The 111,625-nt window shown below is 44.1% G+C and overlaps 1 protein-coding gene across 1 annotated transcript; it reads right to left on the reverse strand.

The window, feature by feature from the left end:
* Positions 1-3,388: 3,388 nt before the first annotated feature.
* LOC149456248 (cullin-4B-like) lies at positions 3,389-79,928 on the reverse strand (the record flags this gene model as incomplete). Its single annotated transcript, XM_089685167.1, has 19 exons — positions 79,745-79,928; positions 79,077-79,478; positions 63,418-63,533; positions 61,486-61,590; positions 54,779-54,847; positions 42,535-42,608; positions 34,744-34,906; positions 33,909-33,998; positions 33,370-33,452; positions 32,284-32,351; positions 27,804-27,922; positions 24,491-24,683; positions 22,341-22,445; positions 17,041-17,151; positions 13,332-13,417; positions 13,140-13,247; positions 9,466-9,579; positions 3,654-3,759; positions 3,389-3,561 (listed from the first exon to the last, which is right to left on the reverse strand). Coding segments are annotated over exons 1-19 (2,469 nt in total), but the record flags the coding sequence as incomplete, so codon positions are not given.
* Positions 79,929-111,625: the final 31,697 nt, after the last annotated feature.

Genomic DNA, 111,625 nt, shown 5'->3' on the forward strand with positions numbered 1-111,625 from the left:
TTTTATCCAGCTGTATTTACTCAGTGCAGAAATCACTGAGTTGGAAAAAGGATCACCTCCTCCTAAAAATGACTTGTAAACACAATCAGGTGTAGCTAAGCACCTTTTCAATGGCACAAAAAGCCATTTGACTTAACTATGATCAGCCGTGGTCATTTTGACTAGCTCAGCGTATAAAGAGCTTTTCTGGAGCACTTCAGTCTGGTAGTGCAAATGAAGCAAACAATTAACTATTGGTGGCAAGGCACTGTCAAAAGATCTCTGGGATAAGATTGTGGACAGGCACAAGTCAGGAGATGGATACAAAAAAAAAATAAAATCAAAAAGGCCTCATCAATGCCTAGAAGCAGAGTGAAGTCTATTATTAAGAAGTGGAAGGTATTTGGTACGACACAGACCTTACCTGGACCAGGATGTCCCTCCAAACTGGATGAAAAAGCCAAGAGGAAACTGGACAGAGAGGCTAGCAAGAGGGCTACAGCAACTCTGAAGCAGTTGCAGGAATTTATGACAGAGGGGTCACTGTGTGCATGTGACATCACAAATTCTCCAGAAATGTAGCTTGTATGGAAGTTTTGCAAGGAAAAAGCCACTCCTCAAGAAAGTCCACATGCCTTCACGACTGAGCTTTGCCAAAATGCACCTTGAAGTCTGAGGCCACATGGAAAAAGGTGTTCTGGTCAGATGAGACTAAAATTGAATTATTTGTCCTCAATGATGTGAAATAACACCATTCCTACAGTAAAGCCTAATGGTGGTAATATCCTGTTATGGGGGGGGGGGGGGGGGGGGGGTTCTGTGCAACAGGTACTGGAGCACTTGTCAGGATAGAAGGAAAAATGGATGGGCAAAATACTGTCAAATTCTTGAGGAAAATCTGCCCTCTGCCAGAAAGTTGCCAATGGGAAGGAGGTTTACCTTCCAACATGACAGTGACCCAAAGCTCACAGCAAAAATGTCCACACAGTGGTTAAAAGAAGAAAAAGGTGAATGTCCTTACATGGCCATAGCCCAGACTTGCACCCTATTGAAAATCTGTGGAATGACTTAAAGACTGCAGTCCACAAATGGTTACCATCAAATTTAACTGAACTTGAGCAGTATTGCACAGAAGAGTGGGCAAGTAATGCAAAGTCTAGATGTGCAAAGTTAGTAGAGACATATCCCAACAGACTAAAAGCTGTAAATGAAGCAAAAGGTGGTTCAACAAAATATTGACACAAGGGGGTGGATCCTTTTTCCAACTCAGTGACTGATTTTTATTTTTTGTTGACGTTATATCTTTCACTTGGATGTTATAAGCTGCACTGAGTAAATACAGCGGATAAAACAAAAAATGGTGTGTCTTCATTTCAGGCTGCAAAGCACGATAAAATATGTATTGAACACATCACCATTTGTCTCAGTAAATATATTTCTAAAGGTGCTACTGACAGGAAATTTTCACCATATGTCGGTAACAAGCCATGCAATCCATACATACAAAGAACCCAAACCAAGTAAGTTCAGAAATTGTGTATTAAAAAGGAATGCAGCAGGGAAAACGTACTGAACACGCTAACTGAAAATCTATATAACACACTGCACAAAATCTTTTGTTGGTAATGACAGTTTCAAGATGCTGCCTGTATGGGGAAACTAGTTGCATGTATTCCTCAGGTGTGCTTTTTTGGCCCATTCTTCCACACAGTCTTCATATCTTGAAGGTTCCGTGGGTCTCTTCTATGAAATCTGATCTTTAGTTCTTTCCATAGATACAAGTCAGGTGATTGGCTTTGCCACTCTAGCAGCTCTATATTCTTTGAAACAAATTGGGATTTTCCTTGGCTCTGTGTTTGGGATCATTGTTTTGCTGAAATGTCCACCCCACGTTTCATCTTCATCATCCTGGTAGATGGCAGCAGAATTTTATCAAGAATGTCTTGGTACATTTTACCATCCATTCTTCCATCAATGACATGAGGTTTGCCAGTACTGCATGCTGAAAAACAGCACAGAGCTCTTTGCTTTTACCCATCATGAGATGTATCTTTTGTGACAGCTTGTTAATGAGACACCTTTTTATAGGACAACCAGCTGATAGTAATTAGAAAGCAATCCTGCACCTTGTCAGTAAAAATTAATGAGAGATTTCAGCTGGTGTCTTGGCTTTCCATGCCTTTTTGCACCTCCCTTTCTTCATGTGTTCAATACATTTTCCCTGTGTCATTCCATTTTATTACACTACCCAATTTCTGAACTTGTTTTGATTTCTTTGTATGTATGTATGGATTGCATGGGTTGTAACCAACATGTGGTACAAATTTCATGTCAATAGCACCTTTAGAAATATATTTACCTAGAAAAATGGTGATGTATTCAATACTTCTTTTACCCGCTGTATATTTATATTGAATGCTAGTCAGTGGCAGTGCCCCCTTACCCGTCCAAGAAAAAGGTCTCATTAAGCCCAGGAAGAAGTAAAATATTTACATTATTCTTCATTCCTGCAAGCCTTCCTCCCAGCTGCAATGGTCCTACAGAGCACCTTCTCTTCATCGGTCATTGCCTCTCCAAAAACCACCTACATTGCAGCACTGCATTGTACAGGAGGATGTTGACAGGCCAACCTTTTCATGGATGTGTTGAAGAGCAGGTAGCAAAGAAAGCATTGTTTATTTCTTATCCAAAGAGAGATAAATTGGGGGGATTTTAGGGCTTCATTCATACTGAACTTAAGCATGAACCCACGCAAGGACCCAAATTGCCTGCATGGACAGTCACCGCTCCTAACTTGACATCAATGTAGGTGCATGTCTCAGAGCCCATACTGTCTACATTCAGCAACAGGTGCACACAGATGTCAAACTGGGAGCAGCGGCTGTGCATTTGAAGCTCCTGCGTCCCAACTGACTTAAATGGAACAGCTTGCAAGAAGTTGCACAGAACATCTATGTATCCAATAGGCAAACACTGCCCTCACATGGGTGTATAGCTAAAATACGCCCATGGGAATGAGGCCTTCTAATCGATTGAAGTTCAGTTTTAACAGAGACTAGCCAAGAAAAGCAAGAACTCCTGCATTTACAGCTTTTCAAAGCCGTCTTTGGGCATCCAGCAAGTGCCCACTCTACCCCATTCACTTCAGGAATCCTCAATATCTGCTATAATTCAGCCAACAAAGAGCACCTGCACTGCAAAGAAGTATAATAGGGGGACTGGCAGAACTCCAAATCAGAGTTTTAACAGCTGGCAGAGGAGGTTTTGAGAAGGTGTAAACCAGCAAACACTTTTAGTAGTACAGACTTTTCAGAGGCAGTGCTCAGAAGATGCTCCATGTCACACAGTATGACATTCTTTCCTCCCTAGGGCACACACTATACATTTTATTATGAAATATACAACATACCGTTTCCTTCATCTGAATCTGATTAATCCTTATTCTGAAGAGCTGATGCTTGAAATCATCATTGAAAGTAAACTTGTCACCATCATCTACATCTTTACTCCTTGGATTCTTAGCAAGGACTCTGGCTCTTCCACAAGCCAATGATTGGAGCGTTCTCCTTAATTCACTATCCTCTAAGAAATGATGTACAAGAAATTAGTATTTATTTATACATAGTAAGATTAACCTGAAAACTGCAGGAAAGATCAGCATTAGCCTACGTTACCAATGCCAGTTGCTTGTCTAATTTCTTCAAAGCTGAATTCTTCTCCCTCATTGAACATAAGCAATACAAGGGTTTGGAAGAGCGAGACCTGTAATTCTTTTTTACCCTACAAAAGAATAAAAAAACAGCAAAATCTGTAAGGCGAAATGAATATAACTCATTTTTACAGTAAGCATGGAAAAGCACATGCAGACCAGACTGAAAGATATGGAGTAGGCAAAATTAGATAAACCAGATGTCTGTCATGTAATGGCACAATTTATGTATGGAGTAAAACCTTAAATTAGGTTTAAAGGAAACTTAGCATAAACTATGCATAATCATGATGCAAATAAACATTCAATACATCACAAGAAACATTGTGGGCTATCTAAAGACCACACAGTAAAGCAGCTTGTTTTGCTGTCTAATAAGCCATCAGTCATTGCTCTAGTGACTCCTGACCAGTTCTGTTACCAGCTGGCTTCTTTCAGCAAAAGATAAAAAGTGAACATGTGAAAAGGAGACTAGAGCTCCACCTGCAGGTTAAATAGAAGTCTACATATTAAACATGCATAATAAGGCCCTTTTCACTCTGATCAGTTTTTGATCAGCTCCGTTAAAGCGAAAGAAAAATGCATGAAAAATGAATCCCTTTAAACCCTATACTTTATTTATTTCAGGTACTTATATAGCGCTGTCAATTTACGCAGCGCTTTACATATATATATATTATACATTCACATCAGTCCCTAACCCTCAAGGGGCGTACAATCTAAGGTCCCTAACTTATATTCATACATACACATACTAGGGACAATTTCAGACAGGATCCAATTAACTTACCAGCATGTCTTTGGAGTGTGGGAGGAAACCGGAGTACCCGGAGGAAATCCACGCAAGCACAGGGAGAACACGCAAACTCCAGGCAGGTGGTGCCGTGGCTGGGATTCAAACCAACGACCCTAGTGCTGCCAGGTGGAAGTGCTAACCATTTAGGCACTGTGCTGCCTTAATAGAACTCTTCACACTGGTCCGGTCCATTCTTAAAAGTCCTGCTTGCTGTCATTAGAGCAGTACAGTGTCACTATGATGACATTGAAGCAACAGTGTCACTGATTTTTGATCAGAGCAGTACACTGCACTGCTCTGGTGACCGTGATTTTTCTTTTTTTCAAATGTAAAAAAATAAATAAATAAAAAAAAGAAGCAAAAGCAACCGCCCCCATAAAAGTTAAATTACAATTGTAAACAAAATAATGTACAAAATTAAAAAAAGGGGGGGGGGGCCCACAGGCCCACATTCAAATCACTCTGCAAACAGCATAAAACAGTTTTAACCCCCTAAATGCTGGACTACCGAAATGCAACCACATGCAGTGTGTGGTTGTGAAAAAGTTACAGAGGCCCCATTTACTTGAATGGGTTGGGTTCAGCAGGAAATGCCCACCATGTACAACAGGGGGCATAATTCCTTAATTCCTGTTGTGGCACATGTATACCCCCAGCCGCTACCTTCTTAGTTAAGGGGGGATTGGTTGAGGGATGGTAAAAATGCAGTTCATCCACGGGGTTTTACACCCACCCACCCCAAAAACAAGTGTAAAAGAGCGCCAAGTTGGCTGCAATTTGAGATACAGAAATAGAAGCGAGAACTGGTTGCAGGCCTGGACTTGCCAGGTTAAGTAGCTTTGAAGAGCAACTCAAGGTTTCGATCAGCTGATTCTTTGAAAGTAGGAACATCTTTAATAAGGACAGAGACAGCAGGATTAATGAGAAATCTAGCCCACTTTTTTGCAATTGTTTTCCACTGGACAGAGTTCAGCAAAGATTTTTGGGGGAGTGAAAACCTTTGGAGGAATCATAAACTGTACATTCTAGTCTCTAATGACCAGGGAAAGTTTTGCAAATTTTTGTCTCTGAGCTCAAAAGGGGCATGGCAAAATGGAACAGAGTCAATCTGCACAATCTCAAGGCTTTTGAGGACAGAGGCAATGAACTTAACATTAGCAAGCATGTTGACTGAAGCTCCCTCTTCAATATACAGTAGTAGCAATGTGGGGAAAAGAAATATTCCAGTTTCCTCCAACAGTGCCTTAACATCCTCTTCATTCCCTATGGATTCTGCATCTTATAGGTAACATCATATCAGGGTCTGACTGTGGCTGAGAAAAAAAATGGAAGTAGGAAAACTGGCCAGGCGTTTTTGTTCCCTGAAAAAAGATGGCTGTATTGAGGCCCCAATCTGTACAAAAAACTGTGACAGATATTGGATATTCTATTTGTCAAATAAGCCACTTGTTCCTTGCCTGAAATACAGCTTAAAATCAGATGCTTCCCAGTGTTAAAACCAAGTCCTGCTCTGGTGCAAAGGACGCATTGTCACATTGAAGTTTAATGTTGTGCGGGCCTTTGGCAGAGTGAACATATGCCTACTATTTTGCATGGGCTCCCTTTCACGTAGTAGGTACTTCTGAAGTAAAATTGGGCGATAGAGTAAGCATGTCTGGAAGGAGCAGGCAATAACCCAAGTGTAGACCATCCTGCAATAAATCCTTGACCAATGAACAGGCAAAAGCACTTTAAGTACCTTACCTCATAAGGTCTCTAGGCAGATTTGGTGTTAAAAGTGTGCGACCAGTGGTGTGATGTTGAATTTGACGCCAAGTTTGAAAGCTTTGCACTGTGAAATGAATACATTCCAAACAAAGCCTCATTACAGCACTGGTCAGGCAACACAGGATGACCTGTCCATGACACTGGACTGCATATAAAAACCAGGCTTTGCCCATCAGGGCAGGGAAACCCAGAAAGGACTTTCAGGGTCTGGGCTGCATATCGATGGACTATGGCCCTAGCTCTGTACAGTGCCTGGCAGCTAACTCAATCCATTGCACCAAGCAACAAAATGATCCATTGCCCAAGGCAACATTACAGGCCATTCCCACAGCGTGGGGTACAGCTTCTAAGGTTTTACAGAAGTTGCACTGTTCCACATACACTGCTGCTGTACAGGCATTAGAAGACATTGAGGGTCGATTGAAGCATTCCAAGGCAATAAGGAAAAAAAAATAACCTAGAGAAGAGAATTTCTCCATGAAAAAGAGGTCCATCACCTTCTGACACTAGCAAAAAACTGAGGACACACAGAGTGGAGTGGGATTATAGGGAAGCTGTGCCAGGGGATCATGTCCCCAAAAGCTTGCCAGTGTTCAATCACCTGAAGGGATGAGCCTATAACCCACTGTGCATGAATGAGCTGCCTGTGTCCTGCGCTGTACAATTAAAGTGGTTGTAAAGGCTGAATGTTTTTACCTTCATGCATTCTATATATGAAGGTAAAAATCCTTCAGTGTGCAGCTCCACTAGCAGCACCCCCCTTAATACTTACCTGAGCTCAATCTCGATCCAGCGATGTGCACGAGAGCTGAGGCTCTCCCAAGTCTCTCTCCCCTCATTGGCTGAGACACAGCAGAGGAAGCCATTGACTCGTTGCTGGTAATCACAGCTAGACAGTACCAACCCCGGCTCCCTCCACAGAGAAGAGGGAGCGCAGGCTGGGACTGACCCATACTCTGTGTGTCTCAGACACACAGAGGCAGCTTAGGAGCGTGCACGCACAATTGCCCTTAGAGAATGCAGCTTGCTCTGGGGGCACTCAGCAGAGGGGAGGGGCCAGAGGTGCCAGTAGAGGTTCGAGAAGAGGATCAGAAGAGCTCTGTGCAAAACCATTGCACAGAGCAGGTAAGTATGGCAAACTGGGGAGTGCAAAATCTGGTTCACCTCTGCATACAAAAACAATCAGCTCCAGCTTTTTTCTGTCAAAGCTTAATTGAACAAGCTGAAGTTGGAAACGGATTGGCTACCATGCACAGCTGCACCAGATTTTGCACTCCTCAGTCTTAGTAAATCAACCCAATAGCCTACAAGCTGGATATAAGACCAGACAAGGAGAGAAAATGGCAATGACTGTCTGGGTTCCCAACAGCCTGTATTTTCAGACTGTTAACAAAAAACTAATTTCCCCCTTCTGTAAAAGTCCATGTACAAGGGAACCAGTCAGTGAAAAATACTGCAGCTGTCACTTAAGGTTTCAGTTCATGTCCATTTCCTAGAGTCTCTCCTGAAAAGCACTGCTCCCTGATTTAATTGAAAGGACACAGGCTGATCTGCTCTACTTTCCACCCTAGCTCTGCAGCTTCAGTTTTAAAAATGATCCTTTGACCTTCGGTTTATGGATATCTGTTAGACTGTCACTTGTGGCACACTAATTAGTGGTATTTTGTAGGTACAAGAACTGTGGCGTAGGCGTGCAGTGTATACAGCAAGTAGGCTCAGATTTTAAATAACCCCTTCCTGCCACCCCCTCTCAGCCATTTAACAGGATTTAAATGCACGGGGGGGGGGGGGGCATTCAGATGTGACCACTGTGATTTACAGTCACGATTGGAAAGCTCCCGATCTCTAGTATGCGTATGCATAGGGAGCTTTACAGGACCTGCTCATTACTGTGCTGGGAGCGCGCAAAGACAGCACTTTAAGCACAGTAACGTGTTCACTTAGGGAAGTATATATGTGGCTGCTAAGTATAAGCCCACCCATCGAGAGGCCGTATTAGATATATACATAAATACATATACACAGACACACATATATACACACACATTTTATATATATATATATATATATATATATATATATATATATATACACACACACACACACACACACACACACATATACATATACACACACACACATACATATATACATACATATACACACACACATACATACACACACACACACACACACACACACACACACCAGGTTAGAGGGAAGTGGTTAAGCATCTCTTTAAGTCACTCCAACTGTCAGGTGCAACCTGACTATGACCACTATTTGTCAAAGCGCAATATGCACATCAAAAAGCTATTGTTTTTCCCGCTTCATCCCAGGGTCAAATTGTCAATTTATTTAAAGAAACACTTGAGGTTGATGTGCAAAAATGCCAGAACTTCATTCGAATTGGGCGTTGTCACTGTAACCAAATTCAACTAAACAAACCGCAAAGCCCATAAGATGGGCACAGTGGTTACTGTTGGTGGCAATACTTCGGGACTGGTCTAACAAATGCAAAGCTTAAATTCAGTATATGTTCAAAATTCCATAATTTATTAACTCAAAACATTGTCTAAAAGAACCACCAGCGTGGAATCTAAACAAAACAAAAAAAAAGCATAAACATCATAGTAGAAAACAATATCACCATGAATAGACAAACAAGACAAGACTCGAGTTAATAAATTATGGAATTTTGAACATATTCTGAATGTAAGCTTTGCGTGTGTTATACCAGTCCTGAAGTATTGCCACCAACAGTAACCAAAAAGCCATAACCCTAGGTATGCTCACATTCTTTTCATGCTTTTTTGATGGGTGTTATGGGTATTCATTATGTTTATAAATGAATTGAGAACAGTTTAGACATCAATTCTCTTAATTTTGAATAGGTATTTTTATAATATTTTAGGTTATCAGTAAAAATATGTGCTGGCAGTGAATTTTCCATGTTTCAACTGTAAAAATATATAAATAAATTTAGAGAGGACCCTGATGGCCTGATGACCAGTCTATTACAGAAAGTTCTTGCACAAAGAAAAACAAAGTTTATGCTGGTTCATACATGGGTGAAGCATGTTCTATCATAACTATCTCCATGCTCACAGTAGTGGAAGATATTTTGAGGAAATAGCTTAGCTGAAATTAAGAGGAATCACACAAACGAGAAAAGAAAATATGGGTACAACATTTAGTAACTACATCAACCTACCTCATTAAACTCTGCCTTCAAGACACACTGGCCCAGAGTTGACTGCCATTGTAGTTTTCTGCCACTGTGTTTTCCAAGGTAAAATGTCTTGAAAATCTCCTGAAGCTTCACCATCTTAAAAAAAAAGAAAAAAAAAAAAAGATTAAGTAAGAGTATATGTATGTAACATTGACCATTTATTTTTTTCCCTTTGGTGTGTTAAATATACCACTTAAAACACTGGAGGGTTAACTTGGCCTCATGCTTAGGGTCATTGTCATGCTGAAAAGTTCAAGGAGTGTCCTATGAGCAGCTTTCATGCAGAAGAATACAGTGCCTGCCAGTATTTTCTGATAACATGCTGCATTCTTCTTCCCAATTTTAACAAGATACATGCCTTTACAGCTCACACCACCCCAAAACATCAGGAAGCCACCACCATCCTTCACAGTGGAGATGGTATTGTTATTGCTATAGGCTTTGCTGACCCCCTTCAAAGTGCTTATGGTTGTGACCATAAAGCTCTATTTTGGTTTCATGACTACAGATTACAGTGTGCCAACAGCTGTGAGACATATCAAGGTGTTGACTGGCAAATTATAACCAGGCTTTTTTGTGGCGCTGGTGCAGTAAAAGTGTCTTTCTGGCAAATCAGCCATGTAGCTCATATTGTTGTACTGAGATCCTTGAAACAGAACCATCTTTTTCCAGAGCAGCCTGTATTTCTTCTGAGGTTACCTGTGGGTATTTCTTTGTATCCCCAACAATTCCAGCAGTCGTGGCTGCAATCTTTCTTGGTCTACCTGACCTTGGCATCAAGAGATCACCAACATTTTTAATTTCTTAATAAATGATTTAACAGTACTGACTGGCATATTCAAGGCTTTGGATATCTTTTTATATCCTTTTCCATCTTTATAAAGTTCCATTACCTTATTAAACAGGTCTTTTGACAGCTCTTTTCTGCTCCGCATGGCTCAGTATCTAGCCTGCTCAGTGCATCCATGTGAGAGCTAACAAACCTATTGACTATTTATACACAGGCACTAATTGCAATTTAAAAAGCCACAAATGTGATAAAGTAACCTTTATTGCCATTTGAACCTGTGTGCGTCACTTTGTGTACCTCTACCAAGGCCAAACATTCCAGGGTATGTAAACTTTTGATCAGGGCCATTTAGGTGATTTCTGTTATGATTTTAAAAAGGAGAAAAACTACTATGTGATAATAAATGGCTTCATATGGTCACTATCCTTAAATAAAAGACAGCTTTTTGGCATAATCAGTCATATTTTCAATATCAATGCCAAAACTTCACGATTCCTGCCAGGTGTGCAAACTTTTGAGCACAACTGTAGATAGAGGAAAAGGCCTTGCTTTTGCCAACAAAACGTTTTGTTGTAGAGTTAATGAATGGAAGAAAGACTTACGTACTTGGGACGTGTCCAGCACCACACCCAATTATTCTAACGCTGGCCATACACTACAATTTTCTGTCCAATTTCCTTTAGATTTACCTTCAACTATGTAGTGCAAGGGCCTGCCTATTTGGATACAATTTAAAAGTGTTGTTTAGGTTTGACCTCATATTATAAGATTTGTGGTAAATCTAAAGAAAAATTCTCAAGAAAATTGTATAATGTATGGCCAGCCTAAGACAAAGAGAAGGTTGAAGAGTAGTTTTTATTTTTTTTTTTAATTCATCACCCAGCTGAAAGCCTGTAGCAGGCAAATTGTCTCCTGGACATTTTCCGACCACTGACTAGTAGATGAGTCCTTCAGAAGGTCATCTAGATAGCACATAGCTTGAATGCCTTGAGCTCTGAGCAAGGCCAGCAGAGGTGTTAAGAACTTTGGGAACATGATGGGAGCTGAGGATAGGCTGAAGGGCGGTGGGACAAACAGTGATTTTCTGCCACTGCAAAGCACAGAAAGCATAGCTGAGGTGGGTAAATGGGAACATGCAGATAAGCATCTTGGACATCCACTGATGCCATGTATTCCACTGAGAGGCAATAACAGACCTTGCAGAATTCATGCTGAATTTTGTAACTTGAAGTCTGTCAAGGGATTTTTAAGTCCAAAATAGGGTGAATATCCCATTGTGCCTTGGTAATATGAAAAGGTCTGAGTAGAAACCTTTGAACCAGTCTTACGTAGGTACTGGTACAATGGATCTCTGGGACAAGAGGTGGTTCATGGCCTTTTGCAAATCCACCTGTCCTTGGACAGTCTTTGAAATAAACTGGTGTGGAAGCAGAGTTTTGAACAGCGGCAGGTGATCAAGTCCCAGGGGGTCAGCCACCAGAAGATGTCAGCAGCCGGTAGTGAGTTCCAGAGATGGCACATTGTTGGATACTTTTACTTTAATGTGGTTTTAAAAGGCAAAGGGTGGTCACACCAAATATTGATTTCATTGGGAGTTCTAGGTCATTTACTTTCTATTTTGATAACAATAAACTATTAATATCTCTTTTTCAGAAAGCACTCTTAATTTACAAAATTTTTTTATTTATTTTTTTTTTATTTACACCTGCCTAAAAATGTTTGCACAGTAGTGTAACACCTTGTCATCCACCTGAGACTGAGCTCTGAGTGATTTCAATTTTAGCATCAAGTTTGAATGTTTGCACTGTGAAGTGAGTACATTCCATACATGGCCCGTTTACAGTAATAATCAGAGATTCAGGGTGACCTTTCACCTGCCATAATATGGCTGAAAATCACATACTTTAGACCTAAAATTGCAGGCAGAGAGAAAACTGTTGGCAACATGCAAAACAGATAAATGGAGCTTTAAACAGCTTCCCCGCCACCCTATAGCAGAAATACTGCTACGGGCGGCAGGGGTGCGCAAAATCATGTATATATACTTGAATTTGTATTTCCGGGAAGGAGGCGGGTGCGCGAGCCCTACCTGCGCTGACTTTCGCGGCCGTGGCTGTCAATCACCGTTTCCTGAAAGCACCAACACCGCCCCCAGTAAAAACACTCCCAGCACAGTTAACCCTTTGATCGCCCCTCATGTTAACCCCTTCCTGCCCAGTGCCATTAGTACAGTGTCAGTGCTTTTTATTTTAGCATTGATCAGTATATTGGCATCACTGGGGATGTCTGTCACACCAAGTGAGTTACCCTCAGTGTCATAATGCCCACTGCAGTCCCGCTATAAGTCGCTGATCGCCGCCATTACTAGTAAAAGAAACAAAAATTCCAGTAAATATACATTTGTAAATGCTATAACTTTCACGTAAACCAATACATTTGCACGTATTGGGATTTATTGTTTTTTTAGCAAAAAAGACGCAGCAGAATACATTTTGTCCTAAATTAATGACGAAATATGATTTTTTTTTTTTTTTTTTTTTCGTTAGACAGGTTTAATAGCAAAAAGTAAAAAAAAGTTTTTTTTCCCACAAAATTGCGATCAAATACCACCAAAAGGAAGCTCAATTCGTGGGAAAAAAAAAAAAAAGGACGTCAATTTCATTTGGGTGCAGCATTGCATGACCGCGCAATTGTAAGTTGAAGTAACACAGCGCCGTAACACAAAAAGTGGCCTGATCAGGAAGGGGGGTAAATCCCCAGGAGGGCAAGTGGTTAAGTAAATAGGATACAACCATGTTGGGAAACACCCAGCTTAAAATACATTTTACATGCATATTTAATGTAACCAATGCATCTAATACATTACCTCAGGAGGTAGGTGAACTTCCATAGGCACATATGTTGGCCAGTAACCCATTGTAAGGATATTCACAGTTAATTCAATGTTGCCAGGAACATTCTGATTCTGCATGTACTGCAAGAAAAAAATGTAAACATAAATCGGCCAAATGATTTGACACCAAATAGATTCACTTATAAATTTTCATTGGTGATATACCTGTTTAAAGTGAACCATAATGTCTTTTGAGAGCTCCATGTCTTTAAACATCCCCTCAAGCTTGCTGGTAAAGGCAGATCCACATTCTACACAAAACAAAAATTGTTACAGTACTATATTTGCCATAATTACATTTATCCAGATGAACGATAGCCAAATATCATGTGGCTGATACATTGCTACATTTCAGAGCATGGAAAAGGCAAGTACATGGCAAAATACAACTGGATGGCATACATGAAGTTCCATAAACCTAAACCAGTCAAGGCAGTATATTCAAATGAACTCAAACTCACTAGCTATATCTTCCCAAAGGAAACACAAAATTACAGGTCAATTTAGAAACCTAATTAAGGAAGTAGCAAAATTAAGGAGTAGAGGGGGGGGGGGAGAGTAGAGATCCACTTTAAAAAAAGCCACAGATTATACAATTTTCTTTCATTCCAACCTAGGTGGAAAGTAAAATATTCCTGCTCTCAGAACACAATCATCACTAATACCTGCCAGATGTGAATCGCATGCACAACTGACAGGCTGGTGGTATCAACTTCAGTACAAATCAGCCAGTCCATAACTGGATCAAATCTATGGCTGGCTTAAAATGAAACTATAGCAGTAGGATAAACATTGCAGGCAGGTATCTTGACTCAATCAGGAAACACAGAATGTGCCACAGTAATGAATGTTAAAAGAAGTTTGTGGCTTACTTCACGAGTATTGTGCATCACATTGTAACTGGATTTGGCATTTGTTGAACTTTATACTGGAGCCATTAGTTGTACTTTACCTTCTGCTTTAAACTCCATTACAAAGCATAAAAAAGAAAAAAAAAATCTAAAGAAACAAATGACTGGTTTCCAGAGCAGTGTGAGTGAGCGTGTTAGCAGAATAGAAGAAAATAATTTGTTATAGTCTAGGCCAGGGCTTGAAATTTCCACTCGCCTGCCCACCAATGGCGAGCGGAAATGATGGTGGGGGCGAGTGTGTCCCCCAGGTCCGTCTTGCTGAGCAGGCTCGGAGCTCAGGCAGGATCTCTCATTGGCAATGGGAGCCGCCAGACTGCTCAATAGCTGAGCGCAGAGAAAGCAAAGCAAGGAGTGTGTGTTGTGCTCTCTGCCTCCCCCTAGAGTGCAGTACCCGGATCTGTGAGTGAACAACAAAGTACTGCAACTTTTTATGGGGGGGGGAAGGGGGTACGTGTACGTGTGTGTGTGTGTCTGTGTATGCATGTACAATTGTACGTGTCTGTGTGTATGTACATGTGTGTATCTGTACATGTGTCTGCATGTATGTGCATGTCTGTGTGTGTGTACATGTGTGTGTGTGTGCATGCATGTACGTGTGTGTGTGTGTGTGTACATGTACGTACATGTGTCTGCATGTCTGTGTGTATGTACATGTATCTGTGTGTATGCGTGTCTGTACGTAACTGTGTGTGTATATACGTGTGTGTGTGCACGCACATGTGTCTGTGCGTGTGTGTACATGTTTCTGTGTGTGTATGTACATGTCTGTGTGTGTGTGTGTGTGTGTATAGGTGTCTCCGATTGTGTGTGTTTGTTGGTGGCGAGTAACTAAGGCCTGGCTAGTAGCTCAGGACTTAAATTTCAAGCTATTGAATCCAAACTGCAGCCCAAGGGCCAGATGTGGCCCTTTGTTTGCTTTTATCTTGCCCTTGGGGCAATATTTCATCCACTGATAATGCGGCATAATTCCCCCCACGGAAACCAGCGAAAAGTCACAATTCCTCCGAAGGACACCAACGATGGGGCCCAGTTTCTACCAATGAGACACAAAGATAGGGAACCAAATGACACAAATGAGGCACAGTTCCTTCCATCGACACTAACGTTGGGGCACAATTCCTCCCACTGACTTCAAAGACGGGGCATTTTTTTTTTTCCAACTGATGTTGGGACCTTTTCTGCTTCCAATAGACACAGTCCAACCCCCCTAAAGTCTGAAGGATAGTAAACTGGCCCTTTGTTTAGAAAGTTTGAAGACCCCTGGTCTAGGCCAAAAAAAAAAAAAAAACCCCACAAAAGTTGAGAACTACAGTCATGGCCGAAATTGTTGGCACCCTTGATATTTTTCCTGAAAATCAAGTATTTCACACAAAAAAGGTATTGCATTAACACATGTTTTGCTATACACATGTTTATTCCCTTTGTATGTATTGGAACAAATATAAAACAGAGGCAGAAAAGCAAATATGACATAATGTCACACAAAACCCCAAAAATGGGCTGGACAAAAGTATTGGCACCCTTAACTTAATATTTGGTTGCACACCCTTTGGAAAACATAACTGAAATCAGTCGCTTCCTATAACCATCAATAAGCTTCTGACACCTCTCACCCGGAATTTTGGACCACTCTTCCTTTGCAAACAGCTCCAGGTCTCTCTTATTGGAAGGACACCTTTTCCCAACAGCAATTTTAAGATCTCTCCACAGGTGTTCAATGGGATTTAGATCTGGGCTCATTGCTGGCCACTTCAGAACTCTCCAGCGCTTCTTTGCCATCCATTTCTGAGTGCTTTTTGACGTATGTTTGGGGTCATTGTCCTGCTGGAAGACCCAGGATCTTGGACGCAAACCCAGCTTTCTGACACTGGGCCCTACAGTGCGACCCAAAATCCTTTGGTAATCCTCAGATTTCATGATGCCTTGCACACAGTCAAGGCACCCAGTGCCAGAGGCAGCAAAACAACCCCAAAACATCATTGAACCTCCACCATATTTTACCGTAGGTACTGTGTTTTGTTCTTTGTAGGCCTCATTCCGTTTTCGGTAAACAGTAGAATGATGTGCTTTACCGAAAAGCTCTATCTTGGTCTCATCTGTCCACAAGACGTTTTCCCAGAAGGCTTTTGGCTTACTCAAGTACATTTTGGCAAACTGTAGTCTTGCTTTTTTATGTCTCTGTGTCAGCAGTGGGGTCCTCCTGGGTCTCCTGCCATAGCGTTTCATTTCATTTAAATGTCGACGGATAGTTCGCGCTGACACTGATGCTCCCTGAGCCTGCAGGACAGCTTGAATGTCTTTGGAACATGTTTGGGGCTGCTTATCCACCATCCGGACTATTCTGCGTTGCAATCTTTCATCAATTTTCCTCATCCGTCCACGACCAGGGAGATTAGCTACAGTGCCATGGGTTGCAAACTTCTTGATAATGTTGCGCACTGTGGACAAAGGCAAATCTAGTTCTCTGGAGATGGACTTGTAACCTTGAGATTGTTGATATTTTGCCACAATTTTGGTTCTCAGGTCCTCAGACAGTTCTCGTCTCCTCTTTCTGTTGTCCATGCTTAGTGTGGCACAGACAGACACACAATGCAAAGGTTAAGTGAACGTCTCTCCTTTTTATCTGCTTTCAGGTGTGATTTCTATATTGCCCACACCTGTTACTTGCCCCAGGTGAGTTTACAGGAGCATCACATGCTTGTAACATTCTTATTTATCCGCAGTTGTGAAAGGGTGCCAATACTTTTGTCCAGCCCATTTTTGGAGGTTTGTGTGACATTATGTCGAATTTGCTTTCTTTCCTCCCTTTTTTTGTTTTGTCCCAATACACACAAAGGGAATAAACATGTGTATAGCAAAACATGTGTTAATGCAATACGTTTCGTGAGAAATACATGATTTCCTGGAGAAATATCAAGGGTGCCAACAATTTCGGCCATGACTGTATATAATTGTATTCTTACCATGCTTTAGTTTAGAAAGCATTGATTTTTCAGCATCTACAGAAGCACTTTTCCCAACTAAAAGCCTTTTGGCCAAGTCTTTTTTGTAGAAAGCTTCAAAGACATCTTTTCCTAAAAAAAAATAAAAAAATGTATTATATAGAAATAAAACAAGTCAGACTAAATTATACTGCATGCAACAACAAATCCAGTGTACAAATAACAGGACTTCGTTAAAACTCTTGTGTTTCATTTACAGACTCATGCTATGTGAACTCTACCATAGCCTCATTAACATTTGACTGTGGAGTAACACACTGTATTTTATCTAAATTTCAATCTAAATTAACCAGGGTGTACATTTGGTGTGCTACAAGCCCAAAAAAACATGGAAGTGCACATGGCAAGTGTAGTATACCCTATCAATCTACCCACTGCCTTTTGCAAGCAATTGTATAAACACAGTAGCCATTACAGTTGCTACTGTCAAAACAGGGACCTTCAAAAAAACAGTGTATGGGATCTTTTGATACAAAAGTAAAAAAAACAGTTACATTTGTATTTACGCAGTTCCAATCATCTGCAGACCAAAGTGTTAAACTTTAATCTGCGGGTCAGTTAATCACACACAGTTAAACAAGACAAGCGAGAAGAAAAAAAAATTCTGATTAGCCTGTGTTGTGAATGACCAGAATTGTAGGAGATTACATTACACGTAAACCTGAATAGATCAGAAAATATTCACCGAACACAGCTGTTAGAGTGTCAGCCATGAGTCTCACCAGGTCAGTGCACCACTGTACCACTCTTTCATCTCACCCTCATGGAACAGATGAGAATGAGGAAAGGCATAGAGCATCCCTGTACCCGGAGACAAACTTGTCCAGTTTGTGGTTGATCCTGGAGGCTAGGAGGACCACATTTGATGTGCCTCCCCCCTGTGACACAGGTACTGTTAACAACCACTAGGTGTAGGGAGCACTCCCACTTGGTTTAGGCACTGACAGAAGAAGCCTGCCTCTCAACAGTCCACGTCTGTACACATCAGACTAGGCAGGAACTTGAAGTTCTGTCTAGGACAGGATCTGATCTACCTCTCTTGCGGTAGCAAGACTTCTGTTCCTTGCTGATGGCTACAGTACACCATTGCTGTCCAACTGATTATGAATCAGATGATCTTCCAGCAGGATGGCCCAACGCTGCAGAGACAACCAAATTGCTTGTTCCAAATGCTGATCAAGAGATAAGACTCCGATATTAGTCCCCTGCACTGACAAGCGCTCAAGATTGCACCCCAGCCCAACAAGGGGGCATCCATCATGAGGATCTTCCAGAAGACAAAAGAAAGGATTCCTAATTCCAGACATGGATTCCTTAGCCACCAGGCTTTGGATAACCTAGTCCTCTGTGCCAGACTAAATCAGTCAGTCCAGGGACTTGATTGGCTTAACCATAACATTAAAATGTTGCATTGTAGAAGTCTTGAATGAAAAATCGGCAAATAGGACTGCCTTCAAGGAGGACACCATAAGGCCCAAAACGGTCATTCAAAAGTGAAGCGTTGGACAATTCTTGGACTGGAGAGCTCAGATCTAAACACTCTGGCTTAAGCTGTGTCCAGGACTAAGACCCATGTGCTCAAACCGATAGGTTGAGGAATTCTGGATTTTCAGGATCAGACTCACTGTTATTCCTGAACAGTCAAGGCTTTGTTGTCTGGCAGAGCCTACACGGACTGTTCCCTAAACAAGAGGTAATCTTAAGTATCCCACAATGGGGATGCCACAAGATTGCAGAAGGGCCAGTACTGGAAACAGCACCGTGATGAACACCTTAATTGTACATGAAAGACAACATCAAAACCTTGAATTGGTAGTGCAGCAGGCTCACAGAAGCTAAAAAGTCTTCCTGGTGAAGGGAGGCGATGACAAACATGGTGGATTGCATCTGAGCTTAGATGATGACCTTCACAGATTTGAGATCCAAGATAGAGCAGCTTCCTTTTGGATTTAGGAACTTTGAATAGGATCAAGGAGAATCCTTGAAATCTTTCTGCCACAAAAATGGGGAAATAACACCTTGGTACAGAAGAACAGAGGGAGCTTGATGGAGATCTGATAATCTTGACAGTGACACAGGAAGGTAGATATGGGAAACTGCCACCTGCACCCAAGTTTCTCAGATACATGATGTCCAAGTGTCTTCAAAAGGTTTACAAATGTCTCCTCCCACTCTAGAAAGTGGGGGCACACTATTATATGGAGGAAGGCTTGTTTGTGAATTTTTCAGACTTTATGCCCCACCTTATGGGTGGGTTGGGAGTGAATAGACTTGAGTGATTGCAACATGTAGGGCACAGGAATGGGGGAAAAAAAAAAAAAACAGATAAAGAGTGAAAAGACTGTGCAGTCTGTTCCTTAGGCTTCTTCCACTGAACAATATGGGTGCTTTTGCCACCAGTAGGGTCCTTGATGGTGTTATCTATGGTAATTCTGAAGATACATCCCTGAAAGGAAGTGGACCCAACACTTTTTGGATGAATGTTCCTCTGACAAAAGATCCATGTCAGAGGTAAGCTAGGAGGCCTTTAGCAAAAGCATCACAAATTTATTTATTTTTCTTCTTTTACATATTGAAAAACAAGTCAAAGCTACAGACATTTGCTCCATACATTCCATCAGCAAGGGATCAACTTTGGCAGTGGATAGATCTCTTTTAAGGTATTTTACCTGGGCAGCCATGATTTAGCACAATAAAATCACAGCCAAGATGGGGTGAAGAGTAAAGCTTGCTAAAAAGAGAAGAGTTCTACCAATCGCTTATCTGTTGCGTCTGTAAAGATGTGTGCATCCTCTATTGGTATGGAAGTTGCTTTGTACCAATGCCAGATCCACAGTGGGGGTAGAGAATGTTTTGTAACAAGAAAAAAAAAATTCTCCTCAAAATGGGTACAATAAGCATTTGGGGGAGCAAACAGCTTGTCAGGGTTTTTTTTAAATCATATTTAAATATAATGCACAATACTGGTAAACTTTTTCTTTAAGTTTAATTTGTAATGCCTTAATATACCCTCCAGTCTATCAGATTCCAGCTTCTCTGGGTTTAGAGAATGATCTTCCCAGTACAGAGCCCATGAAGTGCTGGTAATCTGAACTGCAAAACCGTTGACAGACAGGGTTTCTGTAACAGAAGGGACACCAAAAGTCCGTCATAAATATCCCCCCTGCCTGTCAGAGGGTAATGTGATCTGAGCCGTATATGAGCAGCTCACTCCACATTTACAGCCTGCTCTGTGTCTGACAGTGATGTGACTCCCGTACACATGTGCAGAAGTAATGATACTTCAGCCTGGCCATTCAAGCAAGCCGTGAGCGTGGCACTGGAGGGTTCAGTTTGTAGGCAAGTCTGATATAATGTATTAGTATGCAAGACATGCTAGTAGATTATGACAAACTTGCAGGGGTCACTTTTTTTTTACAATATTACAAAGACTTTACTACCACTTTAAAGTGATTGTATATGTGTAATACTTACATGCTCTGTGCAATGGTTTTGCACAAAGCAGCCCCGATCCTCTTCTTCTGGAGTCTCCTCAAGCCTTCAGAGTGCCCCCAAAGAAAGCTACTTGGCATGGGGGCACTTGTGTGGGCTTGATCCCTAGCCACATTGTGTGCTTCTGTTGACACACCGTGTGGCTCGGGCCTCAAACCTCCCCCTTCCTACAGGCTGTGGTTGACAGCAGTCCTGTGAACAGGGAGAGCGAGCAGTGCTGTTTACCTAGAGCTCAACAGCGCCCTGGTAATTCAATGCCAACTGCCAGGTGGTCGTATTTGTGTTTTTTTTTTTTTTATTTGTTTGGTTTTTTTGTTACAGCGAGATTGGGGAAAAGATCCCTGCTCTTGCTGTAACAACAAGCGGTGGATCAGGGAGACACCAAATCAGTGGGAACGCGTCACATGTTCCACCCTAAAAATGGATGAAACATGTTCCCAAAGGTGAACTTATCCTTTCAGCATTCCAACCTGTGAGATGGGGGAAGGGGAGATGGGGAGTAGGAACATTTCCGCCTGTGTTAAAGGCAGTGTAAGCCAGCAGGAATCCCAGAAAACAGCTACTGTACCCCAGCAATAGCATAAGGAACTGGATGAAGGTTCCCGGAGGTAGTGGAGACACTTGTCATGTGGAGGAAGTCAGAGCCGCATGAACTAACTAATCCACAGGGGGTTAAATTGTATGGGGGGCTGCATCCAGGTTCCCCCCTGTCTGAAGAAGATACTTGGGACTCTTCATCCCTTACATCCCCTCATCTATGCATTAGTTGAAACATGGCCTGTTAATGCGTGTATAGGGACCGCTTTGGAAAAAGTGGTCCAAGTCAGCCAAAGACAGCACTAGGCTAATAAGCAACAATGCATGGGTTACTCTAGAAAATTTACTACAAAAACTTGCCAGTATCCCCCAAAAGTAAAGGTGGCACAGAGTGGCCTTCCAATACTTATTGCGACCACAAGTCCCACCAGGAAGGCTGTACTGCAACCTGCAGTCCAACCAGCAACGCACAGCTGCAACATGTAGTCCGACAAGAATTATTTGTTCGCCAGCTGTGACCTGTAGCCCCACCACCACACCCGTATTGCAGCAGAAGAGCTGTCTACTGCCAATCACATGTGCAGTAAAAATAGCAGCCGGCAGGGTGCTTCGCCTCACTCATGACACAGCCGTATTGCACTTGCAGGCATGGACCACAATGCACCTGAGAGAATGCAGGGAGCGAAGAGAAACTCCTTGCCTCTTGCATTTGGCGCCTAGAGGCTCCTGGGCAACCCCATGTCCCAGGAAACTACAGCAGTAAAAATGCACCACAGAGAAATTAAAACAGCGTAAAGAAGCAGCAGTTTGGCACCAAATGCTAAATAGTAAATGAGTGCACATCAAAAGCATTACTGTTCCTTGTAACCACTCACATACAGTAGCCCATATAGGTTCCAGGATTAGTTCTTAAGTAGCAGTGGTGTAAACAATAATTGTGTCATCCAATGATGATTTCTACATGGCAGCTAAAACAAGGTTAAAAAAAAAAAAAAACCCACAGGTAAACCAGATGTCAAATTTCTGGATAGACTAAATTCCACTGAAAACAGAGAGGCAACAGCATATGCAGAATGCATTATCCTGAACAGTTATCAGCAAATCTGTACCTAGATCACAAGTGTCTTTTTCTTTTATAGACTCTAGGATAGGATCCTTAACGAAGGGATATATAATAAATTGTATTAGCAAGTCCACACAATAAGTGCAGGTTCAACTCTTCAGAAACCTACCATAAATGAACCTAAATATGATCATGATTTTATCCAACATTTTTTCAAGCTCTTCATCTGTAGCTTCTTTGTTTCCAGTTCGCAGTTTTGAATCAACATACTTTGCTGTAATATAATAAAAATGATATTAGCATTTTAAAGCATGCCACTAGCCAGTGTGTGTACATGTCTCTATACACACACCCCCATCAGAGTTACAGCAACAGACATTTAAGCTACCGTATTTTGCGCTCCATAAGACGCACTCTTTCCCCCCAAAAAAGGGGGGAAATGTCAGTGCGTATTATGGAGCGAATATAAAGCGGCCGGTCCGGTATTTCTGCTGCTACCATGTCAGAATACCGGGCCACCCACTCAGATCTTCTCTCCTGCAGGACCTTACCTGTTCCTCGCTCCAGTGCTGTACAGTCTTCCCGCGCCAGCTTCTGCGACAGCCGGGTGCCCACTGCGCAAGCGCGAGAAGCGCTGCGCTTTGTGTATGGTCCGGTGTCTTCTGGGACATGACAGGTCTCAGAAGGCTCCGGGCCATTCACAAAGTGCAGCGCTTCTCGCGCATGCGCAGTGGGCAACCGGCTGTCACAGAAGCCAGCGTGGAAAGAAGAGGGAAGGACAACTCGGCAGAAGTGGGAGCGGATACCTGTCAAATTCAGGTACCCGCTCCCCCTCCCTCCCCAAAGGTCCACAGTCTCTGGTCATCTGTACTATGTCCCTGGTATTTTCCCTGTACTGTGTCCGCAGCCTCTGGTCATCCCCTGTACTGTGTCCGCAGCCTCTGGTCATCCCCTGTACTGTGTCCGCAGCCTCTGGTCATCCCCTGTACTGTGTCCGCAGCCTCTGGTCATCCCCTGTACTGTGTCCGCAGCCTCTGGTCATCCCCTGCACTGTGTCCGCAGCCTCTGGTCATCCCCTGCACTGTGTCCGCAGCCTCTGGTCATCCCCTGCACTGTGTCCGCAGCCTCTGGTCATCCCCTGTACTGTGTCCGCAGTCTCTGGTCATCCCCTGTACTGTGTCCGCAGTCTCTGGTCATCTCCTGTACTGTGTCCGCAGTCTCTGGTCATCCCCTGTACTGTGTCCGCAGTCTCTGGTCATCTCCTGTACTGTGTCCGCAGTCTCTGGTCATCCCCTGTACTGTGTCCGCAGTCTCTGGTCATGCCCTGTACTGTGTCCGCAGTCTCTGGTCATCCCCGGTACTGTGTCCGCAGTCTCTGGTCATTTCCTGTACTGTGTCCGCAGTCTCTGGTCATTTCCTGTACTGTGTCCGCAGTCTCTGGTCATTTCCTGTACTGTGTCCGCAGTCTCTGGTCATTTCCTGTACTGTGTCTGCAGTCTCTGGTCATTTCCTGTACTGTGTCTGCAGTCCATTGGTTCAGAATATTTTTTTTCTTGTTTTCCGCCTCTAAAACCTAGATGCGTCTTATGGTCAGGTGCGTCTTATGGAGCGCGAAATACGGTATCTGCCAAGACAGAAGAAAACTAATCTCCAGGACCCCCATAGAGGGCCTTGCTGAACAAACCCCCTACAGATGTCCCACATTGCGAAGAAAAAATAAGTAAATCACTTTTTATTTTCTTTTTATGCAACCAAACGATTGCCCATTCATAGGAATCTTCTGTAATAAATTTTTCTGAAGTATTTTCCCAACTGAAAGGAACCTTGCAAATGAAAAAATTGTCAGCTATTTCAATTGACACCTGCGCAAAAAAAATGTAAAAAAAAAAAAAAAAGTCGCCATGGATTTCATACGCCCAACTGAACTTGTAGGCATTGCATCACTGAATCTTTAAAACACTCAAGCAGTGCATGGTGGGGCCACTGAACCCACTGAAACCAGAAGTACCTCAATATCAAAAGACTGACGTTGTTGCTATGCACCAGTGGTATTTAAGACTTTTATATTTTTTCAAAACAAATTACCCACCTGTAAGACCACTTGCTTGCTAATATCCCATATTGTCACACAAGATGTATGTCACTGTATCCTGACTCAACAGTTTCTCATTAATATGATGCATGCTGCTGTTTATTGTTAATTTTTGTCTAAAAAAGGAGCTACACTCGGGCTTTCACCCCTTTTCTTGTACATGAATTGAAAAAACAAGAAGAAAAATATATATTTGTAGCCAAACAAAAAATATTGAATATTACTACCTATAAGCTCAGCTGGTTTGTTTGGTCGCTTGTTAATGAAAGTTTCAAAGGCTTCTTTCATGGCATTCACAAACTTCTCATTTTTCATGAAACAAACATCTATCACGTGGTCAACTTTGTCTTTGAAGTCAAGCAATTCTTGTACCATAGTCTTATCCTTTTCTGGATTAATCACAATCGTGCTGCCAAAAGCCTGAAAAAGAATTAGAAAAATTCTGTTTAAATCCATGTTAACAAATAAGGTATTATAATGTGACAAATTCTGGTATAATAAACGGGCATCTACACCTCTACCGATTTAAAATATACTAGGACTCAAAGTAAAATCATTTTCTTGGAGTCCCTTGAGGAAAACAGGAAGCCTGAAACCTTTGAAGCCATCTACTGGGGGATTGGGACAATGCAAAAAACTGCAGGCATAAAACAAAATCTCTAGGGCAGCTCAGGATAACCCCTCCAACAGCATGCCTCAAGTCTGTACCAAAGCATTACTGAGTGCAGGATCATAAACTCACAAGGCGAAACCTGTGTTCCTCAGTTAATTTTTATTGTTGAGTACAAAATTTCTATTTTCTTTCACTGAGGGGAAAAAGGAGGTCTGAAACCTTTAGAAAAAAAAAGCAGTCCAACTGAGGTGCGTGAAACCACCAGCTGGCTCAAAAAACTGGGGACTGTCTGCAGCTCAAAAATCTGCCTGAAGTGCCTTATGGCCAAAGCAGGCATCAAATGAAGCTGTAATGTAGAACCTCTAAAGTGTTGAAGCCAAGAAGAGCTCAGAGATGTAGTAGAGTGTGCCTTGACAGGAAAAGGTGGAACCTGATCTTTAGGAACATAAGCTTGAACAATAGTATAACCCTCTAGATATGTTGAAATGAGAAGCTGCAGCATGTTTACAGGGTTCATCAGGGATCTCAAAAAGGGAAGTAGTTTTCCAGGAAGAAGCAGTGTCTGAGCCCTGGTTCACACTGATGCGGTATGGCACATTGCATGTGATTCGCACAGGAACAGCATCACATTCTTGAGCAAATCACATGCGACTTCTGTGCAGTGCAATTTGAGCCACACATTTTGTATGACTCAAAATCACACCATATCTGCACCAAAAATAGCGCAGGACCCTTTTTTTGTCCACACCAGAATCTGATCGCATAGGTGTTCACACCCAAGCAATCCATTTCTGCATATCGCACCATGTTTTGCGAATCAAATTCGGGGTGTTGTTAACTTAAAGTACACACCCACAGTGGTTCGCATGAACAGGGTGCGATTATAATGCAGTGCGGAAATGGCACAGAATTCCGCACTGCATCAGTGTGAACCAAGGCTGAGGAACAGGACTCCCAGGAATAGGACTCCCAGGAATAGGACTCCCAGGAATAGGACTCCCAGGAATAGGACTCCCAGGAATAGGACTCCCAGGAATAGGACTCCCAGGAATAGGACTCCCAGGAATAGGACTCCCAGGAATAGGACTCCCAGGAATAGGACTCCCAGGAATAGGACTCCCAGGAGGTTATTTACTAAAATTGGAGAGTGCAAAATCAGGTGCAGCTCTGCAGAGAAACAATCAGCTTCTAGGTTTTATTGCCAAAGCTAAATTGAAAAAGTTGTGGTTAGAAGCTGACTGGCTACCATGCACAAATGCACGAGATTCTGAGTGCAACAGTTTTAGTAAATCAACCCCTCAGATCACAACCACATCCAGACAATGGAGGAAAATATTCTTTTAGTAAACTACAGATAGACAGAGGAACGAAAGAACAATATCCTGGTTGAGGTGGAGGGCAGAAACAATCTCTCTTAGTCAAGAAGGTAATCATGGGCCTCAATAACTACCTCCTTGTCACAGTTCAGGCACTCACCTTGGAGAGGTGATGGCCACAAACAATTACACTTTGTGGGCAAGAAGAGAGAGGAAGATCTCTTGGATTCCAACAATTTCTGAAGCATAAAAAGAATAAAACCAGATTCAAATACCACCAAATCACAGGAAAGCTACATGGGAGACCCCTGAAGAAAAGGTCTTACAGTGAGGCCAACAGTCTCCAAAATAAGATAGAAAATCAGAAATCTGACCCTTGATGGTGCCGACAGACAAACACTGGCCCAGACCCACTTTCAGGAAGGCAAGAACTTGTCTCAATGAGAAACTCATGGTGTTAAAACTCCAAGACCAAGTCAAGTATGCACCGCTGATAATATTGCAAGTAGATTTCCTAGCTTTTCCTAGGAATCACAGACTCAGAGGCCCCTGTCCCTCCGAAACTGGGCTTCAACAGCCAATTCATTAAAGCAACTTGGAAGTTGCGAAGGCCACAGCAAATCAGATCTAAAATCTGAGTCAGCATGTGGGTAATTTGGGTTATAAAATCTTGCAGGACTATGGTAAAACCTTAGCTGAGGGGGAAGAGGGCCCAGTAATGCCAGACCAAACCAAGAGGACTAACAACAAAGCAGAACATGATTTCAGGCTGCAGAGGATGGCACAGTCAAAGGCACGCTGCAAACACCACCAATACTGTCAGACTTTGAGCTGGGGGCACTCAAAACAGTGGGAATTTGCTCTTGACCTGAAGAAGATGAGGCAGCCCTAGCTGTGGCTATGTGGTGGTCTCCCACAGGACCTATCCTCCTCCTACTTCTGCCCCCCTTTCTTTCCCTTCATTCAGTTTTTCTGTTTTGGGTTCTTCCTCCAGAGTGCGGGTACTGCCTCCTCCATAAGGCTGTAAGCAGCCCTGATGAAACAAGAAGTGAAAACCCTGCGAGTTCAAATTATCTTGTGTGCAATTGTATACCTGTATTTTGGCTGTACAGCCTTTTTGGGCTGTTACGGTGTCAAAAGCCAAATTGTATTACACTTCTCCCATGCTATGGGCTCACTGGCCCATATTATCTTATCTCTATGTACTACTTTTTATATGGAGCTCTTGAGCTGTATGTTATTTTAAAATCTCAAATATTTTGTAAAAGAATGAAGACCAAAGTTTCATGAGTGATGGGAAAAGTCAAAATGTACTCTTGGACAGTCAAAAAAAAAAAAAAACTACTGAGATTGAGAGGGAGGGAAGAGCTTTTAGTCTCTTTCTGGTTTGTATTTCCTGTTGAACTTTAGAGTTTATTTGGGAAACTAAAGCAGGCTGGTAGTGGAGTAATTATTTTGGGCTGGCGTAGTTTTTTAAATTTTTTTTAATTGCCACGGTCAACTCCTCCCATAGGTGGCAGCAGCTTTTGAACTTCCTGCATCCTTCAAAAGGATGAGAGAGAAAACACCTGATCAAATTATATACGATTTTGTTCAAAACAAAAAACCTACCTTAATGTACTCAATCCAGTGCTGTAGAAGAACTTGCACACCACCTCGGACTCTACTGAACAACTGGTACAACAAGGAGAGGTCCTGTATTCTGTTTTCATCCAAAAGATGATTCAAACCTTTTTAAAGGACAAAATATACACTTAAAACCACACAAATCAAGGTAAACAAATACTGAAAAGCACACGCAAAAAAAAACTAGTAGCTGTAAACTAAATCAAATTGAAGGAACAAAAATGCAGGGGTGCTTGTGTGCTGGACGACTTTTGTGCAACAATAGTTGCACAAACAAATTTTCCCAACCAAGAAACCATAAACAAAACCTCATATCTAGAGCAATGAGAAAATTTATCTACAAATATCCCTTTCCCCAAAGCAAATAAAAAAATACTCCTCTCTCAAATCCTCCACCAGCACCAAACTATAGACTGGGCGTATAAGACGACCCCCTACTTTTCTTGTTAAAATGTAGTGTTTGGGCTATACTCGCCGTATAAGACTACCCCTCTTCCAATGCACACCAGTGGGAAGAAACGTGCCCCATCATTGGTGTCAGTGGGAAGAATCGTATTCCATCATTGGTGTCAGTGGGAAAAATCGTGCCCGTCATTGGTGTCAGTGGGAGGAATAGTGCCCTGTCATTGGTGTCAGTGGGAGGAATAGTGCCCCGTCATTGGTATCAGTGGGAGGAATAGTGCCCCATCATTGGTGTCAGTGGGAGGAATAGCACCCCATCATTGGTGTCAGTGGGAGGAATAGCACCCCATCATTGGTGTCAGTGGGAGGAATAGCACCCCATCATTGGTGTCAGTGGGAGGAATAGCGCTCCATCATTGGTGTCAGTGGCAGGAATCGCGCCCCATTATTGGTGTCAGTGGCAGGAATAGTGCCCCATCGTTAGTATCAGTGGCAGGAATAGTGCCCCATTGTTGGTGTCAGTGGGAGGAATAGTGAACCATCATTGGTGTCAGTGGGAGGAATAGTGCCCCAACATTGGTGTCAGTGGGAGGAATAGTGTCCCAACATTGGTGTCAGTGGGGGGGTGGAATAGTGCCCCATCATTGGTGTCAGTGTGGGGTGGAATAGTGCCCTATCGTTGGTGTCAGTGGGAGGAATAATGCCCCATCATTGGTATCAGTGATACCAATGATGGGGCACTATTCCTCCCACTGGCACCAATTAAACTTGCTGACCCCTGTTCTAGTATGGTGCTGCTGCAGCCAGCATATGTGGTTGCAGCAGCAGCTCTGGACGGCACACTTACCGGCCGCTCCTTTACTCGATTTTCGCGGGGCCGCTCAGCTCCGCCTCCTCGCCGGTGATTGGCTGCCTGTGTGCCTTTCCTGAGCTACAGTTCTGGCGGCCAATCACCGGTGAGGAGGCAGAGCCGAGCAGCCGCGGTAACATCCAGTGGCCGAAAAGAATGAAGGAGCAGCCGCGCTTCCTGGACTGGATCGTCGTGGGACCGGAGCCAGGTAAGAGACAGCAGCCCCTGCCCACCCCTGTACATAGTGTCCCTTCCGTTGGAAGGAGGGGGGGGCAGTGTCAGCATGCCGTATACCGGCGTATAAGAGGACCCCCGACTTTAGAGAAGATTTTCAAGGGGTAAAAAGTCGTCTTATACGCCGGAAAATGCGGTAAGTTATGTGTAACAAAATGGAACAACACAGGGAAAAAGTATTGAACACGCTCACTGAAATTTTTTTTAATATACTCCGTACAAAATCCTTTGTTTGTAATGACAGCTTCAAGACACCTCCTGTGTGGAGAAACTAAATCACATGCATTGCTCAGGTGTGATTTTGGCCCATTCTTCTACACAGTCTTCAATTCTTGAAGGTTCAGTGGGCTTCTTCTATGAACCCTGATCTTTAGTTCTTTCCAAAGATTAACTATTGATATCAAGACAGGTGATTGGCTGAGCCATTCTAGCAGCTTTATTCTCTTTGAAACCAATGGAGAGTTTACTTGGCTTTGTGTTTGGGATCATTGTATTGCAGAAATCCTCCCTCGTTGGTACATTTTTCCATCCATCCTTTCTTCAATGACATGAAGTTTGTCAGTACCGTGTAATGAAAAAAACAGCTCCACACCATGATGTTCCCACCTCCAAACTTCACTGTTGGTATGGTGTTTTTGGGGTGATGTATAGTGCCATTTGACCTCCAAACATGGTGTGTATTATGGCATCTCAGAGTTCAGTTTTGGTCTCATCTGACCAGACTATATTCTCCCAGTATTTTACAGGCTTGTCTAAATGTTGTGCAGCAAACTTTAAAAACAAGCTTCAACATGCTTTTTCTTCAGCAATGGAGTCTTGTGTGGTGAGAGTGCATAAAGCATTGAACACATAAAAAAAGGGAGGTGATGGCCTATAAAAAGGTGGCTCATTACCAAGGTGTCAAACAAGAACATCTCATGATGGGTAAAAACAAAACGCTTTCAAAACCTTCACAACCTTATTGTTGCAAAATATACTGATGGCATTGGTTACAGGATTTCTAAATAGCTGAATGTTCAAGTGAGCACTTTGGGGCCATAATCCAGAAGTGGAAAGAACATAATTTCAACATAAACCGTCCACGACCAGGTGTTCCTCGCAAGATTTCTGACAGAGAAGTGAAGAGAATTATCAGAAGAGTTGTCCAAGAACCACTTGTGGAGAGCTTCAGAAAGACCAGGAATTAGCAGGCATAATTGTTTCAAATAAAGCAATAAGTAACACACTCAACCGCCATGGCCTGCATGCATGCCCACCACACAAGACTCCATTGCTGAAGAATGTTGAAGCTCATTTAAAGTTCGCTGCACAACATTTAGACAAGCCTTTGGAATACTGGGAGAATATAGTCTGGTCAAATGAGACCAAAATTTAACTCTTTGGATGCCATAAAAACACACCATGTTTGGAGGTCAAATGGAACTGCACATCACCCAAAAAAAACACCATACCAACAGTGAAGTTTGGAGGTGGGAACATCATGGTGTGGAACTGGGTTTTTTTTTGCATACAGTACTGGCAAACTTCATATCATTGAAGAAAGGATGAATGGAAAAATATACCAAGGCATTCTTGATAAAAATCTGCTGCCATCTACCAGGATGATGAAGATTATTATTATTATTATACAGGATTTATATAGCGCCAACAGTTTGCTCAGCGCTTTACAATATAAAGGGAGACAATACAGCAACAATACAGTTCAATACAAGAGGGATAGGAGGGCCTGCTCCTTGGAGCTTACAATCTAGGAGATGAAGATGAAACGAGGGTGAACATTTCAGCAAGACAATTATCCCAAACACAAAGCCAAGTAAACTCTCAATTTGTTTTCAAAAAAAGAAAATAAAGCTGCTAGAATGGCCCAGCCAATCACATGACTTGAATCCAATAGAAAATCTATGGAAAGAACTAAAGATCAGTGTTCATAGAAGAGGCCCACGGAACCTTCAAGATTTGAAAACTTTGTGGAAGAATGAGTCAAAATCACACTTGAGCAATGCCTGAGACTAGTTTCTCCATACAGGAGGTGTCTTGAAGCTGTCATTACCAACGAAGAGTTCTGTATGAAGTATTAAATGCATTTCAGTTAGTGTGCTCAATACTTTTTCCCTGTGTCATTCAATTTTTATTACACATAATTTTAATTTCTGAACTTATTTGTTTTGTCTATCTGTATGTATGGATTGCATGGGTTGTTACCGACACGTGGTGAACATTTCATTTCAATAGCACCTTTAAAAATAAATTTACTGAGAAAAATGGTGTGTGTGTGTACAGTGTTATTGGAACAAATTCACATTTTCAGATGAAGGCGAATCCCTCATGTCTCTCTGTGCGGCCACAGCACTCCCTTGTCTCAACATTCAGCTGACTCCAGCCCTCCTCCGGGCCATGCACTTTCTGCTTCCCAGATCCACCCCCAGCTTCTTCCTGGCAGCAGCACAAGGTACAGGAGGTGCACTGTGATGTAAAAGGAGGGTGGAGGACTCTTGACATTTGATGTAATGAGGGGGCTGCTCTGGACATCAGCTTAAACTTATTAGGAGAAAACTACAATTCTACGCTAGTTGAAAAAGGAGGCTCACACACCACTGGTATCATCCACAAGCAATTTTATTGGAAACTGCCCAGAAGACATAATACCATGGCAGAACCACGTTCTGTCAGAGCAGTCTCCTATAAAGTTTCTTGTGGATGAAAGCGGCGGTGCGCGACCCACCTTTACAAAATTGCATCATCTGCTACAGGAGTGGAAATGGGCTCCATGCTGGTTTGCACCTGCTATTCAGAGAAGTCTTAAGTCATTACTAAATCTAGTAGAAATCTAATGCAGAGGCATTTTTTTTTAACAAGATAAAGCGTAGATACATTTATGTTGAAAAGTGGCCTTTGAGTTGCAGTCATAATGCTGATACGGCCTGCGATTAAACGGAGTTCGAAACCCCAAGTCTACATGATGAACAATTATAAACATACCTTTCTGTAGCGTTGTTGTTAGATGTTCTCCGAGAAGCTGCTTTTCAACAGTGGCAATTAATGGTTTTCTACACAACATGAGAATCATTTTAGTATTACACAAAGCCTAAAAGTTAAGTACTGAATTCAGAGATATACAGGTGATGAGCAGTTCTAGAACCACGGTTTTCTTACAAAATGTTTACTTATAGTTTCAAACAGTGTGAATTAGGAGGAGGAAAGCGCAATCCTAAGTTATACACACACCTTCCTTAACGTGGTTGTAAACCCTTATATATAGTCAATGAAGTGACTAACCTCAGGTGATGCACAGAAATAAAACATCTTCCTACATAAGTTGTACTTGTTCATCTGCAGCCATCTCTGCTCTACATCCTTCTAGAACATAAAAATCGAAGGATTCTCAATCTCACAAAGCAGCGGGTGAGGATCTGATGTCACACACACTGCAGGTCTAGAGAACAGAGTTCCCAGATATCTGACAGCTGATTGGACGGAAGGGACAAAACAACAAGCTAATAGAAAAAAAACACAGAGCCAAGTCAAGAGTTACCTGCTGTGTGCTGGAGGGGAGAAGGCCATCTCTCTCTCCTGTTTTCACAAAATTATGCAGACAGTAGATGGATCAGAGAAGAACCAAACTCTGCTGTGCTTTAGACATGGGTTAATATACACTACAAATTTGTTAAGTTTTCATACCTAAGGTTTACAGCCATTTTAAGCCCTTTGTGAAAAGCCGCAAATGTCTACTCTTCTTGCAGTTCAGACATTAAGTGCCACAACACTTCTGGTTGCGGCACTCTATGTATTTGAAATGATGTCCTGCAATACATATTCTGTATTACCTTAGGTTGACTCAGGTTAATGCTAATGGAATGATTAAGATAAATATCCCAATCAGTCCAATTGAAGAGACTGAGCATTTTCAAAGGGACACCAAACACTAACAGTAATGTTCCTCTTCCAGCATCATTCATTGGTGTGCTGAATTGATTTTGGACAAGCAGCTGATTCTGGGCCACAAATTGTTAAAGGGTACATTGCAAAACATATGGATAATACAGCAATGTATTCTATAACACTTACTGTGTGCTTTGATCTAAATATGTAATGACACGATCTGCCTCTTCTTCTAAGCGCTTGTTAACATGATGGAGATATTCTGGAACCTGTAAATATCAATATAGCTATTATTAAACGTTCTCAAAGACCAAGACCTAACCAAAAACATACTTTAAGTAATAGATTGCAGCAGTTATCCCCTAAAAATGTAAGAAAAAAAAAAAATAATTCCAGCAAAGGACAGTCCACATTTTCTTTAACCACAGCAATAAAATTTTGCTGCTGCCAGAACTTAGTAATTTTGACCCTTTAAACAAAAATAATCACAAAATGCTGGACTATAGAATCACAAGCTGGCCTTTTCAATTGTGCAGTGAAGTCAGTAAAGAGACCAAAAAAACAAAACAAAAAAAAAAAAACAACATTTATAGTTTTTAAGTGCCTGGACCGACAGCAGAGTATCTTAACCAAGATTCCCCACAAACACCAACACTAAGATGACACAGCTGAGTTGATAAAATGCTACATAAACACTTTACGGCATGGGATATTTAAAAATTTACCTCTCTTTCTTGCATAAGTCTTTGACCTTCTGCTGCATACAAACGGTTTGTTTCTTCCAAGAATCTGTGTTCAAATGATTCTTGATAAATCTAGAGAAAAACAAAAGCAATAGTGCTATATTTTAAGCATTTATGTAAGCCAAACCCTTCAAATCTTAGGTCCATGTCACACAGGTGATGAAGACACTAGTGACAACTCTCCAGTGTCAGGACTGCTAAGAAACTGCTCACGATTCTATATAGTGAAGAGAACTTTTTACTACGAACAGTTACAATGCAAATGTTATAATAGCAAACCTGTCTCCATGCATTTGCAAGCAGTTTGACATGCACTTAATCTGCTCAAAAGTACACAAGTGTACCTAAAACTTTTTTTTTTTTTTTTACACAAACTTAAAAGCTTACACTAAAAATATTTTCTTGCTTTTCCCACAATAAGGACTAACTGGTTGTTTAGGTCTAGAGGAACCAGGTACAGCAGCAGCTTTACATACCTGATCTCTGCTCCCACAGGCTCTTAAGATCCCCTATGATCCAGCGATCTAAGGTCCTGACATCATCAAGACTGTTGCAGGGCCTCATAGCCTTGCATTGGATATGAGGACCCCAAGAGACATTCCAGTGCCAGAGCATAGGGGAGAGCTGTCTGCTGGAAGAGTGAAGGATCAGCTAAGTAAAACAGCTTTTTCAGTGTCCTAAACAGAAATGAGCAGTTAACCCTTGCATTGTGAGCACAGCCCCACTGAGAGGATTGTTAGTTTTCATGCAATTAAGCTTTAAAACTAAAAGAACCAGTAACTGAATAAACACTGTCACAAAGGTTCAAACAACTTGCCTGCAGGTCAGACAGCATACTTAGTAGACTTCGTAACAAACTTCTATCAATGGCTTCCCCATTTCTTTCTCTCTCGATTAGCAGTAGAATACCATCAATTGTCTTGTTCTGAACTTTCTGATCACTAATTATGTGGGTTCTAAACAACTCAAGGCCCATGTCCCTAAAAGAGAAGAAAAAAAAAGAAAAACAGTTAACATTTGCAAAGGGGGAAAAAAAAACAAAAAAAAACAAAAACACACGCATATACAGGAGTTGGACAAAAATATGGAAACACTACATGATATGCAGGTGTGAAAATGATGACGTTGCCCATTGAAAGCGTAAGTGATGTAACAATATTCTGCTTTCACTGTGTGAGGAGACACCTAGCTAACATGTGGGAAACCTCACTTTCGTCATTCACTGCGTGTGCTACTAGTAATACAGAGTCATGTCAGAGCTAAAAAAGTTTTAAAGAGGGTAAATTGTTAGTGCATGCTTAGCTGGTGCCTATGACTGAAGTTGCAAATTTGCGGTGTCACAAGGTACAGTATCGAAGGTTAGGACAGCATATACAGTTTCCGGGAAAACAGTCTGATAAACATAAGCGCAACTGACATGGTCAACTGAATAGGACACTGCGCAGGATTGTGACCTGAAAAAAGTGCTATTGCAAAAGTGACTGCAGAGCTCAATCTCAGTCTTCCAGTTTGCGTTTCACCTGCATTCAGTATGCTGGTTTGCATTCCACCTGCGTTTCAATCTGGGTCCTGATGACGTCAGACGTTGCTGATGAAAGGCATTGAACAGGACTTCCGGGACACATCGCTTCCACCGACTGGAACGCAGGGGGAACTCTAACCAGTATTTTTCATTTTTATTTCAATGCCTGAGTGTTTTTACTTGATATAAGTGCATTTATACTCTTATCCACGAAACTAAATTTACTACACTAGGAGAGGCCCCTCTTTTTTTTTTATTGATGTGGACTGAGACATACAGTGGATATAAAATGTCTACACACCCGTTAAAATGTCAGGTTTCTCTGATGTAAAGAAAATGACAAAGATAAATAATTTTAGAACTCGTTCCACCTTTAATGTAACCTATAAACTGTACAACTCAGTTGAACAACAAACTGAAATCTTTTAGGTGAAGGGAAATTTAAAACTAAAATAATATGGCTGCACAAGTGTGCACACCCTTAAACTAATACTTTGTTGAAGCACCTTTTGATTTTATTACAGCACTCTGTAAAAAAAAGTCTTTTTGGGTATGAGTCTATCAGCATAGCACATCTGGACTTGGCAATATTTGCTCACTCTCAAAAACACTCCAAATCTGTCAGATTGCAAGGGCATCTCCTGTGCACAGGCCTCTTCACATCACCCCACAGATTTTCAATCAGATTCAGGTCTGGGCCATTCAAAACTTTAATCTTCTTCTGGTGAAGCCATTCCTTTGTTGATTTGGATGTAGGCTTTGGGTCGTTGTCATGCTGAAAGATAAAGTTCCTCTTCATGTTCAGCTTTCTAGCAGAAGCCTGAAGGTTTTGTGCCAATATTGACTGGCATTTGGAACTGTTCATAATTCCCTCTACCTTGACTAAGGCCCCAGTTCCAGCTGAAGGAAAACAGCCCCAAAGCATGCTGCTACCACCATGCTTCACTGTGGGTATGGTGTTCTTTTGGTGATGTGCAGTGTTGTTTTTGTGCTAAACATTGTTTTTGAATTATGGCCAAAAAGTTCAACCTTGGTTTCATCAGACCAGAACACATTTTCCCCACATGCTTTGGGAGACTTCAGATGTGTTTTTGCAAAATTTAGCTGGGCTTGGATGATTTTCTACATAAGAAAAGGCTTACATCATGCCACTCTACCCCATAGCCCAGACATATGAAGAATATGGGAGATTGTTGTCACATGTACCACACAGCCAGTACTTTTTAGATATTCCTGCAGCTCCTTTAATGTTGCTGTAGGCTTCATGGCAGCCTGCCAGACCAGTTTTCTTCTCATCTTTTAATAAATTTTGGAGGGACGTCCAGTTCTTGGTAATGTCACTGTTGCGCCATATTTTCTCCACTTGATGACTGTCTTCACTGTGTTCCATGGTATTGTATATCTAATGCCTTGGAAAAGCTTTTGTACCCTTCTCCTGACTGATACCTTTTAACAATAAGATCCCTCTGATGCTTTGGAAGCGCTCTGTGGACCATGGCATTTGCTGTAGGATGCGACTAAGAAAATGTCAGGCAAGACCTACTAGAACAGCTCAACTTTATTTGGGGTTAATCAGAGGCACTTTAAATGATGGCAGCTGTGTACTGACTCCTCTAACATAATTCTAAATATGATTGCTTAATTTTGAACATCGCTACATCCCCAGTTATAAAAGAGGGTGTGCACACTTATGCAACTGCATTATTTTAGTTTCTTTATGTCTACTCCCCCCCTAAAAGATTTCAGTTTGTTTTTCCACCTTTTTAATGTGACCTATAAACTGTACAACTCAACTGAAAAAGTTCTAAAATGATTAATCTTTGTCTCATTTTTTTACATCACAGAAACATGACAATTTAACAGGGGTGGGTAGACTTTTTATATCCACTGTATGCAGAGCCTCTTAACCACTTGCCTACCGGGCACTTATACCCCTTCTTTACCGGGCCAATTTTCAGCTTTCAGCGCTGTCGCACTTTGATTGACAATTGTGCGGTCATGCAAGATTGTACCAATATGAAATTTTTATTTTTTTCTCACAAATAGAGCTTTCTTTTAGTGGTATTTAATCGCCGCTGGGCACTTTACTTTTTGCGCTATAAACAAAAAAAAGTGTAAAAAAAAATTGAAAAAAAAAAAAGTTTCTTTGTTTTTATTATAAAATTTTTCAAACAGGTAATTTTTCTCCTTCACTGATGTGCGTTGATGAGGCAGCACTGATGGGCACTGATAGGCAGCACTAATGAGGTGGCACGGAAAAGTGGCACTGATAGGCAGCACTAATGAGGTGTCATGGATAGGCGGCACTGAGACAGCACTGATAGGTGGCACTGACTGGCATCACTGCTGGGCAATGACTGCGGCACTGCTGGGCACTGACTGGTGGCACTGACTGGCAGCACTGCTGGGCTGCACTGATGTGTGGCACTTCTGGGTGGCACAGGTGGGCGCACTGCTGGGCACACTACTGGGCACAGGTGGGCGGAACTGGTGGGTGGCACTGCTGGGCACTGATCATCAGTGCCCTGATGATCGGTGCCGATCCCTGCTCTGACAACTGCCGGTTCTCGGCAGTACTTTCCTCGCGCTTCGACAGTGTGAGGAAAGTGCAGCCAAGAACTGGCAATTGCATATCCCGGTGATAAGCGTGTCATTGGACATGGCTGATCACGTGATAAAAAGCCGCTGTGATTGGCCTTTTACAACATCACGTGATCATCTGTGTCCGTAGGACACAGTGATCATGGAGATCGCCGGGTGTGCGCCCCTGGGGGCGTGCAGGACAGCGCGTTCTGGGAGGATGTCATATAACGCCCTCCCAGAACTGGCCGACCGCAATGTAGCAGTCATTGGGCTATCTGCAGTTGGCAAGTAGTAAAAGGAGCAGGAGCACCACCAAGAGCAAGGTGTTATCCATTTATCTGCATGTATGGGATGCCATACCAATTGGAATATAAAGTTGAATTCTATGGTCTGGTGTGAGAGATTGACAACTGGGGATGCATAAAGCGTTTTGTGATGCCTTTCAAGTAAAAGGGGTCATAAACCACCAGTGAGGGTGCTGTACACATGTCTGGTGAAGAGGAATAACATGGTTTTCTTTTTTAACCCATGAAAAAATATGTAGAATATGAAGAAGGCAGCAGGTGAACTCAATGGGACTTGCAGTAGGAGGAATTTTCAACATGGTTTAAGGTCAATGTTTTGGTGGGGCACAGCCCCACATACAATAGTAACACAGAGGTTTAAAATCCCACAACCTCTCTCACCACCACCCACAGTGACCACATCACCCAAGTGAAATAAGTGCATGAAAAATAAAAATACATTGCAAAAGCAGCTAGCACTATTCACAGATATCTCCTACTACAAATAATCGCAGGGCTGTTTAAATACTATGAAAATTAACAGTAGCTAAAGGAGGCAAAGGCATAACCAAACTTGAGGAACTCAAAGCATGGAATGCTGGGAACATTGTACAAGTGGAAAAGAACCAAAAACACAAGTAGGCAAATCTGTGAAAGGAAGAGAGATATGGACAACCCATCAAGAGAGCTTTAGGAACAAAATATAAAAAAGTGTGCTATGTTAACAAGAGGGCCTGAGCAGAGAGCTATATCAAACAAAAAACCGAGACCCCAAAAAGAGGGAAGTGCGCCAAACAGGGAAAAAATGCATCTTTGAAAAAAGATGCATTGTGCCATTAGGAATAAATGGCACCCCCAATGAGTCTGAAAAATCGCGTGTTTTGGCTGCAGGAGAAAGAACATGTGTTATTTACATGCTGTACTGCACCCGCAACAGCTTGAACTTAGCCATAATGGGGCATCCTGGAGGGTGTAGTGGATCCTTGTGAGCCTTGGGTAGTGAATAAACAGGACAATGGAGATGGTTAGTAGGCAGGAAACCATGCTCATCAGAGACCGAAGACTATAAGTAGCCTCCTCTCAGCAGGTTGTAGAGCTCGTTTTTGATCCGCAATATGGGGTCACCAGCCGATAGGGTGTATGTGGTGCTGTCCTGCAAGCGTGAAAGTTCAGTTTGGTAGTCAGATAGATTAAAGCTGGCTGTACATGGATCCCTGCTAAACTGGTCAAATTTCGATCCATGTCTGGCTGCTCTTCCTTGAGAGAAGTCAACCTAATGCTCAACTTCTTTCGAAGGAAAAGTTTTCTTGATCAGTGCATCCTGAGAGCAAAGGAGTCGCCCTGCCAGAACACGTCTCCGCAGAGAGGATTACTCTGTGCACCTTACGTGTGTTGATGGAAGTACCTGTTCATATTTATTTATTTTTTCCGAGCAGCCCAACCTTTCATGCTGAAAACACATTGGGGGGGGGGGGAGGATTTACTAAAAATGCAGAGTGCACAATCTGGTGCAGCTGTACATGGTAGCCAATCAGCTTCTAACTTCAGTTTGTACAATTAAGCTTTGACAAAAGTTAAAAAAACACCCCCCGGAAGCCGATTAGTTTCTATGGACAACTGCACCAGATTTTGCACCCTCCAGTTTTAGTAAGTCAACTCAATTCTGCCTCTTGAATGTACATAATAGTGTCAAACATATCAATGCAGTTGAAAAATCAACTCTGTGTTTAATGTGGTTATGGTTACTTAAAGTGTTACTAAACCCACAACAGTAAAATCAGTCTGTATATGCAGTAAAGAATGCTCGTTATACTCACTGCAGACCTGAAGGGGTTCCACAGGATGTTTGATACTGACTTCTCTGATCCTCCCCTTCTTCCAGTGCCCCCCTTTTATCTCCTTTATCTAGGCGTTGCTACAGAATTATATTAGTTGAAAGAGTATGCTACCCCAGCATTTAATTTTTCTGAGTTACTATGTTTTGGATTAAGAAGTACACAGTTCTCTTTGCATCGCTTTCTTTCTTTCCTCCTGCTTTACCATTTCAAATTGACCACACCAGCACATCCCTCCCGGCATGGTCAGTTTGCTTCTTTGCATTCTACTTGGGAGCACAGGCTAGATTGTTGTCTCTGCATTTTACACTGGAGTGTGTGTGTTCCATTCAAGCTGATGCCACATAACTGCATGCAGGGGTTCTCAGCTCAATCAAAAACAAAAGAAAAAAGTGTTTATCAAAGCTGGGCTTTAAGACTGAACATTTCAATTCCTGCATAAGCCTAGCTACAACTGATTAGCTTTAAAGATTAAAGTAAAAAAATTGTAAAAGAGAAGTTTTAAAATACTATTTAGGTAAACATTAAAGGGGCAGGATCATCACTCAGATCGCACCAATATATGCAGAAATTAAAAATGAGTGTGTGTGTGTGTGTGTGTGTGTGTGTGTGTGTGTGTTACACACAAAGTCCGCTCACCTCCCCTTCTTGACCTGACCTGGAAGTGACATGTACTGTTTCGGGTCCTCATTGACAGCTTTTCCAGCCATTGAGGCCAGGAAAGAATGTAATGCAGCGCGATACATTGGGGCATTGTGCATGAAAACATCGATTGCAAAACACCTTGCATATCGCCGCGCAAACCAGAATAAGAGCAAGATTTCTAGCACCAGACCTCCTCCATACCAATAAACTGATGACCTACAGGAGGCTTTAAAAAAGTGTCACCCATAGAAAAAAAAATTATAATTTATCAGAATAAATTGGCAATTTATTGGCCTTTTGTGCCCTAAAATTAAATGTGTGTTTTTTACTGAAAGTTTATGTTTTCTACACCTTTGTGGCAATATCATGCGGCCGAAAAAATTGGAACTACCACTATTTTATTCTCTAGGGTGTCTGCTTTCAGAAAATATATATGTTTTAGGGGTTTTGTGTAATCTTCAGACCTCTGTTTTTTTTTTTTTCTTTTTTTTTTTAAAACGTGCACAAAATGCAAAAAGGGCTCTGGCAGCAAAAGGGTTAAAGGATAAGTTCACCTTCAGTAACATGTTACATGCTCCACCCCTTTTATTTTGGGTGGAACATGTAACATGTTCTTGCTCCTGCAGTGGCTCAGCAATCCGCTGCCTCTGTGTGACAGCAGTACAGGGAGAAGTTCCCCATACCAGCTGTCACTTTTTTTTTCTTTAAAGAGAGCGGCTGTGCAGTGCTCCGCCCACATGGCCACATCATCCATTCACAGAGTTCTGTGAATGAATCAACTAGTACATCCTTTGTTGATGTTGGCTTGTAATTCTCAATGAACTACCACGGCACTGTTGAGCGCTCTGGTAGTTCATTGATTCTGACAGTGTAAAACTGCCTACCTGTGCAATGTAAAGACAGACAGATATACTGACAGTCTGCAGGAGTCCTGCATGGCACCAGCGATCTGATAGCTGGTGCAATGCTTTAACAGCTCCTTTGGCTCCTCAGCATGCAATTGTACTGCCCCCTGTACAGCACCCATGTTTCAGTGTGTGAGGGTAACCTGAAGGAATAAAGTTTGTGGGTTTTTTTTTCTCATTGGGGCTGGCGCCTCATTTACTGCTCAGCAGATACGTGAGATCTGAGTGTTGAAAGCCTGACACTTCCCTTTCCTGACAAGCACCCAATCAGTGCTCGTCACACTGCAAGGTCCTCCCACCTCCCTGCTACTCCCGGATGTGGTGCTGAAGACAGGCAGGGAGGTGAGGAAGACAAACAGCACAATGTTAAAAACATTAAAAGTTCAAGTTGCCATAAAGCCCCTTTTATTTTTAAAAGCTCCAGACATTCCTAAAAGCACCCCAGACCTAAAATACAGCTTTGGTTAGAATGTTTTTTTCTAACCAGGACAAGTAGACTGGGATCTCGATTTAGTAGTTGGACAAGTAGTTTTTTAAAAAAATGTCCACACCCCTGTATCATTAACCTACTGCACTGCCAAAGAGACTGGGTATCACCACATTAAAATAGTGCCTGGTAATTGGATGGCCCAAAAAATCAACTGCTCTCCATTCTGGAGCCCACCACATTCCCTGGCTCCTAGTTGCTGGGTAGAGTATGGAATGGAATTGAGGGCTGTATCTGTTTCTTGTAGGAGTCAATGGAGGAAGAAAGAAGTCTTTGTCAGCAATAGCCTGTCATACACTGCATCTTCTAAACAAGCAATTATTTAAATAGTGATTTTAAGAGTTTACCAAATAGATGGCAACATTGAGTTCTGAAGGACGTAGGTTCGATCCAGGAACAGAAAGATGCCTCTGATCATGATCTTAAAAAAAAAAAAAAATAATAATTAAAAGCAATAAATTAGCGTGGTTTCACTTTAAGTAAAATTAACACATTGCACAGTTCCAGAAGATGGGGAAACAAAAATGTAATATATTATGGAAAAAATTAAATTTAAAGCAGTATTAATCCCAAAACAAAAAAAATTTAATAGGTTGCAGCGAACCAATCATTAGAAAACTAATGTGGCTCCCACATCTTTTTCAGGCTTTTCCCCCCTCTGTTTTCACCTGGTGATCTAGCCAGTAGCACACCTCCTGTATTAGAGAGCATCCACTCTGGTTGAAAGAGCACAGGGGTCACAGCAGAATTGTCATTCGGGGGTTAGCGTGATGTACTAGCAGATTTAACCACTTCAATACTGAACAATTTTACCCCCTTCCTGCCCCAGCCAATTTTCAGCTTTCAGCGCTGTCACACTTTGAAAGACAATTGGGCGGTCATGCAAAACTGTGCCCATATGAAATATTTTATCAATTTTTTTCACACAAATAGAGCTTGTGGTGGTATTTAATCATCACTGGGTTTTTTTATTTCATACTAAACAAAAAAAGGCCAAAAATTTTGAAGAAAAAAAAAAAATCATTCTTCATAAATGTAAGCCAAAATGTATACATTTCCTTTCATGAAAATAACTCAAGACAGTGTGTATATCATGCTGGATATCTATACTGATATGGATTGGGTAATGTGTTGGGAACGTATAGATGCCCCTTCATTTGATGGGAATTAAAATTATCAACCTACAGAGGACTGAATTCAAAGACACCTCGAAAATCAAAGTGAAAAAAATGATGCAGCTGGCCGAAATTTAATTGCAGCAACTCAAAATGGTAGTTTGTATGGCCCCCACATGCTTGTATGAATACCTGACAATGTCCGGGCATGCTCCTAAAGAGACGACGGATGGTGTTGTGGGGTATTTCCTCCCAGATTTGGACCAGGGCATCACTGAGCTCCAGGACAGTCTGCAGTGCAACCTGGCGGAGTTGGATGGACCAAAACATGATATCCCAGTGGTGTTTTATTGGATTTAGGTGAGGCAAACGTGGTATCATTTCCTTCATCCTCCAGGAACTGCCTGCATACTCTTGCCACATGAGGCCAGACATTGTTGTGCACCAGGAGGAACCCGGAACCCACTGCACAAGCTTAAGGTCTGACAATGGGTCCAAGGATTTCATCTTGATACCTAATGACAGTCAAAGTACCATTGTCAAGCCTGTAGAGGTCTATGAGTCCCTCCATGGATATGCGTCTCCAGACCATCACCAAAATGGTCATGCTGAATGATGTTACAGGCAGCATAACATTCTCCACAGCTTTTTCAGATCCTTTCATGTCTGTCACATGTGCTCAGGGTGAATCTGCTTTCATCTGTAAAAAGCACAGCCTGCCAGTGGCGGACCTGCCATTTCTGGTGTTCAATAGCAAATGCCGGGCAGTGAGCATAGGGGCCACTAGAGAACATCAGGTCCTGAGGCTACCTTCATGAAGTCAGTTTCTGATTGTTTGGTCAGAGACATTTATGCCAGTGGCCTGCTGGAGGTCATTTTCTAGAGCTCTGGCAGTGCTCATCCTGTTCCTCTTGCACAAAGGAGCAGATACTGGTCCCGCTAATGGGTTAAGCACCTTCTATGGGTCCTGTCCAGCTCTCCTAGAGTAACTGCCTGTCTCCTGGAATCTCTTCCATGCTTCTGAGACTGTGCTGGGGAGACATAGCAAACTTTATGGCAATGGCACATACTGAAGTGCCATCCTGGAGGAGTTGGACTGCCTGTGCAACCTCTGTATGGTCCAGGTATTGCCTCATGCTACCTGTAGTGACATTGACCATAGAGAAATGCAAAACTAGTGAAAAAGAGTCAGAAAATATATGAGTAGGGAAAACAAATGTCAGTGGCCCCCACCTGTAAAACCATTCCTGTTTTGGGGGTCATCTCATTGTTGCCCATCTAGAGCACCTTTTATTAATTCCATTAACACCAAAGCAGCTGAAACTGATTAACAACCTCCTCTGCTGCTTAACTGACCAGATTAATTGACGTGATGCTATACTCTGATTAAAAAGTGTTCCTTATATTAAAAAAAAAATTAAAAAAAAAAAATATATATATATTTTTTTTTTTTTTTTTTATATATATTATATACACACACACACAGTTGTTATAAAAAGTCTACACAACCCTGTTAAAATGTCAGGATTCTGTGATGTAAGAAAAGACAACATTTTTCCACCTTTAATGTGACCTATAAACTGTACAGTTCAATTGAAAAACAAAACTTTTTTTTTTTGGGGGGGAGTAAACAAACCAAAATAATGTGGTTGCATATGTGTGGCACACCCTCTTATAACTGAGGATGTAGCTGTGCTCAGAATGAAGCAATCACAATCAAAATCACGTTAAATAGGAGTCAGTACACACCTGCCATTTAAAGTGCCTCTGATTAACCCCAAATAAAGTTGAGCTGCTCTAGTAGGTTTTTCCTGACATTTTCTTAGTCGCATCCTACAGCAAAAGCCATGTTCCGCAGAGAGTTTCCAAAGCATCAGAGAGATCTCATTGTTAAAAGGTATCAGTCAGGAGAAGGGTACAAAAGAATTTACAGGGCATGAGATATACCATGGAACACAGTGAAGACAGTAATCATCAAAAGGAGAAAATATGGCGCAACAGTGACATTACCAAGGACTGTACATCCCTCCAAAATTGATGAAAAGAAGAAAAGAAAACTGGTCTGTGAGGCTGCCAAGAAGCCTACAGTAACATTAAAGGAGCTGCAGAAATATCTGGAAAGTACTGGCTGTGTGGTACATGTGACAACAATCTCCCATATTCTTCATATGTCTGGGCTATAGGGTAAAGTGGCAAGACAAAAGCCTTTTCTTTTGAAGAAAAACATCCAAGCCCGAATAAATTTTGCAAAAAAACACATCTGGAGTCTCCCAAAAGCATGTGGGAAAATGTGTTATGGTCTGATGAAACCAAGGTTGAACTTTCGATGGGATCCCAGACCTGGATCCCATCGAAAATCTGTGGAGTGATCTGAAGAGGGCTGTGCACAGGAGATGCCCTTGCAATCTGACAGATCGAGTGTTTTTGCAAGGAAGAGTGGGCAAATATTGCCAAGTTAAGATGTGCCATGCTGATAAGACTCATACCCAGAAAGACTGAGTGCTGTAATAAAATAAAAAGGTGCTTCAACAAAGTATTAGTTTAAGGGTGTGCACACTTATGCAACCATATTATTTTAGGTTGTTATTTTTACTTCCCTCCACCTAAAATATTTCAGTTTGTCGTTCAACCGAGTTGTACAGTTTATAGATTACATTAAAAGTGGGAAAAGTTCTGAAATTATTTCTCTGTCTCTTTTTTTACATCACAGAAACCTGACATTTTAACAGGGGTGTGTAGACTAATTTATATTTATATATACACACATACACACACACACACACACACACACACACAGTACAAATACTTCCCAAGAGACCCCTTTGGTTCTGGAGGTTGTAGTTTGTTTTTTGTCACTTTTGTCATTACTTTTTTTTACGAACATACAGTGACCAGAGCAATACAGCGTTATCATAGTAACCCTGTACTACTCTGGGCAGGTGATCAGGATTTCATCTTTTTACACACACACACTTTTTTTTTTTCTGAATGAAAACTATTCAGTTTACACTATCGTGCCTAGCTGTGATTGGCCCTGTCTGTGCCATGTAATCACTGTGACCAATCACAGAGCTCATCACAATAGTGCACAAAGAAAGGCATGAATAACATCCTCCTAGAACAACAGGGCTCACGGGAAGGGGTAAATACACTAACAAATTAAATGTCAAACTCCAGCTCACACTCTAAAGCCAGAGGGATAAAGGTTTTACATGAATAAATAAAATCCAAATCATTGTAAGTACCCCTGTCCGTGGTAAATGGTTTGTATCACGGACTTTGGATGTTTAACTGGAGTCATGGCCATGGCACGCCATTCATTCAGAGCTCAATGCACATGCATCGGTGATGTAACCGGCTGCTACTATAGTAAATATCTCCTAAATGGTGCATGTTTAGGAGATATTTACGGTATCTAAGTGACCATGGTAGGCTTTACTACCATTTTAGGAACAGATAAATCGCAATAGCAGAACCCAGGCTAAGGATTAGCATATCACTTGAACTTGGTTCTGAACCACCCATGTCTCTGATGACAGCTCTCTTGCAGAGTTTCACTCACCAGAAGAATTTACCTTGTGAAAAAGGACGTGTCAGATGCCTGCAATCACCTTCATGCATTGCGGTTCCACTTACTATATTGCTGTGTCCCTCTTCTTTTACACTCCTACTTTTTTCTTTTTTTTTTTTAGAATGCATGAAGGTAAAAAACCTTGAGCCTTTACAAACACTATGTAAACATATGGAAAAAAATTGTTAAACAAATGTGTGCCCCAAGAGCTTTTAACCAGCATTTCAGCCCATTAAGACAGACTTGCCTAGTAAGCAATCCCCTCCAGCGCTGTGGTATCAGCACCCATGCTCCTTGTCTTCCTTCTGGGTTCAGATTCTACAGCTGCTTGCTTTGCCAGGCCAGAATAGCACAAATTCTGTGTATGTGCACAGGGGTGCACCGTGAATATACGTTGAGGTGTGCACGTGCAGCACAGCATACACAAACACTAATGGGCAGAGGCTAGCAGTTATGACAGAATAGACCAATAGGTTCTATTATGTCAAGATCCTACCAGTCAGCCATTTTTAATGTTTAACTATACTTCGGCTTTAATGTCAAAATTCTGATTTAAAGCAGTTGTAAAGGCTCAAGGTTTGTTTTTTACACCTTTGTGCATTTTATGCATGAAGGTTAAAAAACCTTCTGTATGCAGAAGTGCCCCCAGCCCCCTCAATATTTACCTGAGCCCCATCGCAGTCCAGCGATATGCACGACAGCCTCGGCTGTCCCAGGTCTTTGCATCCTCATTGGCTGAAACCATTGCCATTGGCTCCCACTGCTATCAATCACAGCCAGTCAGCCAATGAAAGAGGGGAAGGGCCAAGCCGTGGCTTCGTGTGTTAATGAACACATGGAGCAATGGCTCGGAAAAGAGCCTGCTCGGGTGCCCCCATAGCAAGCTGCTTGCTATGGGGGCACCCGACAGAAAAGAGGATCCAGGCTGCTCTGTGGAAAACCACTGCACACAGCAAGTATGTATAACATTTTTTTCTTTTTTTTTTTTTTTTTTTTAAATAAGAAAGAATGCTTAGTAACGCTTTAAGCTAGCCATATGCAAGTATTTTTTCCCCCTATTCTGCCAACTGCCCCCAGCACTGTCAGAATACACTTATTAGTGGCTGCTGCCGTTCATCAACGCAAGTTTTTCAACTTGTCCATTTGCAGAAGTCAATCCAATCATTGATTCCTTTAAAGAAGCAAACTTAAGAAAAGCTAGCTACAGTTTAAAAAACGAATTCCCTTAGTTGTGAATAGCCACATTATCTGCTTGCCAACCCAAAGCAGTACATTTACTGCAGCAGGTCAGCTCGTACAGGCACAATAACATACCTGTACGTCACAGATTTCTTCCGGGTCCACTCATGCATGTGTGCACGGACCCGGAAGACTGTCATTCGCTGCAGCACAAGCCAATCAGCAGGTCCCCACCAATGATTTATAGCCAGAACCTGCTGATCGGCTCAGGGAATGACAGGAGAGAGCTCTGTGTTGGTAAACACAGAGCTCTCTTAAGACAGTAGCGATGTGTCGTCTTTTTCCCCCTGCAATTGCTTAGTAAAACAGAACACCGTACACACACTAAACATTGTTGTTAGGCACACATTTAACCTCTTGATTGCCCTAGATGATAACCCCTTCCCAACCAGAGTCATTTGTACATTGACAGTGTAGATTATTAGCACTGATCACTGTATTAGGGTCATTGGATTTGTCAGTGGCAGTTAATTCAGTTCCCCCCAGCGTCCGTTTGTCAGATTGACTACTGTACTATTGCATTCCCACTATAAGAAGCTAATCACTGCCATTACTAGTATGAAAAATACAAATTCCAGCATCTATACCATAGTTTGTAAAGCCCTGGCCAAAAGGTTTGAGAACGACAAATATTAATTTTCACAAAGTCTGCTGCTTCAGTGTTTGATCTTTTTGTCAGATGTTACACTGAAGTATAATTACAAGCATTTCATAAGTGTCAAAAGCTTTGACAATTACATTCAATTTATGCAGAGTCAATATTTGCAGTGTTGACCATTCTTTTTCAAGACCTTTGCAATTCGCCCTGGCATGCTGTCAATCAACTTCTGGGCCACATCTTGACTGCATAATCAATGGGTCAAAATTTGTGGGGTTTTGTTTTCGTTCACACGCCTCCTGACCACAAGTTATCATTGGGCTTAAGGTCTGGGGAGTTTCCTGGCCATGGACCCAAATTTGCAAATATTTTTTCTCCAAGCCACTTAGTTATCACTTTTGGCTTATGTCAAGGTGGTCCATCATGCTGAAAAAGGCATTGTTCATCACCAAACTGTTCTTGGATGGTTGGGAGAGGTTGATCTCGGATGATGTTTTTTGTACCATTCTTTAGTCAAGGCTGTGTTCTTAAGCAAAATAGTGAGTAAGCCCACTCCCTTGGCTGAGAAGCAACCCCACACATGAACGGTTTCAGGATGCTTTACTGTTGGCATGACAAAGGACTGATGGTAGCGCTCACCTCCAGGCAAGGTTTTTTCCGGATGCCCCAAACAATCGGAAAGGGGATTTAATCAAAGAAAATTACTTTACCTAGTCCTCAGCAGTCCAATCCCTGTACCTTTTGCAGAATATCAAAGAAGTGGCTTCTCCGCTGCCCTTCTTTACACTAGGCCATCCTCCAAAAGTCTTCGACTCACTGTGCATGCAGATACACTCACACCTGCCTGCTGCCATTCTTGAGCAAGCTCAGCAATGGTGGTGCCCGATCCCATAGCTGAATCAACTTTAGGAGACTGTCGTGCTTGCTGGACTTTCTTGGGCACCCTGAAGCCTTCTTCACAACAATTGAACATCTATCCTTGAAGTTCTTCATGATCCAATAAATGGTTGCTTTAGTGCAATATCCTTACCTGTGAATCCCTTTTTGTGCAAAGCAATAATGGCTGCACATGTTTCCTTGCAGGTAACCATGGTTAACAGAGGAAAAACAAATTATTTCAAGCACCACCCTCCTTTTAAAGCTTCCAGTCTGTTATTCTAACTCAGTCGGCATGACAGAGTGATCTCCACCCTTGTCCTTGTCAACACTGACACCTGTGTTGAGAAAAACACTGACATGTCAGCTAGTCCTTTTGTGGAAGCAGGGTTGTATAGCCCCACCTACAGGAATAGGACACTAGGCAAAAAAAAAAAAAAAAAAAAAAAAAGGACTTGGCACCTCCAATTGGTCTGGAGTCTTCCCTGGATATAAAACCCCCTCTCTGCTATAGGTCTCCAGTCCATCGGAAGCAGTGTCAAAACTAGCAGACACAGCTTTATAGAACTTCGGAAACTGTGCACAGACGAACAGGTTGCCGACTTGCAAACATGAGAAACAGATGCCTGTCGCAACGCCAAGGAGGCACTGACTGCCCTAGTGGAGTGAGCCATAACCAGAAAGGGAGGTTCCTGCCCCTTAACAGCATACACCTGAACAATCGTCTGCCAAATCCAATGAGGAATAGTGGCCGAAGATGCTGCCAGGCACTTCTTTGGACCATCCGTGAGGACGAAGAGAGTTGGACCTTCAAAACGCAGCCGTTACAGAAAAGGTACGCACGGACCACATAAAGGGAATGTAGGGCCACCTCTTTAGGGTGGTTGAAGACACAAGGAGGGAAGAACAATATCCTCAAAAGGAAAATCCAACACCACCTTTGGTAGAAAGGAAGAGGAAGGCCGCAGCACTACCTTGTTCTTGCGCAAAACCATATAAAAAGGAGTCAACTCCGTCCGAGCAGAAGTAATAGTGACAAGGAAGGCAACTTTTTGCGTAAGAGTAAGCAAGGGGATGTCCCAAATGGCCTCAAAATGGAGGCTTCTGAAGAGCGGACAGCACCAAATTCAAATCCCTCGGTGACAAAGGGGAGTGTACAGGTGGGATCACACGACAAACATCCTTAATGAAAATGCAAACCAAAGAATACGCAGCTTAGGGCCACTGAAAGAAAACAGCCAGAGCAGAGACTTGGCCTTTGATCGTACTCCATGTGAGCCTCTGACCCACACCACGTTGGAGGAAGGCCAACATCCGAGCCAGAACGAAGGAGCGAGAATGGAACCACAAAGCTTCACACCAACCAATATAGGCTCTCCAAGTGCGATGATAAATGTTCCGGGAGTGTAGACTAAAAGGCTTTCAACACAGTCGGAATCGCCGAGCCATACAACAACCTGTCCTTCAGAACCTGTCTCTCAATAGCCAAGCCATTAAAGCCAGCAACGGAACAGCATGGTGGAATACCTGCCCTTGAGACAGGTCTTTCCGAAGAGGCAGCCTCCACCACTAATCGCACCATGTCGGTGTACCACGGACGAGGCCAGTCCGATGCAATGAGGATGACTGGGATCACTTCAGCCTTTATCCTGCATAGCAAACAAGGAATCAGTAGGGGGGTTGGGAAGGCGTAGATGAGTGTACCGATCCCACACAGCCACCAGCAAATCCATTGCCTCCAACAGGGGATCCAACGATGGTGTAACGAACCGTGGAACGTTCCAGATGTAGGGACCACTCGCCCTGATCCAGTGTCTGATGGCGGAGATATTCAGCTTGCCAGTTTGATGCCTGGAATGTGTACAGCAGTCAGAGCCAGAACAAACCTCTCTTCCCATTGCAGAATGGGAGATGCCTCCAGCACCGCTGCTGCACTTCTCGTGCCCCCCAGATGATTGACATACACCACCGCAGTGGCATTGTCTGACCAAATCCTAGTCAGCAGACCAGACAGACCATCCATCCAATGTGTCAGCAACAACCTGATCATCCGAAACTCCAGGATATTGATGTCTAAGTGGGCGTCCCGCAGAGTCCAGCAACCCTGAGCAGAGTCCGATCCCAGGACTCCTCCCCAGTCCTACATGCTGACATCGGTCTTGACCACAGTCCAGTGAACGGAGAGGAAGGACTTTACCTTCTGAAGCCGGGGACCTCATTCACCAAAGAAGGGAGGCCCTCGTCAGTTCCAGGTGAATCCGAAGGTCCAAGGAGGCGGACGCCCTGTTCCATTTTGACAGGATTTCCTTCTGCAGTGTTCTTGTATGAAACTAGGCATACGGAACAGCTTCGAAGGTAGCCACCATCAAGCCTAACAGCCGCATGCAAAAAAGCAGAGGGCTGCCTGCAAGCCAAGAGTTGCCGAACCGCCGACTGGAGCTTCAAAGATTTCTCTGATGGAAGGAACACCATGGCCTGCTCCGAATTGAGAATAAGCCTCAGGTACTCAAGGCACCTGGGTGGAGTCAACACCGACTTACTGAGGTTCAGGATCCACCTTAAGTCCTGTAGAGGGCACATGGTGACCTCCACACTGTCTAGTAACGAGGAGCGGAGTCTCTGCAATTCGCCGTTGTCACAATAAGGCCAGGACCGGGGCTAGGACCTTGGTAAACACCCGGGATGTGGAGGCCAGATTAAAAAGGCAACACCATGAATTGATATTGTGCGTCCCTGATGGCAAAGCGTAGAAAGCGCTGATGCCCCTCGCAAATGGGGATGTACAGGTAAGCATCCTTAAAGTCCAAGGAGGCCAGGAAATCTCCCTGGTGGAGGGAAGCCACCATGGAGCAAATGGATTCCATCTTGAACATGTGAACCCGCATGAAGACATTCCAGGCCTTGAGGTCCAGAATCGGGCAAACCCCGTCCTCCTCGGGAACTGTGAACAGATTGGAGTAAAAACCTCGAAAGCGCTCCAAATCGAGTACTGGGACAACCACTCCACAGAGCAGCGGTTCCTGCACAGTCCCGTAGAGGGCTTGCAGGAGCTCTGGTGAAAGCCACAGATAGGAGGGGGAAAACAAAATAAAAAAAAAATCTATCCAGGAGAAGGGAATAAAACTATTTTGTATCCTGAAAGAATGATCTCGTGGACCCACTTGTCATGAATGAGAGGTCCACTGGCCCAGAAATCTGCAAAGTCACCCCTCCACTCTGGAAGCAGGTAGGGGTAAACCTTCTTGCAGATGGAGACTTATCTGCGGGCTTCTAGGGCCAGGGACACTTGATGGCACCTGCGGGGGGCCTTGAAGGGGCTGGAGCTCTTGGATGCAGAGCCGGAGGGACAAATAAAAATGCATTTATGTGCCATGAATGCTGGCCCCAACTTCCGACGAGGTTCCTTCCCATTCTTGGCCTGAGGGAGGACGGTACTCTTGCCCCAAGTAAAGTTCTTTATGTCATCCAGGGTAGAGCCAAAAAGATGGTCGCCCCGAAAGGGCAGGTCCTCCAGAGCTTTCTTAAGGATGGATAGTTTGGAGAAAAGTGGAGCTGCATCAAGGGCGGCATCACAAATGTACCCTAAAGCCCTGGACCAACACGGTGACGGGATCTGAATCATCCGAAGACAAGGGCGATGGCAGGGGGGCACTTCTTGCTCACCTTGCGGCCAACTGCCACCTAAACACAGGACACGAACGTCTTTAGGACGGCTGGCAATGCGTCTAGGGGAACTGAGGGACCAAGAACCTCCAGAGGGGGCCCTGGAGGTACAGCATAGGCTTCCATGAGAACATTGCCCCGCAGCTAGACACCGCCGCAAGAGGTCATCTGGACCCTCCTAGTCGGGAGAGGGGAGAGAGAGACCCCCAGGGAGGACTCACCACCACCTCCAGGAACTGCCAAGGTACCCACGGGAGGCTGTTGGCCAGAAACCTCCAAGAAAATGGCCACTGCGGCTACAATAACATGGCCGCCGGCCATCCAAGCCACATGAAGCCCACCACCATTCTTCTCCCCCCCACTGCAGGACAATGCCCCCTCTAGCCCCAGAACACAGGAGGAGAGATTTAGTTCGCACTACCAGGTTCCAGTCTGGAATATGGTTCCCAGCCTAAGCCCAAGCCTCCACTGTGGCATCCCTGCTGTCGGCCAGGGGTACACTGTAACACAGACTACAGGCGCCCAGTGACATACATGCGTCCCCACGAGGCGTTAAACTCACTGGCCACCCCAGTCAATAGGGCACAGTGGTGGCCGAGCAAGCGTGGAGCTGGCAGTCTGTACGCGCTAGTTGGTCAGACAGGGGTGACCACTGGATCTAGGTTATCCAACCCATTGCCCAGCCCAACTGTTGATAGAAGATATCTGCAGAAACACAAAAATCCAGGAAAAATAAAAAAAAAAAAAAAAATTAAAAAAAGGAAAGGTTGTGGAATCACAAGTCCCAGAAAAAAACTTCACGTCCATACTCCTGAGACTCTAGGCAGAAAGACAGGAGACCTATAGCAGAGAGGGGTGCTTACATCCCGAGAGGACTGCCCATAGGAGGTGCCAAGTCTATTTTTCTGCCTAGTGTCCTGATCCTACTCCGTTAGTGTTAAAGAGGAAGACACTGTGTCTGTCAGTGAACGTAAGAGAAACGTTTTATTTGGAATTAAGTTCATTTTCATGGCAAAGAGGAACAGTTAATTGCAATTCATCTAATCACTCTTCATAACATTCTGGTGAATATGCAAACTGCCATCATAAAAAACTAAGGTAGCAGACTTTGTGAAAATTAATATTTGTGTCAGTCTTAATATTTTTGGCCAAAGCTGTAGATACTAACTTTCATGCAAACCAATTAATATACACTTACTGGGATTTCTTTTATCAAAGACACGTAGAATACATTTAGGCCAAAAATGTATGAAGAAATTATATATTTTTTTACTGGATATATTTTATAGCAGAAATTAAAAAATATTGATATTTATTTTTAAATATTGCATCTGTTTTTGTTTATATCGCAAACATGTTTTTTAAAAAAACCAGCGGTGATCAAATGCCATTAAAAGAAATGCTCTATTTGTGTGAAAAAAATGAAATAACTTTCGTATGCGTACAGCACTGCATGACCGCATTAAAGGTACAACAATGCTCTCCTTTTACCAAATATGCAAAAAAAGGGAGGATGAAAAATAACCTACCATTTGTCTGCAATGATCCTGCCAGCACTTATCTATTTTCTTTAGGAAAAGAACACTATCCAATGAATCTGTAAAGAATGTATTAAGGGAACACAAACGAACAAAATAGATTGCAATTTAAGAACGCCAGCAGAAACTAAATCAACTTCAAGATGTAAAATACTTTTTTTTTTTTTTTTTTTTTTAAATAGCGAGAGAAAAAAAAAAAAAAAAATCTGCTGCATACTTAAAGGAGTGTCAAATGCTAGCAGTAGGAATAATAATACAGTGACAAGATGATTTTAACCACTCCGCCTCTCACACCTGTTCACCCCCAAGGACCTGAGCAATTTTTACATTTCTGCTATGGACCTGTTTATTCAGTGATAACTCTGTCAATACTTAAGATAAAAACATAATACATATATTGCTTTTTTTAAAAGGGCAAGGCTTTCTTTATGTGGGGTTTCTTGAAAACAATGACTTTTTCTCGCAATCCTTAAACAACTGTTAGTTTAAATAATAAACAGTGTTGTTGCATATAACAAGTGCACATTTTATTCTGTAATTTGGCCTGTTTAAAATTACACAAAGTTGTTTACAAATTAAGTAAAGTGGGGTGGTTTTTTTTCCCCATTTTCGTTTTTTTAATGTGAAATTTGTAAATATAGGTTAACCGCTTCCTGACTGCCCTATAGCAGAAATACTGTGTGATTTATATGAATATATGTGATTTTGCATTTCTGAGTAGGAGGCGCGCACACTACCCATGTCGCCATTCGCGGCCGTCAATCACTGGGTCCCGGCCGGTGGTTACTCGCCGGCACCCGGGGATTGCAGAGGATCTCAGACGGGGAGGATAACCGTTTGTAAACAAGACAGTTCTCCCTTTTGGCTCGTGCACACTGCTTTGGATGGCTGTGCACAGCACAACCATGCAAAGCAGCGTGATTACAGTGAAGCACAAACGCAGGACATAGCGAAACAGCACAAAGTTAACCCTTTGATCGCCCCTCATGTTAACCCCTTCCTGCCCAGTGCCATTAGTACAGTGTCAGTGCAGTGATACCAAGTCAGCTCCTCCCAGTGTCAGAATGTCCACCGCAGTCCCGCTATAAGTCGCTGATCGCCGCCATTACTATTAAATATATATATATATATATATATATATATATATATATATATATATATATCCATTCAGTCGTATCCAACCCTTGGCGATTGCATGGGTCGTCACTCGTAAACGCCTTTTTCCATGAATTCTCTTAGCAATTATTTTAGAGGGTAGGTTGCCAGGTCTTATATATATATATATATATATATATATATATATATAATGTCAGTATATATACCACCATTTGTAAACGTTATAACTTTCACATAAACCAATTACTTTAGACGTGTTGGGATTTTTTTTTTTTTTTTTTTTTTTTTTAGCACAGACATGTAGCAGAAAACATTTTGGATTAAATTTGACGAAATTTGATTTTTTTTTTTAATGGACATGTTTAACCACTTGCCCTCCGGAGGCTTTACCCTCCTTCCTGAACAGGCCATTTTTGCATGACGGCACTGCATTACTTTGACTGACAATTGTGAATTTGTGCAACGCTGCACCCAAATGAAATTTACATCTTTTTTTTCCCACAAATTGAGCTCTTATGGTAGTATTTGATCGCCTGTGCATTTTTTATTTTTTGCACTATAAATGAAAAAAAAAAAGACCAACAATTTTGAGAAAAAAAAACTATTTTTGACTTTTTGCTATTAACCATTAGCCGCCCGGCCAATGGCCGTTTGGCGGCTTCAGATGTGCTTCTCCACTCCGGGTGCACGCCATTTGGCGTGCTCCCGCACATGCGCAGTTTGCGCTAATGCAGAGCGGCGCAGCAGTGCGATCTGTCACCGGCCGTGCACCTGGGACACGGCCAATGACAGATCCGAGTACCGGCTCCCGTTGCTGGTACCATGTGACCTGCTGTGACCAATCACAGCAGGTCACATGACAGTTGTATACAATGGATGGCTTCATTCATGATGCCATCCATTGTATACTAGTGCCTAGCTGTGAATGGTCACAGCTAATCACATGCACATGTCATGTGATTAGCTGTGACCAAATCACAGCTAAGCACAAAAAAAAAAAAAAAGCTGAATGAATCGATTTCATTTAGTCAAATGCTTGCTTATAGCAAAGTCATTCTTTGCTATAAGCAAATTGTGTAAAAAAAAAAAATACTGATCACTTCCCCAAAGTAGTACAATGTTACTATGGTAACAATGTACTACTTTGGTCATAGTAAAATATGAAAAAAAATCTTAAAAAAAATAAAAAAAAAATGTAATAAAAAATTAAATAGAATAAAAAAATAAAAAAAAAATTTAAAAAAAATATATATATATTTTTTTTTTTCATACTGTCACCAGTCAGTGTCCCTGTTCACCGCCATGCCAGTTATATGATGACACTGTACTGCACTGGTGACAGTATGTAAAAAAAAAAAAAAATAGTGAAAATAATGTTTTTAATTTTTTCATTTTCCGAAAAATTATGACAAAAAAATACAACTTCAAAAAACTCGCCATGCCTCTTATGAAGTACGTCGGACTGTCTACTCTGCAAAAAGGGGTCATTTGGGGATATCTGTACTATTCTGACATTCTTGGACCTCAAGAAATTAGATTGGCCGTCAGTACTTCAGGATTGATCAATATTCAGATCTATACCATAGTTTGTGAACTCTATAACTTTCCTACAAACTAAAAAATACATCCTAATTTGGGTTATTTTCACCAAAGACATGTAGCAGAATACATCTCGGCCTAAGTTTATGAAGAACAATTATTTATTTGTAAACTTTTATAACAGAAACAAAGAAAAATGTGTTGTTTTTTTTTTAATTTTTGGTTTTTTTGTTAATTTAGCAAAAAATAAAAACCCCAGTGGTGATTAAATACCACCAAAAGAAAGCTCTAGTTGTGTGAAGAAAATGATAAAATTTTAGTTTGGGTACAATGTTGTATGACCGCGCAATTGTCATTCAAAGTGTGAGAGCGCTGAAACCTGAAAAATGGCCTGGGCAGGAAGGTGTAAAATTGCACGGTATTGAAACGGTTAAACAGGTCTAGTAAAAAAAATTTAAATAATAAATTAAGGCCAAAATGTATTCTACTACATCTTTGCTAAAAAAAAAAAAAAAAAAAAATTTCAAAACGTGTAAATTAATTGGTTTACGTGAAAGTTATAGTGTTTACAAATGGCGGTATATATACACTGGGATTTTTTTTTTTAATATATATATTTTTACTAGTAATGGCGGCAATCAGTGACTTATAGTGGGACTGCGGTGGACATTCTGACACTGGGGGGAACTGACCTGGTGTCACTGACATCCCTAGTGACACCAATACACTGATCAGTGCTTAAAAAAAAAAAAACATTGACACTGTACTAATGGCACTGGGCAGGAAGGTGTTAACATGAGGGGTGATCAAAGGGTTAACTGTGTGCTGTTTCACTTTGTCTTCTGTCCGTGTGCTTCACTGTAAGCACACTGCTTTGCATGGCTGTGCACAGCCATCCAAAGAAGTGTGCACGAGCTGACAGGGAGGAGAATGGTTTTGTTTACAAACCGTTATCCTCCCCGTCGGAGATCCTCGGCAATCACCAGGCGCCGGTAAGTAATCACCGGCCATAACCTGGTGATTGACAGCCGCAAATGGAAGCATGGGTAGTGCTCGCGTGCCTCCTACCCGGAAATGCGCACCCGTGCCACCCTGTAACAGAATTTCTGCTATAGGGCGGCCGGGAAGCGGTTAATAGCAAAAAGTCAAAAATACTGTTTTTTCCACAAAATAGTTTTTTTTTTTTTATAGCGCATATAATTAAAAACCGCACAGCCAATCAAATACCACCGAAAGAAAGCTCAATTTGTGGGGGGAAAAAAAGGGAAGTAAATTTCATTTGGGTGCAGCGTTGCATGACCGCACAATTGTCAGTTAAAGTAACGCAGCACTGTAACGCAAAAAATGACCTGGTTAGGAAGGTGGGTAAATCCTCAGGAGTGCAAGTGGTTAAAGGTGTAAAAATATTAACCAAAAAAAAAAAGGTTTAAATATTAGTTAAAAGGATAAGTTCACCTTTGGGAACATGTTACATGTTTCACCAGTTTTTAGGGTGGAACGTGTTCCCAAAGCTGCAGCCCCTGCCCGATTCTCAGGGAGAAGTTCCCCATACAAGCTGTCACTATTTAAAAAACAGCTTGGCCATGCATGGCTCAGTCCACACACCTGCGTCATTCATTCACTGAGATTTGTGAATGAATGAACTACAAGTCTCACGAGCCTTAGCAGCTGATGGCTTGTAGTTCTCAATGAACTACCACGACACTGTGGAACGCCCTGGTAGTTCATTAATTATTCCTGTCAGTATATGTCAGCAGATATACTGACAGGTCTGCAGGGGCCGCGGAGGCAGAGAGTCCGCAGAGCAGTGCCCCCCCCCCCCCCCCCCCCCCGAGAGCGGTCGCCTCAGCGGTGCTCTTAGTTGCACATGGGAGTGGGATCCAAAGTGTGAAAAGTGCACATGGTCACTGTTCTAAATACTTTTTCCACACTGCTCCTTTTAGCCAAGTCCAGGGCAATTTGTTTTGCTACAGGTCTCTGAGCCTAGCCAATGCACAATTGCACGGCCACTTATTTATTTTTCTACCCACTGTTATGTCACCTTTCACTTTTGTGTGTGTTTTTTTCCTCACTAGGATGGAGGGTGTGGGTCCTCGGGCCTGCCCTGAAGTCTAGGGGGGAGGATGTGTGGGCACTAGGTTCCTTTCTTCCTTTCTCCCCTGTTCCTGGGGGTGGGGGGGGGGTCTCTCTTCAGGAAAGCTCCCTAACCTAGTACTCGGCTTTGGCTAGCCACAAGGAAAGGGGTCCGCCAGGCCTTTTGGCTAGGTGGATCACGTGGAAACCTTTGTCCCCGTCAGGAGCCTTGCGCCCCAGGGGATCAGGGTAGAGGACTAAGGCACAACCCTAAGTGCACTTTTTGGTGTTTGTGTTTTGCGCTTGCACGTTTTTTTGTTCACTTGCGGGTTGTTTTTTCGCACCTTTGTGGACTTTGAAAAAAAACAAAAAAGACAGGTCTGCAAGAGACCTGAATGGCACCAGTGATCTACTTAATGCTGGTACGATGCTTTCCAGGCTACTGCAACAAAAAATGAAAATGTGCATTTATTAATTTTTGACAAAAGGTGAACTTATCCTTTTAAGCGTTAATAAAAGGCAGAATTTTTTTTTTAATTTAAAAGAAAAAAAAAAAACCAAAACAAAACACAGAGCCAATGGCTCTTGCTGCGGTTTTAGTCCTTGTGTGAAGAGGAAGTGAGGGGAGAAGAGATGCAGCCATCCACAGCTCTGATCTCTTCTCCCCTCTTCCCCTTCACACAGGGAAGGGAGAGCACATGGAATTTAAAAATGTTTTTTTACCTTCACGCAATTAATGTATGAACATAAAAAAACATTTTTAGGGTTAGTATCTCTTTGATAATAAAAAAAAAAAATTAGCAAGAAAATAAAAGTTAATTAAGGCTGTTTAGAGTAAACTAAGGGTTAGCAAGGGTTTTTGTTTTAAAGGAACATTTACTACAATAAAAAAAAAAAAAAATAAGTCTTTTTTTAATTTACTTATCAGGTTGCTTTAACTGACTTAATCTGCAAATTGAAGTTTGATCACTTTGATCTGAACATGAACAGAAAAATACAAACTGAAACATAGTTTCTTTGTTTGATTCTGTATTCACATTGAGCAATGTTGTTGCTAAACATTCCCACACTGCTTTTCTTTGACAGCTCCAGCTGTCAAAACCTTCTCTGTATACTGGCAATGCAACTTTGACTAATCAGGGTTGAATTGCACAGTACTGGGACAGGGGAGGTACTATTAGCAGGGCAGAAGGACTGGACATGTTAGGCTCAGTTCACACTACTGCTTACATACTGGGCGACTTTCTCAGGTGACTTTCTGGCGACTTGATGCCTGATTGCATGCCATGCATCTTAGCCTGGGTAATCTTCCGGTTATGTCGGATCCTAATCACATCAATATAAATGAGGAGATGACTTCCGTTAAAGTCTATGGGAACAGGTTGGATAGAAGTCTCTTTGAAGTAGTACAGGAACCTTTTCAAACGTCGGAGCGACTACAGTAGTGCAAATTAAGACAGCTCTCATTGACTAAACATGGGATTTCACATGTCATGCGACTTGGGGTCTTCCAAGTAGCAGCAGTGTGAACCGAGTCCTACACATGCCCTGTGTATAATGACTTTTTTTGGGTGTGCCCAACACACCCAGAGTCTGCAACTGGTTAACTTAACCCTCCTCAGCAACACATATTTGTCTTCTTTCCAGCTATGGAGCATTATGGGACCCAACCCAGTCACAAGCTCCTCCATAGATGGAAGCACAAGGTATTTACTTCCATTCTCTGAAAAAGCTTAGTATGGGGAGAGGTGGGGTCAGCTACGGTATCCCCCACCTCACTCCACTAATTAAAGTGGTTCCTGATCACGTGACCCCCATGTCCGCTATGACAGTGATTAAATAAATGCTTCACTAAAAAGATTAACAAAGTAAAAAAAAAAAAAAAACCTTTTAAACCATATTTGATGATTTTTAATAACTATATAACAGCATAAGGGAGTTCGGATTTAAAAGTCCCAACAAAAAGGATATTCTCTGAATTGGTGAATTTGTGCTTTAATGTGGTCCTCACAAATCTGTCGCAATTGTTTGTAGAGGTTTGCAGAGATCTTATAAGAGCAAAGGTTCTCAACAGCCTGAAATAAATAATAAACATCAATAGCACAAGCTACATTGACCTAAATAATAATAATAATACAAAAAAAACAAAACACAACTTTGTATTAAAGAGACACTTTCATCTTGCCCATTCAGGGCAAAGATGACAGTGCCTTTGCGAATGGGGCTCCTTTCCGGCTCTGCCCTGTTGCTCTTTCTGCACTGCATCCAGCAGTACAGTCCACAAGTATCCAGGGACACCAAACATATATGGAAGAACTGTGACAATTCTTTAAATACAAATCTTAGTGTTACTAAACCCAGGACCCTGCATTCACTATATCGGGTCTCCTACAGTACACATAACATGTAAATGCAATTATTTTAGGAAATATAACCTGCAAAATACTGTTTCTCATCAGCAGTAAATCGTAATCTTGTGACTTCTACTAGTGTGCAGCTGAGCACTAGTTAAAGCTTGTGGGAAGAGTTCATTTTCCTCTGACTGTCCTGTGAGTCTGCATGACCCATGACCCTCTGTCTGGACAGGGCTGATTGGCCCTTTGCTAATCACTAAACTGAGCATGTACAGAGCGCCTCCTAGGGCTCTGTACCATCAGCAAACAAATAGGGGACTTAAGAAGAAAGGGAAGATGCGAGAAGACAGGATCAAACAGCCTTTTTACACCATGCAGAGGATAAACCCCTTAGGTTCAACAGCGAGTATAACAAGCATATTTTACTGCATATACAGACTGATTTTACTGTTGTGGGTTTAGTAAGACAAAAGATTGTCTCTTTAAGAGTCCAATCACAGGGTAACATATATGGTAGTGCTTGAAGGAAACCTGTGAAATACACAGGCTGCCACGGCTTTTGTGATCCTGAAATAACGTGTTCAGGAGGTGTAATGTTGTTCTAATAGCTGCAATTGTTTCCAAACCAATGCCATGAAACAGGCATGCTGCAATTCAAATCAGAACTCCCATTTGTAAATGGAAGAAAATTAGGGAGTTTCTACTATTCCAGTCTGACAATCTTTAAATTCACATGTCCTGAAATCACTGTGAACATGCTGTGTTTAACCAGAAAAAAATTACTATTCCGGTCCTAAGCTTAAGACATAGGCTTTGGAGGGCAATTAATGTGGATGGCTCAGTATGCACACTACATTTTAAAAGGATGTAAAAATACCACAGGATATAAACAACACCTGGCAAGTAAGAACACTTGTCAGCATCTGAAGTCTGTACCTCTATTTTTAAAATATGAAAGGGATGAACACATTTTTTTCCCCATAAAGCACTGATCCTACTTTATTCTACAAGTGAAGGCACCACAGCATACCACTGGAGGCAGAATACAGCCATTTAAAGCAGCGTTCCACTCAAAAGTGGAAGCTCCGCTTCTTTACCTCCTCCCCCTCCACCGCCATATTTGGCACCTTTTGGGGGGGGAGTACACCTGTCTGACAGGTACCCGCTCCCACTTCCGGGTCAGTTCACCACGGCAAATTGAGTCGGAAGTTCGGCCCCATGCTCCCTCCAGCAGTCTCCTGGTCCCTTTCACAGGTCCCCAGGAGACGAACAGACTAATCAGGAGGCACAGCACGACTCGCGCATGCACAGTGGGCACCAGGCTGTGAAGCCGCAAGCAGTCACACCTTGGTGCCCACAGTTGAGATGCCGGAGAGAAGGGACCACATGGGTGAGAACATCACTGGACCCTGGGACAGGTAAGTGTGTGTTTATTAAAAGTCAGTAGCCACAGTTTTTGTAGCTGCTGACTTTTAATAAACACTAAAAATGGCTGGAACTCCACTTTATGGACAACCAACCTATACTCACAAGATTTGTTAAACTCACCTGATATAATTCCTCCAAGTTGTATTTTATTGAAGTGCTATTTTGAATGGCTTCAACAGCTTCTTTCAGTTTTTGCCAGGTTTCATCGGTGTAATTTTCAGGCAATTTTGGTTTATCTGCGAACATAAACAAAATTAACCAGGTCTACGTAACCCTCTAATAAATTAAACAGTGCAGTATAGGGCTAGGTTAACATTAGTGCATCTGCAACTTGACCTAATTTTTAGTGAGATTTTGTAGTGTGGCATTACGGTTTTTATTTAACACAAAAGTCTATAGGGCCATAATCGAGTTGCAACCGTGCCAAAGAAGCAAATGTACCTTTTCCAAAAACACACTGTGCTGCATTGATGTGAATAGATGTCATATACATAACACAACTTCCATTGTTGTGCAATTCTGTGTGACTGAAATTGCATCTGAAATCATACTAGTGTGAACAAGGCCTAATAGATTTAAAGATACCACATGGAGCAATAATGTGCAGAATGGCTTTGACACAAGAGGGCTGTTATTATGCACAGGGCTTCATCCAGGAATAAGAGTTTATAAAAGGGACCCAACCTCGACATGCTTAGATGTGGCCACACACATTTCAACCTGTTTGTACAAACTCTTCAAATTTCCCCTAAGGATTAGGTATGCAGCATAAAGGCCTATCTAACTATTTATATAAATAGTAGACAGGTATTTACACTATGTGGTGTGAAGATGCCGCACTGACAGCCCAAAGTGCAGTGTAAGTGGAAGACGGCCTCAGCTTCAGCTCCCCCCAAAGCCGTGCCGCCTGATGTGTTTAACAACGCTCCCAGAGCTTATTCAGAAATGGGATCATGGAGCAATGTATGAGCATTTATGCATCATTAGCAGCTTTATAACCTAAACATGTGACATACAAAAATCAAACTGAGAAAATAGCTGGGTGCCCATATTGTAATTAATTTAACATTGCAATCAAGCAAAAAGAGGCATGTTTGACACGTATAAACATGACAAACAACAAACTCATAAGAGCTGTTGAAAAGATTGCCGCTGCAAGATGTTATATATAATCACGTTTGGTACCAGAAAAAAGAAAATGGATCCAAAATGTCTGTACCTTAAGAGGAAACACATTACTTTAAAAAAAAAGAAAAAGAAAAAATCTTTTAAAAAAAGGGAAAAAAAAAAAAAGGTAAATCCAGCAGGTGAAAATAGTGACACAGTGCAGGGGATTGACCAGAGACTGCGGACACAGTGCAGGGGGTTGACCAGAGACTGCGGACACAGTGCAGGGGGTTGACCAGAGACTGCGGACACAGTGCAGGGGGTTGACCAGAGACTGCGGACACAGTGCAGGGGGTTGACCAGAGACTGCGGACACAGTGCAGGGGGTTGACCAGAGACTGCGGACACAGTGCAGGGGGTTGACCAGAGACTGCGGACACAGTGCAGGGGGTTGACCAGAGACTGCGGACACAGTGCAGGGGGTTGACCAGAGACTGCGGACACAGTGCAGGGGGTTGACCAGAGACTGCGGACACAGTGCAGGGGATTGACCAGAGACTGCGGACACAGTGCAGGGGATTGACCAGAGACTGCGGACACAGTGCAGGGGATTGACCAGAGACTGCGGACACAGTGCAGGGGATTGACCAGAGACTGCGGACACAGTGCAGGGGATTGACCAGAGACTGCGGACACAGTGCAGGGGATTGACCAGAGACTGCGGACACAGTGCAGGGGATTGACCAGAGACTGCGGACACAGTGCAGGGGAATGACCAGAGACTGCGGACACAGTGCAGGGGAATGACCAGAGACTGCGGACACAGTGCAGGGGAATGACCAGAGACTGCGGACACAGTGCAGGGGAATGACCAGAGACTGCGGACACAGTGCAGGGGAATGACCAGAGACTGCGGACACAGTGCAGGGGAATGACCAGAGACTGCGGACACAGTGCAGGGGAATGACCAGAGACTGCGGACACAGTGCAGGGGAATGACCAGAGACTGCGGACACAGTGCAGGGAATGACCAGAGACTGCGGACACAGTGCAGGGAATGACCAGAGACTGCGGACACAGTGCAGGGAATGACCAGAGACTGCGGACACAGTGCAGGGAATGACCAGAGACTGCGGACACAGTGCAGGGAATGACCAGAGACTGCGGACACAGTGCAGGGAATGACCAGAGACTGCGGACACAGTGCAGGGAATGACCAGAGACTGCGGACACAGTGCAGGGAATGACCAGAGACTGCGGACACAGTGCAGGGAATGACCAGAGACTGCGGACACAGTGCAGGGAATGACCAGAGACTGCGGACACAGTGCAGGGAATGACCAGAGACTGCGGACACAGTGCAGGGAATGACCAGAGACTGCAGACAGTGCAGGGAATGACCAGAGACTGCAGACAGTGCAGGGAATGACCAGAGACTGCAGACAGTGCAGGGAATGACCAGAGACTGCAGACAGTGCAGGGAATGACCAGAGACTGCAGACAGTGCAGGGAATGACCAGAGACTGCAGACAGTGCAGGGGATGACCAGAGACTGCTGACCTTTAGGGAGGGAGGGGGAGCGGGTACCTGAATTTGACAGGTACCCGCTCCCACTTCTGCGGAGTTGTCCTTCCCTCTTCTTCCCGCGCTGGCTTCTGTGACAGCCGGGTGTCCACTGTGCATGTGCTGCGCTTTGTGAATGGCCCGGCGCCTTCTGGGACCTGTCATGTGTCCCAGAAGACAGCGGATCATTCACAAAGCCCAGCACATGCGCAGTGGACACCCGGCTGTCACAGAAGCCAGCGCGGGAAGACTGTGCAGCGCTGGAGCGAGGAACAGGTAAGGCCCTGCAGGAGAGAACAGCTGAGCGGCCGGCCCGGTATTCTGACATGGTGGCGGCAGAAATACCGGACCGGCCGCTTTATATTCGCTCCATAAGACGCACTGACATTTTCCCCCCTTTTTTGGGGGGAAAAAAGTGCGTCTTATGGAGCGAAAAATACGGTATATTAAACTGACTTGTACATACCCTTCAATAATCACCAAATGGTGGTTATGAGTGGGCTCCTTCAGAAAAGGCTGGACAACCAATCTGAAATGTTACTTTCCAAACTACATTATTGACTTTGCTAGAGTGCTAGGCACAAGTAGGAAGACAGCAAGGAGCCTTCCACAAAATACACTCGTCCATGTTTTTATTAGGTACACCTGTACAGTTGCTTGGTAACACAAATTGCTAATCAGCCAATCGCACGGCAGTAACTCAATGCAATTAGGCATCTAGACGTGGTGAAGACTACTTGCTGAAGTTCAAACTAAGAATCAGAATGGGTCAGAAAGGGGATTTAAGTAACTTTGAATGTGGCATGGTTGTTGGTGTCAGACAGTCTGGTCTGAGTATTTCAAAAACTGCTGATCTACTGGGATTTTCACGCACAACCATCTCTAGAGTTTACAGAGAATGGGCCGAAAAAGAGAAAATATCCAGTGAGCGGCAGTTGTGTGGGCGAAAATGCCTTGTTGATGTCATAGGAGAATGGGCAGACTGGTTCCAGTTGAGAGAAAGGGAACATTAACTCATATCAATATGGACCAAGATCTCTGAGGAATGTTCAACACCTTGTTGAATCTCTGCCACAAAGAATTAAGGCAGTTCTGCAGGCAAAAGGGGGGCCAACCCGGTATTATCAAGGTGTACCTAATAAAGTGGCCAGTGAGTGCATATGGAAGAACATCTCTCAAATGCGAGGCAGAATTTTCATTTTCATTTCTCCCAGTTTTGACTCAATATATCTTGTGTGTATGACCAGGGGAAAAAAAAAAAAAAAAAAAAAAAAAAAAAAAAACTTTTAATGCTTTCCTCAAACACATCCAAATTTTTCTATATTTTGTCACTTTGAAAACACAGAATCTGTTGATCTGCCAGTAGGGATCCCATCTTCCTGTTTGAGGAGACTGCACTGTCCAGTTCTCTGTAAAGGAGGTTTTAAAAGGAGAAGTATGATCAAAGCTTTTTTGGCCATACTTCTCATGTGGGTCAAAGGACTAATTTTTGCACTCCTGTGACCCAGATTAAGCCAACAGCATGCTAAATCCCACAGTTGCAGGACATCACAGAACCGGGTCCAGGCTCTGCAAGAACCTGTTGACATCCACCCAGATGGCCAACCGGCAGTTGGCTCAGCCTCTCAGCGTGCCAATGAGAGCTTGAAGTGATACTAAAGGCTTAAATTAAAAAAAAAAAAAAAAAAAAACCCCCACACACGCCTTTATCTGCTGTGTGCTGAGATTTTGCACTGAGCAGTCCGGATCCTCCTCTCGGGTCCGACGTTGGTGCTCCTGGCCTCTCCCACCTGTCAGGGGCACCCAAGTATGCACATTCCCCAGCAGCTGCTCCATGTTTCCATTCACACACACAGCCACGGCTAAAAGTCCCGCCCTCTCTTTTCTCATTGGCTTACTGTTGTCTCAACTGATGGAGAGGGAGTTCAGAGATAGCTGAGACTCCAGTGCAGATCACTGGACTAAGACCAAGCTTAGGAGGAGTATTAGGGGGGCTGCTGCACAGAGAAGGTTTTTTACCTTCATGCATAGAATACATGAAGGTAAAATACCTTGAGCTTTTACAATCACTTTAAGACTGCTGTTCCTGCCCCCTCCACCCCACTAACAGCCACCACTCTCTGCTCAGTGAAAACGAACAGCTATTTCAGCAGTTACTTGATTGCTCAGTTCCCGGTCTTAGAGCTAGCAGGAAACCACTTCAGCAACATAGGTGAGGATTTAATTTTTTTTTTTTGTTTCTTTTTAACCCTACACTTCTCTTGTAAGAGCTCACTGGATTTCTGTCAGGAACATTTTACTGTGTTTGCAAAAAAGGGTCAAACATGAGGAAACATGCATGAGTTGGCAAAGCTGTACTACTTGTGGGTTTTTTTTTGATGGAGACATTTTAGCTTTTTGATGCCTATTTATATAAATTAAAACAAGTACTTAAATAATTGATAGATGTATCTTGTGGGGTTGTGTCATTCTGCAGCACTAATTTATAGAACTCTGTTACCGAGTGGAAGCATATCAGACACTTTTGAATTTACCCAGGCAAACACCTAAGCCTCCAACTATTCAGCCACCACACTTTCAACAGGAAAGTGGAAACCCCATCTAGGGGTTGGTTACTCTGCTCAGATGATGTCCACTGAGCTTGGGATTTGACTGAATTTTCAAGCTTGAGCAGCATTACTCTGAAAAGACAACAGCTCAAAGGTTTGCAGAGCTGCAGTGTCAGGAAGCTGCTAATATACAGGTACCATTGGATAACTCACATCAATTGGCATCGGAATGACACCTATGGTGGAACTTTCCACATTCCACAGTTGAGATTTACATAAAATTCTAAAAGACATTATCTCCCGATATACCAACTGTTCTGACAATCTTCATTTGAAAGTAGCAATTCGCTTATGTATTTATTTTATATGCACAGATATTTTTAAGGTTTGTGATAGATTTGCAAACTATACTCTGGATAATCCACAGTATTGCAACCTAAAAAGTGCATGTCCACATTTGTCAATTAAAATGTACTATTTTCCTGGTATCATACTCTACATTAACTGAAACAAATAGTACATATACTGTGATGACTAAGTCACATTAGAATTTTGAAAAAGATGTAAAAGACTAAAAAAAAAAAAAAAAAAAACAAAACACGCACACTATCTCCTGTGGGGACATGCTTGCAAGCATAAGGATGAAACTAGAAATTGTGTTTTCTGTTAAATGGACCCTGTCACTACCTGGTCAAAACTAAAGTAAGCCCAACCTGGAAAAAAGCTGCTGCATACTTGCCTTTCTGGCAGCATGTCTTAAAACTCTACCATGCTGATGATCTCTGGCCACTGCAGGTAACAAACACTTTCAGATCTGCTAAATACCTGCTCTTGCTGTTCTTCCTGCTGTCTCAAATGCCCTGTAGTGACATGGAAGCCAGGAACGCAGAAGTGGAGCAAGACACACCCGAAGTGTCGGGTACCTGCTGTAGCCATAAATCAGCAATGTGGCAAAGTTAAGACATAAGCCACTAAAAATAAACACCTTTTACAGACTTCGCTTATGCAAGTTTTTTTTCTTTATCTAGATGGAAATGAGACAGGATTAAACATGCAGTCTGACATCTCACATTGCAGTCATTTACAGGTAGGCTCTGATGAAGAGGGGATTGCACCTCAAAAACACGTCAGCCATTCCTAAGTGTCCTTTTCACATGTGGGACTTGAGAACCTTTTCAGACCATGGACCATTGTCGGTCATGATATGCCTGTTTACATTTGCTGTTTGTGAGTATGCATCTGCTATTTTGTATGATTTATTGAGGTAAAAGACACAAGGCTTGTGCGCCTCTTTTCCTTTCTTATTTTCAAGTACCATATTGGGCTACCCCAGCCCTCAGGGGGCTGCACAGTACTGCCGTATTGGTTCGAATGCTAAGGTCTATGAAGATCCTTTCACATATGCCTTATCCAGTCCTTTGAGCACAGGAAGTTTATTATTGGTATCTTCTCAGTGTCATTTACATATAGCAGACAATGTGAATCTAAATACGTACAAATAATTGTTCACAGAACTAAACAGAATAAACACTCAGAATCCATAGAATTCCTAACAAACTGAAGAAAAAAAACTTCATATGGCCGTTTCCCCAGTTTTGGGTCACATTTCACATTTATGGGTTAAAGGAAAAGGGAATGATGAGGAAGAAGTGTGGGGTGGGAAACAGTCCCCTCAACAAAGATAAGGGTGGTATAAGGCAAGATCGGAAGAGGGGGTAAAGTCATATGAATAAAAAATATAAATATATATATATATATATATATATATATATATATATATATATATATATATATATATATATACACACACACACACACACACACACACATTCATACATACATACATATACACACATACATACAGTGAAGGAAATAAGTATTTGATCCCCTGCTGATTTTGAATGTTTGCCCACTCACAAAGAAATGATCAGTGTAAAAATCAAATGGTAGGTGTATTCTAACACTGAGAGACAGAATAGCAACAAAAAAATCAAAAGAAATGCATGTCTAACAGATTATACACTGATTTGCATGTTCATGAGGGAAAAAAACATGACTTAGTACTTGGTGGCAAATCCCTTGTTGGCAATCACACAGGTCAGACGTTTCATGTAGTTGGCCACCAGGTTCACATACATCTCAGGAGGGATTTTGGCCCACTCCTCTTGGCAGATCCTCTCCAAGTCATTAAGGTTTGGTGGCTGACGTTGGGCAACTTGAACTATCAGCTCCCTCCACAGATTTTCAATAGGATTAAGGTCTGGAGACTGGCTAGGCCACTCCAGGACCTTAATGTGCTTCTTCTTGACCCACTCCTTTTGTTGCCTTGGCCATGTGTTTTGGGTCATTTTCATGCTGGAACACCCATCCACGACCCATTTTCAATGCCCTGGCTGAGGGAAGAAGGTTCTCACCCAAGATTTGAGGGTACATTGCCCTGTCCATCGTCCCTTTGATGCGGTGCAGTTGTCCTGTCCCCTTAGCAGAAAAACACCCCCAAAGCAGAATGTTTCCACCATCATGTTTGACAGTTAGGATGGTGTTCTTGGGGTCATAGGCAGCATTCCTCCTCCTCCAAACACAGCGAGTTGAGTTGATGCCAAAGAGCTCGATTTTGGTCTCATCTGACCACACTTTCAACCAGTCCTCCCCTGCATCATTCAGATGTTCAGTGGCAAACTTGAGATGGGCCTGGACATGTGCTTTCTTGAGCAGAGGGACCTTGCAGGCACTGCAGTATTTCAATCCTTGTCGGCGTAGTGTGTTACCAATTGTTTTCTTGGTGACTGTGGTCCCAGTTGCCTGAAGATCATTGACAAGATCCTCACGTGTAGTTCTGGGATGATTCCTTACTGTTCTCATGATCATTGACACTCCACAAGGTGAGATCTTGCATGGTGCACAAGACCTAGGGAGACTGACAGTTGTTTTGTGTTTCTTCCATTTGCAAATGATTGCACCAACTGTTGTCACCTTCTCACCAAGCTGCTTGGCGATAGTTTGGTAGCCCAGTCCAGCCTTGTGTAGGTCTACAGTCTTGTCCCTGACATCCTTGGCAAGCTCTTTGCTCTTTGCCATGGTGGAGAGTTTGGAATCTGATTGTTTGATTGCTCCTGTGGACAGGTGTCTTTTATACAGGTAAAAAAATTAGATTAGCAGTACTCCCTTAAAGAGACTGCATCTAATCTCACCTTGTTACCTTATGAAAGACACCTGGTAGCCAGAAATCCTTCTGAATGATAGGGGATCAAATACTTATTTCCCTCATGAACATCAGTGCATAATTTGTTAGACATGCTTTTCTTTTGAATTTTTTGTTGCTATTCTCTCTCTGTGTTACAATACACCTACCATTTGATTTTTAGACTGATCATTTCTTTGTGAGTGGGCAAACATTCAAAATCAGCAGGGGATCAAATACTTATCTCCTTCACTATATACATACATATTTGTATTATTCATATGAGGGGGGATGGAGAAAGGGAGACCTTCTTTCCCCCCCAGGGATTGAATTTAAAGGCTTCAGGTTCATTTCAAAGGAGTCCTAGCATCAGAGGTCAAGGATTTTATGTATAGGATCCAGAGGGCCCAAATTTGAAAAGGTTTTTCAGATTGGTCCTTCAGGCCTTGAACAGCTCCATCGGTTATATGAGATTCCGGCATACTAATGTTCCATGCTAGGTGGCTCGGTCATTTTCAACATGATGTTTGGGAAGAATGTTTGCATTGTATAAAGAAAGTGTATATCATGTAGCAGGTACTGTAAGAGGGCAGCTGATCCACAAGAGAAACCCCCATTAGGTTTTTGACAGATTTCTTATTCGAGTTTGAGCCTGTTGTGACAGGATCACTATAAAATGATAGAAAATGTGAACCTGTGTTTTCTCCAAGAAGGTCATCACAATAAGTTTACTTTATTAGTAGCACCATCTGTTGCCCATAAACATTTTCTCTCCCCCCCCAATCTATCTGGCTGTTGGCAATGACAAAGAGAAGCCATTTGTAAGCTTCAAATCACACAGAGTTGAGGACATGACATAAGAGAGCATTGGATTACAGAGCAGTCAATCACCAGCACCAGTGTTTTTACCTGGGTTATTAGGGAGCAAGTCACATGTTCCTTCATACCCAGAGGTGTTGGGTATTTTTCCTTAGTTCTGTCAGTCAAACAGATCAGCAGAGGAAAAAAAAAAAAAGGAAACAACTATATGCTACTGAAAGAGCTGTAACTAAAATGTAACTGGTGCTTTCCCCTGCATGTGTAAAGCTTTATGGCCTCTGGAGAGGAATGCTGAAAAAACAAGGATCACAGCATTTCCTGCCCACAGGCAGCTATACCTTTAAGATGTACAGGTGTACCTCGGTTTACAAACGCCTCGGTTAATGAATGAAAATTCATTGAAAATTATGCCTCGGTTTACGAATTTTCTTCGCAGTACGAAGTGTATTTCGGTGCCGATTCTTAGCTCACAGAATTAGCTGTCACTTTCCCTGGAGTTAAAGGAAACATGGTTTCTTTTAACTTGGGGGGGGAAAAACTAGAAGGAAACTAAACTTTCTTTTAACTGGGGGAAGTGACAGCTGAATCTCTGAGCTATAGTGAAGAGAAAAAAACCCAAAAAGGGGCGGTAAATTACATTTAAAAACCGGCAACATAAATAAAACAGCGTGGGGTCCCCCCTTCCATCCATACCAAGCCCTTCGGGTCTGGTATGGATTTTGAGGAGAACTCCCACGCCAAGATTTAAAAAAAAAAAAAAAAAAACCATCGTGATTGACGTTGGATCTACTGCGGGGGACATTCCTTTAGTCCGTGTCCTGTCTTTTTTCACACTACACTTTTTGTTTTTTTGTGAATGAGTAGCGGGACCAAGATCTGGGGGCCCCCTTGTTAAAGGGGGCCTCCATATACGGATAAGCCCCCTGCCTGCAGACCCCCACAACCACCAGCCAGGGTTGTGGGGAAGAGTCCCCTGCTCCAAAGCACCCCCCATGTTGAGGGCATGTGGCCTGGTATGGTTCAGGAGGGGGGGGGGGGCACTCACTTGCCCCCCCCCCCTTCCTTTCCTGACCTGCATGCTCGGATAAGGGTCTGGTATGGATTTTGGGGGGACCCCCATGGCCTTTTTTTTTTTTTACACTTTGGGGGGGACCCCAAGCCGTTTTTTCATTTATTTTTTTAATAGCTGGCAATTCTTTTACATTCAGCTGTCAGTGGGGAACCCCGCTGACAGCTGAAACATTAACACATGGTTGTCACTACTAAAATACCGCATGACTTGATAAAATAACTCATGCGGTATTTTAGTAGCGTTTACTTTTTTATGACCTCAGGAACGGATTAATTGGTTTTCAATACATTCCTATGGTAAACGGCGTTTCAGTTTATGAATGTTTCACTATACAAAAGATACCGCAGAACGAATGAAATTTATTAACCATGGTATGCCTGTATTATGGCAGATTGAGTCCACATACATGGGGCCATGTCTCAAGGACAAATATGCACAGAAGACACTCCTGTAAAAGGCCACTGTACAGACAGTGCAGAGAAAAACTTCACAGATGTAAACAAATTCTAGAACCCGGGGCCACTGGATTGAGGTAAATATAGATCCCAATAGCTGTGGAGAAAAAGTGGCAGTGGATCAATGAAGAAGATCAGTGGGTTGGGGGTGAGTTTTATACATACACAGTTACACTGCCCTAAATAGGCTGGTGGCTCTTTAAACTGAACCTGGTAAGAAAGAAAAATATGGAGGCTGCCAATGCTTATCTTTCTTCCTTAAAGAGGAACTCCATATAAAAGGTGAAGTTGCAATTTAAGTTCTCCTCCCCTCCCACATTTGGCATATCATTTTTTTTTAGGGGGGGTTTGGAGGGCAGGTACCTAGTTTTGAACAGGTACCCGTTCCCACTTCACCTAGGTGAACAGAGTTCAAGTTCTCCTTTCCCCCTCTTAGAACACATGAAGGGTCTCCCATTATGGTACAATGCACCCCCCCTCCTTCCCCAGAACACACACAGCACCCAACTCTAAATAAAATACAGACCCCCCCCCCATACACACAGCTCTCCAACCCTTCCTCCCAGTGTTACAGCCTGAGTTCTCACCGAAGCGGAAAGTGTCTACCTCCTCGGGCTCGCTCGGTCTCTGTCAGTCTCTCTCTCTATCCTCTCAGGACCGGAGCCAGAACCTGCTTACTCCATCCATCCTGCCCCATCCCTCCAGAAGACTGTCATGGGGCCCCCTACTGACCCCAGGACCTCGGGCAGTGCCTGAGTGTCAAATGGTCAGTCCACCCCTGGCGTCAGCATCCCGCTCCTTGTCCATCATTGCCATGTGTGAGCCGTTACATGGCGGGGTGTAGGATTGATCATGCTTAGGACATGCTGCCCGGAGAACCCAGCCCACCAGGCAAATGCCGGTGTGCCCTAGGGCCAGTCCGGGCCTGCAAAGCACCCTTGCCAATGTAAATGGTTTATCCCAAAAGCAACTGTCCCTAGCCAGGTCTTCATGTAAAACATAGGGGAAACAAAATAGGTTTGTGTAATAAATAAATTCATAACCTGATTATTATTATTGGCATTCACCTCATACAGGATATTTTTCACCCCAGTTGGTGTGTAAAAGGAGACCAAAAGGAATGCAAACCTCGTAGTTCTTTCATACAGTGTCATGTACTGTAGTGGTTTGCTCTATTCCATTTCATAAAATATACACTATATTGCCAAAAGTATTGGGACGCCTGCCTTTACATGCAAACTAATGGCATCCCAGTCTTAGTTCGTAGGGCTCAATATTGAGTTGGCCCACCCTTTGCAGCTATAACAGCTTCAACTCTTCTGGGAAGGCTGTCCACAAGGTTTAGGAATGTGTCTATGGGAACGTTTGACCATTCTTCCAGAAGCACATTTGAGAGGTCAGGCACTGATGTCGGACAAGAAGGCCTGGCTCACAGTCTCCGCTCTAATTAATCCCAAAGATGTTCTATCGGGTTGAGCTCAGGACTCTGTGCAGGCCACTCAAGTTCCTCCACCCCAAATTCGCTCATCCGTGTCTATATGGACCTTGTGTTGTGCACTGGTAAGTAGTCATGTTGGAACATGAAGAGGCCATCCCCAAACTGTTCCCACAAAGTTAAGAGCATGAAATTGTCCAAAATGTATGCCAACTTCATAAGAGTTCCCTTCACTGGAATTAATGGGCCAAGCCCAAGCTCTAAACAACAACCCAAGACCATAATCCCCCCTCCACCAAACTGTACACTTGGCATAATACAGTCAGTCATGTACCATTCCTCCGGGAACCGCCAAACCCAGACACATTGGACTGCCAGAGAATAGTGATTTGTCAATACAGAGAACATGTCTCCACTGCTCTAGAGTCCAGTGGTGACATGCTTTACACCACTGCATCCGACGCTTTGCATTGCACTTGGTGATGTAAGGCTTGGATGCAGCTGCTCGGCCATGGAAACCCATTCCATGAAGCTCTCTACGCATGGTCGTTGTGCTAATTTGAAGGCCACACGAAGTTTGGAGGTCTTTAGCTATTGACTCTGCAGATAGTTGGCGACTTCTGCGAACTGTGATGGTGGAATATTTAGTAGAAAGGAAATCTTTAAATTCACTGAGCTCCTGAGAGCGACCCATTCTTTCACAAGTGTTTGTAGAAGCAGTCTGCATGCCTTATGCAGGCCACAGACGGTTCGTTTATCGCCCAAATTTTCATCTGGAAGAATAATCGGTCGATTTTCGCACCGTTAGTGGGGCAATGTCATCAGCCGATTTTTGCGGTTCCTCATTTCTTTTATCGGTCATGCTGGAAAATTTGCGAAAAACTGCAAATTTTCACAATCATTGGTGGCAACAGAACGACCGACTTTTCGTTTTACGGCCGAAAAATTAACCGTCTACGGCCTGCATAAGTGCTTGATTTTTTACACCGGTGGCCATGGAGGTGATTGGAACACCTGAATCCAATCATTTGGAGGGGTGTCCCAATACTTATGGCAATATAGTGTATTTTCTTAAGTGTTTTGAAGGCTGGGCTGCATCAGCACCTGTAGATCTCATCTCAGACATGTGGAAAGTACCTCAAACTACGGCTCCCACAGTGGTATCCAATGGCTCTTTTTAAGAGGAAGAGCTAACACCAGAATATACAGTTGTAACTTTAGAGAGCAACACCTCACAAAAGAGTGACTGTGCTGCTGGAAAATTCAGGGACCGTGCTTCAGCACTGTCACAAGAGTACAGGTTTTGGATTCCTACAAATTTCTGTGGCAGGATCAACAGATAGATTCAGAGACTTTGGGCACATTCGCACTGCCTGCATGCTACAATGCTCCATTGTAGCATGAGGGCTGCTATCTGTTTTCCAGGCAGTGAGGGAATGGTGCAGTGTGAATGTGCACATAGAAAACAAGTGTTTTCTTTGCAGGCTCGCCTTTTACGGATGCAGAAAAATGCAGGTCTCCTGTTGTAAGTGGCAATGAAATAGAGACCAGACAGAAGACATTGCAATGACCAGCCACAGCACACACGTTAAAGTGATATTAAACTCATCTTTTTTAATTTGAAGAAAAAAAAAAAAACACGTTATTCTTACCTGCTCTATGCAACAATATTGCACAGAACCATCCCTTTCCTCTTCTTTGGTGGTCCCCCGCTGGCACTATCCACTCCTCCTCTCTTCCAAATGCCCCCATAGCAAGCCATGTGCTATGGGGGCACCTGCATGGGTGCACTACTGAGCTGGACTGTGTGAATCAATAAAGACACACAAAGTGCGGCTTGGTCACATACCCCACTCCCTCCTCACTGGATCTGACTGATACCGGCAGTAGCCTATGGCTACTACTTTTCTCAGTGTAGCCAAGAAGAGAGAAGAGCAAGGCGTGAGAAGTGTCAGGGAAGTGTGTAAGGAGAGGTGGGGGGACTAGTAGGGTGAATTTTTAGCTTAAAGCAAAACTTTTTTTTTTATATCGGATAGAGTGGTGAGGGATTAGAACACCTTTCAGGTGACACAGATAATACAAATCTTCCTATACAAGTTGTACCTGTTTATCTGCGGACATGTCATCTGTCCTGTACAGCCTTCTACAACATACAGAATTTACACAAAATCTGTCAGCATCTTCCAGCAGCACAAGGCCGGAGGTGGGGATCTGAACTCACACACTGCACAGCTAAAGAAGAAGAGCTCTGATTTGAGGGAAGAGACCCCCCCCCTCCGAAGAACAAGCACAGCAGAGGCTGTCAATCACAGGCTGTGTGCTTGAGCTCTCCTCCCGTCAACTTCTATCACACTCAGAGCTTTGCACAGAGACAAGTACACAGTATAGAAGGATGTGCTTTGTTCAGATTTCAGGCTTACAACCATTTTAAAGTGTTAGTTATACTTTAAAGAAAATTTGTGAAGGTGAACAAACACCAGAAACTCCAAATCCCCTCCCCCCCCCACCCACTGTCCCTTCCTCCCATGATTCTAAGCTGTCAGAGCTCCTGCAAACTGCTCCACCAATACAAGGATTTGAAATCCCTGCGCTCTCTTCTTTCCATACTGCACTGCTGATATAGACCAGATGGGTTTTAACTGGTCAGCACCGTCACATGGATGCCACTAGCCAATCAGAATCCATCTAGTCTATGCTGTTAGGACAGTAGGAAGTGAAGAGAAAGCAGTAAGGATTTCAAAAATCTCTGGATCTGTGGAGTGGCTTGAGGGAGCCCTAACAGCTCAGAAGCAAAAGGAGATAAGCATAGTGGGCCCCCAGGAGAGATCTGGTGTCAGGTCACCTTTAGGTAAACACTTTAAAGCAGAACTTTATTCATGATAATTGATTTAAAAAAAATAATGTTCTTTAGAAAGGAACACACTTTCCAGATTAATAATTATGCAATCAGAATGAGTGTCTGCTGCAAATTGCTTCCAGCATCGCTCCTGCTTCTTCTTGCTGAAGGCTGCCATTTTGTTGAAGCCCAGACCCCTGATTGGCAGTTAAAACAAAACTAAACCCTCCTATACTTTTCCGCCAAGGAAGCTGCCATCTGTTTGATCTGCAACTGCCATAGGGCTGTACGTGATCAGTGTATAGCACCAATCATTTCATGGTTTGACAGTTTGGATGAAAATACAAGCAAGACATAACAGCATTCCTGGCATGCCACAAATGGAACGGTTATTGGAAACTGTTAAATCGCTGAGTTTAGTTCCAATTTAATCTTTAAACTGTCAACAGATGGGCCTCTACAAATTCAGCATGGTACCTAAAAATAGAGCAACTGGGCATGTGCAGAGCAGGGTGAGACAGTGTATTACTGGATTTAAACAGTATACATAGCATTACACAGCTATGCCAGCCTGAAGTCATCTAGAAGGACTTCATTTTCTGATTAAGTTCCACTTGAAGATAAAAAACCCCTGAAGTTTAGAAGCACTTCCATTCCTGATTATACATACACTCTGAGGCGGCATTCCCACCGAGAACTCACCCGATCAGCTACACAGACCCCCAAACACACATTTGTGGGAGACAGTGGAACTGGTTCTACCTTTGAAGTTCTTGATGACTAATTTCTTGGCGGATCCAGGCTTGCTGTTGGCAAAGCTGGAGACGGGGGAGGCTTTGGTGAGCCCATTGGCATGATGGCCGGCAGCCACGGGGGAGATGAGCAGGTTCTTACTCCTCAGGGGTTGGGGGGCAGCAGAAGAACAAGACGAGGAGGAGGGAGACTCCTCAGCCATCTTCACATCGAGTCCTAGAAAGTCCAGGCTGTCGTCAAAGCGGAGCTTCTTCTGGATGTGGTTGGAGGAGGATGAGGAGTTCTTCTGGGGGGCGATGGAGTCCAAGTCGTCCTTCTCACTGCTGTTACTGTTATTCAACTTTCTCTTCTTGGAGCTGCTGTTTCCCTCTGCCTTGACCTCCTGAGCGGGAGGGTTGGGGGACGATAAACCTGAGGGGAACATGAACACAGCACACATGTAATCTCTGGACAGCCTGCTTCCTGCTCCCACCCCCGGCTCTAACAAGGCCCCTGCCTGGATCTGCACTCCGGAAAGGCCACTCTCCGCTTGTTTATTGTCACCAGAGAAAAGATGGCCTCACTTCCTCTCTCAAGGCATCTCGGGTAGAGCGGCCTAAAGAGGCCACCGGCGGCCCGTGGCTGCTTCCCAACCGCCTCCCTCCGTGACATCCCCCCCAGACGTCCCGTTCACTCACCGGAAGGGCTGGCGGCGAGGTCTTTCATAATGCCCGACCGTGCGGGCCTCATCCGTCGCCTTTCCCTCGCCGAGCTGCCGCTCTGATTGGTCCCGGCGGGGAGTTCGGGGACTGGGAGGGATTGAGCGGGGTGCTGAGGATCAATGGGAGGAGCCAGCCTGGGGGCGTCCGCTTCCCAGTCCATGATGTCACGAAGGCAGTATTGGTCGGGCCTGTGACGTGAGGTCATCCGCGTGCCACTCGGCTCCGCCCTTTTCACCTGGCTCGGGCATTGCTGGAGCTTAAAGGAAGTGTGTGGTTAAAGGGAACCTGTCAGGGGGGAGTCAGGGGCCACTATAGGAATGTGGGCGCGCACAAGTCTTCAGGAAATGTTGTCTATTATCCTTGGTGCGCACATGTGGTGTGTGTTACCTCCGTAGCCACGTGCTGTGAAAGAGGAGCTCAGATTTACACACCAACGATGGCTCACTATTCCTTCCACTGACACCTACGATGGTTCACTATTCCTTCCGCTGACATCATTGACAATGGGGCACAATTCTCCCCAATGACACCAACGATGGATCACTATTCCTTCCACTGACACCAACGATGGCTCACTATTCCTTCCACTGACATCAATAACAATGGGGCGCTATTCCTTCCACTGACACCAACGATGGTTCACTATTCCTTCCGCTGACATTAACAATGGGGCACTATTCCTTCCACTGACACCAACGATGGCTCACTATTCCTTCCGCTGACATCATTGACAATGGGGCACAATTCTCCCCAATGACACCAACGATGGATCACTATTCCTTCCACTGACACCAACGATGGCTCACTATTCCTTCCACTGACATCAATAACAATGGGGCACTATTCCTTCCACTGACACCAACGATGGCTCACTATTCCTTCCACTGACATTAACAATGGGGCACTATTCCTTCCACTGACACCAATGATGGCTCACTATTCCTTCCACTGACACCAACGATGGCTCACTATTCCTTCCACTGACACCAACGATGGCTCACTATTCCTTCCACTGACATCAATAACAATGGGGCACTATTCTCCCCACTGACACCAACGATGGATCACTATTCCTTCCACTGACATTAACGATGGAGCACTATTCTCCCCACTGACACCAACAATGGGTTACTATTCCTTCCATTGACATCATTAACAATGGGGCACTATTCTCCCCACTGGCACCAACGATGGATCATTATTCCTTCCACTGACACCAACAATGGAGCACTATTCCTCCCACTGACACCAATGATGGGTTACTATTCCTTCCACTGACATCATTAACAATAGGGCATTATTCTCCCCACTGACACCAACGATGGGTTACTATTCCTTTCACTGACATTATTAACAATGGGGCACTATTCTCCCCACTTACACCAACGATGGGTTACTATTCCTTCCGCGGACATCATTAACAATGGGGCACTATTCTCCCCACTGACACCAACGATGGGTTACTATTCCTTCCGCGGACATCATTAACAATGGGGCACTATTCTCCCCACTGACACCAATGATGGGTTACTATTCCTTCCGCGGACATCATTAACAATGGGGCACTATTCTCCCCACTGACACCAACGATGGGTTACTATTTCTTCCACTGACATCATTAACAATGGGGCACTATTCTCCCCACTGACACCAACAATGGGTTACTATTTCTTCCACTGACATCATTAACAGGGGTTACTATGGTTGTACTCACTTTTGTAGCCAGCGGTTTACACATTAATGTCTGCGTGTTGTTATTTTGAGGGGACAGCAAATTTACACTGTTATACAAGCTGTACACTCACTACTTTACATTGTAGCAAAGTGTCATTTCTTCAGTATTGTCACATGAAAAGATATACAATATTTACAAAAATGTGAGGGGTGTACTCACTTCTGTGAGATACTGTAAATATTTTTATTATTGAAAGACTTTGTATTCACTTTGTATCTGTTTACTGCAACATTGTGCTGTACATGTATGTTTTGGCTGTGTGACAGTATCTTTTTTTATGTAACAATTATTTATACGGAAACACAGGTTTCAATCCTGGTTCACAATAGACTTTAGAGGACTTCAAAGCGGTTTTACTGATAAAAAGCATTCCTATAGGACTTTGATGGATCAGTGTTTTTTTTTTAACCCTCACTTTTCCTCCCTGGTCATCCTTGTTGCCTAAAAACTTATTTAGTAGCATAGTGGAAACGCATGTTTTTTGTGCATTTTTTGAGAGCAAACTTCCATTGCTCATAGGGCAGGCTATGCACTTGAATGATATAAATTATTGTTTTATTGGGTTTATGGTTACCTGGTGTACAGCTGCTATATCACATTTGTAGGTGCGCTCGTATACATTATTTCCATTATATGCACTTGAATGGGCTGCCCTACGCATGACAAATGCCCCAAAGTAGCTCTAGAATGTTTACAGTCGTGGAATGTCATTTTTTTATGTGCTCATTTGCAGCACATTTTGTCGTTCAGCAAAAAGACACATCTGAAAACACGATTGGGGTGTCAATAACAATTAAGCTGCAATTACTGGGTAGCACAGTGGCTAAATAGTTAGCACTTCTAAGGACAGCACCATTAAAATATGTTTTTTACTTGCTCCCTCAAACCACTAGCCTTTTTTACAGCTTAGCATTATTTTATCCTCTGATATGCTTAGCTCGGAGAATGTTATAATGAACACTGACAAACTTTATTTACAATGGATTTGTTGATGGGAGGCTCAGGCTGATTCAATGAGTCCGGCACCCTATTCTGGCTCCATCTCTACCTCATTATTTATCCTTGGTGGACATGGACTCCGTCGTTTCAGGCCCTACCAGGGTCTGGTCTAATTTTTGCAGCTAAGGTAGATTATCTGATGATTAATGACACATTAATTGCTACTGTTTACTTTTTGTGCTAAGATTTGGTCTCTCTGTTTTCACTTCAGAATCTGGCCTGCCCTTAAAACGGAGTTCCACTCAAAAGCGGAAGCTCCGCTTATTTGCCTCCCCCCCTTCCACTGTCATAATTGGCACCTTTTTGGGGGGAGCGGATACCTGTTTTTGACAGGTGCCCACTCCCACTTCCAGCTCCGGGAACTCCAATATCGAACAACATCACAAACCCAGACTAGCCGGGGGGAGCGTGGGAAAGACAAATGTCAACCACCATATTTTCAAACATTTCCATTGAGAGTAGTTTCAGATACTCGACATCTGTTCATTAAGCATCAGAGTGGTCATATGGTTCCGCACCCCCTGAAGAGGGACAGAGGGGCTCTTCCCTGCCTAAGCAATTGTTCTAGTTGCTGACAAGAACAAATAAGAAGCCACCTTCTGCTGGTGAGCCAACAGGCCCTGTATGGCACAATGAAGCAAAGCATACCGAGCATCCCGGCGTATGGAGAGATGGAACAAAGTGAAAAGCATGCCAAACACACAAGACCAAAAAGGAATCAGTTTCAGGCATGACCACTATATATGCAACACATCTCTACGATGACCACAACCCCGAAAGCATCGATCACTGCAGGCAGGGTTCACCTGGGCCAAACGAGCCGGGACCCAATACCAATGAAACAATACTTTGTATGCCACCTTCAGCATGGTTGTATTAAATTAACATTTAGCTATAAATGACCAGCCTCTATTACAGTCATCCAGATCCACGACCGCCCCCAAGTCGTGCTCCCACTGAGCGACATATGAGAGAGAAGTACGCATTGAGCATCTATTCAAAGATGCATAAAGTAGGGAAATAAGGCCCTATTGGCAAAGCTGTTCAAAGTCAGATTTCTGATGCAGGAAAGCGGAAGAGCCCCGCAGTGAGGTCAGCCAATGCCGCAATTGGAGGTAGCGGAAAAATTCTGCCTGAGGGACATCCTGTGACTCCTGAAGAGAATTCCAGGTGTGGAAGGACCGAGAAAGCAAAAAGAGTCACACCTGAGAAAAACCATTGGCCACCCACCAAGAGAACGCCCTTGGTTGATCCAAACCCGATGGAAAGAGAGGATTGTTAATAATTGGGAGCAAAGGTAGAAAAGGTGACATCAAGCCATTGGAGTAGCGTACTGAGTCCCACACTTGTAGGCCCTGGAGCAAAATCTGACTCAGTGTCATAGGGCGTAGGGCAGGAGAGAGCCATAGAAGTGTTGATGTCACCATAGGCGCACAATTGGGTAGTTCCAGCAGGACCCAGAGAGTAACGTCAGAGGAAGCATGCAAAATAGACATCAGGGTAATCTGGCTTGCCTGATAATACTTAGTTACATTAGGCACCCCTAGACCTCCCTGGAGTCTATGGACAAAAAGTGTATTCCTGGAGACTCTGGGGTGCCTGTCAGCCAAGATAAATCACATAATCCTTGCCTGAATTAATTGAAGGAAATAAGGAGGAACCCACACTGGGGGAGTGCGAAAATAATATAACAATTTAGGCAGGATGGTCATTTTCACTGAGTTAGCCCGTCCTATCCAAGACAGGTGTGGAAATTGCCAGGAATGCATAAGATAGGAAAGAGAGCGAAGCAATGGATAATAATTTGCAGCAAACAACGAGCCATAGATGGGGGTCAAGCGAATGCCCAGGTATTCAAATGAATAGGAAGCCCATTTGTAGGGGAAGTGGGATTGTAGGCGCAAAACCAAATCTGAGGTCAAAGTAATATTGAGAGCGAAAGTCTTATCCAAATTGATACGGAGACCCGAAATCAAGGAGAAGTGTGCAAGAACCTGGTGGAAATTTGGGAGCATTGTCATGGGATTAGTGAGAGTCAAGAGGGCATCATCCGCAAAAAGGTTCAACTCAAATTCCTGTCCTGCGTATGGAACACCCGATATATTACAACCAGCCCGGAGCGCTAAAGCCAGCGGCTCAAGCACTAGGACAAAGAGCTCCGGGACAAGGGGCATCCCTGTCTCATCCCTCGCCAAATAGGAAAGGGGTCTGAGAAATACCCAGCGTATTTAACCAAAGCTAAAGGGGAAGAATACAAGGCTTGGATCCAAGACAGAATAGAGTCCCCAAAGTCCCAACAAGACAGCATAAACCGCAGATATTTCCAGGATAGATAATCAAAAGCTTTATATCTGTCTAAAGACAGTAAGAATCTCAGGATTTTCCACTGTTGTAAATAGCTGCTGTCCTTTAATAAACACAAAACTGACTGGAGCTCTGCTTTAACCTGCCCTTTTACACTTGACCATGGCTAACATATCCACTGTGAAGCCCATCTCAGTTTTGACACAACATGCCCAGGGGTTAAATTCACCAGTAAAGAGATGTAAGGTCTTTAATTATTACCATTCTGTGTGGGCGGAAATAGTGTTTCTACAAGAAATTAATTTCCCTTCCTTCTATAAACCTAATTTCCTCCATAAACATTACCCTACATTTTTCTTAGCCAATGCCTTAGATAAAAGCATGGGGGTAGCAATCTGAATCTCCAAATATTTATCTTTTTCACCATCTTAGGTATTCAGTGATCCAGAAGGTAGGTATTTATTAGTGAATGGGGGATTTGGAGGTTACTTTAGTTACACTCCTTATGTACTAACTCCGATCAACTTAGCTTTTTTTAGACACTGTCTCAAACACTGTTCCTTCTTTTCCAGGGCACACTTACTAGGAAGGGACTGTAATAAGGCTTTGGAATCATCCCTAGATCAAACGCTCCCCCTTGGCTCCCCTATCCAAAAAACACCTAAGTTGAGCACCAGATTTGCTAAATTACTGAATGGTTGTGACTTAGTAGGTGTCTGGAGGGAATTTAACACAACCAAACATGATTACACTTTCTACTCTCATGTAGTGTTGCCACCTCATCCCTGAAAAACCAAACACACATTATTTAAACTGATTCTGAGGCTAATTTAACACAGATAAGACACTAAGTGAGTTAAATTACCACCTTAATTAGCCACAGAACCTGTGTAATTAGTATGTGTTCAGTTTTAAAGGAATCAGGTGGCAACCTTAGTCTCATGTCCACTCCACTTACTCCTGGATTGACCACTGTGTCAGGGCAAGGCCATTCCGCAGTGTGATTTGGCAGTTTAGGCCAGATTATGAAGAAAACAAGCACATTAGTGAGCAAGGTGTGTGTTTCCTTCATATTGGAGCTGGGATCAGAGATCAGCAAGTCAGTGTGTGAAGGGAACTGTGAGAGAAACTGCTATGCACCATACTGTCCAGGTCAGGTCAGATCAAGGTCCAAGCTTGAGAAAGAGACAGTCTGGGAAAGACAGCAGCTGGGAAGCTGCAGAAAGGACACAGATCTGAAAGGACAGCATTTAGGACACAAACACTGGATGTGTTTGCTGCTCAGGAGGACCAACACTGCTAAGCTGTGCTGCTAAGCTGCATAAAGAGCAGGGGTGGACTGACCATTTGGAAACTCGGGCACTGCCCGAGGGCCCGGGGTCAGTAGGGGGCCCCATGAGATGCCCCTGGTACCTTTTTCATAGGCTTTTTTGAGTTTGGGCAAGGACACAGGTGCCCCATGATCCCCTATTGCCCGGGGGCCCCATGAGTTGTCAGTCCGCCCCTGGTAAAGAGCCATGAGGTTGAATACCATTTGTATTTGATGGTGAGAACCCCTGCTTGGGAAGCCCTTTTTGAGTACTTTTGTTTTAAATAAAAGTGGGCAGAAAAAGCCCTGAAAAGTACCTCTAGAGTAGAGTGAAGTCACTGTTTTGGCACGACCAATGAGCTGTTAAACCCCCAAATCATCCCAACACATTTTCACATCCTCCACCAGAAAACCCGTAATGTACATTATCTAAGATTCTGGAGACCCCCTGGTCTAACCACTCTCCAGTCCAATTTCATTGATAAATAATGAACTGAAGTTATTCACTAAAATACTTGCGAACATATTATTTGCCTCTCTGGTCCACTACATACATTCGGACCAAGTCAGGTTTTTGCCCCACAGACAGGTGACAGATCAAGAACATAGAGCTATTGATTTAATCTCCCCTCTACATTCTTCATGGTATGAGGAAGCGGATCAGGAATGATCTTGTATTATTATTTGATATACACAAGGCTTTTGACTCCCTTTCATAGCCTTACCTTTTTCATATACTGGTGAGATGATATTTCGGTCCCAAGTTCTTCACCTAATTTAATTCCCTATGCAATATGCCAACAGCCCAAAATACATTGTGAGGCCACAAATTGGAGCCTCTTTCCAACCTCTCCGACACAAGGCAGGGCTGCCCACTTTCCCCTCTTATTTCTAATAGCTATAGAAACATTGGTCCTAGCAATTCGCCATGATCCAATATCCTGGGGATAACAAGTGGGGGCAGGAGCTACGAATGCATGTTATTTGCCCATGAGCTATTATTGTTCATCACCTCCCCTCATAACACCAATGAGCTTTTAAACTCCCAAATCATCATTCCCTGTTTTCACATCTTCCACCACAGTACCCCTAAAGACATTATCTAAGATTCTGGAGACCACCTGGTCTAACCACTCTCCAGTCCAATTTCATTGATAAATAATGACCTAAAGTTAATCACTAAAATACTTGTGAACATGTTATTGGCCTCTCAGGTCCACTACATTCATTCCGACCAAGTCAGGTTTTTGCCCCTCAGACAGGTGGCGGATCAAGTACATCGAGCTATTGATTTAATCTCAGGTTTCACAGCTAATTGACACAGTAGTTATTCAGCAGTTCATGTCAGGTTTACATCAGGTTCAGGACAGGATTAGCTCAGGATTTTATCCTGTTCACACATATGCAGTTTAGAAATGGTTCACATAGAAGTCAATAGCCTGTAATCTGCACTTGAACGTGAAAGCACTGCTAAGAAATCATACATGACTCTTTTTCAAACCGCACTGAATCTGCACTATATGACATATGTGAACAGGCACCATAGGAAGCAATGTTATTTCACATGTCATGCGAATTGGATGTGGTTCAAATCGCATCCAATCCACATACAGTGGGGCAAAAAAGTATTTAGTCAGCCATCAATTGTGCAAGTTCTCCCACTTAAAAAGATGAGAGAGGCCTGTAATTGGCATCATATGTAGACCTCAACTATGAGAGACAAAATGAGAAAAAAAATCCAGACAATCACATTGGCTGATTTGGAAAGAATTTATTTGCAAATTATGATGGAAAATAAATATTTGGTCAATATCAAAAGTTCATCTCAATACTTTGTTATATATCCTTTGTTGGCAATGACAGAGGTCAAACGTTTCCTGTAAGTCTTCACAAGGTTGGCACACACTATTGCAGGTATGTTGGCCCATTCCTCCATGCAGATCTCCTCTAGAGCAGTGATGTTTTGGGGCTGTCGCTGGGCAACACGGACTTTCAACTCCCTCCAAAGGTTTTCTATGGGGTTGAGATCTGGAGACTGGCTAGGCCACTCCAGGACCTTGAAATGCTTCTTACGAAGCCACTCCTTCGTTGCCCGGACGGTATGTTTGGGATCATTGTCATGTTGGAAGACCCAGTCACGTTTCATCTTCAATGCCCTTGCTGATGGAAGGAGGTTTGCACTCAAAATCTCACGATACATGGCCCCATTCATTCCTGTACATGGATCAGTCGTCCTGGTCCCTTTGTGGAGAAACAGCCCCAAAGCATAATGTTGCCACCCCCATGCTTCACAGTAGGTATGGTGTTCTTTGGATGCAACTCAGCATTCTCTCTCCTCCAAACACGACGAGTTGTGTTTCTACCAAACAGTTCTGTTTTGGTTTCATCTGACCATATGACATTCTCCCAATCCTCTTCTGGATCATCCAAATGCTCTCTAGCAAACTTCAGATGGGCCTGGACATGTACTGGCTTAAGCAGGGGGACACGTCTGGCACTGCAGGATCTGAGTCCCTGGTGGCGTAGTGTGTTACTGATGGTAGCCTTTGTTACGTTGGTCCCAGCTCTCTGCAGGTCATTCACTAGGTCCCCCGTGTGATCCTGGGATTTTTGCTCACCGTTCTTGTGATCATTTTGACCCCACGGGGTGAGATCTTGCGTGGAGCCCCAGATCGAGGGAGATTATGGTCTTGTATGTCTTCCATTTTCTAATTATTGCTCCCACAGTTGATTTATTCACACCAAGCTGCTTGCCTATTGCAGATTCAGTCTTCCCAGCCTGGTGCAGGTCTACAATTTTGTTTCTGATGTCCTTCGACAGCTCTTTGGTCTTTACCATAGTGGAGTTTGGAGTGTGACTGTTTGAAGTTGTGGACAGGTGTCTTTTATACTGATAACAAGTTCAAACAGGTGCCATTGATACAGGTAATGAGTGCAGGACAGAGGAGCCTCCTAAAGAAGAAGGTACAAGTCTGTGAGAGCCAGAAATCTTGCTTGTTTGTAGGTGACCAAATACTTATTTTCCACCATAATTTGCAAATAAATTCTTTCCAAATCAGCCAATGTGATTGGATTTTTGTTTCTCATTTTGTCTCTCATAGTTGAGGTCTACCTATGATGCCAATTACAGGCCTCTCTCATCTTTTTAAGTGGGAGAACTTGCACAATTGGTGGCTGACTAAATACTTTTTTTCCCCACTGTATATGTGAAGCATCGTTTAGAGTGTGTGTCCCTCATATTTTGTGCAAACTCTGGAGATGCCCCCCTCTGAAAGTTTTCATTTGCAACAAATCTTCCATTTTCTTTGTTCTCTACATAAATCCAGCCCGATCTTGCACAGCGATCACTGCTTGAAAACAGGTGTATAAGAGAAACTCTACAGCAGGGTGGCATCTCGATGTTCTACAAATTATCTATCACTCCAGCATCAAAACATTCTTATCAAATAGAAAAAGACCTTAAGACCTGATTCACACTAGTGTGGGCCATGCATCGCTCATTAGCATGGGCACAGTACTTGAATAGGCCGCTGTGCCAGCATTTCACACACGAAAAAGGTGCATGCACCTTTTCTGAAATGCATCCACACGGAACGGTTTCCGTGCGGTTCCCTCACCTGTAATCATGCTATGATCACGCTGCAGGATGGGATTCATGGGGGAGCTATTCATTATGAATGACACCCCCCCACATCTCACAAGAGAAGCTCAATGTGGGTGCCGGAATCGCATTGATTCCCACAACCTAGTGTGAACCTAGCCTTACATAGCCCCTGAGGTGGAGGACTGGAATGCCTGGAATGCATGTATCCATATGAATGTAGCATTGGTGGAAGCAGGATACAAGATATACACTAGATTAGGGTTTCTAAACCAGGGTTCCATGGAACCTTATGGTTCCTCCAGAGGTTTCCAGGGGTTCCTTAAGCAGTGAGCAATTTCTGCCTCTCAGATAAGTTCCCACTGACACCATTGGTCTTTTTAGCTATCTGTAATGGGGTAATTCTTCCAAATGGCCACAAGTGTAAGGAGCATTCTTCCCACTGACCATCACACTAATGTATCATGAGCTGTAAATATAGTCTTATTTCTCAGGGGTTCCCTGAGACTGGAAAGTTATTTCAAGGGTACCTCTGTGTAGAAAATGTTGAGAAAAACTAACTAGTTGGTATTTGGTACTGGTACGCCTTGCCAAATGTATCCAGGCTCCCTGTTCTCCTGCTTCTGGGGATGTGGCCAGCTGAGCCCTTAATTGTTGGTGGACCTGTCCTAAAGTCCATTGCTTTTGGATATGGGTCCATTCCCTCTGTCACCATGGTCAACATCCTCAAAGAGAGCATTATTATATGCCCCAGTGGACAATATCCCAAGACACACGCAAACTTTGATTCATTTCATGTTTTTAGCGGCCAAAATCTCTATTGCGACAGTTTGGAAAAGGCAGTAATTGACCAGGCCTTGATGAAGCGCAAGCTAACCTGGATTATTTACAATGAAAAGATTGTGGGTTTCTTACGGGATAAAAAAACCTTATGTGATTGCATCTGGAACACTTGGCTTTCTTATCTAAAGGTACCAGATAACTAGAGGTGGCTCCTAGGTGAGAAGGTGATAGATCCCTGGATTGTTCTCTCATTCTTCTCAACTCTTTTCTTTCTACTTTTTTCACTCCTGTTTTCCATATTCTTCCTTTACTTTTCATGTTGGTCACCGTTGTCATGACACCTGTCCCAACTTCTGGTTATTTGTTTGCTCATTACATGTGACATATTATTGTGTAAAGGAGGATGCGGTCTTTGATTTCAAAGGTACTTCTAACCTAGGTGGTTACCCTTTATGTCTATGATTCTAGTGGCTGGACTTGGCCTCACAGTGGAGCCCAGTCTCTAGTCGTACCTGCTTAATCATTCATCATTGTCTTTTGGCCTGTTTTAAGATCCTTTTGTCAGCATCTTCTGTGCCAGGCTTTGCTCTTGGCAGTCTTTATGTTAAATGTTCTGTAATGTATGTCTTCATTCTACTCTGTATCATTTTTTGTTAATTGTAAACCTAATAAAGTTGATTGAAACAGAAAATTTTGTGTTTTCACTTCACCTGCAATTTTACATGTTGTCAGAATGTCGTAAGTCACTGGAAAATCACTTTAGCGTGAACCAGAGCTCAAAGTTATTTTGCACAGATCATGCGTGATTTATTTGTTATATATTTTTGTGGAAGAGCTTGTGGAAACAGACATTTTGGCTCGTAAAGCCTAAAAACCAGGAGCTTTTGGGCATGAGGGAGGCATAGATGCAGCATACAGCAATCTATTAGCAGCATATCAGAATCCTGACAGACAGGCTGAAGTGCACAGCGGCTGTACACGAAGGAGTACTCATTTTTAGAGCCAGGAATTATGAGATTGGGGCATTTATCCCTATAGCCCAGGCTGTGGATAAGGGGGTACCACCAGTCCTCCTATACAGGGCCCAGGCCAGCAGGGGGCCCAGGCAGCTGGGTGAATTGGAAGGGGGCAGGGAGGGGAACTGGTATGGTGGGAGGGGGGTAATTACTGGAACCGATCCCCTGTAAGACTCTTCCTGCAGCAGCTGAACATTGGCTTCTTCTCCTCTCCCTACCGCTGGCTTTCAGCTGCTGCAGAGAGCCATACAGGGGATCGGTTCCAGTAATTTCTCCCTGCTGCACCCATCACCCTCCCTGTGAAACCATATGTTTCCCTCTGCTGCCCGGACCCCCCTGTGTGCATTACATTTACCAGCCTCTTCCTTTCCTGAATGGTACTGATCATTCATAACTGAGGCACAGTAAACTATGTTTTTTTTTTTGGAAGTGGGGCCCTGCCAGGTTTGCTGTATGGAGCCCCATGGTTTCTAACAGCAGTCCTGCCTATAGCCACCATGTATTTCAGCCTGCAAGCCACCTCTGCTTTGAGAGATGACCTGAAAAAGGGGTGTGCCCCATAATAATGTTGTTTTAGTAACTGGCTGTTTTATACCCTACTTGTGTATTGGTTTCAGCCTGACTTCCAGCCCTAATTTGCCCTTATGCCCAATCTTTAGTTCAGCATCACGCCAGGGCCATGGGGTCATATCTGGCCTGACGGCCCAGCTGCTTCCTGTCCAGCATCAAGACTGGGGAGGACTCAATAAGATCACTTCCCTTCTGCCCACACTGGCCCCTCCATCGAGTAGGCTTCTTACCAGTTTACCAACGCACTTCCGGTGCGATGGTGGCATCCTCCCCTGTGATCTAGTGTCCCGATATGTGGGATTTCATCACTGCTGGCACCCTTCCATCTTTTCAGCTGGACATCACCAGGGCAATAAATCATCAAGGCAATTCAGGCTTCTGTACAACCTCATGTAAGGTTTGTGACCTTATGCACCAGTGCTTTTAATACTTGCATGACTTCAATAAATATATCATATATATTTTACCTCCATTTACTCTCCAGGTGACAAATTTGTTTTATTGTCGACTCCAATCTCTGGTGCTTCTTATACATTTGTACTTCTTCTCTTCATCTGGTTCATATGATGATGTGAGCTGCTGTATTTTGCCATTCATGCCACAAACTGATACTCAATAACCACCTAGCATTCACCTTAGTGCCCTGGTCCCTGGTTTTCAGTGTTTGAGACTTCCCTGAGAGCAGCAGGAGCCAGTCTCTAGGGAGACTAATGTTACACATTCCAGGAAGCTTCAGGGACAACAGGAAGAAGGGTCAGCCACACAATGGAGGATTTATGAATATAGTGAATATTTATTGATCCATAGGACACACAAAACACCAGGACATGAATACAGGACCTGTTAACGTGTTTCACACGATCTCGTACTTAATCATAGTTATGCTTAAGCACTAGATCGTGTGAAACGCTTTAAAAGGTGCTGTATTCATGTCCTGGTGTTTTTTGTGTCCTATGGATCAATAAATATTCACTATATTCATAAATCCTCCATTGTGTGGCTGACCCTTCTTCCTGTTGCATCGTGTGTGAAGGATGTACCGCGGCAGCCATCTTGGATGAGGTCCGAACTACCATGAGGAGATAGCGAGCTATTTAGCTGATTTTAAAGCTGCATATACTCTGCATTGATGTAAGCGCTTTTAATAAAGTTTTACAATACTTTTAAGAAGGTTTTGCACGATTATACTGTATTTTCTTTTTGGGTATTCTCATCACTGATTTGAAGCATTATTATTATTAAGTGTTCTTGCATGGCAAGACCACTTACTGTTATCTCACATATATATTCTTATTATTATAGCCAAATTTACCATCCTAACTCCTCCCACAGTTTTTACACTACATAGACAGTAATATACCGAAACGTGCGGATTGTTCCCGATTGGTGTGCTATTATTGTGGAACGTTTCGCCGAATGGTTCAAGAAATATCGGTGTTTTTGTGGTGAAATTGGTCCCATAGGAATGAATGGCGCAATGTTCAAAACTAGAGTGGGAGCTGACAAAAGCTAGAGTGTGAGCTGAAAAATCAGGACATGATTTCTAAACTGCCATCACTCCCTCATTTTTAAGCCCACCTACACAAATCTTACATAAAAACGTTCAGCTATCCCTGCTGCCACTAAAAATGTCCACAGCTAAGCCATAGTCCTGATAGTTTTCACAATATGACCATTTGTTTGCAACTCACGCCACCCATTGACATTCATTGAAACTCCACTCTAGCCACCTCAAATCTGAAGGGCAATTTCTAAACTGCAACTGTGCCTTCATTTTTAATATTTCAGAGACATACTATGCATCAAAATGTAGGTCTGGGTCTTGTGATTCTCACAATATAAAGCTCTTTGGTGTACGATGTATAATTTTAAAACTACAACCATTTGAAGATGGCAACTGCCAGTGAAATGAGCAAGTTGGAACAGTTTGTTTTTAACCACTCTTCTGCCCTTGCTGTAGAGTGCGTTGCCATAGGAACCCAGGTGTGTGAGCAGGCAACAGAGTGACAAAAGCAGTTACTCCGCCCACTCCAGTTGTATACTACTGATGGAGGCAAGAACACTTCACACAATTTCCCCAGAAATTGTAGATTTTCTAGTTATTATTATTATAATACAGTATTTATATAGTGCCAACAGTTTGCGCAGCGCTTTACAATATAACAGGAGACAGTACAATTACAATAGATTTCAGTACAGAAGGAATGTGAGGGCCCTGCTCATGGAGCTTACAATCTAAAGGAAGGGGAGATGATACAAACGGTGATAGCTGCGGGGATGATCTGGTGGAGGTGATTCAAGTACAGTTCTTAGGTGGAGGTGGGGTAGGCTTCCTTGAATAAGTGAGTTTTCAAATATCGCCTAAAGGCAGACAGGGTGGGGGCTGACCGGACATGCTGTGGTAGGGAGTTCCAGAGGATGGGAGAGGCTCTAGAGAAGTCCTGGAGGCGAGCGTGGGAAGAGGTGATGAGGGAGCTAGAGAGGAGGATATCATGGGAGGAGCGGAGTGGATGATTTGGGCGGTATCTGTGGATGAGGTTGGTGATGTAGCTAGGGGCAGTGTTGTGGATGGCTTTGTAAGCTGTGGTTAGAATTTTGAATTTTATACGTTGGGTTAATGGAAGCCACTGGAGGGATTGGCAGAGAGGGGCAGCAGTTGCTGATCGGTTGGTAAGGTGTATGAGTCTAGCAGCAGCATTCATAGCATTGGTTATAAGAGCCTGGAGTGACTATTGGGTCTGAGTCAAGCTTGCATTACCTGTCTTCTGGTAAGGTATATCGGTTGATAGGTGCTTTAATAATTAGACCATGAAGGATATTGACCACTTTATGAAGTTTAGCGTGGCACCAGTTTACATCACAGGAATATTAGCTGATCTTGTAGGGGCAGCAGAGTCCTGGAGCACTGTATTTGATTGACTTAGCCTACACTACCTGTTGATTTGGTAAGGCACATGGATTAACAGGAGAAACACTGGATTGATTGCACTTTATGATCACTTTCCATAGTGTGGTGTGGAACATACTCACTGTATGGTCACCATTTAGAGTGTGGCGTGGCACATACTCACTGTGTATGAGGAGTGTGGAGTATTAAGTACTGGTTATTAATTTTGATTAGCGAAGTTATTTATGAATTTAATCATGGGGACATGGATTATAATTCACACGCACCTGTTATACTTGCATTAAAGGATAATGTTGAGTTTATTTGTTTTGAGGTTGTAATGAACTGCCTGGCGGTACTTCTAGCAATCCATGGAATAGGATTTCCCAGAGCGCGGAGTCTAAGTCCCAGTCTGCTTGTTCACCAGGGCTCCTGATGGTGGGGATGGACTTGGAGCAGACAGAGACCAGGTCGCGGCCCCTAAGTACACCCACCCGTGGTAGAGGGATCCGCCAGAGGTATCTGCAGGATGAGAGCCTGATGTGAAGGGGAGATTGGATGGCTGAGCAGAAGCGTGGTCAGACGGGCCGAGTCGGTAACCGTGAGGGCAGCGCGGTACAAGGCAGCAGACAGAGAATGGTCAGGTCACACGCCGGGTCAGTAACAGAAGGTCAGATCCAATGAGGGGCATCCAAGAGAGAGGTCAGGCAAGCCAGGGGTCAGAGCAGGAGATTACAGCACGGTCAGGAACAATCCGGGTCAGCAACGATCAAATAGCAAAGGATACAGGAGCAGGAACACAGGATAGACCAAACGGCAGCCAGTGTTAGCACAGAGCGGATTTAAATACCACACCCTGCGCTGTCATTGGTGCCAGGCGCGCACCCACGGTCCTGAGTGCGCATGCACGAGTTCCGTCTCCGCCAGCCAGGACCTAGTGTCCGCACACCAGTGCGAGTCAGCACACTGCGCCTGCGCCGGGCCCCATGCCGCGGTGGCTCCTGACATTGCCCCCCCCTTACGGGCAACCTCCGGGTGCCCAACTGATCTCTCCTCCGTGGGTGGTTCCGATAAAATTCCCGGACAAGTCTGGGGGCATGAACATTTTGGGCTGGTTCCCATGAGTTCTCCTCAGGGCCATAACCCTTCCATTTGATCAGGAACTGTGTCTGGCCCCCCCTTTTCCGGCAATTCAGGATTGCTTCCACCTCACATTCTTCTTGTTCATCAATGGTTATTGCTTCTGGATGTCTGGACTTCCGATCCGGGAAGGGGTCAGGCGTAGCTGGCTTCAGTAGCGACACATGGAAAACTGGGTGAATTTTAAAAGTTTCCGGAAGAGTGAGTTCATATGCTACCTTGTTGATCATTCGTTTCACCCGGAATGGACCCACAAACTTCAGCCCCAGTTTCTTCAACGGGCAAGACATCTTCAAATTCGTTGTTGCCAGCCAGACTTGATTCCCAGGTTGCAACACTAGTTCCCCCCTTCTCTTCCTGTCGAAGGCCCTTTTGTTGTCCTCCTGGGCGTTTGCAATGGCTTCCTGAAGTACCTTGTTGTTGGCAGAAAAAAAATTCAGCGTGCTTTGAGTGGCAGGAACTGAGCTTTCAGCAATCAGATCAGGCATAAATATGGGATGGAACCCATAATTCGCAAAAAATGGGGATTGTCCCGTAGCTGAATGATTTGCGTTGTTATAGGCAAATTCGGCCAGTGGCAAGAGTGCCAGCCAATCGTCCTGCAGGAAGGACATGTAGCATCTCAAGTATTGCTCCAAGGTTTGGTTTGTCCTCTCCGTCTGCCCATTTGTCTGTGGGTGGTAAGCGGAAGAAAGGGACAATCTGATTCCTAATGCTTCACATAACGCTTTCCAGAACTTCGAGGTAAACTGGACTCCTCGGTCTGAGACAATGTCTTCAGGAACTCCATGCAGTCTTACCACTTCTGTTATGAAGATTTGCGCTGTCTCCAGAGCTGATCATTTGCCACGGCCGATCAGGTATAGGCAGTGGGCGTAGCAAACCCCAGGCCTTGCTCCTGGAGGGTTTGTTCCTCTGGCAGGTGGCACAAGTCTTGACGTAGAGCTCACAATCCTTGATCATACTTGGCCACCAGAATGTGTGCTGGAGTATATCTAGGGTTTTTGCCATCCTGAAATGACCTGCCATCAGGTGGTCATGGCAGTGTCCCAGGACCAAGGTTCGGACCTCTTCCGGTACCGCGATGAGCCCTTCCTTCCATAAGAGCCCTCCCTTGCTCTGGAGGGACACCCCGGGTGGGTTTGGCATTCCCACGGAGGCATCCTGTAGCCTGGAACGTAGCTCCGTTTGGAGGGCAAGAAAGTTCCTCGAAGACAAGATAGTGTCTGGTTTAGGGACCTCTTCAGGGTCTTCAAACATGCGCGAAAGGGCATCGGGCTTCGTGTTCTTGGAGCCCGGTCTATATGTGATGTGGAGTGAGAACCGGGAGAAAAAGAGTGCCCATCTCGCTTGGCGTGGTCTCAAGCATTTTGCCGTTCTCAAATACTCTAAGTTCTTGTGATCGGTGAAGATCAGAATTGGATGCGTGGCTCCTTCCAGCAAGTATCTCCACTCCTCCAGTGCGGTCTTTATGGCCAAAAGTTCTTGATCTCCAATATTGTAGTTCCTTTATGCCGGTGTTTCCTCGAGAAGAACGCCACTGGGTGCAGGAGCTCCTTGGTGCCTTTTCTCTGGGACAGGACGGCCCCTACTGCGTTTTCCGAGGCATCAACTTCCAAGACATAAGGCAGGGAGGAATCAGGATGACTGAGAATGGGAGCGGTGGTGAATAATCCCTTCAGAGTTTCAAATGCCGCTTGAGCCTTGGGTGTCCACTTGAAACGGACCCCCTGTTTGGTCAGCTGGGTAATGGGGGAAACCAGACCAGAGAAGTTCCTGATAAACTTTGTATAAAAATTTGCAAAGCTAATAAAGCGTTGCACGCCCTTCTTGTCCGTGGGTACTGGCCAATCCAAGATCGCCGAGACTTTCTGTGAATCCATCACAACCCCCGTGGTGGAGATGATCACCCCAGGAACACATTACTGTGCTGCTCGAAGCTGCACTTGTCAGCTTTAGTGTACAGTCCGTGTTGGAGTAATCGCTCCAATACACTGGTAACATGACTCCTATGAGCTTCAAGTGAGGGAGAGAAGATTAATATGTCATCTAAATAGATGACCACGAAAACATCAAGATAATCTCGAAATACATCATTGATGAAGTGTTGGAACGTGGCCGGGGCATTGCAGAGTCCGAATGGCATGACCAAATACTTGAAATGGCCAAATCGAGTATGAAACGCCGTTTTCCACTCATCCCCCTCCCTTATACGGACCAGATTATATGCACCCCTTAAGTCTAGCTTCGTAAAGATCACTGCTGATTTTAGTCTCTGGAAGAGTTCTCGGACCAGGGGCAGTGGGTAGCGATTTTTTATCGTTATTTTGTTTAAATCGCGATAACCAATGCAGGGCCGTAGGGACTTATCTTTTTTCTCAACAAAAAAGATTCCACCCCCAGCTGGTGACGTGGAGGGACGGATGAACCCCTCTTGGAGGTTCTCATTGATATACTCCTTGAGGACCCCTAATTCTAGCTCAGACCGGGGGAAAATCCAACCGAACGGAATCTCAGAACCGGGTAGGAGGCCAATGGGACAGTCCTATGTTCGGTGTGGAGGAAGGACGTCCGCCCCTCGTTTACTGAAGACATCCAAAAAACTGTGGTAGGCCGGAGGGATGGCCTGAATTAGGTTGGTATCTCCGTCCATGCATAAGAGGAATTGGGGAGCCGCGGGGCCCGAGGCGTAGCAGTGTTCCCGACAATACAGGGATTGGAACTGAATGGACCCAGTCTCCCAATCAATCTGGGGATTATGGGCCCACAACTAAGGAAGCCCCAGAATGACTGGGAACAGAGGGGAGGCTATAGTGTCCAGTCGGAGGAACTCCCGGTGATGGCTAGCTACTGTAGTGCAGATAGGAGGAGTCTCCCGGTCTACCAACCCCAACTTGATACGTGACCCGTTGGCCAAAAATATGTTAAGACCCCGTTCCCTAGTCTGGAGGGGGATTTTCTGTTGATTGGCAAAGTCTAAATCCAAAAAGCAACTGCATGCTCTGGAATCAATTATTGCCGTCACCGACACGGTTCTTCCTGGGAGCTTAAAGAAAACAGGTATGGCTAAGTAATCAGACTGGTTGAGACTTTCAGCAGATACAGAAGAAAAAAATAGAGGCAGACTTACTCATTTTCACGGGGCAGGAACGCACCATATGACCGGCTTCTCCACAGTACAGGCACAGATTCCTAGACCGTCTTCTCTGGCGTTCTTTGTCCGACAATGATGGCCGAGCCAATCCAAGCTGCATGGGTTTGGGGTTATCCTCAGGCTCTGAGATCCGGTTTCCTCCCAGCAAAGGTTGGACTGAGCCCCGAGGGGGTACCCATGTTGCTCTCTGACCCTGGCTGGTCCTCTCAAATCTGCGTTCCCGCAGTCTGCTGTCTATCTGAATAGCCAAGGTAATGAGGTCCTCCAAAGAATCGGGTAGGCCTACCCGAGCTAACTCATCCTTAAGAGCCTCGGAGAGCCCTATGCGGAACTGGTGGTGTAAGGCAGCGTCGTTCCACCGGGTATCCCCCATCCATCGTCTAAATTCTGACGCATATTCCTCCGCTGCCCAGTGTCCTTGTCTGAGGGAGTACAGGGCCGTTTCTGCGGAGGCTGCCCGCTGCAGGTCATCATACAACACGGCCATTGTGTCAAAGAAGTCCGTTACCGTCTCCAGGTTGGGGTTCATCCTGGAGCAGGGATATGATGAATCCCACCTTAACTGACTCCGTGGAAAATGTGCGTGGCTGCAGAGTAAAGTAAAGTAGACACGCATTCCAGAAGGTCCTGAATCGTGCTCGGTCCCCGCTAAAACGTTCCGGCAATGGAACACGGGGTTCTGGAGTAGGCAGTGCAGCTATAGCTCCAGTAGATGGTCCTGGAGATTCTCCGGACGGAGCAGGGGTAGCCGAATTCTGGGAGGTGGTGGCAGGTGCGGCTAGCATCTGAATGCGGTTTTCCAGATGTGTGTATCCATCTTGCAGCATCTTGACGACTTGGGTCAGAGCCGCCAGGTGCTCGCATATGTCCTCTAGTGGGGATGGCCCTCTTCCAGGCTCCGTCAGGGCCCTTTGGTACTGTAATGAACCGCCTGGACGTACCTCTAGCAATCCACAGAATAGGATTCCCCAGAGTGCGGAGTCTAAGTCCCAGTTTGCTTGTTCACCATGGCCCCTGATGGTGGGGATGGATTGGAGCAGACAGAGACCAGGTCACGGCCCCTGAGTACATCCACCCATGGTAGAGGGATCCACCAGAGGTATCTGCAGGATGAGAGCCTGATGTGAAGGGGCGGATGGGCCCGAGCAGGACGGATGGATGGCTGAGCAGAAGCGTGGTCAGACGGGCCGAGAAGGTAACCGTGAGGGCAGCGCGGTACAAGGCAGCAGGCAGAGAATGGTCGGGTCACACGTCGGGTCAGTAACAGAAGGTCAGATCCAATGAGGGGCATCCAAGAGAGAGGTCAGGCAAGCCAGGGGTCAGAGCAGGAGAATACAGCACGGTCAGGAACAATCCGGGTCAGCAACGATCAAATAGCATAGGATACAGGAGCAGGAACATAGGATAGACCAAATGGCAGCCAGTGTTAGCGCAGAGTGGATTTAAATACCGCGCCCTGCGCTGTCATTTGTGCCAGGCGCAAGTTCCGTCTCTGCCGTGGCCGGCCAGGACCTAGTGCCGCACACCAGTGCGAGTCGGCACACTGCGCCGCGCCCCACGCTGCGGCGGCTCCTGACAGAGGTATTTTGAATAGAAGAGGACAAATAGGTTTGCTGTGCACATAGTTTTGAAGGAGCACCAAGTACTGGGGACTATATGAAGATCTAAATAAGGCTGATGGACCTATATTAACCTCCCTGGCGGTATGATTATTTCAGATTTTTGGTGCTGAAAGCGGTACCATTTTTTTGCATGGAAATATGTATTTTTTTTATTGTAGGCTGTAATTTTTAGGAAAAACTCACTGAAATCTGTCCGAACAAGAGTCTAGTAAACATCCCGGGTATGATAAAATTTGAAACACAAAATCATAAATTATAATTTAATAAATAATCATAAAAATAATATAAAAATAATAAAAAATTTAATTCAATAATATAATCAAACCAAAAACACTGAAATGTGAAATAGAGCGCCAAGTTCGCACATTGCTGAGCTCAGTCGCAAAATCGTTTTCAGTTTCTGATGACGAATTTCCCCCACGAATCATTATCACTCAATTCTGTAAGTGGTTCTGATTTACTATCGCTGTTCTCTAGCTGATCTAAACCGCTTTTGACCTAAAGGGACACTTTTTGGACGCCATGGACATTTCTCAGTTTCCAGGCAGAAAGAACAGACAAAATGCAGGCAGGGTGCAGGACAAAGCACTAGGGACAATATGTATGTGAAATAGGTTGAAACAGCAATGTTTTACTGTGTAAAATGAAAAAAAAAAAAAATGACATTTTTTAAAATTTTTAAATTTCCCGCCGCCGGGGGCGGCGGCGCCCGTACGTCCCGACGTCACAGGGACAGGACACAGAAGCCGGAGGAGATGGCCAGGGACGCTGCAGGGGACACATCGTGGGAGCGCAGGGTAAGGTAAGTGAAGAACACATGCCGGAGCAGCGCCGCATGGTATTCCCGAGTGTAGCTCGGGGTTACCGCTTTTGGTACTGAAATGTTACCCCGAGCTACACTCGGGAATACCGCCAGGGAGGTTAATAACCAGCATATTGAACATTGATTTATATTCACAGGGACTGACACTGTTATACACCGCGTTCCAAATTATTATGCAAATTCTATTTAAGTGTCACAAAGATTAAATATTTTGTTTTTCAGTTTAACTCATGGATGGCATTGTGTGTCAGGGCTCTTTTGATCACTGAAAACAATCTCGAACACCTGTGATAATTAGATTGGCCTGTGAGCCCAATTTAAGGAAAAACTACTAAAGGACGGTGTCAGGGATCCCCTCGATCCCCGCCATGATGGTCCCGGTGCAGGCGCAGTATGCCGCCCTGTGCAGGGACGCGGGCTCTAGGTCCGGGCCGGCCGCGGCGCGTGAGTTCGCGCATGCGCAATAGGAGCCGCGGCCGCCTGCTGGGCACCAATGGCAGCGCAGGGCGCGATATTTAAACGGCCCTGAGCTGTCATTCAGTGCCTTCTGGTCTTGTCCTTGCCCTGTATCCTGTATCCTGTATCTGAACCTGTAAGTTGCTGACCCGGATTGTACCTGACCACTGCTGAATTCTCCTGCCCAGACCCTTGCTTTGCCTGACCTCTCTTCCGTATGTCCCCTATTGGATCTGACCTACTGTTGATGACCTGGCGTGTGACCCGACTATTCTCTGCCCGCTGCCTTGTACCGTGCTGTCCTCCCCGTTACCGACCCGGCTTGCCTGACTCTGCACTTGCTCCGCCATCCATCCATCCATCCATCCATTCCTCTCAGCGGGGTTCCCAGACCTCCTCATATCAGGCTCTCTCCCGTGGGAGCCCCTGGCGACCACCCCTACCGCTGACGGGTGTCCTCAGTAAGCACGACCTGGTCCTGGGGTACTCCAAGTCCATCCCCACCATCAGGGGCTCTGGTGAACAAGTACTCTGGGACTTAGACTCCGTGCGCTGGGGACGCCTGATTAGTGGAGTGCTAGTGGTGTCGCCAGGCGGTCCCTTACAGTACCAGAAGGCCATGACTGAGCCTAGAGGAGGGCCCTCCCCGCTGGAAGAAATTTGCAGGCATCTATCTAACCTGACGCAGGCCGTAGCAGCCCTGCAGGATAAATGCATGCAGCTGGAGCACCGCTTCCAGACCTGCTCCCTATCTGACCCAGCCCCCCGGCTGCTCTTGAGCCAGCATCAGGGGCCTCCGCCCCGCTACCTATGGCGGAACCCCGGGTACCCCTACCGGAGCGTTTTCACGGGGACCGCACACGCTTCAGGTCATTCCGTGAGTCCTGCCTCCTATTTTTTGAACTTCAACCCCGTACCTTTTTGACCGAATCAGTGAAGGTGGGATTTATAATCTCACTGTTGCAGGGCGAACCCCAAGATTGGGCCCATCGGTTAAGGGGAAACAATGACCCACACCTAGGAACAGTCAAGGACTTCTTTGAGGCGATGGCCATCCTATATGATGACCCGCAGCGGGCTGCTTCTGCCGAAGCAATCTTATACACACTCCGACAGGGCCGTCGGGCGGCCGAGGAATACGCCTCAGATTTTAGGCGCTGGATGGGGGACACTCGCTGGAACGAGTTTGCTTTGTTGCACCAGTTCCGCATGGGGCTATCAGAACCCCTAAAGGATGAGCTGGCCCGGGTGGAGGTTCCTGAGTCATTAGAGGACCTAATTGCCCTGACGATAAAGATTGACCGACGACTGCGGGAACGCAGGTTTGAGAGGTCTGGCCAGGGTCGTGGAAACAACTGGGGTCCATTCCTAGGCCCCAGCCAACCACCTAGACCAAGTATCCAGAATCCACTCCCAGGAGATGTTCCAGAACCCATGCAACTAGGCCTGGCTCGGCCCAAATTATCGCCAGAAGAACACCAGCGGAGACGCTCGCAGAACCTCTGCCTCTACTGCGGGGAAGCCGGTCATATGGTACGATCCTGCCCTCAGAAAATGAGTAAGTGTACCTCTTTTTCTTCCTTGTCTATTGGCAATGTCAGTCCTTCCCAATACTTAGTTGTACCCCTCTCCTTTCAGCTCCCCGAAAGGACCGTGGAAGTGACAGCCATAATTGATTCGGGGGCATGCAGTTGTTTTCTGGATTTAGACTTTGCTCGTCAGCAGAAAATTCCCCTCCAACCCAGAAAGAGGGGTTTTAACATATTTTTGGCCGATGGTTCCCAGATAAAATCAGGAGTGGTTAATCAGGAAACTCCCCCTATTGCCACTACCATTGCCAACCAACACCGGGAATTCCTCCGCCTGGATGCCATTGCGTCACCTCTGTTCCCAGTCATTTTGGGGCTCCCTTGGTTACGGGCCCATAACCCCCAAATTGACTGGGAAACCGGGTCAATCTTGTTCCCTTCCCCATACTGTCAGGAACACTGCCGCACTTCAGGCCCGGCAGGCCCCCAGGTCCTCCTATGCTCCGAGGGGGATTCTGATCTGAAACAGGTTATTCCCACAGAATATCATGAATTCCTGGACGTGTTCAGTAAACGGGGAGCAAATGCCCTGCCCCCCCACCGCCCGTATGACTGTCCCATTGACCTGTTACCCGGCTCTGAGATTCCTTTTGGGCAAATTTTTCCCCTATCGGAACTCGAATTGGGGGCCCTGAAGGAATACATAGAGGACAGTCTCCAGAAGGGGTTCATCCGTCCCTCCACTTCGCCAGCAGGGGCGGGGATCTTCTTCGTGGAAAAAAAAGACAAATCTCTGAGACCATGTATAGACTACCGGGAGCTGAACAGGGTCACGATTAAAAATCGTTACCCATTACCGTTAGTGCCAGAGTTATTTCAGAGCCTGAAGACTGCGGTCATATTTACTAAACTTGATCTAAGGGGGGCGTACAACCTAGTTCGCATAAGGGAGGGGGACGAGTGGAAAACCGCGTTCCGTACACGGTTTGGGCACTTTGAATACCTGGTCATGCCATTTGGTCTGTGCAATGCACCAGCCACATTTCAGCATTTCGTAAACGATATTTTTAGGGATTACCTGGACATTTTCGTTATCGTTTACCTGGACGATATACTGATTTTCTCATCCTCCCTGAAGGATCACAGGATACATGTGGCAAGGGTGTTGGGGCGGTTACGTCAGCATGGGTTATATGCCAAGGCAGATAAGTGTTGCTTTGAGCAACCTAGCATTACGTTCCTGGGGTTGATTATCTCCACCGCGGGGGTCACAATGGACCCTCAGAAAGTCTCGGCGATTTTGGAGTGGCCGGTACCCGCGGACAAGAAGGGCGTCCAGCGGTTTATCGGTTTTGCGAATTTCTACCGGAAGTTCATTAAGAACTTCTCGGGTCTGGTCTCCCCCATAACTCAGTTGACCAAGCTTGGAACCCGGTTCAGATGGACGCCGGAGGCTCAGGAAGCCTTTGAGGCCTTGAAGAAACTCTTTACCTCGGCACCCATTCTGGGCCACCCGGACGCTGCCCTGCCATACATCTTGGAAGTAGACGCTTCAGAGAATGCGGTGGGGTCCATCCTGTCCCAGCGAAAGGGCACCAAAGAGTTGCTCCATCCTGTAGCGTTCTTCTCAAGGAAACTTACCCCAGCAGAAAAGAACTACGATATCGGCGATCGAGAGTTGTTGGCCATCAAAGCAGCTCTCGAAGAATGGAGGTACCTGCTGGAAGGTGCCTCACACCCCATCTTGATCTTCACTGATCACAAGAATCTCGAGTACCTAAGGACCGCCAAACGCTTACGCCCACGGCAGGCAAGATGGGCATTGTTCTTCTCCAGGTTCATTTTTCACATCACGTATAGGCCCGGATCTAAAAATACGAAACCTGATGCACTATCTCGCATGTTTGAAGACTCCAAAGAAGATCCGGTACCTGATACGATTCTGTCTGCAGGAAATTTCTTGGCGCTCCAGACGGACCTTCGGTCCAAACTATTGGAGGCATCCACGGCCGCGTCAGTCCCAGTTGGTGTGTCCCTCCAGAACAAGGGGGGACTCCTATGGAAGGATGGGTTGGTCATGGTCCCTGAAGAGGTCCGGACCCTTGTCCTGGGACATTGCCATGACCACCCGATGGCGGGACACTTTGGCCCAGCCAAGACCCTGGAGCTTCGCCAACGCTCTTTTTGGTGGCCAAGTATGGCCAAGGATTGTAAACTCTATGTAAGATCCTGTACCGTCTGCCAGAAAAACAAGCCATCGAGGAACAAGGCTTGGGGACTGCTGCGTCCCTTGCCGATTCCTGATCGACCGTGGCAAGGGATCGCAATGGACTTTATAGTCGAGCTCCCACCATCCCAAGAACACACCGCGATCTTCGTGGTCATCGATCGATTATCGAAAATGGCTCACTTTGTACCATTGAGGAGGACTCCGTCTGCGTCCGAGACTGCGCGAATATTCATCCAGGAAATCGTAAGGTTACATGGAATCCCGGAGGACATCGTCTCGGATCGTGGGGTCCAATTTACATCTAGATTTTGGAGGGCCCTGTGCAAGGCCCTGGATATCAAGTTGTCCCTCTCCTCTGCTTTCCACCCTCAGACCAACGGACAGACCGAGAGGACCAACCAGACCCTAGAACAATACTTGCGTTGCTACACATCCTTCCTTCAAGATAATTGGTTACCACTGTTACCTTTAGCGGAATTTGCATATAACAACGCAAGCCATTCAGCGACAGGGCAATCTCCGTTCTTCTCTAATTACGGATTTCACCCTGTCTTTCTTCCTGATTTGGTCTCTGAATGCCCAGTTCCGGCAACGCAAGACGCATTAAACTTCTTCTCCTCGAACAACAAAGTACTACAGGAAGCCATCGCTCGGGCCCAGGAGGATAACAAGAATGCATATAACAAGAAACGAAGAGGGAATCTGGTGCTGAAGCCTGGGGATAAGGTCTGGTTGGCAACAACCAACTTGAGAATGCTTTGTCCCTCAAAGAAATTGGGACCTAAATTCGTGGGGCCTTTTTGTGTGAAGCGAATGGTCAACGAGGTGACATATGAACTTACCCTCCCTGAAACATTCAGAATTCATCCTGTTTTCCACGTGTCCTTACTTAAACCTGTGATCCCGGATGCCTTCCCAGAACGTGAATCCAGACCTCCGGAGGCCATAACGGTGGAGGGACAAGAAGAATATGAGGTGGAAACGATCCTGGAGTGCCGAAGAAGGGGGGGCCAGACCCAATTTCTTATAAAATGGAAGGGCTATGGCCCCGAGGACAATTCTTGGGAACCAGCCCATAATGTCCATGCACCCAGACTTGTCCGGCGGTTTCTTCGTGACCACCCGTGGTGGAGAGATCGGGTGGGCATCCGGAGGTTGCCCGTAGGGGGGGGGCAATGTCAGGGATCCCCTCGATCCCCGCCGCGATGGTCCCGGCGCAGGCGCAGTATGCCGCCCTGTGCAGGGACGCGGGCTCTAGGTCCGGGCCGGCCGCGGCGCGTGAGTTCGCGCATGCGCAATAGGAGCCGCGGCCGCCCGCTGGGCACCAATGGCAGCGCAGGGCGCGATATTTAAACGGCCCTGAGCTGTCATTCAGTGCCTTCTGGTCTTGTCCTTGCCCTGTATCCTGTATCTGAACCTGAACCTGTAAGTTGCTGACCCGGATTGTACCTGACCACTGCTGAATTCTCCTGCCCAGACCCTTGCTTTGCCTGACCTCTCTTCCGTATGTCCCCTATTGGATCTGACCTACTGTTGATGACCTGGCGTGTGACCCGACTATTCTCTGCCCGCTGCCTTGTACCGCGCTGTCCTCCCCGTTACCGACCCGGCTTGCCTGACTCTGCACTTGCTCCGCCATCCATCCATCCATTCCTCTCAGCGGGGTTCCCAGACCTCCTCATATCAGGCTCTCTCCCGTGGGAGCCCCTGGCGACCACCCCTACCGCTGACGGGTGTCCTCAGTAAGCACGACCTGGTCCCGGGGTACTCCAAGTCCATCCCCACCATCAGGGGCTCTGGTGAACAAGTACTCTGGGACTTAGACTCCGTGCGCTGGGGACGCCTGATTAGTGGAGTGCTAGTGGTGTCGCCAGGCGGTCCCTTACAGACGGTGTTCCACATTATTAAACAGAGCACCATTTTCAAGCAATATGGGGAAGAAAAAGGATCTCTCTGCTGCCGAAAAGATTGAAATAGTTCAATGCCTTGGACGAGGTATGAAAACATTAGATATTTCACGAAAACGTAAGCGTGATCATTGCACTATTAAGATATTTGTGGCTGATTCAGAGCACAGACGGGTTCGTGCAGATAAAGGCACATTGAGGAAGATTTCTGCCAGATCCATGGATCGGATCAAGAGAGCAGCTGCTAAAATACCATTACATAGCAGCAAACAGATATTTGAAGCTGCTGGTGCCTCTGGAGTCCCACGGACATCAAGGTGTAGAGTCCTCCAGAGTCTTGCAACTGTGCATAAACCTTCACCACTAACCAATGCTCACAAGCAGAAATGGCTGCATTGGGCAGAAAAATACATGAAGACTAATTTTCAAGCAGTCCTGTTCACTGATGAGTGCCGTGCAACCCTGGATGGTCCAGATGGATAGAGTAGTGGATGGTTGGTGGATGGCCACCCTGTTGCAACAAGGCTGTGAAGTCAGTAAGGCGGTGGTGGAGTCATGTTTTGGGCCGGAATCATGGGAACAGAGCAGGTCGGCCCCTTTAGAGCCCCCGAAGGTGTAAAGATGACCTCTGCAAAGTATGTGGAGTTTATGACTGACCACTTTCTTCCCTGGTACAGAAGAAAAACTATGCTTTCCATAATAAAATCATCCTCATGCATGACAATGCACCATCTCATGCTGCAAATAATACCTCTGCATCAATGGCTGCTATGGGCATAAAAGGAGAGAAAGTCATGGTGTGGCCTCCATCCTCCCCTGACCTCAATGCTATTGAGAACCTTTGGAGCATCCTCAAGCAAAAGATCTATGAGGGTGGGAGGCAGTTTACATCCAAACAGCAGCTCTGGGAGGCTATTCTGACATCTTGCAAACAAATTCAAGCAGAAACTGTCCAAAAACTCACAAGTTCAATGGATGCAAGACTTGTGACCTGTTAAAATGTTTAAAAAGTTAAAATGTTGTTAAAAGTTTGATTGAAATAGCTTTTGATTTCAGTAAATATGCTGCTAACACAAAAATGACAATTTTCAGTTCTTTACAACCTATAAAGTGATTTGAAACTTACTGTGCATAATAATTTGGAACAGTGCATTGTAAGTGTTTTATGTTTTATGTTTTATGTTTAACAAAAATACTGTTATCATTAGGAGGTTTGTTCAAAAAAATGTGAATTGTACTCTTAATAGTTGACAACATGAGAATTATGCTTATTGACATCAATTATTTAGGTAAATGAGAAAAATAAATTTGCATAATAATTTGGAAGAGGGTGTATGTAGGGTGTGCCGGGGTGTGTGGTTTAATACACATTCGCAAAATTAGGACAAATGTATTTTGTCTCTCGGTATATGTGATTTCTGTATCGTCAGTGCTGCCTAGTGATTATATTGAGGTTTTTTTTTAATTCGAAAACACCTCACACAGGTAACAAAAATTAATTGTGTCCACTAGATGGCAGTGGCTTTCTAGGTACCAGATATAATAGAGGAAGTACAGCAATTGTTTTGCACACAGCAGCTCCGATTTTCAACTTCTTGGGTCCCCCTCTGGTGTTCCTGGCTCACTGCCCCTGCTAAGTGCCCCCATAGCAAGTGGCTTGCTATGGGGGCACTCATGCAGGCACACTCCCGAGCCATGCCCTGTCTATTGACACACATAGTGCATCTTGCTCTGCCCCCTGCAACATCCTAACTGGCTGTGATTAACAGTAGTAGGAGCTAATGGCTCCAGCTGCTGCTTCTGAACCAGTGAGAAGAGAGAGAACAGCAATTTTGCTCTTGTGCACAGCATAGGTAAGTATAAGGGGGACTGGTGGGGGAGCTGCACACAGAAGGTATTTTACCTCAATGCAGAGTGCATTAAAGTGTTACTAAACGCAGGACCCTGCATTCACTATATCTGGTCACCCACAGTACACCAAACATGGGAATGCAATTATTTTAGTAAATATAAACTGCTAAATACCTTTTCTCATCAGCAGTTAGAGCAGTCTTGTGACTTCAGCAGAGCACTGGTTAAAGCTTGTAGGAGGAGTTTTCTTTCTGCTCTAGGAGGATGTGAAACCCGTGACCCTCTGTCTAGACAGTGCTGATTGGCCCTGTGCTGATCTCATGCACTCTCCCAAGAAAAGAAAAAAACCTCTCTAGCAATACACACCAAACAGAGCATGTGCATGTGACTATAGATTCAGTCTGTATCAGGTGGTTATTTCAACAAGAGGAGGGGCAGAGAAGAAAAGATCAAACAGCCTTTTTACACAATGCGGAGGATTAACCCCTTAGGTTCCACAGTGAGTATAACAAGCATGCTTTACTGCATATACAGACTGATTTTACTGTTGTGGGTTTAGTAACACTTTAAGGTAAAAAAAATCTTCTGCCTTTAGAACCACTTTGACTTTGAGCCTATGTTCACACTACAGCGGTGCAGTAAATCCCATGTGATTCGCACAGGAACCGCACCGCATTCCTGCACAAATCACATGCAATTTGTATGCAGTGCGATTAGAGCCATACATTTTGTATGGCTCTATTCGCACCGCACCTGCACCAAAAATGTGCAGGACCCTCTATTGGCCCGCACTAGAATCGGATCGCATAGGTATTTACACCTATGCGATCCAATTCTGCACATCGCACCGCATTTTGCGGACTGATGTCGGGGTGTTGTTAACCCCCCTGGCGGTATTCCCAAGTGTAGCTCAGGGTAAAGTTTCAGTACCACAAGCGGTAACCCCGAGCTACACTCGGGAATACCATGCGGCGCTGCTCCGCGATCCCTCGATCACTTACCTTGTCCTGCGCTCCCGCGATGTCCCTCCTGCAGCGAGACCGGCAATGTAATCCGGCGGATGCCGGCATCTATCTTCTGGGTTCCGTCCCCTGCGAGCGTCGGGACGTACAGGGGACGGAACGGCGGGAAATTTGAAAATGACAAAAAGTGACATTCACTAAAATCACTAAAATCACATAGTAAAACATTCCTGTATCAAACCATTTCACATACATTTTGTCCCTAGTGCTTTGTCCTGTGCCCTGCGTGCAATTTTACTGTTCTTATTGCCTGGAAACTGAGAAACATCCATGGAGTCCAAAAAGCATCCCTTTAGGTCAAAAGCGGTTTTAGACCAGCTAGAGAACAGCGATAGTAAATCAGAACCACTTGCAGAATTGAGTGATAATGATTCGTGGGGAAATTTGTCATCAGACACTGAAAACAATTTTGCGACTTTGCTCAGTGATGTGCAAACTTGGCGCTATATTTCAAATTTCAGTGTTTTTGGTTTGATTATATTATTGAATTAAATTTATTATTATTATATTATTATTTTTTATGATTATTTATTAAATTATAATTTATGATTTCGTGTTTCGAGTTTTATCCTACCCGGGATGTTTACTAGACTCTTGCTCGGACAGATTTTAGTGAGTTATTCCAAAGAATTACAGGCCTACAATATAAATTGCCAAATTTCCATGCAAAATAATGGTACCGCTTTCAGCACCAAAAATCTGAAATAATCACACTGCCAGGGAGGTTAACTTAACATACACACCCGCATCGGTTCGCATGAACGGGGTGCAATTGTGATGCGGTGCGGAATTTGCAGTGAACATGCTGCGAATTCCTCACCACATCAGTGTGAACCAGGGCTAAAATGTATGTACAGTACACCATCACAATACACTTTTCTTATTTCCTACTCTTTGTTCTGTTATATATAACAGTAAA

The sequence above is a fragment of the Staurois parvus genome, unplaced genomic scaffold (genome assembly GCF_062004578.1).
Source record: "Staurois parvus isolate SC_StPar_1 unplaced genomic scaffold, SC_StPar_1.0 ptg000365l, whole genome shotgun sequence".
Classification (NCBI taxonomy): Eukaryota; Metazoa; Chordata; class Amphibia; order Anura; family Ranidae; genus Staurois; species Staurois parvus.